General features: G+C 45.1%; 3 long non-coding RNA genes and 1 pseudogene across 3 annotated transcripts; 1 reads left to right on the plus strand and 3 right to left on the minus strand.

Annotated features, from left to right (window-relative positions):
• The first annotated feature begins 15,189 nt into the window (after window positions 1-15,189).
• Window positions 15,190-117,732, plus strand: LOC116990719. The gene is made up of 3 exons (XR_004416612.1): window positions 15,190-15,272; window positions 107,291-107,386; window positions 117,576-117,732. It is a non-coding gene; the product is annotated as an uncharacterized LOC116990719 (long non-coding RNA).
• On the minus strand, window positions 43,696-43,975 carry LOC116990722. Its single transcript, XR_004416615.1, has 2 exons — window positions 43,940-43,975; window positions 43,696-43,810 (listed from the first exon to the last, which is right to left on the minus strand). It is a non-coding gene; the product is annotated as an uncharacterized LOC116990722 (long non-coding RNA).
• On the minus strand, window positions 109,074-116,475 carry LOC116990716. The gene is made up of 2 exons (XR_004416609.1): window positions 116,375-116,475; window positions 109,074-109,226 (listed from the first exon to the last, which is right to left on the minus strand). It is a non-coding gene; the product is annotated as an uncharacterized LOC116990716 (long non-coding RNA).
• Window positions 117,733-137,924: 20,192 nt separating the features above from the next.
• LOC116991095 overlaps window positions 137,925-144,179 on the minus strand; it is a 184,924-nt pseudogene continuing 178,669 nt past the window's right edge.

Here is a 144,179-nt window from a genome sequence, read left to right on the forward strand (position 1 = left end):
TACATCTTTCCCATAAAACAAAATGTCCCAGTTCACTCCTTTTAAATCATCTCGCATCTCATCAAAGTTAGCCTTTCTCCAATCAAAAATCTCAACCCTTGGTCCAGTTCTGACCCTCTCCATAATTATATTGAAACTAATGGTATTGTGATCACTGGACCCGAAGTGCTCCCCAACGCATACCTCCGCCACCTGTCCCGTCTCATTTCCTAACAAGAGGTCCAGCACTGCCCCTCCTCTAGTAGGTACCTCTATGTATTGCTACAAAAAACTATCCTGCACACATTTTACAAACTCCAAACCATCCAGCCCATTTACAGAATGTGTTTCCCAGTCTATGTGTGGAAAGTCGAAATCTCCCACAATCACTACCTTGTGCTTACTACTAATATCTGCTATCTCCTTACATATTTGCTCTTTCAATTCTCGTTCCCCATTTGGCGGTCTATAATACACCCCTATAAGTGTTGCTACACTTTTCCCACTTCTCAGTTCCACCCAAATAGCCTCCCTAGATGAGCCCTCCAATCTATCCTGCCAAAGCACTGCTGTAATATCTTCCCTGACTAGCAATGCAACACCTCCACCTCTTGCCCCTCCAATTCTATCACACCTGAAGCAACGAAATCCTGGAATATTTAGTTTCCAATCACAGCCCTCCTGCAACCATGTTTCACTGATCGCCACAACATCATACTTCCAGGTGTCTATCCAGACTCTAAGCTTATCCACCTTTCTTACAATGCTCTTAGCATTAAAATATGCACATTTAAGAAACCCCCCGTCTCTTATTCTCTGTTTATTTCCTTTATTTCTTTCTCCTCTTGTGTCCGAGTGCTTCCCTTTTCTGCTTCTTGCCTCCCATTCTGTCTACTAGCTTTCTCTATTTGAGTCCCTCGCCCCAACCATTCTAGTTTAAAGTCTCCCCGGTAGCTTTTGCAAATTTCCCCGCCAGGATATTGGTCTCCCTCGGGTTCAAGTGCAACCCATCCTTTCTGTACAGGTCCCACCTTCCCCAAAAGAAGTCCCAATGATCCAGAAACTTGAATCCCTGCCCTCTGCACCAGTCTTTCAGCCACGCATTTATCCTCCACCTCGCTCCATTCCTACTCTCACTGTCGCGTGGCACCGGCAGTAATCCTGAGATTGTTACCTTTTTGGTCCTTTTCCTTAACTCTCCTCCCAACTCCCTAAATCCTCCCTTCAGGACCTCTTCCCTTTTTTTACCTATGTCATTGGTACCTATATGTACCACGACCTCAGGCTCCTCTCCCTCTGATTTCAGGATATCTTGGATGCATTGAGACACGTCCGAGACCTTGGCACCAGGGAGGCAGACCACCATCCTGGTCTCCCGACTGCGTCCACAGAATCGCCTATCCGACCCCCTAACAATAGATAAGGGGGAAATCTTTTAGGACCGAGATGAGGAAAACCTTTTTCACACAGAGTGGTGAATCTCTGGAATTCTCTGCCGCAGAAGGTAGTTGAGGCCAGTTCATTGGCTATATTTAAGATGGAGTTAGATGTGCCCCTTGTGGCTAAGGGGATCAGAGGGTATGGAGAGAAGGCAGGTACGGGATACTGAGTTGGATGATCAGCCATGATCATATTGAATGGCAGTGCAGGCTCGAAGGGCCGAATGGCCTACTCCTGCACCTATTTTCTATGTTTCTAAAGGGTGATGGGTGTATGGAACAAGCTGCCAGAGGAGGTAGTTGAGGCAGGGACCATCCCAACATTTAAGAAAAAGTTTGACTGATACATGGATAGGACAGGTTTGGAGGTATGGACCAAAAGCAGGTGGCGTAGCTGGGACATGTTGGCGGGTGTGGGCAAGTTGCACCAAAGGGCCTGTTTTCACACTGTATCACTCTATGACTACATTATACCTCCTTCATGCATGAATGCTTCAAAATCAAGTGATCGAGTTTTATTGACATATATTCAAGCATAGAAACATAGAAAATAGGTGCAGGAATAGGCCATCGGCCCTTCGAGCCAGCACTGCCATTCAATATGATCATGGCTATTCAAGTCAAGTCAAGTTTATTCGTCACATACACATACGAGATGTGCAGTGAAATGAAAAGTGGAAATGCCCGCGGCTATTCATCTAAAATCAGTACCTCTTTCCTGTTTTTTCCCCGTATCCCTTGATGTCGTTAGCCCCAAGAACTAAATGTAACTCTCTCTTGAAAACATCCAGTGAATTGGCCTGCACTGCCTTCTGTGGCAGAGAATTCCACAGATTCACAACTCTCTGCGTGAAGAAAGTTTGTTCTCATCTCAGTCCTAACTGGCCCCCCCTTTATTCTTAAACTGTGACCCATGGTTCTGAATGCCCCCAACATCGGGAACATTTTTTCTGCAGTTACAGTATGTGAAAATCTAGCAGGCAAGCAGGATGCTTTCACCAACCACCTCCATTTGAAGTCCACTATCTTCCACCGTATCTACCCAGTGCTTGGTACTTACTTCCAGCAGCCACTGGTTGACCTCCAGGATGCACCGAGCCGCAGCCTGATCCATGCCGGTCACCTGGGCGAATTCGGCACAGAGACTCTCACGGCAGCGGCGCAGCGCTTCGACGCCACCGACGGCCCGGGACTCTTGCACTGAGGCTGCTCCATGGTCGGAGCTGCAGTGAGCGACTGACCAGCCCGGCAAACACTCGCCAGCCCCGCTGCCCGTCCGCATCTGTCCCTGCTGCTGCTTCTGCTTCCAACACCCGCGGCCCATACAGTTGATATGAGTTTTGAAATTTTCGTTGATCACAGAATTTCTCACAACAGAGCGAGAGAAATTTGTGATCAGCGTGAGAATTTGGTGAAATGCGTGATTCTCACAATGCATGGGAGTTGGCAGCCCTGCCTCTCAATCCCCCTCTCCCTCTCCCCCCTTTCTCTCTCCACCTCTTTCTCTCCCCTCTCTCTCTCTCCCTCCCACCTCACTCTCATCCCTCTCTGCCCCTCTCTTTCGCTCTCTCTCCTCTCAACTCCCCTCTCTCTCCCCCCTCCCTCTCCTCCCTGTTTCACCCCTCTCACTCTCTCCCCTTCCTCTCTTCTCTCTCCCCCTCTCTCTCTCCCCCCCTCTCTCTCTCCCCTCTCTCTCTCCCTCTCTCTCTCTTCCCCCTCTCTCCCGCCTCACTCTCCCCCTCTCATCCCTCTCTCCTCTCTCTCCCCCCCTCCCCCCTCTCTCCCTTCTATTTCCCCTAACTCTCTCTCCCCTCTTTCCCTTAACTCTCTCTGCCCCCCCTTTCGCTCCCCTCTCTCTCTCTCCTCCTCTCTTTCCCTCTATCTCTTCCCCCTCTCTCCCTCCCACGTCACTCTCCCCCTCTCTCTCGTCCCCTCTCCTCTCTCTCCCCCCTCTCCCTTCTCTTTCCCCTAACTCTCTCTCCCCTCTCTTTCCCCTAACTCTCTCTCCCCTCTTTCCCCTAACTCTCTCCCCCCCCTCTCTCTCTCCCCCTCTTTCTTCTCTCTCCCCCTTCTCTCCCCCTCTTCTCGCTCCCTCCCTCTCTTCCCCCCTCTCTCTCTTTCTCCCTCCCTCTCTATCTCTCCCTTGCTACACTCCCCCCCTCTCTCTCTCCTCTCTCTTCCCCCCCCCCCTCTCTCTCATCTCTCTCTCTCTCCCCCATTTCTCCCTCCCACCTCACTCTCCCCCTGGCTCTCTTTCTCCTCTGTCTATCTCCTCTTTCTCTTTGCCCCCTCATCTCTCTAACTTTTCCGCTCTCCCCTCTCTCTCCCATTCTCTCCTACCCTCTCCACCCATTCTCTCTCTTCCCTCTTTCTTCCCTCTCTCTCTTCCCCTCCCACCTCTCTCTCCCCCCTCTCCCTCTCCCCTCTCTCCATTCACGCCCCCTGTCTCTCTCCTCTCACCCCCCTCTCTCTCTCTCTCCCCACTGTCCCCCTGTCTCCTTGTCCTGTCTCTCTCTCCACCTCCCTTTGAGAGTCTGTTCCTTCGGCACAGAGACTCTCGCGGCAGCGGAGCTTCCGATGCCTCCGCTTCCCGGGACACTCGCACTGTCCGGAGCGCTCCATGGCCAGAGCTGCAGCGAGCGACTCACTAGCCGCGCAAACACTCGACAGCGACGCAAACTCACCAGTCCCGGCTCCCCGCATCTGTTCCTGTTGCTGGTACTGCTTACATCCCTCCCGCAGCCCCGGCTCTCCAACACCCGTGGACCATGCAGTTTATCCGAGTTTTGAAATTTTCGTTGATCACAAAATTTCTCACCACTGAGCGTGTGTGATGAGCATGAGGGCGTGAGAGTTTGCTTGAGGGCGTGAGTCTCACGCTCAACGCGTGAGAGTTGGCAGCCCTGCACTGTGTGTGTGTGGTAGAGGGAGAGAGAGAGAGAAAAATAAGAATAATCCTTGGCGAAGGAAATACGGCACATCTTGGTGCACAATAAGTAACAGCATGCCATAACCTGAGAGACGGTGAATGACCAACATGCACATATGTACACACACACTAATTGAAATTAACTGACACTAAGAAATTTATATTGAATTGCTAAACTTGCTATTCTGTTGTACTGCTTACAGCTGCAAGAACGTGTAGCAATTAATAAAGGGCTATAGGCCCATTGCGAGTTTATGTACAGGGACATATGTACAGGGTCATTGTACACTTGTATTTATACTAATGCATTTTAAATATGTATGTCATGTTTTATACTTTGGCAATATAATAATGTATTTTTTATCATGCCAATAAAGATTTCAAATTGAAATTGAATTGAGAGATAGAAAGGGAGAGAGAGAGAGGGAGGGAGAGGGAGAGAGAGCGCGAGGGGTGATGGAGAGAGAGGGAGAGAGAAAGCGAGGGATGAGGGTGAGAGAGAGGGACGAGAGAGAGAGGGAGAGAGAAGTATTCACCTCTCCCTCTCTGGCGTCATGATGGCGCAGCGGTAGAGTTGCCGCCTCACAGCGCCAGTGAACGGGGTTCCATCCAGACCACGGGTGCTGTCTGTGCAGAGTTTGCACGTTCTCTCCCAGTGACCTGCGTGGGATTTCTCCGAGCGCTCCGGTTTCCTACCACACTCCAAAGATGTGGGTTTGCAAGGTTAATTGGCTTCTGGTAAAGATTGTAAATTGTCCCCTAGTGTGTGTGTGTGTAGGATAGTGTTAGTGGGCGGGGATCGCTGGTCGGCACAGACTCGTGGGCTGAAGGGCCTGTTTCCGCGCTGTATCTCCAAACTAAACTAGTGTGAACGGGGGACCGCTGTCGGCACGGACTCGGAGGGCTGAAGGACCTGTTTCTCCAAACTAAACTGGTTGAAGAACATATTTCAAACATCGAGTTGTCCACAAAGTGTAAAAGATGTTTTCATTTTATTTGGAAAGGGCACTAAAGAAAATGGAGAAAGAGTTGAGTCTAGGAGCAATGAGGTCCTTCTGCAGTTGTAGAGGGCCCTGGTGAGACCACACCTGGAGTATTGTGTGCAGTTTTGGCCTGTTGGCCTTCATAACAAGAGGAGTTCAGTAGAGGAGCAAAGAGGTACTTCTGCAGTTGTACAGGGCCCTAGTGAGACCACACCTGGAGTATTGTGTGCCCGCACACACGCACGCCCTCCATGCGCGCACGCACGAACGCCACCACTCTGAAGTTAACTAACGATTGAGGTTAATAGGTGGTAGACACAAAAGCTGGAGAAACTCAGTGGGTAAGGCAGCATCTATGGAGCGAAGGAAATAGGCAACGTTTCGGGCCGATTGCCTTCTTCAGATGCTGTTATCAAACTTGCAAATCTGCTCCGAAAGTGAAGACTGCAATTCCTTTAAATTTCATCCCTCTCTCTCCCCCTCTCCTCCCCTCTATCTTTCCCTCTCCTTCTCTCCTTTCTGTCTCTCTCCCTCTATCCTTTCTCTCTCTCCCTCCATCTCTCCTTCCTTCCCTCCCACCCACCTCACTCAAATCTTCATTTTCACTCAATTTCTCTTTCCCTCTCCCCCACCTTCCCTCCTCCCTCCCACAGCCCACACTCCTCCATCTCTCTCTTTCCCTCACCCTCCATCTCCCTCCCCTCTTTCTCTGTCTCTCTCCTCCCCTCCCCCTCTCCTCTCCTGCCCTGTATCTTTCCCTCTTCCTCTTTCCCCTCTATCTTTCCCTCTCTCCCCTCTATCTTTCCCTCTCTCCTTTCTCTTTATCTCTTCCTCCTCTCCTCTCTCTCTCCTTTCTGTCTCTCCCTCTCTCTGCCTCTATATTTTCCCTCTCCCTCTCTCCTTTGTCTCTCTATCTCTCCCCTCCTCTCCTCTCATCTCTCTCTCTCTCTCTCCCTCCATCTCTCCTTCCCTGCCTTCCACCTTCCTCCTATCTTTCACTCAAATCCTCAATTGTAATTCAATTCTTCATTTATTACTCAATTCTTCATTTATCCCTCAATGTCTCTGTCCCTCCTTCCCTCCCTCACCCAGCCCACACTCCTTCCTCTCTCACCCCTGTCTACAACCAGAAAGAGACAAGGCGGATTCCTTCTCCCTCCCTCTGACTGACGTCCCTCTCCTCAAATCATCCGGCCATCTGCAAGTCCCCTCCCCGCCCGTCCCGTAACACCCTCAATCATTTCCAACTCCCTCCTTCCCGCTCAATCCCCCAACTCCCCTCCCCCACCCCTACGCCTCCTCCCCCACACCCAGTAACAGCCTCCCATTGGCCAGTTCCTCACACCACCAGGACGCGGGTGACCAATCAGGGGTGAAGACGAGCTCCCATTGGTCGAGCTGCGGTATCCCACGTGTGGGTGGTTCCGAGATTAACGTCGTGTGATTGGACGCTTCCACGTGGGGGTTGAAGAACTGACCAATGGGAGGCCGCTGCAACGACACTGCCCCACGTGGGGCAGTGGGAGGGGACGCCGTTTTTGGCGGAAGCCCCCTCCCCATGTGACCAAACGCCGCTCGGACCCACGTGGGAGGCGGGTAACCGGCCAATGGGAGGCTGTTGCCGGGCAGAACTTGGGGCTCGGACCTGCAGGACCGGCCAATGGGAGGCTGTTGCCGGGCAGATCTCAGGGCTCTCACAATAAACCCTCAAAAGTGCTCAAAAACCCTCAAAAGTGCTCAAAAGCCCGTAATACTGATCAAAAACCCTGAACAGTGCCTCAAAACACCTAAAAATCCTGATCTTCACGGAAACTTGGCTCAACATCGACTTTCCTGATAGCGCCATCCAGCTAACGGGGCGTAATTTACTCCGACAGGACAACAGAGGTGGGGGTCTGTGCATTTATGTAAATAAAGCATGGTGCACGGACTCCACCATCATCGAGAGTCACTGCTCAGCTAACCTAGAGTTCCTCTTGGTTAGATGCAGACCGTTCTATCTGCCCAGAGAGTTTATCTCCACTGTTGTGACTGCAGCCTATATTCCTCCTGATGCTAATGCCAAGCTTACAATGAAAGAGCTGCATACTGCCATTAGCAAACAACAGACTCACAACCCCGAGGAAGCCTTCATTGTTGCGGGTGACTTCAATCACTCCAACCTGTACACTGTACTCCCCAAATTCCACCAACATGTCTCCTTCGCCACTAGAGTAGACAAGACACTGGACAAAGTCTACACTAACGTGGCTGAAGCTTACAAAGCCGTCCCCCTCCCCCACCTTGGTCAGTTTGATCACCTCTCCTTGTTCCTGCTCCCTTGATTGAGGCCTTTCTCACCATTCGCCTGGGGTGTGCAGTAGCAAGGTTCGTTTGATTTAACGGACGTGAGCACACAGTTAGCTGCAGACTCCGCCCAGGACAGGAAGGCTCTGCAGGAACGGAAGGGACGTCACGACCGCGGTGCCACAGGTGCTGTCGCCGAGGGAGGACGGACGGAGCCGCGGCTCGAGAGACTAACAGAGACTAACAGAGGCAAAGAGGTTTGCCTCGCACTGCAAGGGAGCAGTGGACCAGACAGGAAGAGCGGACGGAATTACCACTAGACAGCCAAACCAGTAGGTAATTTACGGCTGGGGTGAGTACTTTCCCATTTATAGGAGGTAGGATTATATAAATAAGGGGTGTATCAATACAGTAGGGGATTCTTAAACAGGACCAGTTAATTACCTATATAAGATGGGCGGTCAGGAGATGTGCCAATACTGCGAGATGTGGGAATTTGTCGACACCATTGATGTAGAAGATCCCTACAGCTGCAGTAAGTGTTTGAGGCTAGAGGAACTCCAGCTCCGCATTGATGAGCTGGAGACCCAACTTCATACGCTGCGGTACATCAGGGAGGGGGAGTATTACCTGGATGTTTTGTGCCAGGGGATGGTCACACCGACCAGTTTAACTAATTCAGTAGGCAGTGAGCAAGGAAAGGAAGGTGTGGCCATAAGCGAGGCAGGTAGGGGGAACCAGGAGGAGATGCGGCAGGAGCCACAGCCCTTGTCCCTGACGAGCATGACCGAGGCTCTTACTCAATGTAAGGACGGGATCAGGGGCTGTGGGAGGGATGAGCAACCTGGCTGCAGCACCGTGGATCAGGAGGCCATTCAAGAGGGGGGAGTTAGAAGAAATGCCGTAGTGATAGGGGATAGTATTATTCGGGGGGTAGATAAGGTTCTCTGCGGCCAGCAGAACATGTCCCGAAGGCTGTGTTGCCTACCCGGTGCTAGGGTTAAGGATATCTCTGCGATGCTGGAGAGAAATTTGCAGAGGGAGGGGGAGGATCCAGTGGTCGTGGTCCATGTGGGGACCAATGACATAGGAAGGACGAGGAAGGAGGATCTGCTGAAGGAGTTTGAGCAGTTAGGGAATAAATTAAAAAGCAGAACCTCGAGGGTACTGATCTCCGGATTGCTACCTGAGCCACGGGCCAAATCGGCGAGGGTACGTAAAATTAAAAAGCTAAATGCGTGGCTCAAAGACTGGTGTGGGAATAATGGGTTTGGTTTCTTGGGCCACTGGCACCAGTACTGGGACAGGGGGGATCTGTTCTGTAAGGACGGACTTCACCTGAACGGTGCTGGGACTGGGGTCCTGGCAAATCATATAACTAGGGCAGTAGAGAGGTCTTTAAACTAAGTAGCGGGGGGGAGGTATCAAGGGGGGTAATAACGGCAGGGGTAGAGGAAATAGAGCAGGGTATCAGTGGGGAAGCGGAAATTCAAAATGTGACAGGAGACAGAATTTGTGAAGATAAAGATCTAGATGTAAAAGGGGCAAAAACGGAAAGGAAGGGTAGTAAAAATCATCTGAAAGTGCTTTATCTAAATGCACGGAGTATTCGTAATAAGATAAATGAATTAACGGTGCAATTAAGTATATATAGTTATGATATCGTGGCCATTACGGAGACATGGCTGCAAGGAGATCAGGACTGGGAGTTAAATATAGAGGGGTACTCGACAATTAGGAAAGATAGACAGGAAAGAAAGGGAGGAGGGGTGGCCCTTTTAATAAGGGAGGGAATAACGGCAATAGAGAGGAAGGATATTGCGTTGAAGGATCAGGATAGTGAAACAGCTTGGGTACAGATAGAGAATAATAAGGGGAAAAAAAACACTAGTGGGTGTAATTTATAGACCTCCAAATAGCTGTGACGCTGTTAGTCAGAACATAAATCTGCAAATAGTTGACGCATGTAAAAAGGGAACTGCTGTAATCATGGGGGACTTCAATTTTCATATTAATTGGGCAAACCAAACTGGGCAGGGTAGACTAGAGGAAGAGTTTATAGAATGTATTAGAGACGGGTTCCTAGAACAGTATGTCACCGAACCGACAAGGGGGGAGGCAATCTTGGATCTGGTCCTGTGTAATGAAGCAGGATTAATTAAAAATGTCATAGTTAGGGACTCGTTGGGAACAAGTGACCACAATATGGTCGAATTCCATATTCAAATAGAAGGGGAGCAGGTTGAAACTCAGGCTAGGGTGCTTAGTCTAAATAAGGGGGATTATGAAGGTATGAGGACTGAGCTGATCAAAGTTGACTGGGATAGCAGACTCAAGAATAAGACGGTACATGAGCAGTGGTGTACGTTTAAGGGTATACTGTATAACCTTCAAGAAAAATTTATTCCTATGAAGAAAAAAAGGGGTAAGGGTAAGAACAGTCAGCCATGGCTCAGTAAAACTATAAAGGATAGTATTCGGCTGAAGGCAAGGGCATATAAGGTAGCCAGAGATAGTGGGAGGGTAGAGGATTGGGAAGCATTTAAAGGTCAGCAAAAAATAACTAAGAGATTAATTAAGACGGGGAAAATAGACTATGAAAGGAATTTAGCGAACAACATAAAAACTAATAGTAAGAGTTTTTATAGCTATATAAAAAGAAAAAGGGTGGCTAAGGTGAACGTTGGTCCATTGGAGGGTGAGACTGGAGAGTTGTTGGTGGGGAACATGGAAATGGCAAAGGCATTAAACGAGTATTTTGTATCAGTCTTCACCATAGAAGACACAAAAAATATTCCAACGCTGGATAAACAGGGGGCGGTAGGAATGGAGGAGCTAAATACTATTAAGATCACCAAGGAGGTGGTATTAGGGAAATTAATGAGACTGAAGGAGGATAAATCCCCTGGGCCTGATGGATTACATCCAAGGGTCTTGAGGGAGATAGCGGTGGGGATTGTGGATGCATTGGTGATAATTTTCCAAAACTCCCTGGAGGCAGGAACGGTCCCAGTGGATTGGAAAATGGCCAATGTAACACCTATATTTAAAAAAGGAAGTAAACAGAAGGCAGGTAACTATAGACCGGTTAGTCTAACATCGGTGGTGGGTAAAATGTTAGAGACAATTATTAAAGAAACACTAACGGGGCACTTGGATAAACATGACTTCATCGGACAGAACCAGCATGGTTTTGTGAAGGGGAAGTCCTGTTTAACGAATCTGCTCGAATTCTTTGAGGAAGTAACAACCCGGGTGGATAAAGGGGAACCGGTGGATGTGGTATACTTGGACTTCCAAAAGGCTTTTGACAAGGTGCCACATAAGAGACTATTGCTAAAAATAAAAAATTATGGGATTGGGGGTAATATATTAGCATGGGTAGAGGATTGGCTAACAAATAGGAAGCAGAGAGTGGGGATAAATGGTTCATACTCGGGATGGCAACCGGTAACTAGCGGGGTTCCGCAAGGGTCGGTGCTGGGACCCCAGTTGTTCACAATTTATATAAATGATTTGGAGGAGGGAACCAAGTGTAATATATCAAAATTTGCGGACGATACAAAAATGGGAGGAAAAGTAGGGGATGAGGAGGATAGGAAGAGTCTGCAAAAGGATATAGATAAGCTAGGTGAGTGGGCAACAACTTGGCAGATGAAATTTAATACTAATAAATGTGAAGTCATTCACTTTGGGAAAAAAAATGATAGGGCAAGTTATTTTCTAAATGAGGAGGAGCTGCGTTGTAATGCAACGCAAAGGGATCTAGGGGTATTAGTACATGAATCACTAAAAGTTAGTATGCAGGTGCAGCAAGCAATCAGGAAGGCCAATGGAGTTTTGGCCTTTATTGCTAGGGGGATTGAGTATAAAAACACGGAGGTCTTGCTGCAGCTGTACACAGTATTAGTGAGACCACATTTGGAATACTGTGTACAGTTCTGGGGTCCATACTTAAGAAAGGATGTACTAGCCCTGGAGGCAGTGCAGCGAAGGTTTACAAGATTAATTCCTGCAATGAGGGGATTGACATATGAGGAAAGGTTAAGTAGGCTGGAACTCTACTCTTTGGAGTTTAGAAGAATGAGAGGCGATCTCATTGAAACATATAAGATCGTGAGGGGCCTTGATCGGGTGGATGCACCGAGGATGTTCCCAATGATCGGGGAAACTAGAACTAGGGGACATAGTTGCAGAATAAGGGGGGGCTCTTTTAAAACTGAGATGAGGAAGAACTTCTTCACCCAGAGGGTGGTTAATTTATGGAATTCACTGCCCCAGGGAGCAGTGGAAGCAGAAACTTTAAATATATTTAAGACTAAAATAGATGGTTTTTTAGCTGCCAAGGGGATAAGGGGCTACGGGGAGAGGGCAGGGATATGGACCTAGGTATGGTTAGTATAGTAAGACCTGAGTGATCTCCTGGACAAGTGTCGATCGCCTGGATTGGGGTCGGAGAGGAATTTCCCGGATTTTTTTCCCGAATTGGACCTGGGTTTTTATCCGGTTTTTTGCCTCCCCCAGGAGATCGCGAGGTTCTTGGGGTGGAGAGGGGTGATAGCGGTATAAAGGGGAGGGTAGTGTCTTGTGTTCTGTGTCTTGTGTCTACTGTTTGTGGGTAAGTGTGTCTGTTTAGTGTTCAGCCATGAGCGAATGGCGGTGCGGGCTCGACGGACCTGGTGGTCTACTCTCGCACCTACTTTCTATGTTTCTATGTTTCTATGTTTCCCTAAGTACTCCCCACTCATCAGACGGGTTAAACCCACTGTGAGGACAGTTAAATAGACCCACCAACACCACCCCCACATCCAGCGATGCCCCCTTCCTTGAGAAGCTTAACCACTTCTATGGCCGCTTCGACAGGGACAATCTAGAGACAGCCATCAAGGCTGTGCTCCCTGCTGATCACCAACCCCTCACACGCACCCCCTACAACGTGTACGTGGCACTGAGTAGGACTAATGCACGTAAGGCTGCTGGCCCTGACGGCATCCCCGGGTGCGTCCTCATGGCCTGTGCTGCGCAGCTGACAGACGTCTGGACTGACATCTTCAACCTGTCACTTGCCCAAGCAGTTGTCCTCATGTGCCTTAAAACCACCTCCATCGTGCCGGTGCCAAAACACTCCACTGCGGCAAGCCTCAACGACTTCCGCTCAGTTGCACACCAAGTGCTTCAATGGGAGGCTGGTCCTGGCACACCTCAAAGGCTGCCTACCCCCCACATTGGATCCCTATCAGTTTGCCTACCGCAAGAACAGGAGTACGGAGGATTCCATCTCAACGGCACTTCACTCCGCCCTCTCCCACCTCGATAACAGAGACACTTACGTAAGAATGCTGTTCGTCGATTACAGCTCAGCATTCAACACCATTATACCCTCTAAACTGATCACCAAACTTGGTAACCTGGGCATCGACCCCTCCCTCTGCAACTGGATACTGGACTTTCTAACCAACAGACCCCAGTCTGTTAGGTTAGACAAGCACACCTCTTCAACCCTCACCCTGAACACCGGTGTTCCACAGGGCTGTGTGCTGAGCCCCCTCCTCTACTCCCTCTTCACCTATGACTGCACACCTGTACATGGTACTAACACCATCATCAAGTATGCAGATGATACAATGGTGATTGGCCTCATCAGCAACAACGATGCGTCGGCCTATAGGGAGGAGGTCCAGCTCCTAGCAGCATGGTGCGCTGACAACAACCTGGCCCTTAACTCCTAGAAGACCAAGGAGCTCATTGTAGACTTCAGGAAGTCTAGGGGCGGCACGCACACCCCCATCCATATCAACGGGACTGAGGTGGAACGTGTTTCCAGCTTCAGGTTCCTGAGGGTCAACATCTCCGATGACCTCTCTTGGACCCACAATTCCTCAAATCTGGTCAAGAAGGTTCACCAGTGTCTCTTCTTCCTGAGGAGACTGAAGAAGGTCCATCTGTCTCCTCAGATTCTGGTGAACTTCTACCGCTGCACCATCGAGAGCATCCTTACCAACTGTATCACAGTATGGTATGGCATCTGCTCTGTCTCCGACCGGAAAGCACTGCAGAGGGTGGTGAAAATTTCCCAACGCATCACCGGTTCCTCGCTCCCCTCCATTGAGTCTGTCCAAAGCAAGCGTTGTCTGCGAAGGACGCTCAGCATCGCCAAGGACTGCTCTCACCCCAACCATGGACTGTTTACCATCCTACCATCCGGGAGGCGCTACAGGTCTCTCCGTTGCCGGACCAGCAGGTCCAGGAACAGCTTCTTCCCTGCGGCTGTCACATTACTCAACAATGTACCTCGGTGACTGCCAATCAGCTCCCCCCCCCCCCCTTGGACACTCCTCCCACAGGAAATACACTATGACTGTATGCATGTAAATAGATTTATTTATTGAAATCATATTCTATGTCGCTCTTCCAGGGAGATGCTAACTGCATTTTGTTGCACTGTACACTGACCATGACAAATAAAGTTGAATCTGAATCTGAAAAACTGCTCAAAAACCCTCAAACCGGCTTAAAACCTCAAAAAACCCTCACCCCCCCAAAACAATCTGCTCAGGAAACCCTCAAAAATTCTCAAAAAACCCGCCAAACCTCAAAAACCCATCAAAACCTCAAAAAGAATAACCCACAAAAAACCCTCAAAACTGCTCGAAAACCCCTCAGCAACCTTCAAAACGGCTAAAAATTCCATCGAAACTGCTCAACAACCCATCAAAGACGAAAACCCTCAAAACTGCTAAAATAAAACATTAAAATGGCTCAAAAACCCTGAACAATGCCTCAAAAAACTCTTTCAGCTCAACCCTCAACCCCTCAACGCCTCAACCCTCAAAACTGCTGAAAGCAACGGTACCCCTTACAACCCTCTACCCCTTACAACCCTCAACAACCCGCAGAAACCCTCAAAACTGCTCAAAACCCCCCCCAAAATATCAAAAGCTCCCACGACCCCAGAAAACCCACAAAAGAACTACAAATTCCATCGAAACTGCTCAAAACCCATCAGATGAAAACTGCTCGGAAACCCTCAAAACTGCAAGAAACCGTAAAAACTGCTCAAAACCCCTAAAAACTGCTCAAATAACCATCAAAGCTACTCAAAGACCCTGAACAATGTCTCCATTCCTCTGGTCACTCTCTCTTTCTCTCCCCCATCCCTCTCTCGCTCCCTCTCTACCTCAAACCGCTCACTCCCTCCAAACTCCCTCCCTCATCCCGCCCCCCCTCAAAATCCATCCCCCTCCGTCCCAAACACCCTCAATAATTTCCAAATTCCTCCTTCCTCCTCAATCCCTCAATGCCCCTCCCCTACACCCCCTTCCCTACACCCCTCCCCTACACCCCCTCCCCTACACCCCGTTCCCCTCCCCTACACCCCTTCCGGTGGAGGGTGTGTGCGTGAGTGGAGCTGGTAGGGGCTGTCAGGCAGCAACTCTACCGCTGCGCATGCGCCACGCTCACCACCCGCCCCGTCCGCCGTCACACACCACTGTCGTTATCACCGTGCGTAGTAGGCAGGCAGTGCGCAATGACGTCATTTCCTGCGCGTTCAATTACGTCTAGTCTCCCCCCGCAGGGTCCGCGCTCCCCCCGTGCTCTGGGTGATCTGAGCGAGCGCCCGTGGTCCTCCGGGCCGGTCCTCCAGGCAGTTGGAGCGTGGGCGGGAACAAGATGAAGATCAACTGGTGCTGAGACCACGGACCCTGAGAGAGAGAGACAGAGACAGAGACGGAGAGAGTGCGACAGTGAGAATGTGCTGGAGTAACTCAGTGGGTCAGGCAGCATCTGTGGAGAGAAGGAATGGGTGACATTTTGGGTCGAGACCCTTCTTTGGTTTAGTTTAGTTTAGAGATGCAGCGCAGAAACAGGTCTTTCAGCCCGCGGAGTCCGCGCTGACCAGCGATCACCCCGTACACTGGCACTTTCCTATGCACATTAGGGACAATTTAACAATTTTGTGAGGCCGATTAATCTACAACTCTTCAGTCGTTGAAATGTTGGAGGAAACCGGAGCTCCTGGTGTAAAAACCCACGCAGGTCAAGGAGAGAATGAGCAAACTACGCACAGACAGCACCCATAGTCAGGATCGAACCCGAGTCTCTGGCGGTGATGCAGCAAATGTACCGCTGCGCCACTGTGCCGCGCAGAATTAATTAACGGTTTCCTTCGCCATAAACGCACCCAATATGTGCTAGTACTGTCCAGTTTGCTAGCTTGTTGACCCTCTGTGTTCCCCTCCTGCAGGGTTTAGGAGCCATTGCTGTCGATGGAGAGACAGGGACGTGAGCGGCCATTGAGGGCGACCTGTGTACCGGTGAGCCCCCCCCCTCAACTGCTTGGTGTGCGGGCTGAGCTTCGAGGGGCTGAACTTCGATGGAGGACCACATGACGGGGCACAACAAGGAGAAGCGTTATGAGTGTGACGTGTGTGTCAAGGCCTGCCAGAGCCCGAGCCAGCTGGAGATCCACCGGCGGATGCACACAGTCGAGAAGCCCTATGGCTGCTCCACCTGCGGCAAGAGCTTTGCCCGGATGTCGGGTCTGCGGGATCACCGGCGGGTGCACAGCAGTGAGCAGCCCTTCACCTGCTCCGACTGTGGCAAAGGCTTCAAGTTGGCCACGTGCCTGAAGGAGCACAGGCGCCTGCACACCGGGGAGCGGCCCTACACCTGCGCCCAGTGCGCCAAGAGCTTCACCCACTCCAGCAACCTGTTGATGCACCAGCACACCCACAACGGCGAGCGGCCCTACACCTGCAGCGACTGCAGCAAGGGCTTCACCCACTCCAGCTACCTGCTGAAGCACCAGCGCACCCACACCAGCGAGCGCCCCTACACCTGAACCCAGTGCGGCAAGGGCTTCACCAGCTCCTCCAGGCTGCTGTCCCACCAGTGGGTGCACGCCGGCGACTATCCCGTCCCCAGCCGGTTGCATGGAGAGTGTTTTGCCATGGCCTCCCACACCCTGTCTCACCAGCACGTGTACACCAGTGGCCAGCTGTACGACTGCCCATACTGCGGTGAGGAGTTTGACAGCTCGCGGGGGTTGCAGCAGCACTGGTGGACCCACGCCGGCGAGCAGCTGCTCCCACACGAGAGCACGGGGGCTGCGGGAGCACCAGTGGATACACACCGGAGAGAGACCCTTTGTGTGGCAAGGGTTTCACCTGCATGCCCAGCCTGGGCGTACACATCTCTGAAGATCTTTCCTGGTCCGAGAACGCTAATGCAATTATCAAGAAAGCTCATCAGCGCCTCTACTTCCTGATAAGATTACGGAGAGTTGGTTTGTCAAGGAGGGCTCTCTCTAACTTCTACAGGTGCACAGTAGAGAGCATGCTGACTGGTTGAATCGTGGCTTGGTTCGGCACCTTGAGCGCCCTGGAGAGGAAAAGGCTACAAAAAGTAGTAAACACTGCCCAGTCCATCATCGGCTCTGACCTTCCTTCCATCGAGGGGATTTATCGCAGTCGCTGCCTCAAAAAGGCTGGCAGAATCATCAAAGACCAACACCATCCTGGCCACACACTCATCTCCCTGCTACCTTCAGGTAGAAGGTACAGGAGCCTGAAGACGGCAACAACCAGGTTTAAGAATAGCTACTTCCCCACAGCCATCAGGCTATTAAACCTAGCTCGGACAAAACTCTGATTATTAATAACCCATTATCTGTTATTTGCACTCTATCAGTTTATTTATTCGTGTGTGTATATATATTATGGTTTATGGACACACTGATCTGTTTTGTAGTAAATGCCTACTATGTTCTGTGTGCTGAAGCAAAGCAAGAATTTCATTGTCCTATCAGGAACACATCCAATCCAATCCAATCCAACTTTATTTGTTATACACTTTAAAACAACCAATGTTGACCAAAGTGCTGTACAGAAGAACATAAACAGACAACATAACAGAACATAACATAACAGCTCACATAAGGCGCAAAAATTACATATGAAATACAACAATAAATTAAAAGACATAAAACATGAGTAAAAATAATAACCACGCAATAAAAGCAATCAAAATAAGAAATTAAATCAAGTAAATAAATAAAGTCGACATCTTACTGGGTATCAAAGGCCACGGAGAAGAGATGGGTTTTAAGAAGTGATTTAAAAACAGACAGAGAAGAGGCCTGTTTAATGTGGAGAGGCAGATCGTTCCATAATTTGGGTGCCGACACAGCAAAGGCATGGTCCCCTCTGAGCTTCAGCTTAGTTTTAGGCCCACTCAGGAGCAGCTGATTATCTGACCTGAGAGAGCTGGCGGGTGTATAAGGGTGTAGAAGCTCAGATAGGTAGGGCGGGGCAAGACCATTCAGGGATTTAAAAGCAAATAAAATAATTTTTAAATGGATCCTAAACTGAATAGGCAACCAGTGGAGTGAGGCTAAAATGTGCGAAATGTGCTCATGTTTACGTGTGCCAGTTAAAAGACGTACAGCTGCATTCTGTACCATCTGGAGATGGGCGATGGAGGACCCACTAACCCCCACATACAGTGCATTGCAGTAATCCAGCCGAGTGGTAACAAAGCGTGGATTACCGTCTTAAAGTGCTGCCTTGACAGAATTGGCTTTATTTTGGCCAGCTGCCTCAAATGGAAAAAGCTTGATTTAACAACAGCCTTGATCTGACTGTCAAATTTAAGCTCAGGGTCCACTTTAACCCCTAGGTTTGTGATGCTTGGTTTGATATACTGAGCCAGGGAGCCCAGATCTACAGGGGGGGCCCCAGTGGTGCCACCAAAAACCATTACTTCCGTCTTTTTATCATTAAATTTTAAAAAGTTCAGAGCCATCCAGGCCTTTATGTCGTTGAGACACTCAAGTCACAGTCCGACAGAGTGTGCATCCTTCTTTTTAAGAGGCACATAAATCTGACTGTCGTCTGCATAAAAGTGGAATGAAATTCCGTGCTTCCTGACAAGAATGTCAATAAACTCACTTGAACTTGAGCTTGAACTTGAACTTAAGCAGGTAAGCAGCGATGATCAGGGTAGAATAGGGGGGCAGGTGTAAGGCTGGACTCATGGTCAGGATTGAGAGAAGGTATGCAACTGGAATCAGGGTCAGGAGTAGTACGAGCTGTGCAGTGAGACCCAGGTTGGTCAACATGGGCCAAGTGTTTGATTATAATCTGATTTTCATACATGAATATACTGAGTTCATTCATGTTGATCAGAGCCTGGCTCTACTATGGAACGTAATTAGGAATGTAATTTAGCCTAACCTTATTCATAGCTAATCCAATTAAAGCATAAATATTGCATTCAAGTGCAAGTTAAAAGATGCACAATGCACCAGATTGCACAATTTCAAACTGAAAAATGCAAAAGCTCCATACCAATGGGATGGGGGACACCCCCCCCCCCCTCCCCCCCCCCCCCACACACACACACACACTTGATCGCTACACTCCCTTGGGCTTGGTTTCTTGCAATTTATCACTCCCAACTCTCACCCAATGTTAGCAGCCCTGTAAACCACATCCTCTACATAATGCACAAATGATCAACTATCCTCTGGTTGCTCAGATGACAAGAGAATCTGGACAGGTCCAGGTTATTTCTATTAATTACACACATTTTATTTTGTTCCAAATCATAGTAAATAAGTAATAATATTGGTCACAGCATTTTTTAAATGCAGTGGTGCTGCTTAGTTTGAAAGGTGGCGGGAGACCCTGAACTGGTTTGAAAGAGCAGGAACATTGCAATATGACTGACATTGCTTTATTGAGCAACTGTAGATTGATGATGCATGTCAACCAATCACACTCGCCAGCATCACTAACTCCACCCCACTGTAACACTTATACTAACACTTGCTTCCAGCACAGTTCAGTTCGAGCATCTAGGATGTACTGACAACTAACCATCCTTTATGCTGTTAAGTTCTCAGTGCTGATTAAAGATGAACTTGAATCACATACTGTGTCTGATGTGTATCTACATGGCGTCAGAAGTGGTTTGATCCTTCTGTATATCGGGTTCTTTTACCATTTTTGTGAGTTTTTATTTTGCTTTATGATGGCCTCTTCTTGTCGAAAGCCTGACCCACTTGTCTTTGATGCAGATATCGGTGAATGTTAGGCCACGTTTGAAATTGATTACCGACACTACATGAACATTGCACACCAAAATGAACCAGACGCTGCCAAGGCCTCCCTCCTACTTACCCTTGCGGGTCCAGATGTCATTCGATGATCCAGAACATTCCGCTATGCTCCGGCTGCCCTCGGTGCCAACGGCCAGGTAATAACCCCAGCTGAATCTCCCGACGACCCCAATGATCAGCTACATAAACTAAGCCAGATCTGTGACCTGCCCTCAAATCACATTTTGGACAGGGCAAGGTTTTTCTCTCATCGTCAGCTCCCTGGCGAACGAGTAGACTCGTTTATCTCAGATTTGATGTATATGGCCCAACGAAACTGATTCCAAGATATGCCCGTTGACCAGCTAACTGATCAGTTAACGAGGGACATTCTAGTGAATGGCATGAGCGACCAAAAGCTCAGATCAGAGCTTCTGAGAAAGGCAGATTTGACACTAGATGAGGCAGTACACGCATGCAGAACAGCAGAATTTATCGACCCTCTAGACAGTCCGCACAAAACCAAATCCATCAATCTGATGGGCCTCACTAGGCAGCGAGCTAAAACAGATAACAGGCGATTTATGACCCAAGCAAGCCAGGCAGCTCACAGCGATCCTCAGAAAAGATCTCCTAACTGCAATTACTTACACAGCAGACAATCAGTTTGTCCTGCATTTGAAAAATCAGGCAATTACTGTAAAAAGTTAAACCACTTTGCATCTGCATGTTGGGCAGCAAGTCGGACCTGCGGGAAGAATTCGCCCGGCACCAAGTCTAATCTCAATTTTTTGCAACGAGACAATAATAGTCTCACTCCTCAATACTAGCTAGAATCTGCCCCCGAACATAACTCGCAAGAGGATCCAACTGTTTACTCATTACAGCATGCTACTGCTAAGAATTCTGATCCTTCAGTGACGGTATCTGTAAGCAATGTCGTCATTGGCGCGAAATTGGATACTGGTGCTAAAGTAAAAACAATGTCAATCAACCTCTTCAACAAGATTAAAATTAACGAGCCACTGATCAAGGACAACTCCACTCTACATGCTTACGGAGGGGAGGTACTAGTTCCTCTGGGTAAAACCACCTTGGAATGTGTACTGGAAAAAACCACAAGGAATTTGACCTTCTATGTTTTGAACTTTAATTCTGTGACTCTGCTAGGCAATCGTGCCTGTCAGGAACTGGGGCTGATTTCCTTTGACAAAACGGTCCACAAGCTGCATATGTCGATGGACCCGCTGAAAGAATTCCCTGATCTGTTTGATAACAAACTAGGCAAGCTGCCTGTGACCTACAAGATTATTACTGACCCCGATGTGACACCCGTCATCCGACCCCCACACCAGTCATTTGCCATGACTGACAGGGTTCATTCCGAGCTGAAGAACTTGGTCTCCACAGGCGTAATTGAAGCAGTCAGCGACCCCACCAACTGGGTCTCAACTATGATTGCCACAGTCAAGAAGGGAAAAAATGAAATTTGCCTGTGCATCAACCCGAAAGACCTGAACACTGCCATTAAGCGCCCCCACCATCCCATGAAGACCGTCGAGGATGTTGCGGCAAAGGTCGGAACGGCCACCTTATTTTCTGTCCTTGATGCAAAGAACTCTTTCTGGCAGATACCGTTGGACAAGAAGTTGTCAAACCTCAGCACTATTGCCACCCCATTTGGCAAATACAAGTTTCTGAGAATGCCATTCGGAATCAACTCCGCCAGTGAAGTCTTCCAAAAAACCATGGAGCAACTGTTCGAGGACCTACCTTGTGCCATCATTGTCGACAATATCCTCAATCTCAGGCTCATCATGGAGCGTGCATGCAAGATCAACCTCAAGCTCAATCCTGACAAGTGCAAGTTCAGGGTCCCGGAGGTCTTCTATGTCGGCCACATTTTCACTCCCGATGGCCTCAAACCTGATCCGAAGAAAGCTGCTGCCATCACAGAAATGCCTGCCCCCAGAGACGTGAAAGGCCTGCAGCGTTTCCTGGGCATGGTAAACTATCTTGGTAAGTTTATACCGAATCTCAGCGAACTAAGCTCCACACTGCGTCAGCTGACCAAAATGGACACTGCCTGGTCATGGTTCCAGCAACATCAGATTGTCTTTGATGCCTTAAAATCCAAACTGACCAATGCACCGACCCTGACGTTTTTCGACCTGAAACGTCCGGTGACGATCACCTGTGATGCCTCGAGATTCAGGCTCGGCGCATCCTGCTTGCAACCATCTGCCGATGGCACCCTACTACCTGTCTCGTATGCCTCTCGCACCATGACTGACATGGAACAGCACTACGCGCAGATCGAGAAGGAACTGCTGGCTGTCGTCTTTGCCTGCTCCAAATTCCGCGACTTCATCTTTGGGAACACCTTCACGGTCGAGACGGTCCACCAACCACTGGTAACAATCCTGAACAAGCCCATCCATACCGCACCAGCTCGCCTGCAGCGCATGATGATGCAACTGCAGCGTTTCGATTTCTCTATTACCTACAAAAATGGTAAAGACATGCACGTCGCGGACACTCTCTCTCGTGCACCTCGGGCATCTTGCGATCAACATCCCTACGAACAAGAGAATTTCACTGTCCTTGGTGTCGATTTTGTCTCCACCAAGCAACTGCGCACCCTGGCCATGCACACTGCCACTGACAATACCCTCCAGATTCTCTCCTCCATCATCAAAACAGGCTGGCTAGACAAACAATCCAACACGCCAACAGAGGCGCAGTCGTTCTTCCTGGTCCGTGATGAACTGGTGGTTCAGGATGGTGTTGTTGTTAAGGGCCACAAGGTAGTGATGATTACATCAAAGAATCACACAGCGGACACCCAGGAGCCGATGCCACACCCAAGACGGGAATGGCCAAGTACATCGGGACCGCATAGCCTCCTGCCCCACTTGCAATGACCTTGCACCTCATCAACAGAGGCAGCCCCTTCTGCAACAACCTCCACCAGCACTGGCCTGGACGTTGCTGGCGGCAGACATTTTCAAATGGTGCGGAAAGCACTATCTCGTTTTAGTCTACTCCTTTTCTAACTGGTTTGAACTGGACCAGCTGACCTCCCTCACGTCTGAGATGGTCGTCTGGAAACTGAAGAGCCACTTCTCTACCTTTGGCACTCCCGTCAGCCTGCAGACCGACCATGGTCGACAGTTCACCAGCCACATGTTCAAGCTTTTCGCAGACCGATGGAACTTCCAACACGTCACGAGCAGTCCCGAGTATCCACAGAGTAATGGACTCGCCGAATGCGCTGTCAGAAGCGCAAAGCACCTGTTGCAGCGAGCGCGCATTTCAAATTCAGACGTGTATCTCGACCTCCTGAATCTCAGAAATTTTGCCAGAGGCGGAACCCTGGGGTCGCCAGCCCAGCGACTCATGTCCAGGTCGACAAGACCTCCAGTCCCGACCGCACAACAACAGCTGGTCCCTCGGGTGCTGATGCCTGCCACCATCCAGAAATGTCTCCAAGGGAAGCATGACATCCAGAAACTGTCATACGACAGATCCAGCAGACCACTTAAGCCTCTACTGCCGGGCCAGGTCATCCGTCTATAAACTCCAACTGGACATTCCCGTCTGGGCACTGTTGTTAACCTGGCTGACGAACCACGATCTTATCTTGTGGACTGTGAGGGAGCGGTATACCGGAGAAGTCGACAACACCTGCTTGCTGTGCGGGAACCTCGTCCACCACCCTATGCTCCGCCGCTCCTGTTCCAGCCGCCTTTAGCCATGTCTCCCACCCGTCCCCGCATGCCTCACACCCCTCCACGTCCCGTGGTCGTGACTAACCACGGGGCCTCACCTCCTGCATGCTTCCCCTTTTGGTCAACACAAGCCCCTCCCACGCCATTCTCACCTCCAGGCTCTCCTCCTCACCTTTCAGGAGAGGGAGTGGAGGGTTTGGTCCGCACGCACTCGTAGACCACCAGACAGATATGGCGAGTATATTTAACTCCATGGCATGGGTGCCCTTCTACACTTAGTCTTTAGGGGGAAGGATGTAGATTGATGATGCATGTCAACCAATCACACACAAGCCAGCATCACTAACTCCACCCCACTGTAACACATACTAACACTTGCTTCCAGCACAGTTCAGTTCGTGCAGCCAGGATGTACTGACAACTAACCATCCTTTATGCTGTTAAGTTCCCAGTGCTGATGAAAGATGAACTTGAATCACATACTGTGTCTGGTGTCTATCTACATGGGGAAACTGGTGAAGACTGTAAGATGTGATTGCTGTAATCTGAGTTCAGATGGAATATCAAGAGTGCTTAATTGTCACATGCACCAAATGCATAACAATTAACATCTTACTTGCTGGTCTTCGGCAAATTAATGCAACACAACAAATAAATACACAACATAGAACAAGGCAAAGGGTTCAAAACAGGAGCTCGAGGCAGTTCCGCCTCCGCTTTTGTTGGAAGCACAATTGGTGGAGGAACTGAATCTAAAGCACAGTCTGTTATTCTTCCAGTATTAACAGTGACAGGTGATTCAGACCACAATGATTCACCTGTTCTAAGTTCAGTCATAGAGTCTCTGTGGCCTCCGACACAAAGCTCTACAGCAGCAGAAATCCTGGATATGACACCCATCAGCAGATTTACTTGAAATTCTGCGATGCCCCAGCCCCACTGCTGGAGGGAGGATTGTTGAACATCAAGGCCCAATGAGAGAAGATGAGAAAGACCAAATCATGAACTGAAGTAACCAGATGTAGACAGAATGTAACCTTCCCACAGCAAACCCTGTAACACTGGGGACAGCCCTTGCTGCAATGGTGTGCAACAAATTGCCTTTGGAAGAGAAAATGAAAAGAATGGAAATTGTCGGATATCTAAAAAAAAAAACAATGCTGGAAACTATCAGCAAATCAGGGGAAAAGGAAAATCGAGTTAATGTTTCTGGCCAGGAGATCCATCACTGGAATCACAATGTTGTCCCACCTCCACAGTGTTTGTGGCATGTTCCATCTTCACATTTTCAGAGTTTGCACTGGAGATCTGGAGTTTAATGTATTAGGAAAGAGTAGTTAATGTTGGATTAATGACTACCTGTGCTTTTGTTTCAATTCCTCAAATGATTCTTAACAATTTCTACAGATGACTCACAACTTGGTTTAGGAACAGCTCTGTTCAAGACCGCAAGAAATTGTGGTGAGTTGTGGGCATAGCCTAGGCCATCACACAGACCAGACTCCCCACCACTCCCCATCTACACTCCATGTTTCTGTGAGAAAGCAGACAACATAATCAAATACCTTACCCACTTCTTCTTCATTCCTTTTTATCCCTGCTCCCGACAAGCAGCAGAATCAGAAGCTTGAAGCTGCACACCACCAGATTCAGGAACAGCTCCTGTGTTATCAGGCTTCTGATCAGTCCTTCCATAAGCTAGATTACAGTGGAGATTCTCCAACCTACATTATTGTGGTAATTGGTCCTTATCTCTGAATGTTGTGCAATATAATGCTGAGAACTACATTCTGCATTCTGTATCTTGTCCTTTGCACCATCTACTGTACTTAAGTTTAACTTGATTGTATTTATGTACAGTGTTATCTGATCAGATGGCATGTCCCTTAGTATACATGCGAACAGTAAACCTAAACCTATGGAGCACGTACCATTTGATTGGCCATGTCCCTGTGCTTGGTCTATCCTTGTGTTGGTTGTCCAGTGGATTCATACTATAAATGTTGGGGAATTGCTGCAACTTTCCACTTCATCACAGAGTAGATAGAATTATATATAATGTGGAATTATTGAAATTGTAGATAATGTGCACAGTGTAGATAGAGAATTCTTGGTAAACGTTGTTAAGGACGTTCCAGGCCTACACATCTTTTAACATTTTTGTGTGATCAAGCACTTCCTAACCTCTCAAACTTTACATTTCTCTCCCCTTGCACTTTCACTGCATCCAGTGACCCAACATAATCTTGAAAACCTCAATCAATTCACTCCCTTGGCTTTTATGTTCCTGGGAATTGATCACTCCTCCTAATTTAACTATGGTCCCAATAATATACTGATGAATCTGGTCTTCAATCCTTCTAAACAATACAGATCCTTTCTGGTTGTAGAACACAAAGTGCTGAAGTATCTCAGTGGGTCAGGCAGCATCACTGTAGGTTATGGATAGGCAATGTTTTATGCCATGACCTTGCATTTTGGAACTCAAAATGTTGCCTATCCATGTCCTCCAGAGAGGTTGCCGGACCCACTCAGTGCCAGCACTTTTTGTTCTACACAAGATTCCTGCATCTGTAGTTTATTGTGCCCCTTGTGGGGTTGAGTTGCCCAGAATGTCACATCATCTTACAACTGGGGTCTAACCAGGTCTTGTCCACATTTTCTGGTGTCTCATTTACCTGGGGTAATAACCATGTGCTACAGTTTTGGCATCTCCCTCTAATGACTCTTACAACTACATGTTGCTGTTGTAGCTATTCCTTACCCCTTCAGTCCATTCGGCCCTTCGAGCCTGCACCGCCATTCAATATGATCATGGCTGATCATCCAACTCAGTATTCCGTACCTGCCTTCTCTCCATACCCTCTGATCCCCTTAGCCGCAAGGGCCACATCTAACTCCCTCTTAAATATAGCCAATGAACTGGCCTCGACTACCCTCTGTGGCAGGGAGTTCCAGAGATTCACCACTCTCTGTGTGAAAAAAGTTCTTCTCATCTCGGTTTTAAAGGATTTCCCCCTTATCCTTAAGCTGTGACCCCTTGTCCTGGACTTCCCCAACATCGGGAGCAATCGTCCTGCATCTAGCCTGTCCAACCCCTTAAGAATTTTGTAAGTTCCTATAAGATCCCCTCTCAATCTCCTAAATTCTAGAGAGTATAAACCAAGTCTATCCAGTCTTTCTTCATAAGACAGTCCTGACATCCCAGGAATCAGTATGGTGAACCTTCTCTGCACTCCCTCTATGGCAATAATGTCCTTCCTCAGATTTGGAGACCAAAACTGTACGCAATACTCCAGGTGTGGTCTCACGAAGACCCTGTACAACTGCAGTAGAACCTCCCTGCTCCTATACTCAAATCCTTTTGCTATGAAAGCTAACATACCATTCGCTTTCTTCACTGCCTGCTGCACCTGCATGCCCACTTTCAATGACTGGTGTACCATGACACCCAGGTCTCGCTGCATCTCCCCTTTTCCTAGTCGGCCACCATTTAGATAATAGTCTGCTTTCCTGTTTTTGCCACCAAAATGGATAACCTCACATTTATCCACATTATACTGCATCTGCCAAACATTTGCCCACTCACCCAGCCTATCCAAGTCACCTTGCAGTCTCCTAGCATCCTCCTCACAGCTAACACTGCACCCCAGCTTAGTGTCATCCGCAAACTTGGAGATATTGCCTTCAATTCCCTCATCCAGATCATTAATATATATTGTAAATAGCTGGGGTCCCAGCACTGAGCCTTGCGGTACCCCACTAGTCACTGCCTGCCATTGTGAAAAGGACCCGTTTACTCCTACTCTTTGCTTCCTGTTTGCCAGCCAGTTCTCTATCCACATCAATACTGAACCCCCAATGCCGTGTGCTTTAAGTTTGTATACTAATCTCTTATGTGGGACCTTGTCGAAAGCCTTCTGGAAGTCCAGATACACCACATCCACTGGTTCTCCCCTATCCACGCTACTAGTTACATCCTCGAAAAATTCTATAAGATTCGTCAGACATGATTTACCTTTTGTAAATCCATGCTGACTTTGTCCAATGATTTCACCACTTTCCAAATGTGCTGCTATCCCATCTTTAATAACTGACTCTAGCAGTTTCCCCACTACCGATGTTAGACTAACTGGTCTGTAATTCCCCGTTTTCTCTCTCCCTCCCTTCTTAAAAAGTGGGGTTACGTTTGCTACCCGCCAACCCTCAGGAACTACTCCAGAATCTAAAGAGTTTTGAAAGATTATTACTAATGCATCCACTATTTCTGGAGCTACTTCCTTAAGTACTCTGGGATGCAGCCTATCTGGCCCTGGGGATTTATCGGCCTTTAATCCATTTAATTTACCCAACACCACTTCCCGGCTAACCTGGATTTCACTCAATTCCTCCAACTCCTTTGACCCGCGGTCCCCTGCTATTTCTGGCAGATTATTTATGTCTTCCTTAGTGAAGACGGAACCAAAGTAGTTATTCAATTGGTCCGCCATATCCTTGTTCCCCATGATCAACTCACCCGTTTCTGACTGCAAGGGACCTACATTTGTTTTAACTAATCTCTTTCTTTTCACATATCTATAAAAACATTTGCAGTCAGTTTTTATGTTCCCTGCCAGTTTTCTTTCATAATCTATTTTTCCTTTCCTAATTAAGCCCTTTGTCCTCCTCTGCTGGTCTCTGAATTTCTCCCAGTCCTCCGGTATGCTGCTTTTTCTGGCTAATTTGTACGCATCATCCTTCGCTTTGATACTATCCCTGATTTCCCTTGTTATCCACGGATGCACTACCTTCCCTGATTTATTCTTTTGCCAAACTGGGGTGAACAATTTTTGTAGTTCATCCATGCAGTCTTTAAATGTCTTCCATTGCATATCCACCGTCAACCCTTTTAGAATTAATTGCCAGTCAATCTTGGCCAATTCACGTCTCATACCCTCAAAGTTACCTTTCTTTAAGTTCAGAACCATTGTTTCTGAATTAACAATGTCACTCTCCATCCTAATGAAGAACTCAACCATATTATGGTCACTCTTGCCCAAGGGGGCACGTACAACAAGACTGCTAACTAACCCTTCCTCATTACTCAATACCCAGTCTAAAATAGCCTGCTCTCTCGTTGGTTCCTCTACATGTTGATTTAGATAACTATCCCGCATACATTCCAAAAAATCCTCTTCCTAAGCACCCCTGCCAATTTGATTCACCCAATCTATATGTAGATTGAAGTCACCCATTATAACGGTTTTGCCTTTGTCGCACGCATTTCTAATTTCCTGTTTGATACCATCTCCAACTTCACTACTACTGTTAGGTGGCCTGTACACAGCACCCACCAGCGTTTTCTGCCCCTTAGTGTTTCGCAGCTCTACCCATACCGATTCCACATCCTGCAAACTAATGTCCTTCCTTTCCATTGCGTTAATCTCCTCTCTAATCAGCAACGCTACCCCACCTCCTTTTCCTTTCTCTCTATCCCTCCTGAATATTGAATATCCCTGGATGTTCAGCTCCCAGCCTTGGTCACCCTGGAGCCATGTCTCCGTGATCCCCGGTCCAGGTCCAGACAGGATATTCCCTAGGACATTGAGGGAAGTTAGTGTAGAAATAGCAGGGGCTATGGCAGAAATATTTCAAATGTCATTAGAAACGGGAATAGTGCCGGAGGATTGGCGTACTGCGCATGTTGTTCCATTGTTTAAAAAGGGGTCTAAGAGTAAACCTAGCAATTATCGACCTGTTAGTTTGACGTCAGTGGTGGCCAAATTAATGGAAAGAATACTTAGAGATAATATATATAAGCATCTGGATAAACAGGGTCTGATTAGGAACAGTCAACATGGATTTGTGCCTGGAAGGTCATGTTTAACTAATCTTCTTGAATTTTTTGAAGATGTTACTCGGGAAATTGATGAGGGTAAAGCAGTGGATGTTGTGTATATGGACTTCAGTAAGGCCTTTGACAAGGTTCCTCATGGAAGGTTGGTTAAGAAGGTTCAATGGTTGGGTATTAATGGTGGAGTAGTAAGATGGATTCAACAGTGGCTGAATGGGAGATGCCAGAGAGTAATGGTGGATGGTTGTTTGTCAGGTTGGAGGCCAGTGACGAGTGGGGTGCCACAGGGATCTGTGTTGGGTCCACTGTTGTTTGTCATGTACATCAATGATCTGGACGATGGTGTGGTAAATTGGATTAGTAAGTATGCAGATGATACTAAGATAGGTGGGGTTGCGGGTAATGAAGTAGAGTTTCAAAGTCTACAGAGAGATTTATGCCAGTTGGAAGAGTGGGCTGAAAGATGGCAGATGGAGTTTAATGCTGATAAGTGTGAGGTGCTACATCTTGGCAGGACAAATCAAAATAGGACGTACATGGTAAATGGTAGGGAATTGAAGAATGTAGGTGAACAGAGGGATCTGGGAATAACTGTGCACAGTTCCATGAAAGTGGAATCTCATGTAGATAGGGTGGTAAAGAAAGCTTTTGGTGTGCTGGCCTTTATAAATCAGAGCATTGAGTATAGAAGTTGGGATGTAATGTTAAAATTGTACAAGGCATTGGTGAGGCCAATTCTGGAGTATGGTGTACAATTTTGGTCGCCTAATTATAGGAAGGATGTCAACAAAATAGAGAGAGTACAGAGGAGATTTACTAGAATGTTGCCTGGGTTTCAGCAACTAAGTTACAGAGAAAGGTTGAACAAGTTAGGGCTTTATTCTTTGGAGCGCAGAAGGTTAAGGGGGGACTTGATAGAGGTTTTTAAAATGATGAGAGGGATAGACAGAGTTGACGTGGAAAAGCTTTTCCCACTGAGAGTAGGGAAGATTCAAACAAGGGGACATGACTTGAGAATTAAGGGACTGAAGTTTAGGGGTAACATGAGGGGGAACTTCTTTACTCAGAGAGTGGTAGCTGTGTGGAATGAGCTTCCAGTGAAGGTGGTGGAGGCAGGTTCGTTTTTATCATTTAAAAATAAATTGGATAGTTATATGGATGGGAAAGGAATGGAGGGTTATGGTCTGAGCGCAGGTATATGGGACTAGGGGAGATTATGTGTTCGGCACGGACTAGAGGGGTCGAGATGGCCTGTTTCCGTGCTGTAATTGTTATATGGTTATTATATGGTTATCCCAACTATATCATAGTCATTAATAGCTATCTGCACATTCAACTCATCCACCTTATTACGAATGCTCCTTGCATTGAGACACAAAGCCTTCAGGCTTGATTTTACAACACTCTTACCCCTTATACAATTTTGTTGAAAAGTGGCCCTTTTTGATTTTTGCCCTAGATTTTCCGGCCAGCCACTTTTACTTTTCACCTTGCTACCTATTGCTTCTACCCTCATTTTACACCCCTCTGTCTCTACGCTCACACATTTAAGAAATCCTTTCCCTTTAACTCCATCCTCCACTAGCCCATTCGACACCGCACCCCCCTTATTCAGTTTAAAACCACCCGTGTAGCAGTGGCAAACCTGCCTGCCAGAATGCTGGTCCCACACCTGTTAAGATGCAATCCGTCCCTTTTGTACAGTTCCCCCTTACCCCAAAACAGATCCCAGTGATGTAAGAATCTAAATCCCTGCCCCGTGCACCAGTTCCTCAGCCACACGTTCAGGTCCCGTATCTCCCTGTTCCTGCTCTCGCAAGCACGAGGAACTGGAAGCAAACCGGAGATAACAACCCTGGAGGTCCTGCTTTTCAGCATTTTTCCGAGCTCTCTAAAGTCACGCTGCAGAATATTCATCCCCTTCTTTCCGACATCGTTTGTGCCGACATGCACTACCACTTCCGGATGTTCACCTTCGCCCTTGAGGATTTTCTGCACTCTGTCCGTGACATCCTGGATCCTGGCACCAGGAAGGCAGCACACCATCCTCGCATCCCGTCTGTTGCCGCAGAAACCCCTGTCCGTACCTCTCACAATGGAGTCTCCTACTACAATGGCGTTGCCTGCCTTAGGCCTTTTTGGTTTTGGCTCAACAGCCCTATTCGCATCACAAGCCAGTCCGCCGCCCAGTGTAAACACCTCTTCTGTCCCGTCAGCTTCTAAGTGGGTGAACCTGTTCACAAGAGGTACAACCCCCGGGGACGTTGGCATTCCATGCTTCCCTCCCGTTCTCACTGTCTCCCACCTTCTCTCTTCCAGTACCTTAGGTGTAACAATCGTACTGTAGGACTTGTCGAGGAACGACTCCGTTTCTCGGACGAACCGGAGGTCATCCACTTGCTTCTCCAGTTCCCCAACACGGCCCTTCAGGAGCTCTACCTGGATGCACTTTTCGCATTTGTAGCAGCCAGAGGCACCAGCGGTGTCCTTGAGCTCCCACATACTACAAGCATCACACTGAATCAGCTTGCCTGACATCTCCTTCTTTCGTCTCTCCCTCTGCAGTGTTTTGCGTAGTCTCCTCTCCTCAGCCTCGTCTCTCGAGCCAAAGACTCACACTTTTCTCACAGGGCACTTCACTCACTGCCGCTCCCTAAGAGCAGTCTTACTTAAATTGACGGATAAATTGCCTGATTTACCAATTTACAAACCAAATTCCTTAGTTTTCAACTGTTTTCCCAGCACTGACTCACTTCTCTCCTCCCACTTGGGCTAGAGCCAATCAGTCGTATCTCTTGCTAATCTCCTCCTGCTGCTGCTGTTGTTGCTCCCAATGCTACAGCAGTTCTGAGTCCAGTTATAAATCAGAGCATTGAGCATTGGGTCTGAAGAAGGGTTTCGGCCCGAAACGTCGCCTATTTCCTTTGCTCCATAGATGCTGCTGCACCCGCTGAGTTTCCCCAGCAATTTTGTGTACCATTGAGTATAGAAGTTGGGATGTAATGTTAAAATTGTACAAGGTATTGGTGAGGCAAATTCTGGAGTATGGTGTACAATTTTGGTCACTTAATTATAGGAAGGATGTCAACAAAATAGAGAGAGTACAGAGGAGATTTACTAGAATGTTGCATTGGTTTAAGCAACTAAGTTACAGAGAAAGGTTGAACAAGTTAGGGCTTTATTCTTTGGAGCGCATAAGGTTAAGGGGGGACTTGATAGAGGTCTTTAAAATGATGAGAGGGATAGACAGAGTTGACGTGGATAAGACTTTTCCCACTGAGAGTAGGGAAGATTCAAACAAGGGGCCATGACTTGAGAATTAAGGGACAGAAGTTTAGGGGTAACATGAGGGGGAACTTCTTTACTCAGAGAGTGGTGGCTGTGTGGAATGAGCTTCCAGTGAAGGTGGTGGAGGCAGGTTCGTTTTTATCATTTAAACATAAATTGGATAGTTATATGGACGGGAGAGGAATGGAGGGTTATGGTCTGAGCGCAGGTATATGGGACTAGGGGAGAATATGTGTTCGGCACGGACTAGAAGGGTCGAAATGGCCTGTTTCCGTGCTGTAATTGTTATATGGTTATATGTTTATATAAATTCTTATTATTCCCCAAATAGTGTGTTTGGTAATACATAATGGGCTCCATCTTCAAAATGCATTGCATTTACTCAATAGAGCCACTTTGGCAACATCTTCCAAAGTTACTGCATCAAACAACAGGGGTTTCAGCCACACTCAGTGATATCTTCACCCACTGCAGGATCCCCTCCAAGTCATACAGCATCCCAATGTGCAATGATGATGCCTGAGATTGCAGAGTTATGAACGCAGCCCAGTCCACCACACAAAACAGACTCTCACCGCATTGACTCTATCTATACTTCATACTGCCTTGGCAAAGCTGGCAACATAATCAAGGAATACCTACACCTCTGTTATTCTCTCTCCACCCCTCTGCTCTTATGCTGATGATACAAAAGCTTGGAAGTCCATACACCAGATTCAAGAACAGCGTCTCCCCCTTGTTATCAGACACTTGGATCAACCTCATACATGCCAGTGATAAATTCCCAACCTTCCAATACACTTCTTGCAATCCTTGTACATTATTTATCCGATCTTGCTCTGTCCAGTTTTACAGAACATCTGCAGAAGCTAAAATGAAAAGCTGAAATTGTAATCAAAGAAGTGATTCTTCTTTGTAAGTCACTATATATAAGTTATGATGAATTTGATGATTTTGATAACTCGGGAAGTACATTCGTGAAATTATGTAGAAATTATAAAGTAAAAGATTCAATTCCAAAAATTGCAACGTTGCACTTGTGAAAGTCCAAGTCTTTACTTTCCACTGTCTTCAGAGTATTCATGTTTTTGTTGTTGCTATTTGAGCATAGATGACAGATGACTCATCTTCCTTTGAAGAAACGAGTTTCTGAAAGAGAAAGAAATACCAATTGTATTTAAGACCGGAGGCAGCAGGAGATCGAGAGGCTAATCAGAGAGAGGAGACAGTTGAAAAAGCAATGGAAAAAAGCAACTGAGGCAGAGAGAGAAGGTCTCATGCTACTCCAAGAGGACATCAAGAGCCGATTGGCAACCTTGCGAAAAGCAGAGAACTTGAGGAAACTTCGCAGGAAGAAAGAACACACAAGAACACGGTTCTACAAAGACCCTTTCAAGTTCATCAAAGACCTCTTCGCAAAGGAAAAAAGTGGAACTTTGAAAACATCAAAACGGGAATTGGAGGAACACCTGGAAAAGGCCCACCAAGACACGAAAAGGCATGAGCAGTTAGTCATCCCACATGACATCCCGCCTATTCAACCACCTGAATTCAACCTGGACACCAGCCCTCCAAGATGGAAAGAGGTAGAGAACACTGTCCGGCGAGCAAGAGCAGCATCAGCTCCGGGGCCAAATGGAGTACCATACAAGCTCTACAAGAACGCGATGTGTTACGCTTTCTATGGAAGCTCATGAGGGTGGTGTGGAAGAAGCAAACAATACCTAAGGCGTGGCGAAGGGCCGGCGGCGTGCTAATACCTAAAGAAAAGGATGCGTCAGACATCAGCCAATTCCGGCCAATATGTCTCCTCAACGTCGAGGGAAAAATCTTTTTCAGCATTGTATCACAAAGGCTGTCCACCTATCTGGTAACAAACAAGTACATTGATACATCTGTACAGAAAGCAGGAATTCCAGGATTTTCGGGCTGCTAGGAGCATACAAGCATGATCTGGCACCAGATCCAAGCAGCTAAGAAGGAGAAGAGAGACCTACATGTGATCTTCCTCGATCTGGCCAATGCATTTGGTTCAGTTCCCCATGAACTCCTTTGGGAATCTTTTGCCTTTTTCCATGTACCAGAGCTCATCACCACACTGGTCAAGAGCTATTTCCAAGACCTGCAGCTGTGCTTCACAACAGCTGACTTCAGTACAACATGGCAGCGCTTGGAAGTAGGCATCATGGCAGGCTGCACAGTCTCACCCTTGGCCTTTACAATGGCCATGGAAGTCATCATCAGGGCCTCAAAATGGGTGGTGGGCGGTGAACGAACCAGGGCTGGGCTCCGTCTGCCACCCATCAGGGCATACATGGACGACATGACCACACTAACCACTACTGCAGCATGCACCAAGCGGCTACTTGGAAAGCTGCAGGAGAACATCAAGTGGGCCCGAATGAAGATCAAACCATGTAAATCTCGAAGCATCTCCATAGTCAAGGGGGTGATTAGAGACACAAGGTTCTGTATCGGTGACGACCCTATACCAACAGTGTCTGAACAGCCAGTTAAAAGCCTGGGCAGATGGTACAATGCAAGTCTCAAGGATAAAGAGCAGGTGGAACAACTAAGGCAAGAAATTGTCAATGGCCTGGAGAACATCAATCAGACCCTACTGCCTGGGAAACTGAAGCTCTGGTGCCTACAGTTTGGACTCCTTCCTCGGAGAATGTGGCCACTGACCATTTATGAAGCCCCAATAACAACTGTGGAGAAGATGGAGCGAACCATAACTTCATACGCGAAGAAATGGCTCGGGGTCCCACGATGTCTAACTAACATCGGCCTATATGGCAAAGGGGTCCTGGAACTACCTCTCACTAGTCTAACAGAGGAATACAAGTGTTCTAAAGTAAGACTTCAGATGACACTGAGGGACTCTAGAGACAAGACCATCAGTGCTGTTGCGCCGCCCCTAGTAACTGGCCGGAAGTGGACGCCATCTGATGCAGTACAGCAAGCTTCATCAGCCCTGAGATACAAAGACATCGTGGGGCAAGTCCAGCAGGGAAGAGGAGGCTTTGGCCTTACGACAAGTAAACCAACTTGGCGAAAGGCCACAACATCAGAGCGGAGGACATTGGTGGTCGAGGAGGTGCGGCGACAAGAGGAGGCCGCAAGAAGTGCAAAGGCGGTCTCTCTTGCCAAACAGGGGCAATGGATGCAGTGGGAAGGTGTGGAGCGGAGGAAGATCAGCTGGAAAGAACTATGGGAAATGGAAGCAAGCAAGATCAGCTTCATCATCAGAGCGACTTATGACGTGCTTCCATCACCAAAGAACCTCCATCAGTGGTACGGCGAGGATCCAACCTGTGCCCTCTGCCCAACTCCAGCGACCCTCAAACACATCATGGTAGGCTGCAAGACCAGCCTCACGCAAGGGAGATACATGTGGCGGCATAATCAGGTACTAAAAAGCCTGGCATCAGCCCTTGAGAACAGGCGGTGTGCGACCAACTCCTTGCCTCCGAGAGCAAGCAACCCCCTCCCCCTAAGGGCAACAACCTTTGTCCGAGAAGGACAGAAAACATCTAAACATCCTTCCACCAGATCAGAAGAAGGAAACCTATGCAGGGCCCGCGACTGGAGGATGCTGGCGGACATCGGCCGACAACTAGTTTTTCCACCTGAAATTGCTTCCACCAACCTCAGGCCAGACTTGGTGTTCTGGTCCCCTTCACAGAAGACTGCTTACATCATAGAGCTCACAGTTCCATGGGAGAACTCTGTTGAGGAGGCCTATGAGCGTAAGAAGCTGCGTTACGCAGAGCTTGCAGCAGAGGCAACGCAGCGTGGCTGGAACACCAAAGTCTATCCAGTTGAAGTGGGATGCAGAGGATTTGTTGCGTCATCTACCATCAGACTGCTGAAGGAGCTTGGAATCCACGGTCAGGCTCTGCGGAAGACCATAAGATCACTCTCAGAGGCGGCTGAAAGAAGCAGCCGGTGGATTTGGCTCAAGTGGAAAGACCCATGCTGGGCCCCTAGTATTTCAGGGTGAATCTTTGGGACGGTTTGACACGGGACACGCGCTGAGGGCTGATCATCCTGCAGCGGGCCGCCCTTGTGGAGGGTGTATAGTGATAAAAGGCCGAAACACCCAGTGATGCAAGGGTACACTACTGATGATGTGTCCTGTGCCCAACTGTCCTGAAGGTTACCCAGGCCAAGATATACGTATCCACTCCCCCACCCCCCCCCCCCACAGATGTTGAGCGTCTACCACTCTCAACAATCAACGAATGTCGTGAAATGCTCCCCACCTATTGGCACAAGGGACTTCTTAACATCTTGTCCTGTGTATTTGATTCATTCAGTGCCTGATGCTTGATTGGAGGACAGTGTATTATCCCTGTTGTCTGTAATAAATGTAAATGTCACAATTAAAAATGACACTGGTGGATTATGTTGACAAAGGAAACGACAAATTGAATATAAAACATAGAAACATAGAAAATAGGTGCAGGAGTAGGCCATTCGGCCCTTTGAGCCTGCACCGCCATTCAATATAATCATGGCTGATCATCCAACTCAGTATCCTGTACCTGCCTTCCTCCATACCCCCTGATCCCTTTAGCCACAAGGGCCACATCTAACTCCCTCTTAAATATAGCCAATGAACTGGCCTTAACTACCTTCTGTGGCAGAGAATTCCAGAGTTTAAAGCTTACTACATTTTGCTCTTCCTGACAGTAAATCAACAAGACATTGAATTCCAGAAACCCCATCTGTCCTGTATGCTCATACCTCTGCATTTACAGTGAGCGGCAGGAATGGTCAGCATGAACAAGACATCTTTGTAATTCAAGGAAGATTGTGCTGATCACTTCTAGCTCAGTCAGGAATTGTGCAGAAGAATGTTCTTCAGATGACATAAATGGTGTCTTGGTTTCACTTCCCATCACCAACGCCAATGCACAACAGTGTTGTAACAGCAGCCCGGATGTCACTGGTTGGATCTCGAGAGTGGCTACTGTTCCCATTCAGAGTAGGTTAGGGGACCAGAACACACTTAGAGTAGGCTAGGGGACCAGAACCCACTTAGAGTAGGTTAACCATATAATATAACCATATAACAATTACAGCACGGAAACAGGCCATCTCGGCCCTACAAGTCCGTGCCGAACAACTTTTTTCCCTTAGTCCCACCTGCCTGCACTCATACCATAACCCTCAATTCCCTTCTCATCCATATGCCTATCCAATTTATTTTTAAATTATACCAACGAACCTGCCGCCACCACTTCCACTGGAAGCTCATTCCACACCGCTACCACTCCACAGAGTAGGTTAGGGGACCAGAACACACTTAGAGTAGGTTAGGGGACCAGAACCCACTTAGAGTAGGTTAGGGGACCAGAACACACTTAGAGTAGGTTAGGGGACCAGAACCCACTTAGAGTAGGTTAGGGGACCAGAACCCACTTAGAGTAGGTTAGGGGACCAGAACACACTCCCTGTAGTTTAGGGAACCAGAACAGGCTCAGAGAAGGCCAGGGAGGCTGAATCCACCCAGAGAATGTTGAGCTCCTAACTGAGCCTCAGCTGACTGTCCCACTTCATGTCAATGGTCAGAGTGAGGGACTTTCTCAGGAATGCTGGTGCTGTTGTAAAGTGGCCAAATACAGCAGGGTTCCAGCCTACTCAGTGCCAATAATCCTCACTGTGATAAAAGATTAAAACATATTTAAATAAAGCCATTTTACCACCAGGTGCTTTTTGGCTGGAAGAAGATGGATCCATAATGAATACCTTCCTCTGTATCTGTGGAAATAAGTTGGAAACAAAGAATTAATTTGTATTTGGAAAAGGATGATTTAGGTCAATACAGGGTCATGATAAGAAACGCTGACCATCGCTTTCCCTCCATAGATGCTGCTCGACCCATAGAGTACCTCCAGCAGTTTGAAAAAAACCCTCCATGAAAAGTCACATCTCCTAACCTCCTTGTTTTGACTTCTTCCTGGGATGGTGTAAATTACAAAGAGAATTTGAGTTAATTTGGCTTGTGGAGTTTAGAAGAATGACAATGGTTCTCATGGAAACATAGAAAATTCCAACAGGTAGACCAATCTGGATGGAGGAAGATGTTCCCTGTTGGGGGAGACCATGACCAGGGGTAAAGGTTTAAGACAAGAGACAATATGTATTAAGATGAAGAGAACAAATAATCTGTTACATTCTCTACCACAGACTTGGCTGGAGCCAAATCATTCAGTACATTTTAGGAGTTGTTGAATTTATTGACATACACAACAATGGCGAGGTAGAGGTACAATGAAAATGTTGCCTGCAGCAGCATCAGAGGCATTTTGACAAAGGCAGCACAACATATAAATGAAGCATAAATTACAAAAACCACTGGTTAGTAGAAAAAAAGACTGCAAAACACAAATTAGAGACCAGTCATATGTGGACTACGATCAAGGAATATGGGGAGATATGATCAGCTGAGGTTCTGTTTAGTTTATTGTCATGTGTGGCGATGTGTGGTGTGCAACAAATTGCCTTTGGAAGAGAAAATGAAAAGAATGGCAATTGTCGGATATCTAAAAAAAAAACAATGCTGGAAACTATCAGCAAATCAGGGGAAAAGGAAAATCGAGTTAATGTTTCTGGCCAGGAGATCCATCACTGGAATCACAATGTTGTCCCACCTCCACAGTGTTTGCGGCATGTTCCATCTTCACATTTTCAGAGTTTGCACTGGAGATCTGGAGTTTAATGTATTAGGAAAGAGTAGTTAATGTTGGATTAATGACTACCTGTGCTTTTGTTTCAATTCCTCAAATGATTCTTAACAATTTCTACAGATGACTCACAACTTGGTTTAGGAACAGCTCTGTTCAAGACCGCAAGAAATTGTGGTGAGTTGTGGGCATAGCCTAGGCCATCACACAGACCAGACTCCCCACCACTCCCCATCTACACTCCATGTTTCTGTGAGAAAGCAGACAACATAATCAAATACCTTACCCACTGCTTCTTCATTCCTTATTATCCCTGCTCCCGACAAGCAGAAGAATCAGAAGCTTGAAACTGCACACCACCAGATTCAGGAACAGCTCCTGTGTTATCAGGCTTCTGATCAGTCCTTCCATAAACTAGATTACAGTGGAGTTTCTCCAACCTACATTATTGTGGTCATTGGTCCTTGTCTCTGAATGTTGTGCAATATAATGTTGAGAACTACATTCTGCATTCTGTATCTTGACCTTTGCACCATCTACTGTACTTAAGTTTAACTTGATTGTATTTATGTACAGTGTTATCTGATCAGATGGCATGTCCCTTAGTATACATGCGAACAGTAAACCTAAACCTATGGAGCACGTACCATTTGATTGGCCATGTCCCTGTGCTTGGTCTATCCTTGTGTTGGTTGTCCAGTGGATTCATACTATAAATGTTGGGGAATTGCTGCAACTTTCCACTTCATCACAGAGTAGATAGAATTATAGATAATGTGGAATTATTGAAATTGTAGATAATGTGCACAGTGTAGATAGAGAATTCTTGGCAAACGTTGTTAAGGACGTTCCAGGCCTACACATCTTTTAACATTTTTGTGTGATCAAGCACTTCCTAACCTCTCAAACTTTACATTTCTCTCCCCTTGCACTCTCACTGCATCCAGTGATCCAACATAATCTTGAAAACCTCAATCAATTCACTCCCTTGGCTTTTATGTTCCTGGGAATTGATCACTCCTCCTAATTTAACTATGGTCCCAATAATATACTGATGAATATGGTCTTCAATCCTTCTAAACAATACAGATCCTTTCTGGTTGTAGAACACAAAGTGCTGAAGTATCTCAGTGGGTCAGGCAGCATCACTGTAGGTTATGGATAGGCAATGTTTTATGTCATGACCTTGCATTTTGGAACTCAAAATGTTGCCTATCCATGTCCTCCAGAGAGGTTGCCGGGCCCACTCAGTGCCAGCACTTTTTGTTCTACACAAGATTCCTGCATCTGTAGTTTATTGTGCCCCTTGTGGGGTTGAGTTGCCCAGAATGTCACATCATCTTACAACTGGGGTCTAACCAGGTCTTGTCCACATTTTCTGGTGTATCATTTACCTGGGGTAATAACCATGTGCTACAGTTTTGGCATCTCCCTCTAATGACTCTTACAACTACATGTTGCTGATGTAGCTATTCCTTACCCCTTCAGTCTTTTTTTTTATTTTCAGCACTTCTTCACTTTCTGATTTTGAATTATTTTTTCCAATATTGCTCAAATAGAATTCCCTTCAATGTATTCTGATAGCAGAAGTTTTATTTTAAGTTATAAGAGCAAACATAAAACAGTAGAGGCTACTAATCAAACAAACATCTGTACTAAAGAGGAAGGATCAGTTGGGTGAGCCGATTTTCACTTCTGCTGCAAAATGCTGTTTGTGACAAGCATACAGAAATTCACCAGACACGAATGAGGAGACACAGGGCATGTTCCAAGTCATTGAGATATTAAGTAACAGCCCACTGCAGTTGTGAGGAGTATTATCTTGCACAAGAAAAAAGCTTTTTTACATCTGAATTTTACACCTAAGTGTGGGAACTGGTATATTCTCGTGTTGATTTTTAAGTGAATCATAATCACTTTCTCAGCTTTCAATTTGGTTTTGGATCATGTTCCTCATAAAGATCCATTCTGGTTCATGCTCCATCTTATAGAGCCCACTCCTTTGATCTTCTGCCTGTAAATTCGGTATTCACCAAGGAGAAGGATATTGAATTATGTGAGGTAAGGGAAACAAGTAGAGTAGCTATGGAAACTATGAGATTCAAAGAAGAGGAAGTACTGACACTTTTGAGAAATATAAAAGTGGATAAGTCTCCAGGTCCGGACAGGATATTCCCTAGGACATTGAGAGAAGTTAGTGTAGAAATAGCAGGGGCTATGACAGAAATATTTCAAATGTCATTAGAAACGGGAATAGTTTGGCGTACTGCGCATGTTGTTCCATTGTTTAAAAAGGGGTCTAAGAGTAAACCTAGCAATTATAGACCTGTTAGTTTGACGTCAGTGGTGGGCAAATGAATGGAAAGGATACTTAGAGATAATATATATAAGCATCTGGATAAACAGGGTCTAATTAGTAACAGTCAACATGGATTTGTGCCTGGAAGTTTGACTAATCTTCTTGAATTTTTTGAAGAGGTTACTCAGGAAATTGATGAGGGTAAAGCAGTGGATGTTGTATATATGGACTTCAGTAAGGCCTTTGACAAGGTTCCTCATGGAAGGTTGGTTAAGAAGGTTCAATGGTTGGGTATTAATGGTGGAGTAGCAAGATGGATTCAACAGTGGCTGAATGGGAGATGCCAGAGAGCAATGGTGGATGGTTGTTTGTCAGGTTGGAGGCCAGTGACGAGTGGGGTGCCACAGGGATCTGTGTTGGGTCCACTGTTGTTTGTCATGTACATCAATGATCTGGATGATGGTGTGGTAAATTGGATTAGTAAGTATGCAGATGATACTAAGATAGGTGGGGTTGTGGATAATGAAGTAGATTTTCAAAGTCTACAGAGAGATTTATGCCAGTTGGAAGAGTGGGCTGAAAGATGGCAGATGGAGTTTAATGCTGATAAGTGTGAGGTGCTACATCTTGGCAGGACAAATCAAAATAGGACGTACATGGTAAATGGTAGGGAATTGAAGAATGCAGGTGAACAGAGGGACCTGGGAATAACTGTGCACAGTTCCCTGAAAGTGGAATCTCATGTAGATAGGGTGGTAAAGAAAGCTTTTGGTGTGCTGGCCTTTATAAATCAGAGCATTGAGTATAGAAGTTGGGATGTAATGTTAAAATTGTACAAGGTATTGGTGAGGCCAATTCTGGAGTATGGTGTACAATTTTGGTCACTTAATTATAGGAAGGATGTCAACAAAATAGAGAGAATACAGAGGAGATTTACTAGAATGTTGCATGGGTTTAAGCAACTAAGTTACAGAGAAAGGTTGAACAAGTTAGGGCCTTATTCTTTGGAGCGCAGAAGGTTAAGGGGGGACTTGATAGAGGTCTTTAAAATGATGAGAGGGATAGACAGAGTTGACGTGGATAAGACTTTTCCAACTGAGAGTAGGGAAGATTCAAACAAGGGGCCATGACTTGAGAATTAAGGGACAGAAGTTTAGGGGTAACATGAGGGGGAACTTCTTTACTCAGAGAGTGGTGGCTGTGTGGAATGAGCTTCCAGTGAAGGTGGTGGAGGCAGGTTCGTTTTTATCATTTAAACATAAATTGGATAGTTATATGGACGGGAAAGGAATGGAGGGATATGGTCTGAGCGCAGGTATATGGGACTAGGGGAGAATACGTGTTCGGCACGGACTAGAAGGGTCGAGATGGCCTGTTTCCGTGCTGTAATTGTTATATGGTTATATAAATTCTTATTATTCCCCAAATAGTGTGTTTGGTAATACATAATGGGCTCCATCTTCAAAATGCATTGCATTTACTCAATAGAGCCACTTTGGCAACATCTTCCAAACTTACTGCATCAAACAACAGGGGTTTCAGCCACACTCAGTGATATCTTCACCCACTGCAGGATCCCCTCCAAGTCATACAGCATCCCAATGTGCAATGATGATGCCTGAGATTGCAGAGTTATGAACGCAGCCCAGTCCACCACACAAAACAGACTCTCACCCCATTGACTCTATCTATACTTCATACTGCCTTGGCAAAGCTGGCAACATAATCAAGGAATACCTACACCTCTGTTATTCTCTCTCCACCCCTCTGCTCTTATGCTGATGATACAAAAGCTTGGAAGTCCATACACCAGATTCAAGAACAGCGTCTCCCCCTTGTTATCAGACACTTGGATCAACCTCATACATGCCAGTGATAAATTCCCAACCTTCCAATATACTTCTTGCAATCCTTGTACATTATTTATCCGATCTTGCTCTGTCCAGTTTTACAGAACATCTGCAGAAGCTAAAATGAAAAGCTGAAATTGTAATCAAAGAAGTGATTCTTCTTTGTAAGTCACTATATAGAAGTTATGATGAATGTGATGATTTTGATAACTCGGGAAGTACATTCGTGAAAGTATGTAGAAATTATAAAGTAAAAGATTCAATTCCAAAAATTGCAACGTTGCACTTGTGAAAGTCCAAGTCTTTACTTTCCACTGTCTTCAGAGTATTCATGTTTTTGTTGTTGCTATTTGAGCATAGATGACAGATGACTCATCTTCCTTTGAAGAAACGAGTTTCTGAAAGAGAAAGAAATACCAATTGTATTTAAGACCGTTGTTGTTGTCGCTGTTAAATCAGTATACAGATTACAGCTTTAATTCATACGTACGATCTGGAATTTCATCAACAAGAATCAATATACTTACAGTGCCTGATGCTTGATTGGAGGACAGTGTATTATCCCTGTTGTCTGTAATAAATGTAAATATCGCAATTAAAAATGACACTGGTGGATTATGTTGACAGAGGAAACGACAAATGGAATATAAAACATAGAAACATAGAAAATAGGTGCAGGAGTAGGCCATTCGGCCCTTTGAGCCTGCACCGCCATTCAATATAATCATGGCTGATCATCCAACTCAGTATCCTGTACCTGCTTTCTCTCCATACCCCCTGATCCCTTTAGCCACAATGGCCACATCTAACTCCCTCTTAAATATAGCCAATGAACTGGCCTCAACTACCTTCTGTGGCAGAGAATTCCAGAGTTTAAAGCTTACTACATTTTGCTCTTCCTGACAGTAAATCAACAAGACATTGAATTCCAGAAACGCCATCTGTCCTGTATGCTCATACCTCTGCATTTACAGTGAGCGGCAGGAATGATCAGCATGAACAAGACATCTTTGTAATTCAAGGAAGATTGTGCTGATCACTTCTAGCTCAGTCAGGAGTTGTGCAGAAGAATGTTCTTCAGATGACATAAATAGTGTCTTGGTTTCACTTCCCATCACCAACGCCAATGCACAACAGTGTTGTAAAAAGCAGCCCGGATGTCACTGGTTGGATCTCGAGAGTGGCTACTGTTCCCATTCAGAGTAGGTTAGGGGACCAGAACACACTTAGAGTAGGTTAGGGGACCAGAACCCACTTAGAGTAGGTTAGGGGACCAGAACCCACTTAGAGTAGGCTAGGGGACCAGAACACACTCCCTGTAGTTAAGGGAACCAGAACAGGCTCAGAGAAGGCCGGGGAGGCTGAATCCACCCAGAGAATGTTGGGCTCCTAACTGAGCCTCAGCTTACTGTCCCACTTCATGTCAATGGACAGAGTGAGGGACTTTCTCAGGAATGCTGGTGCTGTTGTAAAGTGGCCAAATACAGCATGGTTCCAGCCTACTCAGTGCCAATAATCCTCACTGTGATAAAAGATTAAAACATATGTAAATAAAGCCATTTTACCACGAGGTGCTTTTTGGCTGGAAGAAGATGGATCCATAATGAATGCCTTCCTCTGTATCTGTGGAAATAAGTTGGAAACAAAGAATTAATTTGTATTTGGAAAAGGATGATTTAGGTCAATACAGGGTCATGATAAGAAACGCTGACCATCGCATTCCCTCCATAGATGCTGCTCGACCCATAGAGTACCTCCAGCAGTGGAAAAAAACCCTCCATGAAAAGTCACATCTCCTAACCTCCTTGTTTTGACTTCTTCCTGGGATGGTGTAAATTACAAAGAGAATTTGAGTTAATTTGGCTTGTGGAGTTTAGAAGAATGACAATGGTTCTCATGGAAACATAGAAAATTCCAACAGGTAGACCAATCTGGATGGAGGAAGATGTTCCCTGTTGGGGGAAACCAAGACCAGGGGTAAAGGTTTAAGACAAGAGACAATATGGATTAAGATGAGGAGAACAAATAATCTGTTACATTCTCTACCACAGACTTGGCTGGAGCCAAATCATTCAGTACATTTTAGGAGTTGTTGAATTTATTGACATACACAACAATGGCGAGGTAGAGGTACAATAAAAATGTTGCCTGCAGCAGCATCAGAGGCATTTTGACAAAGGCAGCACAACACATAAATGAAGCATAAATTACAAAAACCACTGGTTAGTGGAAAAAAAGACTGCAAAACACAAATTAGAGACCAGTCATATGTGGACTAAGATCAAGGAATATGGGGAGATATGATCAGCTGAGGTTCCGTTTAGTTTATTGTCATGTGTGGCGATGTTCGGGGAAAAGCTTTTGTTGCATCAGCAGAAAGACAATATATGAATACAATGGATGCCTTTACAGTGGAACACAGTGGATACAATTGGTCCATACTGTCGAATAAGGTAATGAATTTATATATTTCTCATTAAAACATGAGCAATGTCTGATTTATTGAAAGGTTCCTTCAGATTTTTCAAGAAAGATTACTCTGTTGTTCATCAGATTCATCAGAAATGTGGTCTAAATACTGGCAAAAACAATACTGTCCACCATTTGCCCACCAAAGGAAGAAGATACATCTATTGTTAAGCCAAGATGGTTCTGCTTGTTATCCAGCGAGAAGAAGACAGAGGAATGACAAAGAGATGGCCCATGAAGGGAGGGGGGGGGGGGGGGGGGGGGGGGGGAGGGGGCTGTCAATGACTGGTCAGCTCGACCTTGCATCCCATCCCAAGAATGGACACCACATTCTTGACAGGGCCAAGGAGAGCTTGTAATAGGAACACTTCTCCATCCGTTTCTCACCATGGACGGCTAACCTGCTGAGTTTTACCGGCACTTTGGAGGGGAATGGACAGGCGACGTGTCCGGTCTGGACCCTTCTTTGGAATGATGGAGTCGGAGGGAGAAAGCTGGAAAAAAGAGATGGGGTTGGGACAGACTCCAGGACTTGATTAGGAGGGGGGAGTCTCCTTAATTTGGAGAATTCAATGTTCATGTCATTGGGGTGTAAGCTATGAGGTGCTGTTCCTCCAGTTTGCGTGTCACCTCACTCTGGCAATGGAGGAGGCCCAGGACAGAAACATCAGTGTGGGAGTAGGAAGGGAGTTAAAATGGTTGGCAACCGGGAGATCCAGCAGGCCTTGGAGGACTGAGCGCATGTGTATGGTGAAATGCACGCCTAGTCCTGATACAATATACATTAGACAAGAGACAATAGGTGCAGGAGGAGGCCATTTGCCCCTTCGAACCAGCACCACCATTCAATGTGATCATGGTTGATCATCCACAATCAGTACCCCATTCCTGCCTTCTCCCCATACCCCGGGGAATCGAGGACCAGATGACATGGGTTCAAGGTGCAGGGGAAAAGATTTAATAGGAAACTGAGGGGTAACTTTTTCACACACAGGGTAGTGGGAGTATGGAACAAACTGTCACAGGAGGTAGTTGAGGCTGTGACTATCCCAACGTTTAAGAAACAGTTAGACAGTTACATGGATAGGACAAGTTTGAAGGGATATGGACCAAACACAGGCAGGTGGGACTAGTGTAGCTGGGACATGTTGGTCGGTGTGGGCAAGTTGGGCTGAAGGGCCTGTTTCCCACGCTGTATCATTCTATGACTAACGCAAAGTGCTGGAGTAACTCAGCAGGTCAGGCAGCATCTGTGGAGAACATGGATACGTGACATTTTAGCGTGCTGGAGTAACTCAGCAGGACAGGCAGCATCTCTGGAGAGAAGGAATGGGTGAAGTTTCGGGTCGACACTGAAGATGGGTCTCTCTCTCTCTGGCAAATGCAATTCTGTTCCCTAGACGTTATTAATGCATTGTAGGTATGTAGTTTTGTAGCAAACTTAACTACCTATGCATTTGCTTTTAATTTCTATTGCACATGAGATTTTTTTTGGTCATAATTTAGCCATTTAGCTCATACCTGTGACCTTAATTTAACAAATTTCTTCTGCAGTTGTATAGGGCTCTGGTGAGACCACATCTGGAGTATTGTGCACAGTTTTGTTCTAATTTGAGGAAGGACATCCTTGTGATTGAGGCAGTGCAGCGTAGGTTCACGAGATTGATCCCTGGTATGGTGGAACTGTCGTATGAGGAATGATTGAAAAGACTAGGCTTGTATTCACTGGAGTTTAGAAGGATGTATCTTATATAAAATTGTAAAAGGACTGGACAAGCTAGATGCAGGAAAAATGTTCCCAATGTTGGGCGAGTCCGGAACCAGGGGCCACAGTCTTAGAATAAAGGGGAGGCCATCTAAGATTGAGGTGAGAAAAAAACTTTTTCACCCAGAGAGTTGTGAATTTATGGAATTCCCTGCCACAGAGGGCAGTGGAGGCCAAATCACTGGATGAATTTAAGAGAGAGTTAGATAGAGCTCTAGGGGCTAGGGAATCAAGGGATATAGGGAGAAGGCAGGCACGGGTTATTGATCGGGGACGATCAGCCATGATCAGAATGAATGGCGGTGCTGGCTCGAAGGGCTGAATGGCCTCCTCCTGCACCTATTTTCTATGTTTCTATGTTTCTAAATTTTGGAGTAATGCTTTTATAATTTTTACTTAATTCAATCTAATTTTAACTTTGTCATGGTCCTTTCTGTAATTGTTTTTCTTTTAGCATAATGAATTATGGTTTTTATTTCAAGAATAAACATTAACAAAAAGCCACAATAGCACAGCTACAACCGTTAGACTCACAATTTTATGGACAAGGGTTTAAAAGGCAGCCTGATGATTCATGTGGTTCTAATGAAATATCAACTTGTGCAATGTCATCACAGCAGATTTAGAATTATTTTACGGTGTGGTTGGGGTCGGATGTTTTGGGAATGACTCCACATCCCAGTTTATTCCGCTCCCCTGTGGGTTTATAACATTATTTACCTCAGTTTTACCCTAGACCGTGTTTATTCCCCCAGATGTGTAGTTTATTTGGTGATCTATTGATTATTTACAGGGAGGGGGGAGCCAGAGAGAGGGAGATGTTTATAACGTGTTTTATCTCAGGACGCTGATCCAGACGGTGAGTTTATATTATTTACCCCAGTTTTCCGGCAGACGTGTGGTTTATGTGGAGATTTACCTCAGGTCTCCCCCTGACCGGGTTTATTTCGCTCCGCTGCTGATGTATAACGGTATTTACCTCAGTGAATAAGTGGGGGAGGCTTATAACGAGTTTGACCCCAGTTTTCCCCACAGATGTGTACTTAATGTGGTGATTGAAGTGTGCGCATGTGCGGGGCTCTTCTAGAGTGTGCGCATGTGCAGGACTTTTCCGGAGTGTGCGCATGTGCGAAGCATTTCGGGTGGGAAAGGCCTGCAGAATCAGCTATGTTTGCCAGACGTTTCTGAGTTTATGTATTAAATAAATAAGTTGCTTAATGCTTAAATAAAGTTGTTAATTACGAGTAGTGAAAGTTTCATTTGCCTCACAATTTTAGCAACTTATCTTAGAAGTCAAACAGTCCGACTTGGGATGGAGAAACTATTGAAACCACAACACTTGGATCTGGATCCCAACTCACCTGCTGCTGCAAAGAATTGGAAGCACTGGCTTCGTATACTAAATAACTTCTTTGATGAGTGTGGCAATGATGCACCAGACAGACTCAAGACATTAATAAGCTTTGTCTCTTCTGATGTATATGATTACATAGAGGAATGTACAACTTATGATTCTGCTATTGATGTACTGAGCAGACTCTTCGTTAAGACACCCAATGTGATATTCGCTCGACATCTCCTTGCCATTCGGAAACAAAAACCTGGTGAGTCACTTGATGAATTTTTACAAGAACTTCAAAGACTTAGTAAAGACTGTGCCTTCAAAGCAGTATCGGCTGAGCAATATCGACAGGAAGTTGTTCGAGACTCTTTTATCAATGATTTGGTATCGCCTCTAACAAGCCAGAGACTATTAGAACACAAAACCTTGGATTTACAGTCAGCTTACAATCAAGCTTACTCTTTAGACTTGGCTCAGAAAAATTCAGATGCTTATGGCTCATCTAATGTGTATTCTGCTGCAACTACTACAAAAGAATTTCACCTACGTACTAATATGGAGCAAACGGAAACAATTTCTACTGATAAAGGTGCCCTTGCTGCAGCATATAATTATTCAAAAAGGAAGTGTTACTTTTGCAGGGGTAATATTCATAAGAGAGAGACATGTCCTGCTCGAGAGGCAACTTGTAATAGTTGTGGCAAGAAGGAACATTATTCTAGAGTATGCAAGTCCAAAGCAACTACTAAAAGTGTGACTGCTGCCATGTATATGCCTTCTTTATGTGCAATTACAGTTGTGTTTCCTCAGAGCTTGTCTCATGCAGCTACAACGGTATCCATTAATGGCCATACACTTAATGTACTACTTGATTCTGGCAGTTCAGAAAGTTTTATGTGAACAAGTTATGGCTCAACTAAATCTAACTATAATTCCTTCAAATAAAGAAATCTCAATGGCTCTGACAACTCTCAATACTCAAATTATAGGATCTTGTATTGTAGACTTTATTCTGAACAAAACTAGCTATGAATCTGTATGGTATTTTGAAAAAATGGTGTAGCAATATAATTCTAGGTCAGGATTTCCAGAAACTGCACAGATCACTTCAAATAATGTATGATGGAACTGTGCCTGATCAATACAAGCTGCATGTATTGTCAAAGCCACCAGTATTGTGTGGTTTTTCTGCTGCATCTGTTGAATGTCCTTCATTATTCACTAATTTATCCTCTAAGTGCAAGCCAATTGCTGCAAAATCAAGACATTTTAGTAAAGATGATAGGAACTTTATCAACACAGAAGTAACTAATCTTTTACAAGAAGGGATTATAGAACCCAGCTCTTCCCCTTGGAGGGCACAAGTTGTCGTGGTTAAGGACCCCTTGGAGAGACATAGAAAGAGACTCTGGATTGATTACTCTCAAACTATAAACCAGTTCATGGAGCTTGATGCATATCCATTACCTCGAATAGAAGAGATTATCAGTACATTAGCTAAGTATAAGATATTCTGTACTTTTGACTTAAAAAGTGCTTACAACCAAATTCCTTTGAAGGAATCAGAGAAGAAATACACTGCGTTCAAAAAGGAACTGCAGATGCTGGAATATCGAAGGTACACAAAATTGCTGGGGAAACTCAGCGGGTGCAGCAGCATCTATGGAGCGAAGGAAATAGGCGACGTTTCGGGCCGAAACCCTTCTTCAGAGAAAACCTTAAAGATACTTTCCCTTATCTTGATAATATAACTATTGTAGGAAAAGACCAAGCTGAACATGATGAAAATGTACATCAGTTTTTAGATGTTGTACATTCTAAAAATATAACATTAAATGAGGCTAAGTCAATAACATCAGTCTGAAGAAGGGTTTCGGCCCTAAACGTCGCCTATTTCCTTCGCTCCATAGATGCTGCTGCACCCGCTGAGTTTCCCCAGCAATTTTGTGTACCTAAGAAATACACTGCGTTTGAAGCAAATGGGAAATTATATCACTACTGCAGAGTTCCTTTTGGTGTAACTAATGGCGTGGCTGTTTTTCAGAGAGGGAGATGGACAAACTTGTTGAACAAGAAAACCTTAAAGATACTTTCCCTTATCTTGATAATATAACTATTGCAGGAAAAGACCAAGCTGAACATGATGAAAATGTACATCAGTTTTTAGATGTTGTACATTCTAAAAATCTAACATTAAATGAGGCTAAGTCAATAACATCAGTATCATCAATTAATATTCTTGGTTATTGGGTTGGAAATGATATAATCAAGCCTGATTCAGAAAGACTCCGCCCACTCCAAGAGATACCTATTCCAGCTACATTAAACTCTCTACGAAGGGTTCTTGGGATGTTTGCATATTATGCTCAATGAATACCAAATTTTTCGGACAATTCAACCTTTGATTAGAGCAAAATCTTTCCCTCTTGACTACAGCAATTGGTGCCTTTACTTCTTTAAAGAAGCAATTAGAATCTGCGACATTACACGCCAGCGATGGGGATCTCCCCTTTGTTGTTGAATGTGATAGAAACATAGAAAATAGGTGCAGGAGTAGGCTATTCGGCCCTTCGAGCCTGCACCGCCATTCAATATGATCATGGCTGATCATCCAACTCAGTATCCTGTACCTGCCTTCTCTCCATACCCCCTGATCCCCTTAGCCACAAGGGCCACATCTAACTCCCTCTTAAATATAGCCAATGAACTTGCCTCAACTACCTTCTGTGGCAGAGAATTCCAGAGATTTACCACTCTCTGTGTGAAAAATGTTTTCCTCATCTCGGTCCTAAAAGATTTCCCCCTTATCCTTAAACTGTGACCCCTTGTTCTGGACTTCTCCAACATCGGGAACAATCTTGTGATGCCTCTGATTAATGCTCCGGATACATTAACTTGAGTATTTTGTGCCTCTGTTCATTCATCTGCACTCACTGGTCTTCACAATGGGCTGTGTCATCCAGGAGTCACTCGTTTGTTACACTATGTTCGTTCCAAAAACTTACCTTTCTCTACAGAAGATGTGAAGATGACGTGTGCTTCATGTAGAATCTGTGCTGAATTAAAACCAAGGTTCTTCCGTCCTGAAGAAGGAAGATTGATCAAAGCTACTCAACCTATGGAACGTTTGAGTATTGACTTCAAAGGGCCTTTACCATCCTCCTCTCGAAATGTTTATATACTTACCTTAGTTGATGAATATTCGAGGTTTCCATTTGCCTTTCCTTGTCCAAATATATCAGCTGCTACAGTTATCAAATGTTTAGATCAACTGTTTGCATTCTGTGGATTTCCAAGTTACATACATTCTGATAGGAGCAATTAAGAACAAGGGATTTCAGTGTTGCTTTACTTGTCACAAAAGCAAATGCACAGTGAAATTATTTTTGCATATTTACACATGCCATGTTTTGGTGCCATTATTCAAGGTCCGGTCAGCCCGCGCGCTCGATGTACTGGAGCAGTTCCCATGAACCAAAGACTCTCCTCTCCTTGCCCGGCCATCTTTGTGTCTCGGGAGCGCCTCGTGCTGCCGACCTTGAAGGCGCTGGAGGCATTACCCCATTTCACCCTCCTACCAGCCCTTGCTCCTTGCGTCCGACGTCTCCAGCTCCCCAGTTACGCCGACCGACGAGCCTTCGGGCAAGGTCCCTTTGACCAACGAGCCTTTGGCCAAGCTCCCTTTTTTGATAAACTGTTGTAAAAGACCAGTTCAGCCATTGCTGGAATGTTATTTACACTTCTGGGTGCCATAATTTAGAAAAATGTGAAGACAAAAAAAAAAGGTGTTGAAGAGATTTATTATCATTCCAAGGACCTCCAGGTTGAGGAACAGTTTCTTCCCAACATCATTCAGGCTCTTGAACAGCCCCTTAAACACTGAGGGCCTGTAAATCTGCAGCAAGTAAGATTTCCATTGTCAAGGAACTTAACACCATCCAACACAACCTCAGCCATTTTACTGCCTCCACTGCTAGACCGAAACACCAAGTGTTGGAAGAATGTGGTCTAAAGAAGTTTCCCGACCCGAAACGCAATCTGTCCATTCCCTCCACAGATGCTGCCCGATGAGTTCCTCCAGCAATTTGTGCTCCACCCTGGATTTCAGCATCTATGCACAAATGAAGCAGCATGTAGAGCTGCTGCCTCACAGTGCCAGAGATTCGATCCTGACCTCGGGCACTGTCTGTGTGGAGTTTGCACATTCTCCCTGTGACCATGTGGTTTCCTCCCAGTGCTCCGTTTTCCTCCCACATCCCAAAGATGTGTGGGTTTGTAGGTTAATTGGTCCTCTGTACATTGCCCCAAGCGTAGGGAATGGATGAGAAAGTGTGATGACACAGGACTAGTGTTAATGGGTGATCGATGGTGGGGCTAAGGGCCTGTTTCCATGCATTCAATCAATAACTCAATCAATCTGTAGTTCCCCTTGTCTCCACTGAACATAGTGCCTACAATGTTTACTGCAAAATACGCTAGCATTTCACCAGATCTCAGGACACTGCACTGGTTCAATGGCACTTTATTGTTTCATGTATCGAGGTACAGCAAAATCTCTTTTTTTCATAACGTCCAGTAAAATAGTAAGATTAAATGAGAACTTACCAGTTTGAAGTTTTTTTTTTTTTTTTTTTTAATATTTTATTTTATTAGAAGTAAGTACAGTCATATTGCACCAAAGTGCCTAATATATATTTTCATAATGCATTTTATGTACAACTTCTTTTTTTTTTTTGTTACACTGAAAAAAGATTAGAATAAGAAAAAGAAGTTAGATAGTAAAGGATAGAAAGATGTGAAATATATAGTGTGTGAAAAAAGAAAACGAGTAAATGAAGAAAGTTGAGAGAGAATAGAGAAAATAAAATAAAATAAAAAAGAAAAGGAGATCATTATTTATAATCTTGACCAACCCTCGTCCAGTCCTGAAAAAGTTATTTTTTACAATTGTGTTGCACCATATGATTCCAAAAAAACGACGAATGGAGACCAACTCGTTCTGAATTGGATTTATCCATTAGGAGGAATCGCATTTCCTCAAGATGAGCGGTGTCCAACATACTTGCAATCCACATTTTAAGCGTTGGTATTGCTGTACCCTTCCAAAATTTAAGAATTAATTTTTTTGCTATTATTAAACCATAGTTAAGGAATAGATTTTGAGATGTGTTCAATTTATTCCCATCTTCCATTACGCCAAATATAATCATTTCAGTATTAGGTTCCATTCTTGTCTTGAATAATTTTGTAAATATTTCAAAAATATCATTCCAAAATCTATAAAGTTTTATGCAGGAAACTAAGGAGTGTGTTATAGTTGCCTTTTGGGCTAGACATTTATCACAAGTGGCGGATATATTTGGATAAAATTTGTTCAATCTTGTTTTTGAATAATATAATCTATGTACAATTTTAAATTGAATTAGATTATGTCTTACATTAATTGAACATTTGTGAATATATATCAGGTATTTTTCCCATTTAACCTTCGTAATTTTTATCATTAGTTCCCGTTCCCACTCTTCTCTAAGTACCTCTGTCGATGGTAGGTCTATATTTAGAATACTATTATATAAATATGATATTAATTTTTGTTAGTCAGATTCAATATTCATTGCTTCTTCCAATAAGTCAGGAGTTACTTTTTGATATCCTTGTATATATTTTTTCACGAAATCGCAAATCTGAAGATATTTAAAATATTGGTTGTTTTTCAATTTAAATTTTAATTGTAGTTGTTGGAATGATAGTAAGTTTCCCATTTCGTACATATCCCCGATCCTTCTAATTCCGAGACTTTCCCATTGGTTATATGTCTTATCAATAAGAGATGGTTTAAATAAAGGGTTATTCGCTATTGGCATTAACAGTGATAGATTTCTTAATTTTAAAGATAATTGTATTTGTTTCCAAATTCTTATTGTACCATATATAATTGGGTTCTTCTTAATATTGTGTTATTCAGTTTTTTTGGGGAGAAGAGGATCGTTCCTATATTACAAGGATGGCAATCCTCCTTCTCCATTTTTATCCATTCTGTCTGTTGGGTAGAACTATCCAACCAATAAATCATATTCTTAATATGCACTGCCCAGTAATAATCCATAAAATTCGGAAGTGAAAGTCCCCCGACCTCTTTTGGTTTACATAAGTGTTTTTTTGTGATTCTATGTGATCTATAATCCCAAATATAATTAGTAATATTGGAGTCTAATTTAAAAAATATATATTTTGGTATATATACCGGTATAGATTGAAATAGGTATAGTAATTGTGGTAGGAAGATCATTTTTATTGCATTTATTCTACCTAATAATGATAAGGGAAGTGTTTTCCAAAATTTAATCAACGTATTAAGTTTATTTAATAAAGGCATGAAATTAGCATTGAATAATGCTTTATATTTTCTAGTAATCTGAATACCCAAATATTTAAAATTTTCTGTTGCGATTTTAAAGGGGAACTTCAGTAAGTGTGTAGGTTCTTGAGGTTTTAATGTCATGATTTCACTTTTATTCCAGTTTATTCTATATCCAGAAAAAGACCCAAATTCCTCTATTAAGTTTAATAAATTTGGTATGCTCGTTTGTGACTTTGTAATATATAAAAGTATATCGTCTGCATATAATGAGATTTTATTCTTTGAGTCCCTGGTATTATAGCCCTGAATATTCAGATGAATTCTTATACTTTCAGCCAGGGGTTCTATCATAAGGGCAAATAGCAGGGGTGATAGTGCACATCCCTGCCTATTACCCCTTGATAGTTGAAAATTTTGAGATAACATGTTATTAGTTAAAATTCTTGCCATCGGTTTATCATATAATAATTTTACCCATGTTATAAAATTCTCTCCCATATTAAATTTTTGTAGTACTTTATATAAGTATTGCCACTCTACCTGATCAAATGCTTTCTCTGCATCCAAAGAAATAATTGATATATCTTCTTCCTCTACTTTATGCGAGTACATTATATTAAACAGGCGTCTCAGATTATTAAATGAGTATCTTTTAGGTATAAACCCCGTTTGATCAGGGTTTATCAATTTACTAATATATTTGCTTAATCTTCTTGCTAAAATCTTTGCTAAAATTTTCTGATCTGTATTTAAAAGTGATATAGCTCTGTACGAGCCCGGTTCTTCTAAATCTTTATCTTTTTTTGGAATAAGCGTAATAGTTGATTCTGTTAGTGTTTCAGGTAGTTTGTTTTCTTTAAAAGCATGGGAGTATAAATTAAATAAATAAGGGGTTGTTATCTCCTGAAATTTTTTATAAAATTCATTATTAAAACCATCTGGTCCCGGTGTCTTACCATTTTTCAGCGATTTTATTGTTTCACCTATTTCTTTGATTGTAATTTGAGCTCCTAATTCCTCTTGTTCCAAAAGGTCCAGTATTGGAAGATTACAATTATCTAGAAAAAAAATTATTTTACTATCTTCTATTTTAATTTTAGATGTATGTAAGTTTTGGTAAAATTGGGCAAATCTATTATTAATATCTTTAGGTAGTATTAGTAATTCACCTTTCTCTGATTTAATTTTGGTTATAGTATTTTCCTTTTCTTGTTTTTTCAATTGGCGAGCTAAAAGCTTATGTGGTTTGTCACCAAACTCAAAATGTTCCTGTTTTGTAATTTGGAATAGTCTTATTACTCTTGCCGATAAAATTCGATTAAGTTTAAATTTCAGTAATATTATCTTATTGTGTTTATCTGTCGTGGAATCTTTGGCATTATCCAACTTTAACTGTCTGATTTCTTGTTCTAACAACAATTGTTCTGTCTTATTCTTTTTATTTTGAAAACTTTGATATGAAATTATAATTCCTCTCATAAATGCCTTAAAAGTTTCCCATAATAAAGAAGGCAAAGTACCTGGTATATCATTTGTATCGAAAAAAAGTTCAATTTGTTGTTTTAAATATTGATAGCCTTGCACGTCATTTAAAATATGTGTATTAAACCTCCAAAAATTTATTTTTACCCGGCATTCCCTCAAATTTTACTGAAAATGTCAACGGGGAGTGATCTGAGATACTACTAATGTGGTATGTTGGGTTGTTTGTATATGGCATTAATTTCATATCCACTAAAAAATAATCAATTCTTGAATAAGTTTTATGCACCGAAGAGTAAAACGAGTATTCCCTTCCAACTGGATTAGCAGATCTCCATACATCTATTATATTAGTATTTTTTATATATGTATTTAGAAGTTTGCTAGTTTTAGATTTTAAATTACTCTTCTTTTGTTTTGCTGATTTATCTAGATATGAATCTAAAACACAGTTAAATCTATTATCACATTTTGGTAATTAAACTCTGATATTATGTCAATAATTTTATCAAAAAATTGGGGGTTATCAAAATTGGAGCATAAATATTTATCAAAGTTAGTGGGGTTGCATAAATTTCACCCGAAACTATAATATATCTTCCCTCTTTATCTGATATGGTATTCTTTAATTTAAAAGGAATACCTTTCCTAATAAGAATAGCTGTACCCCTAGATTTAGAAGTAAATGAGGAGTAGTATGTTTGGCCTATCCAATTCGCCTTTAATCTTATTTGTGTTTGTTGTTTCATGTGTGTCTCCTGCAAAAACATTATGTCGCTTTTCAACGATTCTAGTTGGGCAAAAATTTTACCCCTCTTAATTGGTTCGTTGGCACCCCTTATATTCCAACTACAAAATGTAATTCCTCCATTCTTTATTTGTCTATCGTCTTGCATTGTAAATCAAGGTAATATTCCTGAATCATATGGTGCAATCAAATACCTCAGAATTTTAGGACTTGGGTGGTCATCCCGGTTTATTAGATTTATATTGCATCTCCTTCTTGTAAAGTGCCTTAGAAAAAGAAAAAAAGAATGTGATACACAATTACTTTCAAAAAAATTAAACAGATAAAAATCTTGATTGTGCTTTAAAAAAAAAGGTGCTATTAAGGTATCTAAGGGAAGATACCTTAAGGACGAATAGCCATCAACGATGGCAAAAAATGTATAGACCTCCGTGATGTTGTTATACATTGAGCTCCTCCCCCTTGGTGAATCCTCATAAAAAGTTACATACCGTTTCATATTTTGTTTTTTCTTATATGAGTTTATCAAACCAGCGCTAGTGACAGCCGAGAGAAAAAAGAGACATAAGGAATAAAAAAACAAAACAAATATAGAACACAACTTATACACGATTATATAAGTATATATGTCCCTCTAATTTATCCAATCTTAATCTAATCTAAACTTTCCCATATATATCCACCCAGGATTCTTACATAATATCCCATTCTATAACTACCATACATCATACAAGCTGGTACCAAAGGGTTAACTACCGTACAAGCAGGTGCCAAGGGGTTAAACTTTGAGCTTTTCATCCAAGGTTGAATATAACCAAGCTCTCTGAATAACACATTCCAACGAGATAAGCTTTATAATTGTCTGGGTAGCTCGGCCATTTTAATCAGTTCAAAACTCTGTAAAAAGTTCAATCTTCTTCCTTATCGGCAGCTTGCCCCGATGTTTTCTTAACGATATCCTCTGCATACTTTAAAGCTTTTCCGGGATCTGCAAATGAGCGTTCAACGCCGCTATAAGATATCTTCATTTTTCCGGGAAAGTAAATTCCATACCTTACTCCCGGGACTTCCCTCAAAGTGTGTCTTGCCGGTGTAAACAATCTCATTTTCTGGACTACCTCAGGAGAGTAATCGCGAAATATTCGCATATTATCCCCACGGTATGTCAGCTTCTTCCCATAAGTGATCTTTTTCAATATAAATTCCACTGAAGAGATGTCACGGAATTTCACAATTATCTGTCTTGAATAATTTGTTCCTCTTCCAACTCGTTTAGCGACGTCTATTCTTGGTTCTTCCGACAATTCAAAGACATCTTTGAGTAAGTCAGTAACGAAAGTACATGTTTGAGATTCATGTCCCTCTCGTCCTTCCTTTACTCCGAGAATCCTCAGGTTATATCTCCGAGTTGTTGATTCAAGGTCCAGACATTTATCAGTCATTCTTCCAAGTTTTTCCTCTTCAGTTTTCTGTGATTGTTTCAAATTCTTTATTTCCCTCTTTTATCTCATTCTCCATCTCTTCCATTATCTCATCCAGCTTTCCGATATCATCCTTTACACCTTTAAATTTCTTGTTGTAATCATTTTCAATTCTGACACACTCTGATTTTAATCTCTTATCAAATTCCTTATACTGCTCTTTGAGTTCTTTTAACTCACTGCAAGTATTATCAATATACCAGTTTACCAGTTTGAAGTTTGATCTGTATTTTATGAGGAGTTACGATGAGGGATTACGTGTAGAGCCCGCTCAGCACGCATGCGCGGCATACTTCAAAGCAGCGGTGTGGAATCACAGATAGACACAGTTATTGAAATAAACATAGTAAAGAAAAGAAGACATCAGTTATCAGTTTGACCCATATTATTGAGGGTGGGAGCGGAGGGCACGTAATCTCTCATCGTAACTCCTCATAAAATACAGATCAAACTTCAAACTGGTAAGTTCTCGTTTAATCTTACTATTTTACTTCGGAGTCACGTGAGTGACTACGTGAAGACTTCAAAGCTCTGTGATTTCAAACAGTGTAACAGTTATTACTTCACGCACTGCCGAAGTCCTTGAGGGAGGAAGAGTGTTATCGTATTCAACCAATGAATCTGTTTGTAGAAAAACACAATGGTATTTTTGAACAATAACAACAAAGAAATTAAATTGCTCCCCTGGGCTTAAATTAAATATTTTTTTTATTTATTTTTTTATTTATTAGAAGTAGACATATTATAAAATGTAGTTACATATTATAGTAAAAAAACTTTTCATATACATCAGTCATACATTATTAAAATTTTCCATTATCAATTACTTCTGCTTCTAGTGGTTTTATTTTTTATAGAAAGAGGGAAAAAGAGGGTAGAAAGTTACAAATAAAAAAGAAAGCAAAAAAAAAAAAAACACAACAGAAAAACAAGGGAGGTGGAATGGGTTACCTGTAATACTTCAATGGAGATAGGTTCGTAGGTTATAAAGTATAGCTTTTCATCTGTTCCTGAGTTCAAGTTTCAGTTGGGGTCCTCGTGCTGTGCCAATCTATCCCTTCAGATAGTTAATGAATGGAGCCCAAATTTTATGGAAAAGATCTTGTTTGTCCATTAAGACAAGTCTAATTCTTTCTAAGTATAGGGTCTCCGACATTTCTGTAACCCACATTTTAATTGTGGGGATTGTAGGGCCTTTCCAAAATTTTAATATTAATTTTTTTCCGGTTATTATACTGTAGTTAAGGAAATTTCTTTGGTTTGTTGTGAGTGTTAAGCTTTGTTCTGATATTCCAAGTATTATTAATTTTGTGTCTGGGTCCAGTTTTGTATTAATAACTTCTGAAGTTATTTCAAAAATATCGGTCCAGAAATGTTTAAGTTTTATACAGTTTGCAAACGTATGTGTTAAATTAGCCTCTAGATGTAGACATTTATCACAAATAGGAGATTTGTGGGAAGATTCTATTTAGTTTTATTTTAGAGTAGTGTAGTCTATGTAAGACCTTGAATTGTATTAAAGTATGTCTGGCATTTAATGAACATTGATGTATTTGTTGTAAACTTTCGTCCCACATATCTTTCGCGATAGGATGACCTATTTCATTTTCCCATTTGTATCTATATGGTTCAGTCGGTGGTACCTCGTTGTTTAGTAGGGTGTTATAAATATAAGCTATTAGTTTTTCAGTATTAGGAAGCTTGTTCAGACATTCATCAATAATTTCTGATTCCCTATTCCTGTAAACTTGTGTATTAGATTTAACATAATCTCTAATTTGTAGATATCTGAAGAAATTATTTGAGTGCAGTCCATAATTCTGTTGTAACTCTTGAAATGAAAGAAAAGTGCCTTTCCCATAAAGATGTCCTATATTTTTGATTCCATAATTTTTCCATTGTGTGAAACCTTTGTCCATAAAGGATGATTTGAATAAAGGATTATTTACAATGGGAAGGCAGAGTGGTATATTATTCAATTTTAAATCTTTTTTTATTTGCTTCCAAATTCGTATTCCACTATGTATTATGGGGTTTTCTTTATAGGTTTTTTTGTGCAGTTTTGTGGGGGCAAATATGATCGGTCCAATTTCAAAAGGTAGACAGTCTTCCTTTTCCATCATTAGCCAATCTGGTTGTTGATCCATTTCTTCCAGCCAGAAATTCATGTTTTTAATATGGACTGCCCAAAAATAAAATAAGAAATTTGGCAAAGCCAAACCTCCATTTATCTTTGATTCACATAAATGTTTTTTACTTATTCTATGATTCTTATAATCCCAGACAAAACTTGTAACAATGGAATCGACTTTTTTGAAAAAAGTTTTTGGTATATATATTGGAATTAATTGAAGTAGGTACAGCAGTTGCGGTAAAAAAATCATTTTTATAGCATTAATTCTCCCAAGCATAGAAATGGGGAGTGTTTTCCAGTATTGAATATTCTTATGTAGTTTATTCAGTAAGGGTGGGAAATTTAGTTTAAATAAAGAGGTATATGTCTTAGTTACATAGATTCCTAAGTATTTAAATTTATCTTTAACTATTTTAAAAGGGGATAGTTGTATTGTATGTAAATTGAATTTTGTTATTGGCATGATTTCGCTTTTATTCCAATTAATTCTATATCCCGAAAACTGACCAAATTGAGTTATTAGATTTAATAGGTTTGGAATACTAGTTTCTAATTTTGTAATATATATTAGTATATCATCTGCATATAAGGAGATTTTATTCCTTGTGTCTCTAGTATTGTATCCAAATATTCCTGGATGGTTTCTAACGCTTTCTGCTAGGGGTTCGATTGCAAGAGCAAATAATAGTGGGGATAGTGAGCATCCTTGTCTACAGCCTCTAGAGAGATTAAATTTAGTTGATAACATTTTGTTTGTTAATATTCTAGCTGTTGGATTAGAATATAACAATTTAACCCATGTACAGTACTTCTCTCCTAGTTGAAATTTTTCCATCACCGAAAATAAATATGGCCATTCTACCTGGTCAAATGCTTTTTCAGCATCTAACGAGATAATTGCTAGCTCTGCGTTAGGGATTCTATTGGAGTATATAATATTAAATAATCTTCTCAGATTATAAAATGAATACCGTTTGGGGATAAACCCTGTTTGGTCGGGATGTATTAATTTGCTAATCACTAAGCTCAATCTATTAGATAGAATCTTAGTTAATATTTTCTGATCAGTATTTAAGAGGGCTATAGCTCTGTATGAACCTGGGTCTTCAAGATCCTTGTCCGTTTTTGGTATAAGTATGATTGTAGATTCATTTAAAGTTTCTGGGAGTTTCTGTTGAGTATATGCGTATTTGTACATTGTCTGTAGACGTGGGGAAAGCAAATCATAATTTTTTTAATAAAATGACGAATTTAGACCATCGGGTCCTGCAGACTCCGTTTTTTAAGGATTTTATTGATTCTTCAATGTCTTTTATCGTAATTTAAGCCCCTAGCAATTCTCTCTCTTTCTGATCTAGACCCGCAAACTTACAATTCTGTAAAAATGTTTCCATTCCCGTTGATTGTTCTGTTATTTTAGATGAATACAATTTTTGGTAGTATTGTAGAAATCTATCATTAATATCTTTAGGCAGTGTTAATGTTTCTCCCTTGTCTGTTCTAATTTTGTATATTGTTTTTTCCCCATCCAATTTGCGAAGTTGACGCGCTAATAGTTTTTGTGGTTTGTCACCAAATTCAAAATTTAATTGTTTTGTATGTTGATAAAGTTTTATAACTTGGTCTGAATAAATCTTGTTTAATTTATATTTCAATACTGCGATTTTATTGTGTTTTATCGTGGATGGTGCTGCTGCATTTTCTGTGTCTAATTGCTTTATTTCCATTTCCAGTTTCTGTTGTTTGGCCCTATTCTCTTTATTAAAAAATGATTGGGAAGAAATTAATGCTCCTCGTACAAATGCTTTAAATGTTTCCCAAAGAAGGGAAGCAGAGATTTCAGGGCTATCGTTAGCCTCAAAAAACATTTTAATCTGTTTTACTAGGTATTCATTACATGACTTATCTTTTACGATTTGGGGATTAAATCTCCATTGTGACTGTGTCTCTGCCATTCCGTTTACTTTGATCATAAATGTTAATGGAGCGTGGTCTGAGATTATGATGTTATGATATTGTGAGTTATAGGTAAATGGGATAAGTTTTGAATCTACTAAAAAATAGTCTATCCTTGAGTAAGTTTTATGTACTGGTGAGTAAAATGAATATTCTCGGCCCGATGGATTTTCAATTCTCCAAACGTCCTTAATATTAGTAGTATTAATGTATGAATTTAAAAATTCACTTGATCGAGATTTTAGTTTTCTTTGAGTTGATGATCTATCCAAACAAGCATCCAAAGTGCAATTTAAATCTCCACCGATTATTAAGTTTTGTTGTGTACCTTCCGGGATATTGTTAAGAATTCTCTTAAAAAACAGAGGGCTATCAAAATTTGGTCCATACACATTGAGGAGAGTCACCTTTTTTAAGTATAACTCCCCTATTATTACAATATATCTGCCTTCAATGTCTTCTATCGTTGATATATGTTTAAAGGGTATACCTTTACGAATTAATATTGCAACACCTCTTGATTTATGTGAGAATGAAGAGTGGTACGCTTTAGCAATCCATTTTGCTTTCAATCTGTGTTGTGCTTCCTTTTTAAGATGTGTCTCCTGGAGAAATATTATATCTGTTTTCAATGATTTTAAATGAGCTAACACTTTGCCTCTCTTGATAGGTTCATTAATTCCCTTAACATTCCAACTACAGAATTTAATTCCCTCACCCCCAATTTTTATATTCATGTCTTGCATCTTGTGATTAAGTGGTAGAGCAGATGATTCAGCACACTCAACCCTACCTTATACTTGAACATCAGGTAGATGAATTTTAGGTCACGTCTGTTTTCCATCCGAACATATCTCCTTAAATAAAATATGCAATTCCATTCCAAATACAAAATATAATATGATATAAGATAAAAAAAAGGTGAAAGCAAATAGGGTTAGTAAAGTGTGGAAAGTAAAAAAGAAAAGCAACTACAACTACAATTAGTGCAGTTAGTGATAGCCACCCTAATGTGGCTAAGCATCTATGGACTTCCGTAGCTTTTGGTTTATAAAAATACTAGCTCCGTACTTTCCTTGAAAGGAAAGTTTCCAATTCGATGCATACAATTTGTGGGGGGAAAGAAATATTGATTATATTCCATTAATGGTATAATTAGTAGTCTCAAATTGAAATGTTAGTTTTGTATAATATAAACATTTATCAAAGAATAATCAAAAACGAAAACATCAGAGAGAGAGCCACCAAACATTTCTCATTATAAAATACCTGAATCACACTTTACTTATATTTCATACTTTTAGTTAATTCTTAAATAATCTAAATAATCTTATTATCATTAGTTAGTGTTAGTTAATATTCTTGATTATTAATAGTTGTTAGAGGTTAGTACTAGAATGTTAGTATTATATATCCGTTGCAGGAAATATACCCAATTCTTATTGTGAATTTTAGGCAACTCTTAAATATAATAGTTTAAAGTTTAGAGTTCCATATCTTCTCTGTGAGATAGCAGTATCCAGGTAGGTGTTAAGAGTTGAATATTTTTCAATCTTCGATCTTGTCCTCGATGTTCTTGGCAAATTCAAATGCTTCCGTGTGCTTGATGAAGAAGTATTCCTTCTTCTCGTAACTGACTCTTAGTGTTGCGGGGTATAACAGTCCATATCTCAGATTCTTTATGTTCTTCAGCATTCTTCTTGTTTCTGTGAACAACGCTCTTTTCTTAGCAACCTCCACAGGATAATCTCTGAATACGCTAGTCTTGTCTCCTTCATATACAAGATTTCTGCTTTTGCCAATTTTCCTCATCATGTCATCCAATACATGGTCATATTGGACCTTTACTATCATTATTCTTGGTCGGTCGCCCACCTTTGGGGGACGTCTCGGCACTCTGTGCGCTCGGGCAAGTAATGGCGCCTGGTCCAGGTTCAAAATTGTTTTCAGTACTTCTGCAGCAAATTCACGGGGGTCACGAGTCATCTCTCTGCCTTCCTGGATGCCCACGATTCTTAAGTTCTGACGCCTCTGTCGTCCCTCCAAGTCTGTACATTTTTCAGTTATTTGTTGCAATAACTTTGATAGGCGTTGGTTCTCAGTAAATATTTGCAGTCTGTAAAATATTTTCTGCAAATAAAGCAGGTTTTGCCAACGGTTTATTATAAAATTTCTGAACGGTCTTTCCCCCGATCATCCTGCTGTAGCCAGGATGTGGTCTATAGGCACGTCCATTCTTTTGGCCGTCGACGTGGATGCTGCCCTGGTGGAGTGAGATTTGTACATGTTAGTGTTTATCCCAGCAGCTTTTAGCACCTGTTTGAGCCATCTCAAAATGGTTTTCTTGTCACCCGACCATAAGGTTTTTTATTACTGACCCACAAGGCTTTTCATCTCCCTCGAATATTTTTGGTTGTGTCTATGTAGGACAGTAGGTGGGTCATGGCACCTAACCGTGGTTCTGGCAGGTAAGCCCGGAATTCCACGACTGGATTAGGTGTTCCTGGTCTGCTCTGTTTGATCAGTCCCTGGATAACGACAGAGATCTGGTCTGGAGCTGTGAGCATGCTGCCCAGTCGCAATAGGTGTAGTGACTGGACCCTCTGTGCAGATACAAGTGCTATCAACATGAGTGTTTTGAGCATAGATTGTTCCAGGTTCTAGCTGTGTTGATGGCTCTGTAGCTGAGTCCTTCATCGTGGTGAAGGTTCGCCAGGAATTCCAGTACGTTGGTAACTGTAGAGGTTGAGTAGGTGGTTCCTGTATCCATGCAGTACTTCTCCCATTTTTTGATGCTGGACAAGTGCTGTTTATTAGTGGATGTTCGGAGGGATGCTGACATGGTGTCGATGGTTTGTTCTGATAATCCCAGTCTCAGAAGTGGTTTGTGCAGAATCTGCAACCTAGGAGTTTGATTTTTTCATGGCACGGGTGGCTTGTGCCCGACACTGGGTGTTAATAACTCTGGGTCACTGGGGAATACCATTGGAGTTTCAACAACCATGTCATGGAGTATTGGGAACCTTGGCTGCATAGGCCAGTCGGGTACTATCAAAATACCTGAAGCAGAGTCCATTTGTATTGTGCGTAGTCCCCGACTGATGAGGCAGAATGGAGGAAATGCATAGAAGAAGAATTTCCCCAATCCAGCACGAACGCATCTACCGCTGCTGCCTCAGGGTCTGGTTCCCAAGCGACATACATAGGTACCTGGTGAATTAACCTTGATGCAAATAAATCGATATCTGGCGTGCCATATTGCTTGATAACATTTGCAAATCTTTTTCTTTTTTTTGGGTTTAATATCCATTCGATGTTGTCATTAAATTTACGTGACCTGGTGTCTGCCACTGTATTTAGCTTACCTGGCAGGTAAGTTGCTGATAGCCAAATATGTCTTTCGACACACCATTGCCAAATTGTGTTGACCAACTTGTCGCATGATACCGATTTTATGCCGCCCATATGGTTAATGTTGGCCACCACCGTTGTATTATCTATTTGTAACCGTACATGCAAGTGATGCATAATTGATGCATAATTGATGCATATGCTTTTAAACCATAAAAGTCACCCAACATCTCTAGATAATTAATGCCCAGTGTAAGTGGTAATGATGACTCCGGGTTAGTCCATCTACCACCTGTGCTGGATATGGAGTTAGTTGCTCCCCAGCCTTGAGCACTGGCATCTGTTTGGATAACTAACGTAGGGTTAGTGATGATAATAGGGCTGAAAACTATGCCAAGCGTTTTTTGCCCACCACTGTAGTTCTGATATTGCTTCAGTGGGTAACTTCATGACACGATCATAATGACCTGTATGTCGTTTTGGTGCCTGTACCTTTGCTCTTTGTAAGTTTTGACAGTGCAAAGGTCCGAATTGTGTAGCCGGAAATGCTGCTACCATTTTCCCAATTACTCTGTTACTTTCGTCGACCATTAAATTGTTGCATGATTGTGCCAATTCAACTGTTTTGTCTCTTGGCAATGTTACAGTCACGTAGACTGAATTAATTGTGAAGCCCAAGTAGTTCATGATTGTGGATGGCTTCAATTAGATTCATCTGGATGTAAGACAATCCCAGGGTTTCGAACAACTGTTTGGTAGCTGATACAGCTAACATAGTCAATTCCATGGTCTTGCCTACTATTAAGATATCATCAAGATATGCCATGACAATATGTTTTTTGTCTTCTTAATATTGCCAGAGCTGGTTTTAGTATCTTGGTGAATAATCTTGGGCTGATGTGAATTCATTGGGTAACGCATTAAACTGCCATAGCTGCCCCATCCAGGTACATTTCAGGTATCTGCGATGATCCTTGTGAATGGTACTGAATAGTAAACATCTTTAAGATCAATGCTTGCCATGAAGTATCCTTTGGAAATTAGTTGTTTGGCAGTAACAACCGTTTGCATTTTGAATGTACATACTTAACAAACATATTTAGTGAAGTTAAGTCAATGATGACGCGACATTCACCATCTTTTTTGGGTTTAGTGAATATATTTGATACGAATTCCAAGGGTTCATGTTTTCCCATGATACCCTTTGTAATTAGTCTCACCAGTTCAGCTTGTCCCTCTCGTTTCTTTAACGAAGAGGGAAAATACCCTCTGGGGTGAATGTTGAACTGGTGGCAATTTTCCTAGTATGAATTATATTTTGTATCCACTAATGCCATTGAGTATATACTGATCACTCGTGATAGACTCCCGTGCTTCTTTAAACAGGTGTAATCTCCCCCCTGTTAGTATTAAGCCCCAATTTCTATACGCTGGTAGGAATCAGACCCACCTACCTCCATGGTTATGGGTATTCTTCTGTTTCCTGCCGGTCCAACGAGTCTTGCACATTGTCTGACGTGGCGGTGATGTTGGGGGGTGGCGTATTTTCCATGGGGTCCTGGTCTGGGCCCTGGTCTAAAGAAGACTTCCGGTGATAGAATGCGGACCCCGAGCTTTCACCAGTCCCATACGGTAGACGTCGACTGATGGACGCCATGGGGTGCTGCTGCTTAGGAATTATTGTTTTCGGTTTGCTCGTCCCGAGGCCAGCCCTCATGAGACCGAAAGTTTTTTAAGGCCTCTTCCATATCCTTCATATGCTTTGTGAGGTTTTTGCCAAAGAGCAGTGGGTCTGGCTCAGTGGCTGGGGTTTTGCACAACCCCGCAAATTTAGGATTTTACTTCGGAGTCACGTGAGTGATTCCGTGAAGAACCCGTTCAGCATGCATGCGCGACATTACGTCCAGCAGAGCAACAGCGGCACAGCGGGAGTCGAACTCTCCCGCTATGGAGGTGAAAGAACGGACCGTCAGGTAAGCTGACGTCAGTTTTCTTTCACAGGGAGCCTTCTGCTGTCCGACAGAGAAGAAAGGCTCTGCAACAAACCTGTCCCCCGCTCGACTCCACGGAGGAGCCTTCCATCGGGGGGGGGGGGGGCAGCAACGGAACAGACATGTCCCCGCTCGACTCCACGGAGGAGCCTTCCATCGCGGGGGCAGCAACAAGGCGGTAGGACCGCTAACCCAGCGCTCCGCTATCCCGACACCGCGCCGAGCTCAGCCCGCTAGCGCCTCAGCAGCGGGCTGGCAGTAACGCCACGGAGGCGTCCGGCCGGTGGCTCCGACTTATCGGACGGGACGTCTTTCCACCCGCATGGGAGGAAAGACAGCCGCCTGCACAGACCTGCCCCACGCTCGACTCCATGGAGGAGCGTTTCATCTCGCGGGGGCAGCAACAAGGCGGTAGGACCGCTTACCGGGCGGTCCGCTACCCCGAAACCGCGACCGAGCCCAGCCCCGCTAACGCCTGAGCAGCGGGCTGAATGTACAAGCCAAGGAAGAGGCATCCAGCCGGTGGCTCCGACTTATCGGACGGGGACGTCTCTCCACCCAGGCGGGGGAGAGACAGCCGCTTGAGCCGCTTGGAGCGGCTCTTGGAGCAGGAGCTCCAGCGAGGTGCACCCCAGGAGGGGTGCTCTCGCAGAGGGAGGTCAGGCACTCCCTCCACAGTGCCTTGTGCACTGTCCATTGCTTCCTCCTTTCCAGAAGATAGCTTTGGTGACCAGGACTGGGCTGGTCAAGAACAGGGGCAATGGCTGAAGATCTCGGGAGTATGCAAGGGGTGCAGGAACAGGAAGAGCTGCTAGGTGTGCTGGACAGCTACGTGGAAACCCCACGTGCAGGAGGCCGTTAAAAGCCTGACGACAGCCATCACGTCGTTTTTTCTCCTCGTTCCATGGACAAATACGGAGATGACCACAGCCTTTGTAAACAAGTCATAAGACCTGCCATAAAATCCTACATCGCGGGATTGTGCATACCCCAGCCACTGAGCCAGACCCACTGCTCTTTGGGGGAAAAAACCTCACAAAGCATATGAAGGACATGCACGAGGTTTACAAAACTTTCGGCTCATGAGGGCAGGGCCGGGACGAGTAACCAAAAACAGTAATTCCAACGCAGCAGCACCCTATCGCATCCATCAGTCAACGTCTACCATATCGGACTGATGAAAGCTCGGGGTCCGCATCTATCACCAAAAGTCTTCTTTAGACCAGGGCCCAGAGCGGACCCCATGGAAATTGTGCCACCCCCCAACGTCACCGCTACGTCAGACGACGTGCAACACTTGTTGGACCGGCAGGAAACAGAAGAATACCCATAACCATGGAGGTAGGTGGGTCTGGTTCCTAGCAGTATATAGAGTAATACTAACACATGGGAGTCTATCACGAGTGATCAGTATATACTCAATGGCATTAGAGAATACAATTCATACTAGAAAAATTGCCACCAGGTTAACATTCACCCCAGAGGGTATTTTTCCCCTCTCCGTTAAAGAAACAAGAGGGACAAGCTTAACTGGTGAGAATATTACAAAGGGGTATCATGGGAAAACCTGAACCCTTGCAATTCGTATCAAATATATTCACTAAACCCAAAAAAGATGGTGGATGTCCCATCATCATTGACTTAACTTCACTAAATATGTTTGTCAAGTATATACATAACCCTCCATTCCCTTCTCATCCATATGCCTATCCAATTTATTCTTAAATGATACCAATGAACCTGCCGCCACCACTTCCACTCGAAGCTCATTCCACACCGCTACCACTCTCTGAGTAAAGAAGTTCCCCCTCATGTTACCCCTAAACTTCTGTCCCTTAATTCTGAAGTCATGTCCTCTTGTTTGAATCTTCCCTATTCTCAAAGGGAAAAGCTTGATCACATCAACTCTGTCTATCCCTCTCATCATTTTAAAGACCTCTATCAAGTCCCCCCTTAACCTTCTGCGCTCCAGAGAATAAAGACCTAACTTATTCAACCTATCTCTGTAACTTAGTTGTTGAAACCCAGGCAACATTCTAGTAAATCTCCTCTGTACTCTCTCTATTTTGTTGACATCCTTCCTATAATTGGGCGACCAAAATTGTACACCATACTCCAGATTTGGTCTCACCAATGCCTTGTACAATTTTAACATTACATCCCAGCTTCTATACTCAATGCTCTGATTTATAAAGGCTAGCATACCAAAAGCTTTCTTTACCACCCTATCTATATGAGATTCCACCTTCAAGGAACTATGCACGGTTATTCCCAGATCCCTCTGTTCAACTGTATTCTTCAATTCCCTACCATTTATCATGTACGTCCTATTTTGATTTGTCCTGCCAAGGTGTAACACCTCACATTTATCAGCATTAAACTCCATCTGCCATCTTTCAGCCCATTTTTCCAAATGGCCTAAATCACTCTGTAGACTTTGGAAATCCTCTTCATTATCCACAACACCCCCTATCTTGGTATCATCTGCATACTTACTAATCCAATTTACCACCCCTTCATCCAGATCATTGATGTACATGACAAACAACAAAGGATCCAACACAGATCCCTGAGGCACCCCACTAGTCACCTGCCTCCAACCCGACAAACAGCCATCCACCATTACCCTCTGGCTTCTCCCATTCAGCCACTGCTGAATCCATCTTGCTATTCCTGCATTTATACCCAACAGTTTAACCTTCTTAACCAACCTTCCATGAGGAACCTTTTCAAAGGCCTTACTAAAGTCCATATAGACAACATCCACTGCTTTACCCTCGTCAATTTCCCTAGTAACCTCTTCAAAAAATTCAAGAAGATTAGTCAAACATGACCTTCCAGGCACAAATGGATCATCGCAGATACCTGAAATTTACCTGGATGGGGCAGCTATAGCAGTTTAAAGTGTTACCCAATGGGCTCACATCAGCCCAAGAGTGTCACCCAGACACTAAAACCAGCTCTGGCAATATTCGGAAGACAAAAACATATTGTCATGGCATATCTTGATGATATCCTAAATGGTAGGCAAGACCATGAATTTGACTTTGTTAGCTGTTTAGCTACCAAACAGTTATTCAAAACCCTGGGGTTGTCTTACATCCAGATAAATCTAAGTTGAAGCCATCCTCTATCATGGACTACTTGGGCTTCATAATTAATTCAGTCTACGTGACTGTAACATTGCCAAGAGACAACATAGTTGAATTGGCACAATCGTACAACAATTTAATGGACAACAAACTACCAACTACTCGACAAGTAACAGAGTAATTGGGATAATGGTAGCAGCATTTCTGGCTACATAATTCGGACCTTTGTACCAAAAACGACATACAGGTCATTATTGATCGTTTCATGAAGTTACCCACTGAAGTAATATCAGAACGACAGTGGTGGGAAAAAAACGTTTGTCATAGTTTCAGCCTATTATCATCACTAACCCTACGTCAGTTATCCAAACAGATGCCAGTACTCAAGACTGGGGAGCAACTAGCTCAATATCCAGCACAAGTAGTAGATGGACTAACCCAGAATCATCGTTACCACTTACACTGGGCATTAATTATCTAGAGATGTTTGAGTGACTTTTTATGGTTTAAAAGCATATGCATAAATATGCATCACTTGCATGTACGGTTATAAATAGATAATACTACGGTGGTGGCCTACATTAACCATATGGGCGGCATAAAATCGGTATCATGCGACAAGTTGGTCAACACAATTTGGCAATGGTGTGTCCAAAGACATATTTGGCTATCAGTAACTTACCTGCCAGGTAAGCTAAATACAGTGGCAGACACCAGGTCACATAAATTTAATGACAACATCGAATAGATGTTAAAAACCCCCAAATATGTTTCACAAAAGTTATCAAGCAATATGGCACGTCAGATATCGATTTATTTGCATCAAGGCTAAATCACCAGGTACCTATGTATGTCGCTTGGGAACCAGACCCTGAGGCAGCAGCGGTAGATGCGTTCGCGCTGGATTGGGGAAATCTTCTTCTATGCGTTTCCTCCCTTCTGCCTCATCAGTCGGGGACTACGCACAGTACAAATGGACTCTGCTTCAGGTATTTTGATAGCACCCGACTGGCCTACACAGCCAGTCTGGCCTACACAGTGGTACTTCTCTGCCTACTGGTTCCCAATACTCCATGACATGGTTGTTGAAACTCCGATGGTATTCCCCAGTGACCCAGAGTTATTAACACCCAGTGTCGGGCACAAGCCACCCGTGCCATGAAAAAATCAAACTCCTGGGTTGCAGATTCTGCACAAACCACTTCTGGGACTGGGATTATCATAACAAACCGTCGACACCATGTCAGCATCCCTCCGACCATCCACTGAAAAACAGCACTTGTCCAGCATCAAAAAATGGGAGAAGTACTGCTTGGATACAGGGACCACCTATTCAACCGCTACAGTTACCAACGTACTGGAATTCCTGGTGAACCTTCACCACGATGAAGGACTTCAGCTACAGAGCCATCAACACAGCTAGAATTGCCCTGCCTGTCTATTTCAAAACCAGCTCCAGGACAACAGGCCATGGGCTCCCACCAGCTGGTGGTCAATCTAATGAAGGGTATTTACAACTCTAAACCCCTAGACCAAGGTACACCCATATATGGGATATCAGTGTGGTCCTGACATACCTCAGGGGATGCCCACCAGCCAGATCCCTCAACCTGAAACCATCTATGCTCAAAACACACATGTTGATGGCACTTGTAGCTGCACAGAGGGTCCAGTCACTACACCTATTGCGACTGGACACCATGCTCACAGCTCCAGACCAGATCTCTGTCATTGTCCAGGGAACGATCAAACAGAGCAGACCAGGAACACCTAATCCATTCGTGGAATTCCAGACTTACCCGCCAGAAACACGGTTATGTGCCATGACCCTATTATCCTACATAGACACAACCAAAATATTCGAGGGAGATGAAAAGCCTTGTGGGTCAGTCATAAAAAACCTTATGGTCGGGTGACGAGCCATTTCGGGATGGCTCAAGCAGGTGCTAAAAGGTGCTGGGATAAAAACTAACATGTACAAAGTGCATTCCACCAGGGCAGCATCCACGTCGACGGCTAAAAGAATGGACGTGCCTATAAACCACATCCTGGCTACAGCAGGATGGTGGGGGGAAAGACCGTTCAGAAATTTTATAATAAGCCGTTGGCAAAACCTGTTTTATTTGCAGGAAAGATTTTACAGACTGCAAATATTTAATTTAAGCCCAGGGGAACAATTTAATTTCTTTGTTGTTATTGTAAAAAAATACCATTGTGTTTTTCTACAAACAGATTCATTGGTTGATTACGATAACACACTTCCTCCCTCAAAGACTTCGGCAGTGATGTAGTAATAACTGTTACACAGTTTGAAACCACAGAGCTTTGAAATCTTCACCGAATCACTCACGTGACTCCGAAGTAAAATAGTAAGATTAAACGAGAACTTACCAGTTTGAAGTTTGATCTGTATTTTATGAGGAGTTACGATGAGGGATTACGTGCCCTCCGCTCCCACCCTCAATAATATGGGTCAAATTCATAAACTGATGTCTCCTTATCTTTACTATGTTTACTTCAATAACTGTGTCTATCTGTGATTCCACACCGCTGCTTTGAAGTATGCCGCGCATGCATGCTGAACGGGTTCTTCACGTAATCCCTCATCGTAACTCCTCATAAAATACAGATCAATCTTCAAACTGGTAAGTTCTCGTTTAATCTTACTATTTTATGGCAGGTCTTATGATTTGTTTACGAAGGTTGTGGTCATCTCCGTATTTGTCCACGGAACGAGCAAACGATGTGATGGCTGACGTCAAGAGCCTGAGGAACCGCTGCAGTTTTAGCTCCTGGTTCCGAATATTTGCCCCAACGTGCCCCCAGTTTTGGCTGTTTACAGCCGGTACTTTAAGGGACTCACAGTTCTCAGGAGCTGTATACGTTTCTAAGGCCTCATTGACCGCCTCTCCTGTAGGGGCCTGTTGGAGAGGTGGTTAATGCTGGCCGCTGGTTTGGCCTTTAACGGCCTCCTGCAGTAGGGCTGCCACGTAGCGGTCCACCACACCTAGCAGCTCTTCCTGTTCCTGCACCCCTTGCATACTCCCGACATCTTCAGCCAGCGTCCCCTCTTCTTGACCAGCCCAGTCCTGGTCACCAAAGCTACCCTCGGGTAAGGAAGAAGCAATGGACAGTGCACAAGACACTGTGGAGGGAGTGCCTGAACTCCCCCTGCGAGAGCGCCCCTCACGAAGCGCGTCTCGCTGGAGCTCCTGCTCCAGGAGCCGCTCCATGCGGCTCATGCGGCTGTCTCCCCTCCCAGTGCGGGTGGAGAGAAGACCCCGTCCAACAAGTCGGAAGCCACCGGCCGGACGCTTCTTCGGTAGCTTTACTTCCAGCCCACTGCTCAGGCGCTAGCGGGCTGGGCTCGGCACGGTGTCGGGGAATAGCGGAGCACCAGGTAAGCGGTCCTACCGCCTTGTTGCTGCTCCCCCCCCCCCAGATGGAACGCTCCTCCGTGGAGTCGAGCGGGGGACAGATTTGTCCAAGAGCCTTTCTTCTCTGCCTGAAATAAAGCAGAAGGCTCCCTGTGAAAGAAACCCCGACCTCAGAGCTTACCTGACGGTCCGTTCTTTCACCTGTAGCGGGAGCGCTTGACTCCCGGTGCAGCCGCTGTTGCACTGCTGAACGCAATGCCGCGCATGCGTGCTGAGCGGGCTCTTCACGTAGTCACTCACATGACTCCGAAGTAAAATCATACTATACATAACAATACATTACTATACTATACCACCTCCAGTTTAAATTCCATTTGGAATATTTTGGAGGACCAAGAAACCAAGAACCAAGAACTCATTCATGTCAAAATATTTAAAAGACCACCTTTCTAATAGAGGAATTGCAACAAGTAAAACAACACCATATCATCCTTTGGAAATGGTCAGGTTGAGAGGTATAACGGAATCATTTGGAAAGCAGTGAAACTGGCTTTAAAGTCAAATGATATACCAGATCAGCATTGGGAATGTGTTCTACCAGATGCATTACACTCCATCAGATCTCTACTGTCAACTGCTACCATTACTACTCCACATGAGCGGTTCTATAACTTTAAACGGCGTTCTTCTAGTGGTACTTCTCTGCCATCATGGTTGACTAGCCCTGGGTCTGTGTTGCTTCGTCGTTATGTCCGATCAGATAAGAATGAGCCTTTTGTTGATGAAGTTGAACTGACTGATGTCAACCCTTCTTATGCAACTATCAAGTATCAGGATGGACGTCAGTCAACTGTCTCACTTCGTGACCTTGCACCATGTCCGTCTTCTCCATCAGCTCCGTCATTTCTTGATAACACTAATCGAGAACTTCCTCCAACTCTCCTATGGAAACTTCTATAAGAAATTCTAAAATTGTAAATCAAAATAACAATGTGAGTGAAGTTGATGACCAAACAATGTATGTACCACCAGCTATTGAAACACCATTATCTCCTGAAGCTCCAGTGCTGTGATGGTCATCAAGACATACTAAACCTCCTCACCGTCTCAACCTATAAATAGGAGGGAGAATGAAGTGGGCGCATGTGCGGGGCTCTTCTAGAGTGTGCGCATGTGCAGGGGCTTTGCCAGAGTGTGCGCATGTGCGGAGGTTTCAGGCGGGAAAGGCCTGCGGAGTCAGCCATGTTTGCCAGACGTTTCTGAGTTTATGTATTAAAGAAATAACCATATAACCATATAACAATTACAGCACGGAAACAGGCCATCTCGGCCCTACAAGTCCGTGCCGAACAACTTTTTTCCCTTAGTCCCACCTGCCTGCACTCATACCATAACCCTCCATTCCCTTCTCATCCATATGCCTATCCAATTTATCCATATGCCTATCCAAATAAGTTGCTTAAAGCTTAAATAAAGTGAACTAAATTACGAGTAGTGAAAAGTTTAATTTGCCTCACAACAATAAATAACAGTCTTTTGATAAATAACAGTCTTTTGATTAATAGTTCATTTACTGTTGAAGAAAAACAGTAAGATATTCATCCAACCTTCTTCTTTGACTCGTACACTTTAATCTTCGTCAAACTTCAACATGTCACTTAGAAACGGTAGAAAACTCCTCATGTAGAAAAGTTCCTCATGTAGGAAAGCTCCTCATGTAGGAAAGCTCTTCATGGTCGAAAGTTATTCCTTCGCCATTCTCCTCCGAACTAAACTAACAAATTACTAGCTTCTGCGCAAGAATCCCCGCAGCAAATATGCCTCCGACGACGCAATAAATCCCATCCACATAATTACAGGCCGACAAAATTTAAAGGCAAATGCCATAATTATGACACACAAAATTAAGCCAAATGGCCACAACAGGGTTGACGGCGGCTATCTTGATGAGCGGTTGATGGTGGCCATCTTGGTGAGGGGTCACCGTCAGTGGTGCTGGCTGAAGGCGGCCATCTTGGTGAGGGGTTGACGGTGGCCACCTTGTTCGTGTCTCGCCCTTCAAAGTGCCATCTTGAGAAGGTGCCAATGGGCCACTCACTTTTTCCCCATTCTCCCCTCTAAACCTGTCTTGTCCACGCACCTGTCCAAGACCCTACCTGTCCAGCCCTTCGCCCACCAGTGGCCGATCAACGCGTGGAGGTAGGGTCTGCGGATGGTGTTTTAAACCAAACATAGACACAATGTGCTGGAGTAACTGGGCGGGACAGGCAGCATCTCTGGAGAGAAGGAATGGGGACGTTTCAGGATCAGCAGAGGGATCGAGAAGCGGCCAATGGGACCGTATCCCGCCTCCCCCTCTGACGGTCAGCTCCAGCAGCCAATGGGAGCAGGTCCCGCCTCCCCAGCCTGACGTCACAATCGACTAGGTCCCGCCCACTCCTTGCATCTGCCCCCTCCTGGACCGCACCAATTTACAATTTACATTAATGATTTCGATGAAGGGATTACAAGGAACATTAGCAAATTTGCAGATGACACAAAGCTGGGTGACAGTATAAACTGAGGAGGATGCTATGAGAATGCAGGGTGCCTTGGACAGGTTGGATGAGTGGGCAGATGCATGGCAGATGCAGTTTAATGTGGATAAATGTGAGGTTATCCACTTTGGTAGCAAAAACGGGAAGGCAGATTATCATCTGAATAGTGTCAAAGGAAATGGGGAAGTACAACGGGATCTGGAGGTCCTTATTCATCAGTCAATGAAAGTAAGCATGCAGCTACAGCAGGCAGTGAAGAAATTAAATGACATGTTGACCTTCATAACAAGAGGAGTTGAGTATAGGTGCAAAGAGGTGCAGTTGTACAGGGCCCTGGTGAGACCACACCTGGAGTATTGTGTGCAGTTTTGGTCTAAATTTGAGGAAGGCATTCTTGTTATTGAGGGAGTGCAACATGGGTTCACAAGGTTAATTCCCGGGATAGCAGGACTGTCATATGCTGAGAGAATGGAACGGCTGGGCTTGTATACTCTGGAGTTTTGAAGGATATGAAGGGATCTTATTGAAACTAATAATCAGAGATCCCTTTTTTCAGGCTCTTTCGAGGTACCTTAAGTCCTCTACTATTTGATATTGCTTTGGAACCTTTAGCCACCGCTATTAGGGAATCCCCTAATATTTTTGGTTTTGTTCGAGGGAATAAGACACATAAGCTATCTCTTTATGCAGATGATCTGTTATTATTTAATTCTAACCCTGAGAAATCAATCCGGCTATAGTAGCATTACTTAATCAATTTAGTAGTTTTTATAACCATATAACAATTACAGCAGGGAAACAGGCCATCTCGGCTCTTCTAGTCCGTGCCGAACACTTATTCTCCCCTAGTCCCATCTACCTGCACTCAGACCATAACCTTCCATTCCTTTCCCGTCCATATAACTATCCAATTTATTTTTAAATTATAAAATCGAACCTGCCTCCACCACCTCCACTGGAAGCTCATTCCACACAGCTATCACTCTCGGAGTAAAGAAGTTCCCCCTCATGTTACCCCTAAACTTCTGTCCCTTAATTCTCAAGTCATGTCCTCTTGTTTGAATCTTCCCTACTCTCAGTGGGAAAAGCTTATCCACGTCTACTCTGTCTATCCCTTTCATTATTTTAAAGACCTCTATCAAGTCCCCCCTTAACCTTCTGCACTCCAAAGAATAAAGACCTAACTTGTTCAAACTTTCTCTGTAACTTAGTTGCTGAAACCCAGGCAACATTCTAGTAAATCTCCTCTGTACGCTCTCTATTTTGTTGACATCCTTCCTATAATTAGGCGACCAAAATTGTACACCATACTCCAGAATTGGCCTCACCAATGCCTTGTACAATTTTAACATTACATCCCAACTTCTATACTCAATGCTCTGATTTATAAAGGCCAGCACACCAAAAGCTTTCTTTACCACCTACATGAGATTCCACCTTCAGGGATCTGTGCACAGTTATTCCTAGGTCCCTCTGTTCAACTGCATTCCTCAAATCACTACCATTTACCATGCACATCCTATTTTGATTTGTCCTGCCAAGATGCAGCACCTCACACTTATCAGCATTAAACTCCATCTGCCATCTTTCAGCCCACTCTTCCAAATGGCCTAAATCTCTCTGTAGACTTTGAAAATCTACTTCATTACCCACAACACCACCTATCTTAGTATCATCTGCATACTTACTAATTTTCTGGTTATAAACTAAATCTTAGTAAGAGTGAGCTTTTTCCATTCAATAATCTTGTTTCGAATTATGGACAGTTTCCATTTAGATTGACTACCGAACGTTTTACTTATTTAGGTATTAAGATCACCAAGAAACACAAGGATTTATTTAAAGCTAATTTTATGCCTTTAATTGACCATATTAAACATCGGTTTACTAAATGGTCACCAATGTCCTTATCCTTAATTGGCCGAATCAATGCGGTAAAAATGTTCATTTTACCTAAATTTCTGTATTTATTTCAGATGATAACAATTTTTATTGCCAAATCTTTCTTTGATATTATAGACTCCAAAATTTCTTCATATATACGGCAGAATAAAAATCCCAGAGTAGGTAAAAAAATACTTACAGAACAAAAAAAAAGACGGTGGTTTGGCGTTGCCGAAGCTTAGACGCTACTACTGGACTGTCAATGTTCGTTATTTAACATTTTGGACAAAAGATTTAGAAGATACCCAATGCCCAGGATGGATAAATCGTGAACGTGATTCCTTACAAGGGCTATCGTTGGCTTCTATTCTAGAGGCCTCGTTACCTTTTACAATTCCGAGATTGAATAAATATATGACTAACCCAATAATAAGACATAAGTTCTGAATATGGTTTCAACTTCGTAAGTTTTTTGGACTAAATGATTTTATCTTATCGAGTCCTCTCTTATCCAATTTTCTCTTCCAACCATCTAGTACTGATCAAGTCTTTTTGTAATGGAAGAGGAAGGGATTAGTAGCTTTTAGGGATTTATTTTTGGAGGGTTGTTTTATGTCTTTCGAACAACTCTCCAATAAATATAACTTACCTAATTCACACTTTTTTTAGATATTTACAAATTAGACATTTATTGAAGGCTACTCTACCCCTTTTTCCGCTACCACATCAATCCGAAATGTTGGGGAAAAAAATTACAGTTGAACCCTTATCAGAAAGGATTAATAACGACTATTTATGAGTTGATTTTGAAATTACAAATAGATACATTTGATAAAATTAAGAATGACTGGGAAAGAGAACTCCAAACGTCTTTATCTATAGAGAAATGGGAGAGGATTCTTCAATTAGGTGATACCTCTTCAATGTGTGCAAGACACGCTATGATACAATTCAAGGTGGTTCACAGAGCTCATATGTCAAAAGATAAGTTAGCTAGTTTCTATGGTCATATAAATCCTACCTGTGACAGATGTAACTCTGAAGTGGCCTCATTGACCCATATGTTTTGGTCCTGCCCTCTTTTGGAAAAATATTGGAAATACATTTTTGATACTATTTCTGTAGACTTAGGAATAGATTTACAACCTCATCTTATTTTACTGCAATTTTTGGGCAACCAATGTTAGATTCTATTCATTTGTCCCGCTCCACCCATCGGTTGATTGCGTTTACCACATTCATCGCCAGAAGATCTATTTTATTTAAATGGAAAGAGTCCAACCCTCTGACCACACTCCAGTGGTATTCTGAAAGGATATCATGTTTAAATTTAGAAAAAATCAGGAGTGACATTGTTGAACCCTTGGTTAAATTTGATAAGACTTGGGGAAAATTTATTGAACACTTTCATACAACATAAATTGCTCCCTCTTTAACAATTATTAAAATTATTTTACCTCTATAGGGTGGAACGGACTTGACGACAAACAGACTTAAATTGTTGAAATTCTCAGTTCAGATTCTGCTATGCTTTGCTTTGTTTATTATATATTGCTTTGTTTTTATTTACTTATTTTAATTTTATTCTTATTTTATTATCATTATTTATTTATTTATTTTTTCCTTTAGTTTAGGGGGTGTCTACCTAAACAATGCCTATCTATCCATGTGGCGGTGTGCCAGCAGGCTCGAGGAGTGGGCAAAGGCCTTGCCACAGAGTCGGCAGGTGAAGGGGCGCTGGCCGGTGTGGACTCGCCAGTGCTCCAGCAGGTGGTCAAGGATTTTTTTCCCGAATTGGACCTGGGTTTTTATCCGTTTTTTTGCCTCTCCCAGGAGATCACGAGGTTTTTGGGGTGGAGAGGGGTGATAGCGGTATAAAGGGGAGGGAAGTGTCTTGTGTTCTGTGTCTTGTGTCTACTGTTTGTGGGTAAGTGTGTCTGTTTAGTGTTCAGCCATGAGCGAATGGCGGTGCGGGCTCGACGGACCTGGTGGTCTACTCTCGCACCTACTTTCTATGTTTCTATGTTTCTATGTAAGCCCTTACCAAAGGACGGGCAGGGGAAGGGAAGCTCACCGCTGTGGGTATGCTGGCGCTGCCACAGGCTGGACATGCGGGAGAAACCCTTGCCACATCCAGCGCACACAGAGGGTCTCTATCCGGTGTTTATCCGCTGGTGCTCCAGCATTCCCAATGCCCTCTTGTCACAGTGGAAGCAGCTGCTCGCCGGGGTGGGTCCGCCGGTGCTGCCACAACCCCCGTGAGCTGTCAAACTCTTCACCGCAGTACGGGCAGCCGTAGGGCTGGCCACTTTGCCATGGCGTGGGAGGCCATGGCAAAGTGCTCTCCACACACCTGGTTGGGGATGGGAAAGTCGCCGGTGTGCACCCGCTGGTGGGACAGCAGCTTGGAGTAGCGGGTGAAGCCCTTGCCGCGCTGGGCACAGTAGCGGCGCTCGCCGTTGTGGTTGGCTGGTGCACCAGCAGGGTGCCGGAGCGGGTGAAGAACTTGCCGCATTGGTCGCAGGTGTAGGGGCGCTCGCCGGTGTGGGTGCGCTGGTGCAACAGCAGGTGACTGGACTGGGTGAAACCCTCACCGCACTGGGCACAGGTGTACGGACGCTCGCCGTTGTGGGTGCGCTGGTGCACCAGCAGGTGACTGGATCGGGCGAAACACTCGCCGCATAGGGCACAGGTGTACGGACGCTCGCTGGTGTGGGTGCGCTGGTGCACCAGCAGAGTGCCGGAGTGGGTGAAGCCCTTGCCACAGTCGCTGCAGGTTTAGGATCGTTCCCCAGTGTGCAGGCGCCTGTGCCACTTCAGTTCCAGCGACGACTTGAAGCCTTTGCCGAAGTCGATGAAGGGCCTCTCACTGCTGTGCACCAGCCGGTGCTCCTGCAGCTCCGACACTGGGCAAAGCTCTTGCCGCTGGTGGCGCAGCCATACATAATGTGCATAGGATAGTGCTAGTGTACGGGGTGATCGCTGGTCGGCGCGGACCCCGTGGGCCGAAAGACCTGTTTCCGCGCTGCATCTCTAAACTAAACTAAACCAAAGAAGGGTCACAACCCAAAATATCACCCATTCAATCTCTCCACAGATGCTGCCTGACCCGCTGAGTTACTCCAGCACTCTCTGTCTGTCTCTCTCTCTCTTTATGTCTCTCATACAAACATAGAAAATAGGTGCAGGAGTAGGCCATTCGGCCCTTCGAGCCTGCACCGCCATTCAATATGATCATGGCTGATCATCCAACTCAGTATCCTGTACCTGCCTTCTCTTCATACCCCCTGATCCCTTTAGCTGCAAGGGCCACATCTAACTCCCTCTTAAATATAGCCAATGAACTAGCCTCAACTACCTTCTGTGGCAGAGAATTCCAGAGATTCACCACTCTCTGTGTGAAAAATGTTTTCCTTATCTCGATCCTAAAAGATTTCCCCTTATCCTTAAATTGTGACCCCTTGTTCTGGACTTCCCCAACATCGGGAACAATTTTCCTGCATCTAGCCTGTCCAACCCCTTAAGAATTTTGTAAGTTTTGTATAAGATCCCCCCTCAATCTTCTAAATTCTAGCGAGTACAAGCCGAGTCTATCCAGTCTTTCTTCATATGAAAGTCCTGCCATCCCAGGAATCAGTCTGGTGAACCTTCTCTGTACTCCCTCTATGGCAAGAATGTATTTCCTCAGATTAGGAGAATAAAACTGTACACAATACTCCAGGTGTGGTCTCACCAAGACCTTGAACAACTGCCGGTGAACCTCCCTGCTCCTATACTCAAATCCTTTCGCTATGAATGCTAACATACCATTCGCTTTCCTCACTGCCTGCTGCACCTGCATGCCTACTTTCAATGACTGGTGTACCATGACACCCAGGCCTCGTTGCATCTCCCCCTTTCCTAATCGGCCACCATTCAGATAATAGTCTACTTTCCTGTTTGTGCCACCAAAGTGGATAACTTCACATTTATCCACATTAAACTGCATCTGCCATGCATTTGCCCACTCACCCAGCCTATCCATGTCACCTAGCATTCTCCTCACAGCTAACACTGCCCCCCAGCTTAGTGTCATCCGCAAACTTGGAGATGTTGGATTCAATTCCCTCATCCAAATCATTAATATATATTGTAAATAGCTGGGGTCCCACCACTGAGCCTTCCGGTACCCCACTAATCACTGCCTGCCATTGTGAAAAGGACGTGTTTACTCCTACTCTTTGCTTCCTGTCTGCCAGCCATTCTCTATCCACATCAATACTGAACCCCCAATACCGTGTGCTTTAAGTTTGTATACTAATCTCTTATGTGGGACCATGTCGAAAGCCTTCTGAAAGTCCAGATATAACACATCCACTGGTTCTCCCTTATCCACTGCACAAGTTACATCCTCGAAAAATTCTATAAGATTCGTCAGACATGATTTACCTTTCATAAATCCATGCTGACTTTGTCCAATGATTTCACCACTTTCCAAATGTGCTGCTATCCCATCTTTAATAACTGATTCTAGCAGTTTCCCCACTACCGATGTTAGACTAACTGGTCTGTAATTCTCCGTTTTCTCTCTCCCTCCTTTTTTTAAAAGTGAGGTTACATTAGCTACCCTCCAATCCTCAGGAACTACTCCATAATCTAAAGAGTTTTGAAAAATTATCACTAATGCATCCACCATTTCTGGGGCTACTTCCTTAAGTACTCTGGGATGCAGACTATCTGGCCCTGGGGATTTATCGGCCTTTAATCCATTCAATTTACCTAACACCACTTCCCGGCTAACCTGGATTGCACTCCATCTCATTTGACCCCCGGTCCCCTGCTATTTCCGGCAGATTATTTATGTCTCCCTTAGTGAAGACAGAACCAAAGTAATTATTCAATTGCTCTGCCATGTCCTTGTTCCCCATGATCAATTCACCTATTTCTGACTGCAAGTGACCTACATTTGTTTTAACTACTCTTTTTCTCTTTACATATCTATAAAAACTTTTGCAGTCAGTTTTTATGTTCCCTGCCAGTTTTCATAATCTTTCATAATCTATTTTCCCTTTCCTAATTAAGCCCTTTGTCCTCCTCTGCTGGACTCTGAATTTCTCCCGGTCCTCTGGTAGGCTGCTTTTTCTGGCTAATTTGTATGCTTCATCTTTTGTTTTGCTACTATCCCTGATTTCCTTTATTATCCACGGATGCACTACCTTCCCTGATTTATTCTTTTGCCAAACTGGGATGAACAATTGTTGTAGCTCATCCATGCAGTCTTGAAATGCCTTCCATTGCATATCCACCGTCAACCCTTTAATAATCGGACTTCCGGTGGCGGCATGGAGCACTAAGGTGCGGCATTGAGCTCCTCTCCTGCAAAAATCGCAAAAAAGCCGTTTTAAAGTCAGTACCGATTTTTTTGTAAACTCACTTGCTGCTTGTTGTCGTGTAAAGGTGACATCATCAGAAGGTGACGTGAAAATCGGGGAGATTAACGGTAAAAATCGGGAGTTTTAAATGAGCAAAGAAAAAAGCTCAAGGGCACCTAAGAAAATCACTAGTAGTCTTCAGCTCGAGAAAGTATTGGATACTCTGCAAACGACAGAAGAAGGCTCAGAAGAAGAAGAATCTTACAGCCAAGGGTCTCTGCTTGAAATGGCGACAAAAGGAGACAAGAAGGAGAAGGAGGTAAAGCAAATGCTTTTAGATATGACTGCTACAATCAATATTACACTGGAAAAGATGCAGAGTATGGAGTCTCATATGGAGAGTAATAAGCAGAGGATGGAGACTAATATGGAGAGAATTTCTCAAAAATTTGATAATACTTGCAGTGAGTTAAAAGAACTGAAGAAGCAATATAAGGAATTTGATAAAAGACTAAACTCAGAGTGTGTCAGAATCGAAAATGACTATAACAAGAAATTTAAAGATGTGAAGGATGATATCGGAAAACTGGATGAAATAATGGAAGAGATGGAGAATGAGATAAAAGAGATGGTCACGGAAATAAGGAGTTTGAAAAAATCACAGAAAACTGAAGAGGAAAAACTTGGAAGAATGACTGACAAATGTCTGGACTTAGAGCCGAGATCTCGAAGACAAAATCTGAGGATTCTTGGAGTGGAAGAAGGACGAGAGGGACATGAATCTCAAGCATGTACTTTCGTTACTGATTTACTCAACGATGTATTTGAACTGTCGGAAGAACCAAGAATAGACGTCGCTCACCGAGTTGGGCGTGTTGCAAGAGGAACACATTATTCAAGACAGATAATTGTGAAATTCCGTGATATCTCTTCAGTGGAATTTATATTGAGAAAGATTACCCATGGGAAGAAGCTGACATACAGTGGGGATAATATTCGAATTTTCCGTGGTTACCCACCTGAGGTCGTCCGGAGAATGAAATTGTTCACACCGACAAGACACACTCTGAAGGATGTCCCCGGAGTTAGATATGGGATCGTTTTTCCTGGAAGAATTAAGGTGTCTTATAACGGCACTGAACGCTCATTTACAGATCCCAGGAAAAGCTTTTAAGTATGCAGAGGATATCGTAAAGAAGGAAGCTGTCGACAAGGAAGAAGATTGAACTTTTTAATTCTTATGATAGTTTTGAACTGGTTAAAATGGCAGAGCTTTTCAGACAATTACAAAGTTTATCTCTCTGGAATGTGTTTTTCTGAGAGCGCTGGCCATATTTCACCTTGAACGAAAAGCTCAAAGTTTAACCCCTTGGTACCCGCTTGTATGGTAGTTAACCCCTTGGTACCTGCTTGTATGGTGTTGGTACCTGCTTGTATGGTAGTTAAAGAATGGGATATTATGTAAGAATCCTGGGTGGATATATATGGTAAAGTTTAGATTAGATTAAGATTAGATAAATTGGAAAGACATATATACTTATATAATCGTGTATATGTTGTGTTTTATATTTGGTTTTTTACTTCTTATGTCTTTTCCTGAATTATTTCGGCTTTCACTGGTGCTGGTTTGATAAATTCATATAAGAAAAGACAAAATATGAAACAGTCTGTAACTTTTTATGAGGCTCTACAAAGGGGGGGAGGAGCTCGATGTATAACAACATCAACGGAAGTCTATACATTTTTTGCCATCATCGATGGCTATTCGTCTTTAAGGTATCTCTTCTTAGATACCTTATTAGCACTTTTTTTAAAGCAGTCAAGATTTTTATTTGTTTATTTTTTTTGTAATTAATTGTATATCACATTTTTTCTTTCTTTTTTAAGGCACTTTATAAGAAGGAGATGCAATATAAATCTAATAACTTGGGATGACCACCCAACTCCCAGAATTCTGAGGTATTTGGTTGCACCATATGATTCAGGAATACTATCTTGATTTACAATGCAAGACGATAGACAAATAAAGAATGGAGGAATTACATTCTGTAGTTGGAATATAAGGAGTGCCAACGAACCAATTAAGAGGGGTAACATTTTTGCTCAACTAAAATCTTTGAAAACGACATAATGTTTTTTGCAGGAAACGCACATGAAACAACAAACACAAATGAGATTAAAGGCGAAGTGGATAGGTCAAACATACTACTCCTCATTTACTTCGAAAATCTAGAGGTACGGCTATTCTTATTCGAAAAGGTATACCTTATAAATTAAAGAATACTATATCAGATAAAGAGGGAAGGTATATTATAGTTTCGGGAGAAATTTATGCAACCCCACTAACTATGATAAATATTTACGCTCCGAATTTTGACAACCCCCAATTTTTTGATAAAATTATAGATATAATATCAGTTTAATTACCAAAATGTTATAATAGGGGGGGACTTCAACTGTGTTTTAGATTCATATCTAGATAAATCAGCAAAACAAAGGAGGGGTAATTTAAAATCTAAGACTAGTGAACTTCTAAATACATATATAAAAAATACTAATATAATAGATGTATGGAGATCTGCTAATCCAGTTGGAAGGGAATACTCGTTTTACTTTTCGGTACATAAAACTTATTCAAGAATTGATTATTTTTTAGTGGATATGAAATTAATGCCATATACAATCAATCCAACATACCACATTAGTAGTATCTCAGATCACTCTCCGTTGACATTTTCAGTAAAATTTGAGGGAATGCCAGGTAAAAAATCTTTTTGGAGGTTCAATACATATATTTTAAATGACTTACAAGGCTATCAATATTTAAAACAACAAATGAAACTTTTTTTTGATACAAATGATACACCAGGTATCTTGCCTTCTTTATTATGGGAAACCTTTAAGGCAGTTATTAGAGGAATTATAATTTCATATCAAAGTTTTCAAAATAAAAAGAATAAGACAGAACAAATGTTGTTAGAACAAGAAATCAGACAGAGTTAGATAATGCTAAAGATTCCACGACAGATAAACACAATAAGATAATATTACTGAAATTTAAACTTAATCGAATTTTATCGGCAAGAGTAATAAGACTATTCCAAATTACAAAACAGGAACATTTTGAGTTTGGTGACAAACCACATAAGCTTTTAGCTCGCCAATTGAAAAAACAAGAAAAGAAAAATACTATAACTAAAATTAAATCAGAGAAAGGTGAATTACTAATACTACCTAAAGATATTAATAATAGATAAACACGGAACAAACGGGATTTATACCCAAAAGACAATCATTTAATAATTTGAGATGGCTTTTCAATAAATGTACTCTCACAATGAGGACATTGAAGATATTTCAGTTGTTACGCTGGATGCAGAGAAGGCATTTGATCAGGTAGAATGGCAGTATTTATATAAGGTACTCCAAAAATTTAACAAGGGAGAGAATTTTATTAGATGGGTTAAACTACTTTACGATAAACCTACGGCAAGAATATTAAATAATAATATGTTATCTCCAAAATTTTATTTATCAAGGGGTGCCTTATCACCATTGCTATTTGCCCTTATGATAGAACCGCTGGCTGAAATGATTAGAAATCATCTGAATATTCACGGATATAACACTAAGGACTCAAAGAATAAAATTTCATTATATGCTGATGATATACTTTTATATATTACTAATACACAAACGAGTATACCCACCTTATTAACAAATTGAGGAATTCGGCTCTTTTTCAGGATATAGAATAAATTGGAATAAAAGCGAAATTATGTCTCTAAAACCACAGGATTCGAGACACTTACTAAAATTCCCTTTCAAAATTGTAACAGAAAAATTCAAGTACCTGGGTATTCAAATTACGAGAAGACACAAATCATTATTTAGCGCCAATTTTATGCCACTATTAAATAAACTGAATGATATGATTAAATTTTCGAAAACGCTCCCGCTCTCATTGATAGGTAGAATTAATGCTATATAAATGACTTTCTTACCACAATTAATATATTTGTTTCAAGCGATCCCAATATATATTCCAAAATATTTTTTTTTTAAACTAGATTCTAATATCACTAATTTTATATGGGATTACAGAGCACACAGAATTCAACGAAAGCATTTGTGTAAACCTAAAGAAGTTGGGGGTTTATCATGACCTAACTTTACGTATTACTACTGGGCAGTGCATATTAAGAACATAATGTACTGGTTGGATAGTTCCACTCACCAGTCGGAGTGGATAAGAATGGAGAAAGAGGAGTGTTTCCCGTATGATATAGGAACAATTTTGTTCTCACTGATAAAATTGAATAGTATAATATATAAGAAGAACCCTATTATTCACAATACAATAAGAATTCGGAAACAAATAAAATTATCCTTGAAATTAAATAATCTATCAGTACTAACCCCACTATTGAACAACCCTGCATTCAAACCATCTCTTATCGACAAAACATATAAACAATGGGATAGACTGGGGATTAGGAAAGTAGGAGATATGTATGAATTGGGCAAATTGTTATCATTACAACAATTAAAATTAAGATTTAAACTGAAGGATAATCAATATTTCAAATATATACAGATATGTGACTTTATGAAGAAATATACACATGGATTTCAAACTATATTTTTAGACCCTTTAGAAGAAGCAGTGAATATTAAGGCTGATTCACAAAAACTAATATCATACTTTTATAATAATACTAGACCAAGTGCAGACCCGTTGGGTCTGTTCCTCCAACGTGCGGTTGTGGGGGGGGGAGGCGGCATGCAGCGTCACACACTAAATACCCCCCCTCCCCCGCACTCACGCTAATGGAGGGGAGGAGGGGAGAGAGAGAGAGAGAGAGAGAGAAGGGGGGAGGGGGGGAGGAGAGAGGGGGAGAGAGAGGGAGTGCTGAGAGGGGGGTGAGATGAGGGGCGGATGAGAGGTGGGGAGCAGGGATGCGGAGGGAGGGTGGAGGGAAGGGGGTAGGGGTGTGTGGAGGGGAGGGGGGTTTAGGGGAGGGACGGTGGGGAGGGGATGGAGGGGGGGAAAAGAGGGGAGAGAGAGAGAGAGGGGGGGGAGTTGAGAGGGGGGGAGGAGAGGGGGGGAGAGGAGAGGGAGGAGAGGGGGGAGTGGAGAGGGGGGAGGAGGAGGGGGAGGAGAGGAGAGGGGGGGAAAGGAGAGGGGGGGAAAGGAGAGGGGGGGGAATGAGAGGGGGGAATGAGAGGGGGTGGAAAGGAGAGGGGGTGGAAAGGATGAGGGGGGAAAAGGAGAGGGGGAGAGGAGAGGGGTGGAGAGGAGAGGGGGGAGAGGAGAGGGGATGGAGAGGAGAGGGGGGAGAGGAGAGGGGGGGAAGAGGAGAGGGGGGGGAGAGGGGAGGGGGGAGAGGGGGAGGGGGAGAGAGGAGTGGAGAGGGGGGAGGGGAGAGGGGGGAGAGGAGAGGGGGGAAGAGGAGAGGGGGAAGAGGAGGGGGAGGAGAGGAGAGGGGGGGAAAGGAGAGGGGGGGAAAGGAGAGGGGGGGAAAGGAGAGGGGGGGAATGAGAGGGGGGAATGAGAGGGGGGAAAGGAGAGGGGGTGGAAAGGAGAGGGGGAAAAGGAGAGGGGGGAGAGGAGAGGGGTGGAGAGGAGAGGGGATGGAGAGGAGAGGGGGAGAGGAGAGGGGGGGAAGAGGAGAGGGGGGAAGAGGAGAGGGGGGAGAGGGGAGGGGGGGAGGGGGGAGAGGGGAGGGGGGAGAGGGGAGGGGGAGAGGAGAGGGGGGAGAGGGGAGGGGGAAGAGGGGAGGGGGAGAGGGGAGGGGGGGAGAGGGGAGGGGGGAGAGGGGAGGGGGAGAGGGGAGGGGAGAGGAGAGGGGGAGAGGAGAGGGGGGGAGGAGGAGGGGGGAGAGGAGAGGGGGGGAGAGGAGAGGGGGGGGAGAGGAGAGGGGGGGAGAGGAGAGGGGGGAGAGGAGAGGGGGGAGAGGAGAGGAGAGGGGGGGGGGGGGAGAGGAGGATAGGGGGGGAGAGGAGGAGAGGGGGGGGGGGATAGTGCCTTTTTACTTCAACCCAAACAACCATTTGCAGGCAGTGCTTTTTTCCTCTAACCATATTTTCATTTTCAAACCAAATTAAGGGTACTCACAGTGCTGTGGACATTTGTCAGTGTCATTCAGAGCACTGATTGAGGCACACCACTTGCAGAGACTGATTGAGGCACACCACTTGCAGAGACTGATTGAGGCACACCACTTCCCGGTTTTATAGTCCCTCCCCCCTCCCTCCAGCAGGGGCAGCAGAGAGAATGGGGAATTATGTAAAAACATCAATATCTCTGTCAATTTTCATCGACGGGAAAAATCCTCGGCGAGGTGGCCAAAAATGACGGCCGTAGGTGGCGGCGTACTCTCGGAAATCGCAGCACAGAAAGCCAAAACCGATCAAGAACAGACTTTTAGTAATATAGATATTAAATAGAGAATTACCCTCAACAGAGGCACTAAGAGAAGATTGGGAACATGAACTAATGAGAAAGATCCCGAAGGATAGATGGGAAAAGTATCTGATGAACACACATAATTGTTCCATTAATGAAAGACATAATTTAATTCAATTTAAATTATTACATAGACTATATTATTCAAAAACGAGGTTGAATAAATTTTACCCAAACGTCTCTCACAGATGCGATAATTGTTTGTTTCAAAATGCTAATATAAAACATTCATTTGTAGGATGTACAAAGTTGAATAAATTTTGGAGCGATATATTTGATATATTTACAAAGCTTTTCAAGTCAAGAATAGAACCTAATACGGAATGGATTATATTTGGAATAATAGTAGAAGATATCAATTTAAATAAGGACCAAAATGTTTTTTTTAATTATGGGTTAATAATTGGAAAGAAATTGGTACTTAAATTTTGGAAAAATACAGCTATTCCAACTGATAAAATGTGGATTAGGAATATGATGGACATAGCATGCCTTGAAGAAATGAGACTCCGACTAATAGATAAATATGACCTATTCTTAAAGAGTTGGTCCCCTTTTATCGACTTTTTGGAATCATGTGATGAAGCGGTACCGTAAAGATTCCTGATTTCAGGTCAGGTCGTGGATAGATTTACATCTCCGAATAAAGATTTGAAAATTTCTCTTTTAAGGGTCTTTTTCTCCTATTTCTACTTTCCACTTTTTCTTTTCTTATACACACACTTCACGTTTTTCTATTTTCTACTATCTATTTTTCCTCTTTTTCTCTTCTCCAATTCATTATTATTATTTTTTTTTTCTTCTTCTTGTCTTTCTTATTTCCTTTTCAAAAACATAAAACTAGAGGTTGTACATAGAATGTATAATTACGTTATGACATAGTTGGCACCTAAAATTAGGTCCCACTGTATTGTTTTGTGTTGTACTAACTTCTAATAAAATAAACAAAAACAAAAAAAACAAAAAAAGATATTAATAATAGATTTGCTCAATTTTACCAAAATTTATACACATCTAAAATTAAAATAGAAGATAGTAAAATTTAAAAAAATGTAGATACCTGTAATCTTCCAAAACTGGACCTTTTGGAACAAGAGGAACTTGGAGCTCAAATTACAATCAAAGAAATAGGTGAAACAATAAAATCGTTGAAAAATGGTAAGACACCGGGACCAGATGGTTTTAGTAATGAAGTTTATTAAAAAATTCCATGAGATAACGATCCCTTATTTATTTAATTTATACTCCCACGCTTTTAAAGAAAACAAACTACCTGAAACACTAACAGAATCAACTATTACGCTTATTCCAAAAATAGATAAAGATTTAGCTCATACAGAGCTATATCACTTTTAAATGCAGACCAGAAAATCTTAGCAAAGACTTTAGCAAGAAGATTAAGCAAATATATTAGTAAATTGATAAACCCTGATCAAACGGGGTTTATACCCAAAAGATACTAATTTAATAATTTGAGACGCCTGTTTAATATAATGTACTCGCATAAAGTAGAGGAAGAAGATATATCAATTATTTCTTTGGACGCAGAGATAGCATTTGATCAGGTAATACATGGCAATACATATAAAGTACTGCAAAAATTTAATATGGGAGAGAATTTTATAACATGGGTAAAATTATTGTTTGATAAACCGATGGCAAGAATTTTAACTAACAACATGTTATCTCAAAAATTTCAACTATCAAGGGGTAATAGGCAGGGATGTGCACTATCATCCTTGCTATTTTCCCTTATGATAGAACCTCTGGCTGAAAGTATAAGAATTCATCTGAATATTCAGGGCTATAATACTAGGGACTAAAAGAATAAAATTTCATTATATGCAGACGGTATACTTTTATATATTACAAAGTCACAAATGAGCATACCAAATTTATTAAATATAATAGAGGAATTCAGGTCTTTTTCTGGATATAGAATAAACTGGAATAAAAGTGAAATCATGACATTAAAACCTCAAGAACCTACACACATACTGAAGTTCCACTTTAAAATCGCAACAGCAAAATTTAAATACTTGGGTATTCAGATTACTAGAAAATATAAAGCATTATTCAACGCTAATTTTATACCTTTATTAAATAAACTTAATACGCTGATTAACTTTTGGAAAACACTTCCTTTATCATTATTAGGTAGAATAAATGCAATAAAAATGATCTTCCTACCACAATTACTATACCTATTTCAGTCTATACCGGTATATATGCCAAAATACTTTAAAAAAAAATTAGACTCTAATATTACTAATTTTATTTGGGACTATAGTTCACATAGAATTACAAAAAAAACACTTATGTAAACGAAAAGAGGTCGGGGGACTTTCACTTCCTAATTTTATGTATTATTACTGGGCAGTGCATATTAAGAATATAGTTTATTGGTTGGATAGTTCTACCCAACAGACAGAAAAATTGATAAAAATGGAGAAAGAGGATTGTCATCCTTGTAATATAGGAACGATCCTCTTCTCCCCGAAAAAACTGAATAACACAATATATAAGAAGAACCCAATTATATATGGTACAATAAGAATTTGGAAACAAATACAATTATCTTTAAAATTAAGAAATTTATCATTGTTAATGCCAATAGCGAATAACCCTTTATTTAAACCATCTCTTATTGATAAAACATATAACCAATGGGAAAGTCTCGGAATTAGAAGGATCGGGGATATGTACGAAATGGGAAACCTACTATCATTCCAACAATTACAATTAAAATTTAAACTGAAAAACAACCAATATTTTAAATATCTTCAGATTTGCGATTTCATGAAAAAATACATACAAGGATATCAAAAAATAACTCCTGAATTATTGGAAGAAGCAATGAATATTGAAGCTGACTCACAAAAATTAATATCATATTTATATAATAGTATTCTAAATATAGAACTACCATCGACAGAGGTACTTAGAGATGAATGGGAACGGGAACTAATGATAAAAATTACGAAGGTTACATGGGAAAAGTACTTGATATATATTCACAAATGTTCGATTAATGTAAGACATAATCTAATTCAATTTAAAATTTTACATAGATTATATTATTCAAAAACAAGATTGAACAAATTTTATCCAAATATATCGTTTTCAAGAAGGAACTGCAGATGCTGGAAGATAGAAGGTACACAAAATGCTGGACAAACTCAGCGGGTGCAGCAGCATCTATGGAGCGAAGGAAATAGGCGACGTTTCGGGCTGAACCCCTTCTTCAGACTGATAGGGGGGGGGGGGGGGGGGAAGGAAGGAAAAGGGGAGGAGGAGGAGCCCGAGGGCGGGGGGATGGGAGGAGACAGCTCGAGGGTTAAGGAAGGGGAGGGGACAGCAAGGGCTAGCAAAACTGGGAGAATTCAACGTTCATGTCATCGGGACGCAAACAACCCAGGCGGAATATGAGGTGCTGTTCCTCCAATTTCCGGTGTTGCTCACTCTGGCAATGGAGGAGACCCAGGACAGAGAGGTCGGATTGGGAATGGGAGGGGGAGTTGATGTGCTGAGCCACCGGGAGTTCAGGTAGGTTATTGCGGACTGAGCGGAGGTGTTCGGCGAAACGATCGCCCATCCTCTGCCTAGTCTCCCCGATGTAAATCAGCTGACATCTAGAGCAGCGGATGCAGTAGATGAGGTTGGAGGAGATGCAGGTGAACCTTTGTCGCACCTGGAACGACTGCTTGGGTCCTTGAATGGAGTCGAGGGGGGAGGTGAAGGGACAGGTGTTGCGTTTCTTGCGGTTGCAAAGGAAAGTGCCCGGGGAGGGGGTGGTACGGGAGGGAAGAGAAGAATTGACAAGGGAGTTGCGGAGGGAGCAGACATAGGGGGAGATGGGAAGATGTGGCGAGTGGTGGGGTCACGTTGGAGGTGGCGGAAGATTATGTGTTGTATTTGCCGGCTGGTGGGGTGAAAGGTGAGGACTAGGGGGACTCTGCCCTTGTTGCGAGTGCGGGGATGGGGAGAGAGAGCAGTGTTGCGGGGAGACCCTGGTGCGAGCCTCATCTATGGTGGCGGAGGGGAATCCCCGTTCCCTGAAGAACGAGGACATTTCCGATGCCCTGGTGTGGAACGTCTCATCCTGGGAGCAGATGCGGCGTAGGCGGAGGAATTGGGAGTAAGGGATGGAGTCTTTACAGGGGGCAGGGTGGGAAGACGTGTAGTCCAGATAGCCATGTGAGTCAGTTGGTTTGTAGTGTACGTTAATGGGGGATGGGGGATATCCAAATATATCCCCCATTTGTGATAAATGTCTATCCCAAAACGCAACACACTCCTTTGTTTCCTGCATAAAACTTTATAGATTTTGGAGTGATATTTTCGAAATATTTACAAAATTATTCAAGATAAGATTGGAGTCTAATACTGAAATGATTATATTTGGAGTAATGGAAGATGGGAATAAATTGAACACATCTCAAAATTTATTTTTTAACTATGGTTTAATAATAGCAAAAAAATTAATACTTAAATTTTGGAAAAATACATCAATACCAATACTTAAAATGTGGATTGCAAGTATGTTGGACACCGCATATCTTGAGGAAATGCGATTCCTCCTAATGGATAAATCAGACCAATTCATAACGAGTTGGTCTCCATTTGTCGTCTTTTTGGAATCATATGGTGCAACACAATTGTAAAAACTAACTGTTTCAGGACTGGACGAGGGTTGGTCAAGATTATAAACAATGATCTCCTTACCTTTTTTATTTTATTCTATTTTCTTTTTCTCATTCGTCTTTTTTCTTTTTCTTCTCACGCCTTTCTATCCTTTACTATCTAATTTATTTTTCTTATTCTCATCTTTCTTTATAATAACAAAAAAAATAAGAAACTGTACATAAAATGCATTATGAAAATATATATTAGCCACTTTGGTGCCATATGATTCTACTTCTAATAAAATAAAATATTTTAAATTAAAAAATAAAAAAAAACCCTTTAAGAATCAATTGCCAGTCTATCTTGGCCAATTCACGTCTCATACCCTCAAAGTTACCTTTCTTTAAGTTCAGGACCCTTGTTTCTGAAATAACAATGTCACTCTCCATCCTAATGAAGAACTCAACCATATTATGGTCACTCTTGCCCAAGGGGCCATGCACAACAAGACTGCTAACTAACCCTTCCTCATTACTCAATACCCAGTCTAGAATAGCCTGCTCTCTCGTTGGTTCCACTACATGTTGGTTTAGAAAACTATCCCGCATACATTCCAAGAAATCCTCTTCCTCAGCACCCCTGCCAATTTGATTCACCCAATCTATATGTAGATTGAAGTCACCCATTATAACCTATGTTGCACGCATTTCTAATTTCCTGTTTGATGCCATCCCCAACTCCACTACTACTGTTAGGTGGCCTGTACACAACTGCCACCAGCGTTTTCTGCCCCTTAGTGTTTCGCAGCTCTACCTATATCGATTCCACATCCTCCAAGCTAATGTCCTTCCTTTCGATTGCGTTAATCTCCTCTCTATACCAGCAACGCTACCCCACCTCCTTTTCCTTTCTGTCTATCCCTCCTGAATATTGAATATCCCTGGATGTTCAGCTCCCAGCCTTGGTCACCCTGGAGCCATGTCTCCGTGATCCCAACTATATCATAGTCATTAATAGCTATCTGCACATTCAACTCATCCACCTTATTACGAATGCTCCTTGCATTGAGACACAAAGCCTTCAGGCTTGTTTTTACAACACTCTTACCCTTATACAATTATGGTGAAAAGTGGCCCTTTTTGATTTTTGCCCTGGATTTGTCTGCCTACCACTTTTACTTTTCACCTTGCTGCCTATTGCTTCTACCCTCATTTTACACCTTTCTGTCTCTACGCTCACACATTTAAGAAACCCTTTCCCTTTAACTCCATCTTCGACTATCCCATTTGACACCCCACCCCCCTTATTCGGTTTAAAACCACCCGTGTAACAGTGGCAAACCTGCCCGCCAGAATGCTGGTCCCCCACCTGTTAAGATGCAATCCGTCCCTTTTGTAAAGTTCCCCCTTACTCCAAAACAGATTCCAGTGATCTAAGAATCTAAATCCCTGCCCCGTGCACCGTTTCCTCAGCCACACATTCAGGTCCCGTATCTCCCTGTTCCTGCTATCGCCAGCACGAGGAACTGGAAGCAAACCGGAGATAACAACCCTGGAGGTCCTGCTTTTCAGCATTTTTACGAGCTCTCTGAAGTCACGCTGCAGAATATTCATCCCCTTCTTTCCGACATCGTTTGTGCCGACATGCACTACCACTTCCGGCTGTTCACCTTCGCCCTTGAGGATTTTCTGCACTCTGTCCGTGACATCCTGGATCCTGGCAACAGGAAGGCAGCACACCATCCTCGAATCCCGTCTGTTGCCGCAGAAACCCCTGTCCGTACCTCTCACAATGGAGTCTCCAACTTCAATGGCGTTGCCTGACATTGGCAACGCCATTGTCACTCTCTCGCTCTCCGTCTGTCACTCTGCCTCTCTCTCTGTCTCCCCCTCTCTGTCTCTCCCTCACTCTCTCTCTCTCTCTCCCTTTGTGTCTCTCTCCCTCTCCCACTGTGTGTGTGTGTGTGTCTCTCTCTGTCTTCCTCTTTCTTCCTCTCTCCCTCTGTCTCTCTCACTCAATCTCTGTCTCTCTCTGTCTCTCTCTCTCCCTCTGTATCTCTGTATCTCTCTCTGTCTCTCCCTCTCTCGGTCTCGCTCTTTCTCAGTCTCTCTCTGTCTCTCACTTTCTCTCTCCCTCTCTCTCTCTTGCTGCCTCTCTCTCCCTCTCTCTTGCTGTCCCCCTCTCTCTGTCTCTCTCTCTCTCTCTCTGTATGTCCGTCTGTCTGTCTGCAGTATATTCATCCCCTTCTTTCCGACATCGTTTGTGCCAACATGCACTACCACTTCCGGCTGTTCACCTTCGCCCTTGAGGATTTTCTGCCATTGTCACTCTCTCTCTCTCTCTGTCTCGCTCTCCGTCACTGCCTCTCTCTCTGTCTCCCCCCTCTCTCTCTCTCTCCCTCCCTCTTTCACTGTTTTGCTCTCCGTCTCTGTAACTCTGCCTCTCTCTCTGTCTCCCCCTCTCTCTCTCTTTTTCTCTCCCTCTCGCTGTCTCTTTCGCCCTCTCTCCCTGTCTCTCTCTCTGTCTGTCTCCCTCTCTCTCTCCCTTTGTGTGTGTGTCTCTCTGTCACTCCTTTTGTCTCTCCCTGTCTCTCTCTCACTCTCTGCCTCTCTCCCTTTGTGTCTCTCCCTCTCCCACTGTGTGTGTGTGTGTGTCTCTCTCTGTCTGCCTCTCTTTATCCCTCCCTCTGTCTCTCTCTCTGTCTCCCTCTCTGTCTCTCTCTCTCTCTCCCTCTGTATGTCCCTCTGTCTCTCCCTCTCAGTCTTGCTCTTTCTCAGTCTTGCTCTTTCTCAGTCTCTCTGTCTCTCTCTTTCTCTCTCCCTCTCGCTGCCTCTCTCTCTCCCTCTCTCTTGCTGTCCCCCTCTCTCTCTATCTCTCTCTCACTCTGTGTGTCCGTCTGCCTCTCTCTCTGTGTCTCTCTCGCTGTCTTTCTCTCTGTCTCTCCCCGTCTCTCTCTCTCTCTCTGTGTCTGTCTTTCTCTCGCTCTCTCTATCTCTCTCTCTGTCCCTCTCTCTCTCTGTATGCCTCTCTGTCTCTCCCTCTCTCGGTCTCGCTCTTTCTCAGTCTCTCTGCCTCTCTCTTTCTCCCTCCCTCTCTCTTGCTGCCTCTCTCTCCCTCTCCCTCTCGCTGTCTCTCTCTGTCTGTTTGTCGCTTTCTCTGTCTCTCTCTCTTTCTCTCTCGCTGTCTGTCTCTTTCTCTGTCTCTCTCTCTCTCTCTGTGTCTCTCCCTGTTTCCCTCTGTCTCTTTGTCGTTCACTCTCTCTATCTGCATCTCTCTCAATCTGTCTCTCTGTCTCTCTCTGTCACTCCATGTCTCTCTCTCTCGCTCTCTCTGTGTCTCTCTCTCCCTCTCTCTCTGCCTCTCTCTGTCTGTCTGCCAGTCTCTTTCTCTCTCTCTCTCTGGTCTCTCTCTCTCTGTTTCTTTCTCTCTGTCTGTCTGCCTCTCTCTCTATCTCCTTCTTCCTTTGTGTCTCTGTCTGTCTCTCTCTCCCACTGTCTCTCTGTGTGTCTCGCACTCTCCGTGTCTGTCTCTCTCAGTCTCTCTCTCTCTCCCTCTGTCTCTTTCTCTGTATCTTTCTCTCTCTGTCTCCCTCCCCCTCTCTCTCTGTCTCTCACTCTCTCTGCACTTACTCTCTGTCTCTCTCACTCTGTCTAGTCTCTCTCTCTATATATATTTTTCTCCCTGTTTCTCTCTGTTTCTCTCTCTCTCTCTGTCTCTCTGTATGTCTCTCTGTATCTCTCTCTGTCTCTCAATCTCTGTCACCCACTATTCAATTCAATTTCAATTCAATTAAAAAACTTTATTGGCATGATAAAAAAAACATTGTTATATTGCGAAAGTATAAAACATGACATACATATTTGAAATGCCTAAGTATAAATACAAGTATACAGTGCATGGATAGATATGTCCCTGTACATAAACTTGCAATAGGCCGATAGCCCTTTATTAATTGCTACCCATTCTTGTAGCTGTAAGCAGTACAACACAATAGCAAGTTTAGCAATTCAATATTAATTTCTTAGTGATAGTTAATGTTGATTAGTGTGTGTGTACATATGTGCATGTTGGTCATTCGCCTTCTCTCAGGTTATGGCATGCTGTTACATATTGTGCACCAAGATGTGCCGTATTTCCTTCACCAAGGATTATTGTTAGTTTTGATGTATCATGTAGTTCTTTAAAGTCAGGGGTTGCCACACTGAGTTTGTCAAAGTATGCTTTCCTTGTTTTGTCAAATTTATTGCATTTTAGGAGGAAGTGCACCTCTGTTTCAACCTCATCTGTCAAACAGTGGCCGCATATTCTGTTTTCTCTTGGTTGCCAGAATCTCTTCTGTCTTCCTTTTTCAACTGCCAAATAGTGGTCACTTAACCTGTATTTGGTGAGGGTCTGTCTCTGCTTTATGTCTCTAACAGTTGAGAGATAGTCTGCCAATTTATAGTCTCTTTTTAGGGAACGGTAACATTCTAATCTGCTTTGACTTTTGGTTTCTTTATCCCAATGTTCCAAGTACGTTTCTTTACATTGTTTGAAAATTTGGTTCACTCTAATTGGTGATTGGGGGCCAGTATTGATCTAGGGCCGGTCAGGGTTTAACTGGATAGGGTTTAACTGAATAGGGGTGGTTAGTCTTAGTACCAACTGACACAGGAAACTCTTTTCTCGGTTCCCCTCTTGTGTTTGAAGGGCTTTAAATTGGAGGGTATCTGGGGGGCTAGATTAAGGTGATTCCAAAAATTTAGTGCTCTTTTCTGGATATTTATTGTCAGTAGGTATCTGCCTAGTTCCGCCCTACATGCGTTTGTTGGTGTTTTCCTTTGGATACGGAGGGTGTTCCGACAAAATTCCGCATGCAGGGCCTCCGTTGTATGTTTTTCCCATTTAATAATAATAATAATAATAATTTGTTTATAGGGACAGTGCATATTAATGAACATTTGCATGTAAATATGCGAGATTTACTATAACTATGGTGACTGAGCGGACCCCATACTTCACTACCATAAAGGCAAGGCAAGGGCAAGGCAAGGCAACTTTATTTATATAGCCCATTTCATACACGAGGCAGACTCAAAGTGCTTCACATAAAAACGTCATACAATAAAATGAAATAAAAAATGAAATAAAATAGAAGAATTAAAAGAAAAGAAAAGCAAAATTAAAAATGCATTATAAAAAGTGCAAAAGTTAAAAGTGCAATGTAGTTAAGATTTAACTGAAAGCTAAAGTAAACATAAAAGTTTTCAGTCTTATTTTAAAAGTGGTCAAAGTTGAGGCAAGTCTTAAATCTTCAGGAAGTTTATTCCAGCTATTTGTTGCATAGTAACTAAATCCTGCTTTCCCATGTTTTGTATTGACTCTGGGAATCATTAACAGATTGGTTTCAGAAGGCTTATATAGTGGAAGCATGTCAGTGATATACTTTGGTCCTAAACCATGTAGTGATTTATAGGTGAGCAGCAGGATTTTGAAATCAATTCTCTGACATACAGGGAGCCAATGTAAGGATTTAAGAATTGGTGTAATGTGTTCAAATTTTTTGGTCTTTGTCAGAACTCTAGCAACAGCGTTCTGAACAAGCTGTAGCTGCCTGACAGTTTTTTTCGGAAGACCTGCAAGGAGACCGTTACAATAATCTAGCCTACTAGTAATAAAGGCATGTACAAGTTTTTCTAAGTGTTGAGCTGACATGAGTCCTCTTAATCTTGCTACGTTTTTGAGGTGATAGTAGGCAGATTTTGTTACTGATTTGATGTGACTGTCGAAATGTAAATCTGAATCCATAATAACCCCGAGATTTCTGGCTTTGTTTGAAGTTTTCAGGGACAGAGAGTGAAGGTGTTGGGTTACTTTAAGCCTTCCTTTTTTAGCACCAAAAACAATTATCTCCGTTTTGTCCTTATTTAGTTGGAGGAAATGTTGGCACATCCAGTCTTTGACTTGCTCAATGCACTGGCACAGCAGATCTATGGGGCGATAGTCATTTGGTGATAGCGCTACATAGATTTGAGTGTCATCGGCATAGCAGTGGTGGTCAATATTATTATTTCGCATGATTTGCCCTAGTGGGAGCATGTAGATGATGAATAAAGAGGGCCCTAAGATCGAACCTTGCGGGACTCCACACAGTTGGTTGGTTCTGATACAAAGTCGCCAATGGAAACAAAATAGTTCCTATCTTGTAGATGTGACCTGAACCAACTTAAGGCTGTGCCTGAAAGCCCCACCCATTTTTCCAAATCTGTCCAAAAGTGATCAACAGTGTCGAATGCAGCACTGAGGTCTAATAGCATTAATATTGAAACTTTGCCAGATTCTGTGTTAAGACGGATGTCGTTTATGAAGACGTGCTATGAAGAGGTCGAAATCCTGACTGGAAGTTGTCGTAGCAGCCAGTTGAAGCCAGGAAGTGATTAAGTTGCTGGAGGACAACTTTCTCAATGATTTTACTTATGAAAGATAGGTTTGATATTGGTCTATAGTTGTTAATAATAGAGGCATCTAAGCTCCGCATTTTTAAAAGAGGTTTAATAACTGCTGTTTTCAAGGCTTTTGGGAAATTGCCTGATTGAAGAGAGCTGTTAACTATTTGCAGTATGTCTATTGCTAGGCAGTCAAAAACATTCTTAAAGAAGTTGGTAGGTAAAGCATCAAGGCAGCAGGTGGATGGCCTTAGTTGTGTCACCGTTTCCACAAGAGTTTTAGAGTCTATGACATTAAAGCATGTCATCATTGCCACGTTACCTTTGCCTAAACAGAGTGGTGATCCAACATTTTTGTTTGAAGCGGTGATATTGATGGCACGTCTGATGCCTTCAATTTTATCAGTATAAAAGAATGCTAACTCATTGCATTTCTGCGTGGAATGGAGTTCAGGTGGTATTTGTGTTAGGGGGTTGGTCAGTCTGTCAACAGTTGCAAATAGGGTTTTTGCCTTATTAGTGTTGTTGTTAATGATATTGGAGAAAAATGTTTCTCTAGCACTTTTTAAGTCTAAATTGTAGGCACGGAGGCTCTCTTTATAGATGTCATGGTGAATATGAAGTTTTGTTTTCCGCCAGATGCGCTCAGCTTTCCGGCATTCTCTTTTCTGGGCTGTTACAAAAGCAGCTTTTATCCAGGATGCCTTTTGCTTACCAGAAATCGTTTTAACCGTAACAGGTGCAATGACATCTATAACTTTCACAATTTTGGAGTTAAAGTTATCTACAAGATCATCAGCAGAACATGGGTTTAGAGGTGGTAACAAGGAGATGGCATTTTTAAAGAGTACATTAGAATATTCATTTATATACCGTTTTTTGACAGTATTTGATTTTGTCTGTATGTCGGGAATAAAAGATATATTAAAGAAAACACAAAAGTGGTCAGACAATGAAGGATCAGTCACGAAAATATCAGAAACATTGAGACCCTTTGTGATAATCAAGTCCAGGGTGTGCCCCTTACAATGAGTAGCCTCTTTCACATGTTGAGACAGTTCAAATGTGTCTAAAATAGTAAAAAATTATTTTGCACCCTTGTCATTCAAATCATCAGTATGAAAATTAAAATCACCAGTTATAACTAGACAGTCATAGTCAGTGGAGATGCTAGACAATAATTCTGTAAAGTCATCGAAAAAATTTGCATAATATTTAGATGGCCTGTAAATAATTAATAGGAGAACTCTGGGGGAACATTTCAATACAGCACAAAGGTATTCGAATGATGGAAAATCACCAAGTGACATCTGTTTCCCCTGAAATACATTTTAAAATATAGCAGCAACCCCTCCACCTCTTTTTCCAGATCTACATACATCAAAACAGTTATAGTTGGGAGGAGCTGTCTCGATCAGAATGGTTGCACTGTTATTTTGTTCTAGCCATGTTTCAGTTAAAAATATAAAATCCAGTTTAGAGGTGGTAATAAAATCGTTGACTAAAAATGATTTGTTATTAAGAGACCTAACATTAAGCAGACCCATCCTGATGGTATTATTGATAACCTTTATGGTTGGTTTTGGTTTGGAGGTAATAGGTATTAGGTTTGTTAGGTTAGCAGTGTGTCTAAGTTTCCCTTTGTTTACTCTCTTAGTAGTCACAACAGGAATGCAGAAGGTGCCATAGTTTGACATAGGCGACCTTGGGTCCAGCTGATTTAGCATAGGCGACCTTGGGTTCAGCAGCGGCCTCTGCAGTCCGAGGGGGTAACTTTTAAATCTTTCCCTGCACGGGAGACCCGACCTTTTCTTTGTCGGGTCTCCGTTTTCGTTGGGGCTGCAACGAGGAGCGGCCTCCAACAGGAAGACCGGGGGCTCTGGTGCCGACTACTCACCTCACCGTCGCGGAGCTGGCCGAGTCCAGAGCGGGTGGAGCGGTGGTGGAGCGCTGCTGCGGCCCGACCTCCGGAGCTTTGGAGGCTGCAACTGCGGGTCTGGCGGACAGCGGCACCGGGAGCCCGCGGGTCCCTGCTGGGTGACCGCTTTTCAGGGCTCCCGCAACGGCGACTTCTCCCGCCCGAGTTGCGGGGTTGAAGAGCTCCTGGAGCGGGGCCTTACATCATCGCCCCGCGCGGCTTGGAATGGCCGCGGGACTCTGCGAGCGCACGCCGGGGGCTCTAACATCAAGAACCCGGTGTGCGACCTTGCATCACCCGGCGTGGCTTTAATGGCCGCGGGACAATTCGCCATCGCCAGCCGGGGGCTTTGACTTTGACTCTGACATCTGGGGGGAGAGTGCAGTCGAGAGATAAGTTTTTTTGGCCTTCCATCACAGCAATGTGATGGATGTTTATGTAAATTATGTTGTGTCTTGGGTCTATTTGTTTGTAATGTATGGCTGCAGAAACGTCATTTCGTTTGGACCTCAAGGGGTCCAAATGACAAATAAATTGTATCGTATTGTATCGTAATGTGTCTACTGCTGAACCCTTTCTTGTCTCAGTAATATTCAGGACTGCTATCAATACAGGAGGGGGGCTGTGGCGCCCTCCGCTTGGTTGTTATCTCCCTGCGGCCGTGACGTGGCGATGGTATTGATATGGGGCGTGGGCTGGGCATCATAGACAGAGATGCAAGTTTAATGCCACCTTTTTCCTGTTTCTTCAATTCATATGGAAAATCATAATGGGAGGAAACAGTGGAGCTGGTGTTGTTATGGCTATGGGTGAGATGAGGATGGAGGTCATCGTCGATGGGCGAGTGCAGAGGATGGTGGTGGCCGTTCCTCTCCAAGCCAGCATCAGCAGTGAGGGGGATGGGACAGTGAGGGACAGCGCGTCGATGGGGATGGGTGGGTGGGGGGGGGGGGGGCTGTTGTCGCTCCTCAAAGTCTGTGGTCTGACTGCGGCCTGTGTCAGACCGTGGCAGGGTAGATTTGTGGGAGAGCGAGAAGAGAAGATTGTCCCTTAACAGTCTTGAGCCGAACCTGTTTGGGTGTACACTATCTGCTCTGAAAAGATATTTGCGCCCCCACAACAAGTTAAAGTTGTCAATAAAGCTCCTTCCTCTTTCATTGCAGACTCTGGAAAGCCATGTATTCAGTGCAAGTAGCCTAAAGCGCAATAGGCTGGATTACACTGTCAAATATTTTAAGCCAGATTTTAATTGGGATTTGGATGTTGTAGAATCTTCTTTTTATTGCATACAGAGCTCTTCGAGCTTTCTCTTTTAGTGCATTCACTGCCGTATTGAAGTTCCCTGATGCTGAAATAGTTAGACCAAGGTAAGTATAGCTCTTAGTGTGTTCGATAACAGTACCATTGAGAGTAAATTTGTATTTATCCTCCTGGCTTTCTGGGTCTTTTCTGAAAAATCATGATGTTGGTTTTCTTTAGATTTACTGCTAGGGCCCAATTTTGGCAGTACTCATCAGGTATGTACAACTGTTGCTGTAGTCCCTGTTCTGTGGGGGACAGCAGAACCAAGTCATCCGCATAAAACAGGGATTTTACCTCTCTGGGCGAAGAGATCAGTGCTTTTGTCCCCAATTTTAACGCCACATTTATTATTCAGATACATTGATTTGATAAGGTCATATACCTTTCCTCCTATACCACAGCCGAGGAGTTTGTAATAGAGCCCTTCATGCCAAATAGAGTCAAATGCTTTCTCAAACTCAATAAAGTATGATGTTGTGGGAATTACTGAGACATGGCTGCAAGAGGGCTGGGAACTGAATATTCAAGGGTATACCTCCTATCGAAAAGACAGACAGGTGGGCAGAGGGGGTGGGGTTGTCCTGTTGGTGAGGAATGAAATTCAGTCCGTTGCAAGGGGTGACATTGAAACAGGAGATGTGGAGTCCGTATGGATAGAACTAAGGAATTGTAAGGGTAAAAAGACCCTAATGGGACTAGTCTATAGGCCCCCAAACAGTAGCCTGGACATAGGGCACAAGTTGAATCAGGAGTTAAAATTGGCATGTAGCAAAAGTAATGCTGTGGTTGTTATGGGAGATTTCAACATGCAGGTAGACTGGGAAAATCAGGTTGGTACAGGACCCCAAGAACGGGACTTTGTAGAGTGCCTTCATGATGGATTCTTTGAACAGCTTATATTGGAGCCTACCAGGGAGAAGGCAATTCTGGATTTAATGTTATGTAATGAACCAGATTTGATAAAGGACCTCGAGGTTAATGAGCCATTAGGAGGCAGTGATCATAACATGGTCAGATTTAATCTACAATTGGAGAGGGAGAAGGGTAGATCGGAGGTGTCAGTGTTGCAGTTGAATAAAGGGGACTATGGGGCCATGAGGGAGGAGCTGGCCAAAGTTGACTGGAAAGATACTCCAGCAGGGATGGCAGTGGAACAACAATGTGTGGGTGTGAGTGGGTGTGTGTGAGTGGGCGTGTGTGGGTGAGTGGGTGTGGGCGCGTGTGTGAGTGGGTGTGTGTGAGTGTGTGTGTGTGAGTGGGCGTGTGTGTGAGTGGGTGTGTGTGTGTGAGTGGGCGTGTGTGTGAGTGGGCGTGTGTGGGTGGGCGTGTGTGGGTGGGTGTGAGTGAGTGGGTGTGAGTGGGTGTGTGCGAGTGGGTGTGTGCGAGTGGGTGGGTGGGTGTGAGTGAGTGAGTGGGTGGGTGTGAATGGGCGTGTGTGAGTGTGAGTGGGTGGGTGAGTGTGAGTGTGTGTGTGTGGGAGTGTGTATATGTGTGTGTGAATGGGTGTGTGTGGGTGGTTGAGTGTGTGTGGGAGTGCGTGTGTGAGTGGGTGAATGTAAGTGTAATGTATGAGTGTGTGGGTGTGTGTCAGTGTGAGTGGAACCGAGGTGGGTGGATCCATCATTATGGCTGGAAGGCAGCAACTCGACCGCTGCGCATGCGCTGCCCTCACCACCCGCCCCGCCCGCCGTCACTCACCGCTGTCGTCATCACGTTGGTCATCCTCGCTGGAGGCAGGCAGCGCGGCGCTGACGTCATTTCCGGGTCCGCGCTCCACCCGCGCTCCATCTCCAGGCGGGGGGGCGGAGTGTGCCGAGCGAGCGCCTGTGGTCCTCCGGGCCAGTCCTCCAGGCGGTTGGAGCGTGTGCGGGAACAAGATGAAGATGAACCGGCGCTGAGACCCCGGAACCCTGGTGAGAGTAAAATAGAGAGAGAGAGAGAGACAGAGACAGACAGAGACGGAGAGCAAAGATTCTAGAGGAGCAAGATAGACCACTCCTACGAAAACCAATGGACTGACGTGTAGTATGGATCGGAACGCAACGGAACGTCACAGCCGCCATTTTAGGAATAAGACCCCGATCTCCGTTATGCGTCTCGCAGTTTAATCCACGTCAGTCCATTGAATTTTGCAGCTTATCTTGGTCTCTTAGCCTCCCATGTTAGACCATTATTGTCTTTGTTGATAATAAATAAGGTGCTCCATTTAAAAAAAAAAAAATTAAAAAGGGAAACTGCGTATAAAATGAGCAACAATGCGCAATGAAAGGTCTCTGGACCATAAGAATTCTATGATCTTTGGTTTAATCAGTGTTGTGGGGGAACGGTATGTGTGTGTTACTACAGTGTGTGTGAGTGGCAGATAGAGATAATATATTTCAAAGTTCCTCATGGATCAGAAGCAACTTTGATTTAAAGCAACTCATGATGTACATGAGCCATTCTCATGATGTACATAAGCCATAAAGGCACATATTTGCCTTTATATTTTGCTATAAGATAAGGAACATAAGCCATAATCCAATATATTTGCCTATATTTATATATTATACATGATACACACACATATATAAATGTGATATTGATGTATATAATTATATAACACACATACATATTTCTCTAGTCTCTTATATATATAAACAAATATATTAATTATATATATATATATATGATGCGTATATATGTGTGATATATATGTATATAAATATATAACACACATATATGTATGTTTCTCTAGTTTCTTTCTTGTGATCTCCTAATTTTGTTGAACTTATTTTTCTTTCATTCAACCTCTCTGAAATCCTAATATTGTGAATAAATATAAATGAACACATGCCAAGATATTTTTTCATTCTATATTAGTGTAAAGAAATATAGTGTATACATACCTACATTGATGCAGAAGTGCGAGCATTAGACATGAAAACTGTGCATTCCTATCTTCAGTTCCCAGGTCACCTGCGAGCCCCAGGTCTAGCTGCGGTTCCGCTGTCCGGGCCCGGCAGCCGCTCGCAGCCACCCAAGCTCTGAATGAGTTTTTAAATGTGAATATCTCATAACTAAACTAAACATATTGCACAAAATCCACTCAATTTTAAATCATTCTACAACAAAATTCATAATGTCAGGACTGTCTTATGAAGAAAGACTGGATAGACTTGGTTTATACTCTCTAGAATTTAGGAGATTGAGAGGGGATCTTATAGAAACTTATAAAATTCTTAAGGGGTTGGACAGGCTAGATGCAGGAAGATTGCTCCCGATGTTGGGGAAATCCAGGACAAGGGGTCGCAGCTTAAGGATAAGGGGGAAATCCTTTAAAACCGAGATGAGAAGAACTTTTTTCACACAGAGTGGTGAATCTCTGGAACTCTCTGCCACAGAGGGTAGTCGAGGCCAGTTCATTGGCTATATTTAAGAGGGAGTTAGATGTGGCCCTTGTGGCTAAGGGGATCAGAGGGTATGGAGAGAAGGCAGGTACGGGATACTGAGTTGGATGATCAGCCATGATCATATTGAATGGCGGTGCAGGCTCGAAGGGCCGAATGGCCTACTCCTGCACCTAATTTCTATGTTTCTATGTTTCTATAACACTTTTTATTTCTGTCATTTATGGTAAGATTTACATAATTTATTGTTTTATGTGTGAGATATACAGGGTGTTCAGAACATAGACGGAAGTTCTTTGACAAGTACTCTGTAGTTCGCTATAGGAGATCTTATCAACGAGTATTCTGGCCCCACTGTCAACATCTGAAATTACAGTAAAACATCATATAAAATTAACATAAGAACAAATCTGATTACAACTACATAACTGCAGAATGGATGATATGCAATTAAATGTACTTAAATGCAATTGTTTTTAGGGGCAGAGAGAGACATGTATATTGAAGATGCATTTTTCCTCTAATAGGCCAATTTATGCCTACTGAATAAATTCTGTATTCATGTCTACTATATTCTGTTGTGCTGAAGCAAAGCAAGAATTTCATTGTCCTATCTGGGACACATGACAATAAACTCTCTTGACTTGATTTATCTTAAATGTAGAAGAGCTTACAATACCATGCATGCCTTACGACAAGAACAAAACCAAAAATGTACAGCAGTGTAAAAATTGATACCTTTATTATTGTTTAAGAAGAAACTGCAGTTGCTGGAAAATCGAAGGTAGACAAAAATACTGGAGAAATTCTCCAGTATTTTTGTCTTCCTTTATTATTGTGCTAAGTCTAGATCTATAAAAGAAGACTTTCTAATAACTTGCTCATGTACCAAAAAATGTCATATAATATAGTACATTGTCGGGATCATAAGAATAGAATTATATATGTTACAGTCATCATACATTGGGAAGGAAATTAAGGCTTTAATGTGTGCTCCTCGTGGCATGACGTTGTTCCCTATAACTCCATTAATCATGTATTTTAAACACCATTGATCTGTGTACATTGTGTATATTTAATACCATTTATCATGTATTTTAAACACCATTAATCCGTGTACATTGTGTATATTTAACACCATTTATCAATATTTCAAACCGGCTTAAACACAAGCCGATTCGGGACCTCCGCTGCTTGGAGGCCGCCTCCTACCAGAGACTGGGGCTTCATGATGTTATAGGCCGCGGGCCAGCGGTCGGAGCTTTTCTCCGGCGAGGAACCCCAGACTCCGCCAGGGAAAGTGCATGCTGCCCCCGCGACTAGAAGCTCTGCACACCGCGGCTTCAGAGTGTTATAATAATAATAATAATAATACATTTTATTTATGGGCGCCTTTCAAGAGTCTCAAGGACACCTTACAAAAATTTAGTAGGTAGAGGAAAAACATGTAAAGGGAATGAAATAAATAGTAGAGACATGACTAGTGTAAAAGGACTTGCTCGACACACAAAGTCTTTTACTAAGTATCTTTATTAAAGTCACTACACACATTATGCCCTAGCTGTCCGTGGTCATCACTGGAACTAGAGAGCGAGCTGGAGGTGGGGAAGCTACAATTATACAGGAGACAATGGGGAGTGGTTAGTAGTGGTGAGGTCACTATGTTAAAGGAGCATGCACTGATCTACATCCTTCCTCTTGGAAACAAAAGCGACCACGGCTCATACGCTAGAATCAGACCATAAGCAGGGAACAGTTAGACAATCATGATACAGACTACTCGCACACTCCGTACCGGACAGGCGGCTTGATCAACCGCCCAGAGCGAGTGCGCAACCCGCCTTCCCCTTCAACCGCAGGAGCTGCAGGGCCGGGGGCAGGGACAGAGATGGGAGACCCGGGTGAAGAGCGCACAGGAGAAGGGGGGGGCGAAACAGGTACACCTGCAGGTGAGGCAGGAGAAGGAGGCTGGTGCGTGCGGGGTACAGAGAGCGGAGCTGGGCAGTGTCCGGGGCATGCGAGGAGTGACAGGGGCAGGAGGAGTATCGGGCAGTGGGGAAGAGATCGGCGGCGAAAACGGGTCTGCGGGGGGTGGAGCAGGCTCGTTGACAAGCAGCAGGTGCTGGCGTGTCCGACGGTAAACGGTGCCCTCATAATCAACCAGGTATGACCGGGGAGAGTCAGCATTGCCAACGACAACGGCCAGCCGGTGATGACCGGAGGTGGACTTCATCCGGATAACCTGGCCTGGGAACAGACGGGGAAGGAGACGGGATGATTTGTCAAAGGAGCGCTTCTGGATGACCTGCTTCTCGATGATGCGCTCCGTGACAGCGGCAGGGCTGCGGACCGCGGGCTTTAGGGATTGTTGAGAGACCGGGAGAGGGGGTCGAGTGGTGCAGGACATGATGCGCTGGGCAGGCGAACCGAGTGCGGGGTCCCGGGAAATGTTGCGGAGGTTCAGGAGGGCAAGGTAGAAGTCCGATTGAGAAAGCCGACAATGTTCCAGCAGCTCCTTGGCGCTGCGGACAGCGCGCTCTGCAAGGCCATTGCTTTGCGGGTACTCGGGGCTGCTGGTGATGTGGCGAAAGTTCCATTGGGTGGTGAAGGCGCCGAACTCCGCGCTGGTAAACTGGCCGCCGTTGTCGGATTGGAGAGTCACCGGGGAACCAAAGGTCGAAAAGTGGCGGCGAAGCTTCCCGATGATGGCAGCAGACGTGAGGGACGGCAGCTGGTCCACCTCGAACCAGCTGGAGTAGGAGTCCACCAGGACCAGGAAGTGTTTGCCACGCCATTCGAATATGTCAGTGGCGACAGCCATCCACGGCAACTCGGGAGCCGGCTGCTGCATGAGAGGTTGGCGCTGTTGTTGGGGCCGGAGACTGTTGCAGGCAGCACAGGTGGAGACCCTGTCCCGGATGTCCTGAACCATGCCAGGCCAGAAAAACTGGGCTTGGGCCTGGGACAAAGTGGCTTCCACGCCGGGGTGGCCGTTGTGGGCGGTTTGAAAGTAATGATCCCGCAGCGCGGCCGACACCACGACCTTGTGACCCTTCACCACCACGCCGTTGTGCAGCACCAACTCGTCCCGAACCAGGAAGTAGGGCACGGCACCAGCCGGTAGGGAAGAGCGTCGGTCAGGCCAGCCACGGCGGATGACGCCCTCAAGCTGTTGCAGGGCAGGATCAGCGGCAGTGTATTTGACCAGGGACTGCATCTGCCAAGAGGGAACAATGTTAATGTTCAGTACCATCAGGTCAGACGATTCGTATGGATGGCGGGCAACGGAAGGGAGCGGCGCACGGGACAATGTGTCGGCCACGAACATTTCCTTGCCCTTGCGGTACACAATTTCGAACGTGAAACGTTGGAGCTGCAGCATCATTCGCTGCAAACGTGAAGAGGCCGCGTGGATTGGCTTGTTCAAGATAGAGACCAGCGGCTGGTGGTCAGTTTCAATGGTGAAGGAGTTGCCCAGAATGTAGTCCTTGAATTTGGAGCATGCGAACACCACGGCGAGGAGCTCCTTCTCGATCTGAGCGTAGCGCTGCTCAGCAGGGGTCATGGTGCGAGAGGCGTAGGAAACAGGCAGCTGCCGATTGTCGTAAAGCTGCAGGCAGGCGGCACCGAGGCCGAACCGAGATGCATCGCAGGTGAGGACGATTGGCCTGTTCCGGTCAAAGTACTTTAAAGTCGGGGTGCGTGCGAGCTTGGACTTCAGGGCCACGAAGGCCGACTGGTGGTGCGGGAGCCAGACCCAGGCATTGTCCTTCTTGGTCAGCTCCCTCAGGGGGGCACTCAGTTCGCTGAGGTCGGGTATGAATTTCCCCAGGTAGTTGACCATGCCCAGAAAGCGCTGCAGGCCGGGCACGTCGGTGGGAGCGGGCATTTCGGTGACCGCTGCCGTCTTCTGGGGGTCTGGCTTCAGTCCCCCGGCCGTGAAAACGTGACCTACATAAGTGACTTCCTGAACGCGGAACCGACACTTCTTCGGGTTAAGTTTGAGATTGATCTCACGAGCCCTGTCCAGGACTTTGCGGAGGTGCAGGTCGTGCTCAGCGACTTCCCTCCCGTACACCAGGATGTCATCCACAATGATAGCGCACGGCAACCCGGCAAACAGCTGTTCCATGGTGCGCTGGAAAACCTCGCTAGCTGAGTTGATCCCAAAAGGCATGCGGAGAAAACGGAACCTGCCGAAAGGTGTGCTAAAGGTAGTCAGGAAGGAGGAGCGTTCATCCAGAGGGATCTGCCAAAAGGAGCTCTTGGCATCTAGGACCGAGAAGACAGTGGCCGGACCGACCTGTGCAGCGACGTCCTCCACCGTCCGCATGGGGTAGTGCGGGCGTTGGATAGCAAGGTTCAGGTCTTTTGGGTTGATGCAGATCCTGATCTCGCTCGCATCCTTCTTGGCAGCGACGACCATGGTGGAGACCCACAGGGTGTGAGCGCTCATCTCCTTGAGGATGCCCGTGGCCACCATGTCACGCAGTGTGGACTCCACGCGGCCCTTCATGACAAAAGACACCCGGTGGGCCAGTCTAATTACCGGGTTGACCCCCGGGTCAACAACGATTTTGTAGGCACAGGGCAGTTTGCCCAGAACGTCATCAAAACGGTCGGGATACTCGTTCAGGGGGTCCATGGGAGCCTGCACCAGGTGGATGTCGCGGTGGAAAGAGACCAAACCAAAGTCCTGGCATGCACGGGCGCCCAGCAGGGTGACGTTTTCAGATTCCAGCAGGAGAAAAGTGAGGGACCGAGAGGCCTCAAGAACTGTACAGATAACCGTGGCCTTCCCCACGGCGACCAGAATACCTCCCCCATAGGCATGAAGGCGGGAGTCATCGGGAGTCACCCTCTCCCCCGAGTTTATCTGCTTGAAGAGGCTCACAGACATAACATTGGCAAACGCACCAGTATCGACCTTCGCAGGGAAGGAGTGTCCATTGACAGTAACACGTACAGAAGGATCTGTTATCAATGCAGGTGCACCCAAAAGCAAAAACACAGTTGAATCACCATGGGAAGAACTCGTATCAGATTCAGGGAGTTCAAGCTGGTACTGGGAACCAGGCGCGCTATCACAGTCCGCAAGGTTGTTTAGACTCCTTCTAGGAGCAGGGACAGGTTTCCCACGCGATCGAGAAGCTGCAGAAAAATGGTTCAGCTTCCCGCAGGAATTACAAGTTTTACCCTGCGCTGGGCAAACGTTGAACTGATGTGAAGAGAAATTACAATTGGGGCAGCGACGAGGGGTGACCTTAGCGGGTGCAGAGGGGGTGAACCGGCGTGGCGGGCTATTGATCCGCCGGCGGCCAGCGGTACCGGTGAAATTTATGTCCTGGGACACCGGTTGAGATACGGAGCCAACAGCAGAGGCCATGCGAGCGGAATGCATGGCATCCTTTAGCGATAGATCAGGCTTCATCAGGAGCTCTTCACGCAGCTTAGAGTTTAGGAGACCGTTGACCAGGACGTCCCTGATCATTTCGTCCGGTGTAATCGCTTCAAGGCGGCACCGCCGAGCCATATGTCGCAAAGAGGCAATGAAAGCATCAATGTGCTCACCTGGAACCTGACGCCTTGTGAAGAACTTGAAACGCTCAATGTTATTGGTGGGTATATCGCATAGGGCAGTGAATTTGGCTATGAGACATACCGGGTCGTAGCGGTCTTCCGGAGGGGCGAACTCGAACGATGCATAATGTTCCATTGCCTCCGGACCAGCCAGGTTGAGGAGTAGGTGAGCCTGTACCGCAGGAGTGGCACCAGGATGAGCGATCGCGATGTAATGTTCATAGTCGCGCTGGAAGACAGTCCAGCGGTGCACGATGTCCGCGTCAAAAACTAGCTTGTCGGGACGACGACACGAGTTAGCCATAGTAAAAAGTTAAGGTGGGGACACAACTGGGATAAACAAATAATAAAATAAAGCCGATTAACAGGAGACGCAAGTCTACCGCGCTGACACCATGTAAAAGGACTTGTTCGACACACAAAGTCTTTTACTAAGTATCTTTATTAAAGTCACTACACACATTATGCCCTAGCTGTCCGTGGTCATCACTGGAACTAGAGAGCGAGCTGGAGGTGGGGAAGCCACAATTATACAGGAGACAATGGGGAGTGGTTAGTAGTGGTGGCGGCGCGACTCGTTGCAGCGGCTCCTACAGCCTGTCTGTCTTTTTTTATTTTTTGTCTAGTTAAATGTAGTGTTTGGTGTTTTTTAATACTGGTTTTTAAATGTGTATATGTGGGGGGCTGGGGGGGGAGGGGGAAACCGTTTAAAATCTCTTCCCTGTCCGGGAGACCCGACCTTTTCCGTCGGGTCTCCGTTGTCGTTGGGGCCTAGCACCGTGGAGCGGCATCCAGCCTGAACGACCCGGCAGCTCGGGAGACTGCGCTGCGGACTACTCACCATCGTGGGGCTGGCCGGCCTCGGGGCGTGCGGAGCGGTGGTGACTCGCTGCTGCGACTCGACTCCTGGGGCTCGGAGGCTCCAGCAACGCAGCCGCAGGTCCGGTGGACTGGGACATCGGGAGCTCGCGGGTCCGGGGGGAGAGAGAGACCGCTTCCCGGAGCTCCCGCAACGCGACTTCTCCAGCCCGTGTCGCGGGGTTTGGAACGACCCGGAGCGGGGTCATACATCACCCGGCACGGCTTCATGGCCGTGGGACATTACAGCGCCCGCCGGGGGCTCCAACTTTGTGACTTTTAGACCGGGAGCGGGGCCGTAAATCGCCCGGCACGGCCTAAAATGGCCGTGGGACTTATCATCGCCCGCCTGGGGCTTGGACATCGGGAGAGCGGGGGAGAGAAAAGACTTTTGCCTTCCATCACAGTGGGTTCACTGTGATGGATGTTTGTGTGAACTTAATTGTGTGTATGTCTGTAGGACATTGTTTTTGTTTGTTTGGCTGTGGAAACAAAATTTCGTTTGAGTCTCACTGGGGCTCAAATGACAATAAATGTGTATTGTATTGTATTGGTGAGGTCACTATGTTAAAGGAGCATGCACTGATCTACAACTAGTACACAATGTAAAGACAGAATTCAATACAAAACACAGTATGAGGCAATTAATGCACAGATGAAAAGGGACGGGAACGTGGGGCTAAGGATAGGCAGAGGTGAAGAGATGGGTCTTGAGGTGGGACTGGAAGATGGTGAGGGACACGGAATTGCGGATCAGTTGGGGGAGGGAGTTCCAGAGCCTGGGAGCTGCCCTGGAGAAGGCTCTGTCCCCAAAACTGCAGGGGTTGGACTTGTGGATGGAGAGGAGATGTGGATCTGAGGGACCGTGAGGGTTGGTAGGGGGGGAGGAAGTCAGTGAGGTATGGGGGGGGGGGCAGATGGTGGAGGGCTTTGTAGGTGAGGATCAGGATTTTGTAGTTATAGTCCGTGGGCCAGATATCAGAGCAATTCTTCTGGCGACCCCCGGGCTCCGCAATCTGAGCTATCGGAAGAGATCGGGCAGGCCTCAAGACAGAGTCATAATTTTTTTCTTACCTTTCGTCTTTAGTGGGGAACCTGAAGAAAGACTGCTATAAACTGCTTGAATCGCTTACATTGGCGATTCAAACACTATAGCGGAACGGCTCGCTACACGTGTAGTTGTGGACGCCATGACAGAAGCCCATTCAAAAAACCCCCTCACATATATGATTCCCAAAATGGTGTGAAACAAATTTCTCATGAGCCCATGACCGTACTACAGCTTTTTCATCGAGTGATTTATCTTGCTCCTCTAGAATCTTTGATAGAGAGAGAGAGTGGAAGGAGGGAGGAGAGGGGTGAGAGGCTGGAGGTGGAAAGGGAGTGAAGTGAGTAGCGGAGGAAACAGGGAGAAAAGGGAGGGGGGAGGATTCAAGGGGGGTGGGTTTGGTGCCGAGGGGGATGAATGGGGGGGCAGGGAACTGGGGGAGAGAGAGAGGGGTCAAGTGAGCCCAGGAAGAGCATAGGGAGCCAGGTGGTGGTGGGTTCACATTGTTTGGGGTTGGGGAGGAGTGGGGAGGGAGCAAAGTGGGGTAAGGAGCAGGAGGCGGCGGCAGGGGTAAGGGGCAGGGAGCCACAGGGAGGAGGTCACATTGTTTGGGGGTGGGGAGGGTGTTGCAGTTTAGGAAGTCAAACCAGGGCAGGGTCTTCACTGTGAATGGCGGGGCACTGTGAATGTGTGGAGCCGAGGGATCTAGGAGTGCGTGTACGAGTTGGGCCGAAGGGCCTCTTTCCAACGCTGTATCACTATGAATCTGTGACAAAGTGTTGGAGTAACTCAGCAGGTCTGACAACATCTGTGGAGAAGATAGACACAAAGTGCTGGATTAACTCAGCGGGTCAGGCAGCATCTGAGGAGAGATTGAATGGGTGACATTTTGGGTCGAGATCCTTCTTTGCTTTAGTTCAGTTTAGAGATGCAGTGTGGAAACAGATCTTTCAGCACACGGTGTCCGCTCCGACCAGCGAACACCTCGTACACCAGCACTATCCTACGCACATTAGGGACAATTTAACAATTTTGTGAAGGGCGATTAATCTACAACCCAGAATGTCTTTGAAATGTTGGAGGAAACCAAGCACCCGGAGTAAAAACCCATGCAGGTCAAGGGGAGAATGTACAGACTCAAATACAGCCAGCACCCGTAGTCAGGATCGAGTAATGTCCTGTTTGCCAGCTTGTTGACCCTCTGTGTTCCCCTCCTGCAAGGTTTAGGAGCCGTTGCTGTGGACAGACAGACGGGGACGTGACCGGCGATTGAGGGCTGCCAGGGTGCCTGTGAGCCCCCCACCCCCCATCTATTCAGTGTGCGGGCTGAGCTTCGAGGGGCTGAGCTTCAATGGAGGACCACATTACGGGGCACAACAAGGAGAAGCGTTATGAGTGTGACGTGTGTGTTAAGGCCTGGCAGTGCCCGAGTGAGCTGGAGACCCACCGGCGGGTTCACACGGGAGAACGCCTCTTCGACTGCTTAGAATGTGGCAAGAGCTTCACCTGCTACGGCAACCTGATGCAGCACAACCGCGTGCACTACGGCGAGAGGCCCTTCACCTGCTCCGACTGCGGCAAGAGCTTCAAGATGGCGAGATACCTGAAGGTGCACCGGCGGGTGCATACGGGCGAGAAGCCCTATGGCTGTTCCACCTGCGGCAAGAACTTTGCCCGGTTGTTGGGGCTGCAGGAGCACCGGCAGGTGCACAACAGTGAGTGGCCCTTCACCTGCTCCGCCTGCGACAAAGATTTCAAGTCGCAGTCGAAGCGACTTGAAATCATCAAGTCTAGAAGAGACTGGGAACAACAACTAGCTATAAAAATTTCAAAAGAGAGGTGGGATAAACATTTACTATATGTGCATAAATACTCGATTAACGTAAGACACACTAATTCAATTTAAACTTACATAGATTATACTATTCAAAAACCAAAATAAGTAAACTTTTTCCTAACGTCTCACCTATTTGTGATAAATGCCAATCTCCAGTACTCGGATCTCGAGTACTATAGCGCACTCATTTGTTTTTTGTATAAAAATTCAAAATTTCTGGACTGAAATTTTTGAAATCTTCACAAAATTATTTAAAATAAAACTGATACCAAAAGCAGAATGGATTATCTTTGGAACAATGGAAAGTAGCCCTGAACTAACTGAATCTATTTAATTATGGGTTAATAACGGGGAAAAAAAGCTTATACTTAAATTCTGGAAAAACGCTCTTATACCAACAATAAATATGTGGATTTCAAATATGTTTGAAACATTACACCTGGAAGATATGAGACTCCTCCTTGCAGGCAAATCAGACCACTTCCAAAAGACGTGGTCTGCATTTATCGACTTACTACAAGTATAAGGTGCAACAGTACTTTAAAAAAGAAATGGTGACAGGATCTGGTAAGGGGGGGATGAAAAATACGGTTGGTATATCCCTTTTTGCGCGGTTTTCATGATAGAGCTTCTGTTTCTTTTTCTTTCTTTCTTTTCTATGGCCTATTTCAACTTTTTTCCATAATTCTTTGTTTAATGGGTTTTTCTTTTTGATCACTCTTTCACACTAACACGACTCTCTCTCACTTTCGTTACTTTCTTTATTTCATTCTTTCCTTAAAGCTTAAAAAATGAAGGGGTACAATAAATGTGATAAGATATATGTGGCTTGTATTACTGTAACTTACTGTACTTCTAATAAACAAAAAAAATAAAAAATAAATAAAAAAGATTTCAAGTCGTTGCCGGAGCTGAGGCAGCACAGGCGCATGCACACCGGGAGTGGCCCTTCAACGGCAGCAATTGTGGCAAGAGCTTCACCCACTCCAGCAGCCTGCTGGTGCACCAGTGCACCCACATTGGCATGCGCACCTATACCAGCGACCAGGGCTTCACCCGGTCCAGCACCCTGCTGGAGCACCCGCGCACCCACACCGGCGAGCGCCCCTACACGTGCGCCCAGTGCAGCAAGGGCTTCACCCGCTCCGGCACCCTACTGGAGCACCAGCACACCCACACCGGGGAGCGGCCCTACACTTGCGCCAAGTGCGGCAAGGGCTTCATCTGCTCCTGCAAGCTGCTGTCCCACCAACGCACCCACACCGGTGAGCGTCCCTACACCTGCAGCTACTGCGGCAAGGGCTTCACCCGCTACGGCACCCTGCTGAAGCACCAGCGCACCCACCGGCGAGCATCCCTACACCTGCGCCCAGTGCGGCAAGGGCTTCACCCGCACTTCCAAGCTGCTGTCCCACCAGCGGGTGCATGGCGACGACTATCCCGTCCCCTGCCCGGTGTGTGGAGAGCGCTTTGCCATGGCCTCCCATGTCCTGTCTCACCAGCGTGTGCACACCAGTGGCCAGCCCTACGACTGCCCGTACTGTGGTGAGGAGTTTGACAGCTCGCCTGGGTTGAGGCAACATCAGCGGACCCATGCCGGCGAGCAGCTGCTCCCACTGTGACAACAGAGCACGGGAGCTGCGGGAGCACCAGTGGATACACACCGGAGACCCTTTGTGTGCGCTGAGTGTGGCAAGGGTTTCACCCGCATGTCTAGCCTATGGCAGCACCGACGAGTCCACACCGGCGAAGCGCCCCTTCACCTGCATGCTCTGTGGCAAGGCCTTTGCCCGCTCCTCCAGCCTGCTGGCACACTGCCACATGGATAGGCGCTGTTTATGTAGACACAAAATTCTGGAAGGAATGGGTGTATTTTCGGGTCATTTTTTCAGTCACCCATTCCTTCTCTCCAGAGATGCTGCCTGTCCTGCTGAGTTACTCCAGCACTTTGTGGCCTTTCTGTAAACCAGCACCTGCAGTTCTTTGTTTTTAAACCATTCTGGTTAACCATCTCTGCACCTTCCCCAAAGCCTCCACATCAGTCCTGTAATGGAGTGACCAGAACTGTATGCAATACTCCAAATGCTACCTGACCAATGTCCCTTAAAGCTGCACATATACATTCCTCTCTCTCCCCTCTCCCCACACTCGTACACAAATTCTCCCCACTCCACCCTCTCGTGCCCCCCTCCTCTCTCACACACTCCCTCTCTCTCTCCCTCTCTATCTCCCACACCCCTCTCTCTGTCCCTCTCTCACACGCACATACACACTCCCTCTCTCTCTTGTTCTCACACAAACACCCCGTCTCTCACACACACCCCTCTTTTGCTGTCTCTCACACAACCTCTCTTGCTCTCGCGCACACACTCTCTTGCTGTCTCTCATACACTCCCTCACACACTCCCTCTCTCTCTCACACTCCCTCATTCTTGCTCTCACACACCCGCTCTCTCTCACTCACAAACACTCCCTCTCGACTCTCACACACACACAACCCCTTTCTCTCTCACACATTCCCTCTCTCTTGCTCACACACGCACTTTCATACACTCTCACGCACACATGCACACTCACACACGCTCTCACACACACTCTCTCACACATGCATCATCTCATACACGCACTCACACACTCTCACGCACACATGCACTCACACACGCTCTCTCACACACACCCTCTCACACATGCATCATCTCATACACGCACTCACACACTCTCACGCACACTCACACACGCACACTCACACACCCTCTCACACATGCATCATCTCATACACGCACTCACACACTCTCACGCACACTCACACACGCACACTCACACACCCTCTCACACATGCATCATCTCATACACGCACTCACACATTCTCACATACTCTTTCTCTCAAACACGCACTCTCTCACACACTCTCACGCGCACACGCCAAACACCTTCGCTCGGTTCACATTAACCAACCTAATCTCCCGGTGGCTCAGCACTTCAACTCCTCCTCCCATTCCCGAATCCTACCTTTCTGTCCTGGGCCCCCTCCATGACCAGAGTGAGGCCCACCGCAAATTGGAGGAGCAGCACCTCATATTTTGCTTGGGCAGTTTGCACCCCAGCGGTATGAACATTGACTTCTCTAATTTAAGGTAGTCCCTACTTTCTCCTCCCCTTCTCAGCTCTCCCTCAGTCCATTGGCTCCACCTCTTCCTTTCTTCTTCCCGCCTCCCACCCCCCCCTCTCCCCCCACGCTCACATCAGTCTGAAGAAAGGTTTCGACCTGAAACGTTGCTTATTTCCTTTGCTCCATACGTGCTGCCTCACCCGCTGAGTTTCTCCAGCATTTTTGTCTACCTTTGATTTTCCAGCATCTGCAGTTCCTTCTTAGGAATTTTAGTGTCTTTTAGAGAAAGTTTTGGCGCATTTGTGCCTCACGTAACAAATAAAGCAAGTATATCCTGACCTCACTGTGAAAGAGTTTAATTTTGTCAAGTTTGGTTAGTAAATTAAAAATGAGGATTTGCTGAAAAACAGAAAGCAGTCAAATTTAAAAGAGAATTTTCCCAGCAGAATAAAGTCTGGGAAAATCTTAGAAGCTTGGTTTATACTGATTATTGAAACAATGTATTAACAATGTATTAACATAGAGATGTATTGTCAGGGCACAGCACCATATTAGATATCTGTCTGAACTGCCTGTCCCAGCTAAGGACAAGGTAGTGGCTTTCATCTAAGTCTTACAATCTTGTTTTAGTTCACAGATGGATGCTCATTCTGGAACCAAGATGGAAGTCAATTGAAAACAAAATGGAGTTAGTTGTCCTTCCGGAATGGGCAGCTGTACTGAAGCTGTGCCAAGATTTGAGAATAAGGCTGACATTGCAAATATATGGGTCCAGTCTCCCTTGTTTCTCTTAGGCTACTGATCTTTCACTCAGATTTAGATGGCGTGTTTTATTGATAAGAAAATGTATAATTATTCTATCTTTTCTTTGTTGTTTGAGTGGAGCCCGAGAAGCACTGAGCAACGTGTGTGCTCTTTGTAGACCTCGCCACTCCCGTCTGACAAATTGATTAAAATATTGCTTTGGTTTACCTTTAACAATTTTGTTGCTGTCTGCTTTCTTTAAGAGACGAACTTTGACAACTGTGTTCTTTGTAATTCTTCAAAATTCAGGTTGTGCTATCAAATAATGAAAGAAAATGCCAACCATCCAGAAATGATCAGAAATTATTCTCGCCTCTCTGCATATCTGTAGCCGTCGGACAGTCGCACACCTCCCCACTACTTCAAAGATAGATCCTGCATTTGGAGACATTGTTTGGCCGCTGTTGTATTTTATTTTTTTCATTGATTTGATTAGATTAGGAGATCTTTCATTTCCTACAAGATTCTTTCCTCTGAGGAGTTTCTATAGCAACATGCCCACTCTTGCCTTTATGGAGAGACTGACAATTTGTACTGCAAGGTATGACGGACAAATAATGGATTAGATGTACAAAAGAAAGGCTTGACGCATTTGCGCCTTACGTAGCAAATAAAACAAGTTTATCCTGACCTCACTGTGTTCTTCGGAATTCTTCACAATTCATGTTGTACTATCAATAATGAAAGAAAATGCCAACCATCTCCAGAAATGATAAGAAATTATTCTATCCTCCATGCATATCTGTAGCCGCAGGGCAGTCGCACACCTCCCCACTACTTCAAAGATAGTTCCTGCACTTGGCAATATCGTTTGCTGCTGGCGGCTGAAACGCGGCGGCGGGACTACAGACATGGGTGAATCACCCTATGTGGGGATCCAGGGGGTGAATTACCCCGATGTGTGGGTCGGGTGTGAATGACCCTGGTGTGTGAGTCGGGGGGGGGTGAATCACCCTGGTAGGAGAGTCGTGGTGCTGGTGCAGCGCGGTCAGGGACTCTGGGTGGGTGGAGGGACCAGTGTCCCCAAACCTGCTGCAGCTGACGGGGACGTTGCCGGATTTTCGTCCCCATGTGTCCGCTGCCCAAAGCCGTGGCCCTGCTTCACCCGGCCCCGTGTGTCTGTGTGTGTGCTGCCAACCCACTACCCGTCACAGTGCAGTGGTAGCCAGCTTGGGGGAGTAAGGGGAATGGGAGGTAGCCAGCTTGGGAGAGTAAGGGGAATGGGAGGTAGCCAGCTTGGGGGAGTAAGGGACAGTCGGAACTGACAGCCCCACAACACCATAGCTGCCACGAGGAGCAGCACCAACTCTCCTTCCTGACCGATCTCGGGCCTAGACCACCGAGGATGCTGCTGTCGTCGACCTGCCTGCGCGGCCTCACCCGTGGCCATAACCACCGATCTTCACCGACCCAGAGCCGCTGACCCTCGCTGCCTTCCCGTTCATCTGCTGACTGGCACTTCCGACCTTCGCCCGCTTGCCTTTCCACTCCCTGCAGGCCTCGACCAGCAACTCTGCCAGCCATGGCGACTCCACCGCCCAACAGTGGGCTGCAGCCGTCACCTTACCAGAGTCCTAGGCTCAGCACCGGGCCTGAAGTCTCCACGCTGCTGACTCTCACACAACACTGACTGTGCTGGGTCCTATTGCTCTCCATCCTGCCACAGGGAAACTCAATAGACAATAGGTGCAGGAGTAGGCCATTCGGCCCTTCGAGCCAGCACCGCCATTCAATGTGATCATGGCTGATCATCCACAATCAATACCCCGTTCCTACCTTCTCTCCACATCCATATAACCATATAACAATTACAGAACGGAAAACGGCCATTTCGGCCATTCTAGTCCGTGCCAATCACTTACTCTCCCCTAGTCCCATCTGCCTGCACTCAGACCATAACCCTCCATTCATTTCCCGTCCATATACCTATCCAATTTATTTTTAAATGATAAAATTTAACCTGCCTCCACCACTTCCACTGGAAGCTCATTCCACACAGCTACCACTCTCTGAGTAAAGAAGTTCCCCTCATGTTATCCCTATGCTTTTGTCCCTTAATTCTCAAATCATGTCCTCTTGTTTGAAACTTCCCCACTCTCAATGGAAAAAGCTTATCCATGTCAACTCTGTCTATCCCTCATAATTTTAAAGACCTCTATCATGTCCCCCCTTAACCTTCTGTGCTCCAAAGAATAAAGACCTATCTTGTTTCACATTTCTCTGTAACTTAGGTGCTGAAACCCAGGCAACATTCTAGTAAATCTCTTCTGTACTCTCTCTATTTTGTTGACATCTTTCCTATAATTTGGTGACCAAAATTGTACATCATATTCCAGAATTGGCCTCACCAATGCCTTGTACAATTTTAACATTACATCCCAACTTCTACACTCAATGCTCTGATTTATAACGGCCAGCACACCAAAAGCTTTCTTTACCACCCTATCTACATGAGATTCCACCTTCAGGGAACTGTGCACAGTTATTCCTAGATCCCTCTGTTCAACTGCATTCCTCACTCCCTACTATTTACCATGTACGTCCTATTTTGATTTGTCCTGCCAAGATGTAGCACCTCACACTTATCAGCATTAAACTCCATCTGCCATCTTTCAGCCCACTCTTCCAAATGGCTTAAATCTCTCTGTAAACTTTGCCTGCTCTGAGCTAACTTAATTTCAAAATTGTTTCCTTAACTATGGCTTGATAACGGCAAAAAAAAAGTATACTTAAATTTTGGAAAAATGCACCCACCCCAACGCTTAAAATGTGGATCACAAGCATGTCTGAAATGTTACATCTCGAAGATATGAGATTCGATCTAGCAGGAAAATCAGAACAATTCTTAAAATATGGTCTCCTTTCATCGATTATAATCATCGAAGTATAATATGGTGCAACATAACTCTGGAAATTAACTTTCTCAGAACTGGGTGAGGGGTGTGGAAAGATATGAAGTAGGTATATTCCTTTTCTTTTTCTATTTTTTTTCTTTTTTTTGTGTTTTTCCTTTCTTGGTTTCTCTTTTTTTCTACATCTTTATGGGCTCTCACTCCCGATCTACCCACAAACTACCAATCAGGGGCTTACACATCACTACTTTCCCATATCTTTTATTTTCTCTTTTTTACTTGCTTGTTATTTTTCTATTGTTAAATTAAAAACAAGAAGCTGTACAAGAAATGTATTATGTTATATGCCACGGTTTATACGACTGTAAAACCAATTTTAAATTAAAAAAAATAAATAATAATAAATAAATAAAATATCAATTGATTTGACTGCCAAAAAAAAGACTTTGAAAATTTACTTCATTATCCACACCACCATCTATCTTAGTATCATCTGCATACGTACTAATCCAATTTACCACACCATCATCCAGTCATTGATATATATGACAAACACCAGTGGACCCAACACAGATCCCCGAGGCACCCCACTAGTCACCGGCCTCCAACCTAACAAACAGTAATCCACCATTACTCTCTGGTATCTCCCATTCAGCCACTGTTGAATCCATCTTGCTACTCCACTATTAATACCCAACAATTGAACCTTCTTAACCAACCTTCCATGTGGAACCTTGTCAAAGGCCTTACTGAAGTCCATATAGACAACATCCACCGCTTTACCCTCATCAATTTCCCTAGTAACCTCTTCAAAAAATTCAAGAAGTTTAGTCAAACATGACCTTCCAGGCACAAATCCATGTTGACTGTTCCTAATCACACCCTGTTTATCCAGATGATTATATATATTATCTCTAAGTATCACTATTTTTAAGAGCCCTATCTAGTTCTCTCTTGAAAGTATCCTGAGAACCGGCCTCCACCGCCCTCTGAAGCAGAGAATTTCACAGAATCACAACTCTCTGTGGGGAAAAAGTGTTTCCTCATCTCCATTTTAAATGGCTTACCCCTTATTCTTAAACTGTGGCCCCTGGTTCTGGACTCCCCTAACATCGGGACCATGTTTCCTGCCTCTAGCGTGTCCAAACTCTTAGGCCCGTATTTTACTAATTTTTTTAAACCCAACAGCAAGTTTCAGGCCCGTACGAAGCTTTTCAAAAAGGCGGATGGCATGACAGGATTACAAAAATGTTAATGTGAAATAATGTGCGCATTGCGCACATACCGAGCGCGTAGCATGACGTCCCTCTATGCCAGGGTCCATGGCCCGCTTAAGGGCCCTGGAAGCTCAGGGGTTTTAGATGCTCTCTGATGCATTCTGAGCCTTATTTTGGAGCATTTTTGCACCAAATTTATGGACAATATTTCAGAAATTAACAGGAATCTGAGAGGTAGCTTTTTCACACAAAGGATGCTGGGTGTATGGAACGAGCTGCCAGAGGAGGTAGCTAAGGCTGGGACTATCCTAATGTTTAGGAGACATTTGGACATGTACATGGATAGGACAGGTTTAGATGGATATGGCCCAAACATGTGTGAGTGTGTCTAGTGTAGATGGGACATGTTGGTCGGTGTGGGCAAGTTGGGCTGAAGGGCCTTTTTTCACAGAGGTCAGTGTGACAGGCCTGTAGTCATTAAGACAAGTAATCCTTGCCCTTTTAGGTATTGGGACAATAGTGGAGACTTTGAAGCAGACAGGTACATGTTTGCAGGGACTGGTTAAAATGAGTAATTGGGTGTGAAGTGGTGATTGGAGTGGGGTGGGTGTAGAAGGGCCCAGTCTTTGCAGACTGAGGTCAGGCTGTGAGTGGGTGTGAAGTGTTGGTTTGGGTGGGAAAGGGTCCACTCTTTTCATATAACCATATAACAATTACAGCACGGAAACAGACCATCTCGACCCTTCTAGTCCGTGCCGAACACGTATTCTCCCCTAGTCCCATATACCTGCGCTCAGACCATAACCCTCCATTCCTTTCCCGTCCATATAACTATCCAATTTATTTTTAAATTATAAAAACGAACCTGCCTCCACCACCTTCACTGGAAGCTCATTCCACACAGCCACCATTCTCTGAGTAAAGAAGTTCCCCCTCATGTTACCCCTAAACTTCTGTCCCTTAATTCTCAAGTCATGTCCCCTTGTTTGAATCTTCCCTACTCTCAGTGGGAAAAGCTTATCCACGTCAACTCTGTCTATCCCTCTCATCATTTTAAAGACCTCTATCAAGTCCCCCCTTAACCTTCTGTGCTCCAAAGAATAAAGCCCTAACTTGTTCAACCTCTCTCTGTAACTTAGTTGCTGAAACCCAGGCAACATTCTAGTAAATCTCCTCTGTACTCTCTCTATTTTGTTGACATCCTTCCTATAATTAGGCGACCAAAATTGTACCCCATACTCCAGAATTGGCCTCACCAATGCCTTATACAATTTTAACATTACATCCCAACTTCTATACTCAATGCTCTGATTTATAAAGGCCAGCACACCAAAAGCTTTCTTTACCACCCTATCTACATGAGATTCCACTTTCAGGGAACTGTGCAGTTATTCCCAGATCCCTCTGTTCACCTGCATTCTTCAATTCCCTACCATTTACCATGTACGTCCTATTTTGATTTGTCCTGCCAAGATGTAGCACCTCACACTTATCAGCATTAAACTCCATCTGCCATCTTTCAGCCCACTCTTCCAACTGGCATAAATCTCTCTGTAGACTTTGAAAATCTACTTCATTATCCACAACCCCACCTATCTTAGTATCATCTGCATACTTACTAATCCAATTTACCACACCATCATCCAGATCATTGATGTACATGACAAACAACAGTGGACCCAACACAGATCCTGTGGCACCCCACTAGTCACTGGCCTCCTACTGGAGTCTTGCCTTAAGTAGGTGTGAAGTAGTGAATGGGAAGGAGAGGGTGCAAGTTCCATTCTTTGCAGACTGGGGTATGGCTGTGTTTGTTGGATGGGGGGGGGGGGGGGGGGTTCCTCTTGTAGTTGGTAATTTCTTGCATGCCCTTCCAAACTGAAGATGAGTCACTAGCTGAGAACTTGCTCCTCAACTTCTCAGAGTACCTTTCCTTGGCAGCTCTGATTCCACTTCTCAGCTCTTTATGGATTAGGCTATCTTTTAACTCTTTAACGATTAGGCTATCGGCTTGACGCATATTTGCCCCCACCCCCTTGATCTCGAAATGGAAATGTTACATCTATGTATAAAGATCCCATTAAAATGTGTATTTGTCACAAACTATGGAATTCATATTTTTCAGTATTGTTATCAAGGAAATGAAAGGAGTTCCAATTGTTTGATATTATTTGATATTGTTTAATATTATTCATATGGAGGAGAAAACATAATAGCTCTAAAACCTACCTTAATTTTCACGAAAGATAATCCCCCTTTCCCTCTGCCCTCCACCTCTCTCTCCCTCTGCATCTCTCTCTCTCTCCCCTCCTTCCCCTCTCTCTCCCCCTCCCATCCCTCAATGGAGGGAGAGAGGGAGAGAGAGTTAGGGGAAAGAGAGAGGAGAGACAGTTAGGGGAAAGAGAGAGGAGAGGGTGAGGGTGGAGGGAGAGTGAGGTGGGAGGGAGAGAGGGGGAAGAGAGAGAGAGGGGAAGAGAGAGGGGGAAGAGAGAGAGGGGGAAGAGAGGGGGGAGGGGGGAGAGAGAGAGGGAAGAGAGGAGGGGGGGGAGGAGAGGAGAGAGAGGGGGGAAGAGAGAGGGGGGGGGAGAGAGAGAGGGGGGGAGAGAGAGAGAGGGGGGGAAGAGAGGGGGGGAGAGAGAGGGGGGGAGAGAGAGGGGGAGAGGGGGTGGGGAGAGAGAGGGAGGGGAGAGAGGGAGGGGAGAGAGGGGGGGAAGAGAGAGCGGGGGGAGGAAGAGAGAGGGGGGCGAGGGGAGGAAGAGAGGGGGGGAGAGAGGGGGAGAGGGAGGGGGGGAGAGGAGGGGGGGAGAGAGAGGGGGGATGAGGAGAGGGGGGGAGGAGGAGAGAGAGAGTGGGGGAGAGAGAGAGAGAGGGGGGAGAGAGGGGGGGGGGAGAGAGAAGAAGGGAGAGAGAGGAGAGAGAGAGGGGGGAGAAGAGAGAGGGAAGGGGAGAGAGAGAGGGGGTTGAGGATAGAGAGCGGAAGAGAGGGGAGAGAGGGATGAGTGAGGTGGGAGAGAGGGGAGAGAAAGAGAGGTGGAGAGAGGGGAGGGAGAGAGAGAGGAAAGAGGGAGAGAGAGAGGGGGGAGAGGGGGATAGAGAGGCAGAGCTGCCAACTCCCATGCATTGAGCGTGAGAATCACGCATTTCTCGAAATTCTCACGCTGATCACAAATTCCTCTCGCTCTGTTGTGAGAAATTCTGTGATCAACGAAAATTTCAAAACTCATATTAACTGCATGGGCCATGGGTGTTGGAAGCAGAAGCAGCAACGGGGACAGATGCGGACGGAGAGCGGGGTTGGTGAGTTGTTTGCCGGGCTGGCAAGTCGCTCACTGCAGCTCCGGCCATGGAGCAACCTCAGTGCAAGGCGTCGGAACCGTTGCGCCGCTGCCGTGAGAGTCTATGTGCCAAATTCGCCCAGGTGACCGGCATGGATCAGGTTGCGGCTCGGTGCATCCTGGAGGACAACCAGTGGCTGCTGGAAGTAAGTACCAAGCACTGGGTAGAAACGGTGGAAGATAGTGGACTTCAAATGGGGGTGGTTGGTGAAAGCATCCTGCTTGTCTGCTAGATTTTCACTTACTGTAACTGCAGGAAAAATGTTCCCGATGTTAGGGGAGTTCAGAACCAGGGGTCACAGTTTAAGAATAAATGGAGGGGGGGGGGCAGTTAGGTCTGAGATGAGGACAAACTTTCTTCACACTGAGAGTTGTGAATATGTGGAATTCTCTGCCACAGAAGGCAGTGCAGGCCAATTCACTGGATGTTTTTAAGAGAGAGTTACATTTAGTTCTTGGGGCTAACGACATCAAGGGATATGGGGGAAAAAAACAGGAAAGAGGTACTGATTATATATGAATAGCCATGATCATATTGAATTCTCTGCCACAGAAGGCAGTGCTGGCTCGAAGGGCCGATGACCTATCCCTGCACATATTTTCTATGTTTCTATGCTTGAGTATATGGCAATAAAACTCGATCACTTGATTTTGAAGCATTCATGCATGGTGGAGGTATAATGGAGTCATAGAGTGATACAGTGTGAAAACAGGCCCTTCAGCGCAACTTGCCCACAACCGCCAACATGTCCCAGCTACGCCACCTGCTTTTGGTCCATACCTCCAAACCTGTCCTATCCATGTATCAGTCTAAGTTTTTCTTAAATGTCGGGATCCCTGCCTCAACTACCTCCTCTGGCAGCATGTTCCATACACCCACCACCCTTTGTGTGGATAAAGTTACCCCTTAAAAAGTCACCTCTTAAATAAATTTCATACAAAAAACATTGAAATCATACTTCTACAATGCTCTAAAAATTGGTTTTAATACATCAAATTTCAAAAAATTCCTACCCTACCTTGCTCCACTTCCTCACCGGGAATCCCCAAGGCGAGTGATCAGTGATCGCTCAGCGTCCCCCTTTCAAAAATGCTCCAATCCAATTTAAAGCATATATATTGTATTCAAGTGTAAGTTAAAAGACTCGCTACAGTGTGCACAATTTCAAGCTGAAAAATCCAAAAGTTCCGTACCAATGGGAGGGGGACACCCTCCTTACACAACCACCCCCCCCCCCCCACCCCCCGGTTGCTATGCTCCCTCGGGCTTGGTCTCTCGCAATTTCTCACTCCCAACTCTCACCCAATGTTGACAGCCCTGTAGCAGTGTCACCCAGATGCTGTCCGACCTGGAGTGGGAAACGCTGGAAACAAGAAGGGCAAGGAACAGACGAGCCATGTTGTACAAGATTCAAAAGGGGAACGTGGGCATAACTGCAGATAGATCCATAACATACTCAACAGAAAGGAGAACAAGAAAGATAAATGATATGCAAATAGAAACCCTATTCGCCAGGACAGATATATATAAGAACTCATTCTTTGTAAGAACCTTAAGGGAATGGAATAAACTAGACAACGAAATAGTCAAATCATCTTCACTAGACAGTTTTAAGGAGGCACTAACGGCATATTAGTATGCACAACACATCCAAGTTGGCGATATGCAGATTACTGCCCTGCCGACTACAAATTCAGAAGGATTAATGCGTGGAGGAAGGGACTGCGGATGCTGGTTTAAACCGAAGATAGACACAATGTGCTGGAGTAACTGGGCGGGACGGGCAGCATCTCTGGAGAGAAGGAATGGGCGATGTTTCGGGATCAGCAGTGGGATCTAGAAGCGGCCAATGGGACCGTATCTCGCCTCCCCGGCCTGACATCGCAAAGGATCAGGTCCCGCCCCCTCCTTGCGTCCGCCCCTCCCCCCCATGCTGGAGTAACTCAGCGGGTGAGGCAGCATCTATGGAGAGAAGGAATAGGTGATGATTCGGGTCGATACCCTTCTTCAGACTGATGGTGTGGGTGGGGAGTAGCTACGGTCACTTGGTTCAAGGGGGAAGGGGAAGACCCAGTGATAAAGTCCCAAATAGATTAGTGGGCAAAATGAGGGCACATGGTATTGGGGGTAGAGTGCTGACATGGATAGAAAATTGGTTGGCAGACAGGAAACAAAGAGTAGGGATTAAAGGGTCCCTTTCACAATGGCAGGCAGTGACAAGTGGGGTACTGCAAGGCTCGGTGCTGGGACTGCAGCTATTTACAATTTACATTAATGATTTAGATGAAGAGATTTAAAAGTATCATTAGCAAATTTGCAGATGACACAAAGCTGGGTGACAGTGTGAACTGTGAGGGGGATGCTATGAGGATGCAGGGTGAATTGGACAGGTTGGGTGAGTGGGCAGATGCATGGCAGATGCTGTTTAATGTGGATAAATGTGAGGTTATCCACTTTGGAGGCAAAAACATGTAGGCAGATTATTATCTGAATGGAGTCAAAGGAAACATAGAAAAATAGAAACCAGGTTGAGTGAGTGGGCAGATGCGTGGCGGATGCAGTATAATATAGATAAATGTGAGGTTATCCACTTTGGCGGCAAAAGCAAAGGGTCAGATTATTATCTCAATGGAGTTAGGTTAGGTAAGGGGGAGGTGCAGCGAGACCTGGGTGTCCTTGTATACCTGAAAGTTGCCTTACAGGTACAGCAGGCAGTAAAGAAAGCTAATGGAATGTTGGCCTTCATAACAAGAGGATTTCAGTATAGGAGTAAAGAGGTTCTTCTGCAGTTGTATAGGGCTCTGGTGAGACCACATCTGGAGCATTGTGTACAGTTTTGGTCTCCTAATTTGAGGACGGACATCCTTGTGATTGAAGCAGTGCAGCGTAGGTTCACGAGATTGATCCCTGGGATGGCGGGACTGTCATATGAGGAAATATTGAAAAGACTAGGCTTATATTCACTGGAGTTTAGAAGGATGAGGGGATATCTTATAGAAACATATACAATTATAAAAGGACTGGACAAGCTAGATGCAGGAAAAATGTTCCCAATGTTGGGCGAGTCCAGAACCAGGGGCCACAGTCTTAGAATAAAGGGAAGGTCATTTAAGACAGAGGTGAGAAAAAAAATTTCACCCAGAGAGTTGTGAATTTATGGAATTCCCTGCCACAGAGGGCAGTGGAGGCCAAGTCACTGGATGGATTTAAGAGAGAGTTAGATAGAACTCTAGGGGCTAGTGGAGTCAAGGGATATGGGGAGAATGCAGGCAACGGTTATAGATAGGGGACGATCAGCCATGATCACAATGAATGGCGGCAGCCTTCTCCTGCACCTAATTTCTATGTTTTTATTAGGAGACCAAAACTGTACGCAATACTCCTGGTGTGGTCTCACCAAGGCCCTGTACAACTGCAGTAGAACCTCCCTGCTCCTATACTCAAATCCTTTTGCTATGAATGGAAAAGAGGAAGTACAACAGGATCTGGGGGTCGTCGTTCATCAGTCAATGAAAGTAAGCCTGCAGGTACAGCAGGCAGTAAAGAAAGCAAATGGCATGTTAGAAAAAATGGAAAATAGGTGCAGGAGTAGGCCATTCGGCCCTTCAAGCCTGCACTGCTATTCAATATGATCATGGCTCATCATCCAACTCAGTATCCTGTATCTGCCTTCTCTCCATACCCCCTGATCCCCTTAGCCACAAGGGCCACATCTAACGCCCTCTTAAATATAGCCAATGAACTGGCCTCAACTATTTTCTGTGGCAGAGAATTCCAGTTTCCCCACTCTTTGTGTGGACAATTTTTTTCTCATCTCGGTCCTAAAAGACTTCCCCCTTTATCCTTAAACTGTGACCCCTTATTCTGGACTTCCCCAACATTGGGAACAATCTTCCTGCATCTAGCCTGTCCAACCACTTAAGAATTTTGTAAGTTTCTATAAGATCCCACCTCAATCTTCTAAATTCTAGTGAGTACAATCCGAGTCTATCCAGTCCTTCTTCATTTGAAAGTCCTGCCATCCCAGGAATCAGTCTGGTGAATCTTCTCTGTACTCCCTCGATGGCAAGAATGCCTTTCCTCAGATTAGGAAACAATTAGAATGTCTTTCCTCAGAAGGAAACAAAACGGGCAATACGGGCTGAAAATGTGAAGTACGAAGGGAAGCTGGCCAGGAATAAAAAGAAGGACAGTAAAAGCTGCTTTAGATATGTTAAGGGAAAAAGAGTAGCAAAGTCAAATGTGGGTCCCTTGAAGGCAGACACGGGTGAAATTATTATCGGCAACAAGGAAATGGCAGAAGAGTTGAACAGGTACTTCTGATCTGTCTTCACTAACAGTGTCCTTCACTCAGAGTACAAAGGAAAGTTGGAGTAATTATACATTTTCTTATCAATAAGACATTTAGAACGGAGATGAGGATACACTTTTTCACACAGAGTTGTGAGTCTTTGGAATTCCTTGCCTCAGAGGGCGGTGGAGGCCCTGTCACCTGTCACTCCGTTGCTCAGTGCTTCTCGGGCTCCACTCAAAGAACAAAGGAAAGTTGGAGTAATTATACATTTTCTTATCAATAAAACACACCTTCTAAATCTGAGTGAAAGATCCGTAACCAAAGGGAAACAAAGGAGGCTGGACCCATATATTTGCAATGTCAGCCTTATTCTCAAATCTTGGCACAGCTTCAGTACAGTTGCCCCAGGCACGTGCCATGAGTAATTACTCAAGGTAGGCAGGCGGCTTTAAAAAAAAAAATCTTAAACCGCGCATGCGCAGATTGTTCTCTCCTTAAAAATAAAAAAATTAAAATAAGTACGAATTCAATTTGCCCAACACTTCTAAATCTCCTTCATTTTTAATTACTGAATGGGTGGGGGACGGAGGATGAAGGCAGGTCGAGAGATGGTGGGAAAAACGGGACGTTGAATTAATTGTCATCTTATTGAATAATACTAATTTAAGGGACCAATTGGAGGCAGAGCTCCTTTCACAGCGTGTGGATAGTCTGTGCCAGAGAGTAAAGATGTGGGGAGGGCAGGATGTTGAGAAGGAGGGGGTCGGAGATCATGTCAGACTCATTCACCGCTGCCGCAGTGCTCCGGGCACGGACAGCAGAACTGGCCGCCACTTACGGGGAAGGAAGCAGCTCGGGTGACTGCGAGTGGCCACCGTGATCCAACAGCAGAACCGGCCGGCACATCAGCACCTTCTCACCTTCTCCGTCTGAACACCTCTCACCAGCCGCTTGCCGGCTTCACTCCTGTCAGTTGCTTCCCGCAAATCCTTAAATTCCCACAGCCGAGTAACCTCAATTGGTCCCGAGCGCGCTGTCGGAATTTAAGGATTTGTGGGAAGCCGGCCGGCGAGCGGCAGATGAGAGATGTTCAGACGGAGAACACTGCCAGAGGTGAGCGGGGACCAGCAGAAGGGGCTGAAGTGGCAGCCGGTTCTGCTGTCTGGTCCCGCCGGCCGCTCGCAGTCACCCGAGCTGCTTCCTTCCTCGGAAGTGTCGGCCAGTTCTGCTGTCTGTGCCCGGAGCCCTGTGGCAGCCACCCGAGCTCATTCATTCCCCAGCCACAATGGGGTGGCTCCGTGCCAGAGCGTCACAAATGGATTACTGGCCCCGATCCCCTCCTTCACAATGCTCCTGCCCTCCCTGCAACTTTACCCTGGGCCAGACTCCCCAAACACTGTGAAAGGAGCTCTTCCCCCCCCATCCACCCAGCGAAATACAGTATTTAAAAACATAAAGTACCAAGAAATGTACTTACCACGGTATTGGTACACAAACTCCATTCTTCTCTCTTTGCTTCCTAACATACCCTTCAGATAATGGCAATCCATATTTGAAAAACCCGCCAAGAAACTTGCGCTGCACATGCGCAGTAGGCTGGTGCGCATGCACAGTACAGCAAAGGCAGAATTTCAGCTGCCTTCAGCCCTGCTTGAAATTGACGGCTTCAAGCAGCGCGGACGGCACGTGGGCTGCACAGACCTTCCCGTGTTACAAGTGCTGCGGATGAAAGGCACGGATAATTATGCCTACTTAAGAGATCGATCTCTTAGATAGGCATAATTCTCCCATGCCTTTACTATTTATATTTAATGATTACCATGTCATAATTTTAGTCAGAGTAGGCAGTGCCTACCTTGCCTACCCTGACCGCACGTGCCTGAGCTGCCCATTCCGAAAGGACAACTAACTCCATTTTGTTTACAAATGACTTCCATCTTGGTTCCAGAATGGTCATCCGTCTGTGAACTAAAACAGGCTTGTACGACTTGGATCAAAACCACTACCAAATCAAAGATGGCGGACTGCAGGAGTGGGGCGCCGTTGTGCACGGCTGCTCTGCCTGCAGTCTGCCCTTTCACCCTTTTTAATTTTAATTTTTTGTCCTGTTAAAGAACAAAATGTTAGTTGGAGGTCTTTTATGTGGTGGGTGGGGGAGGGGAAGGGGGAAACTTTATTTCTTAGTCCCCTATCTGGTCGGAGAGGCGACTTCCCTCCGAGCTGTTTCTTCGCCCCTTCCTCGAGGCTTACCATTGGACTGGAGCAGCATCTCCTGTGGGGACCGGCCAGAACCTCAGCTTCGGCGGCGGTGCAGCGCTGGGACACCAACACGGAGCGGGTGATGCCTTACCGGGTTGCCGCCTGGTAAGCTTGGAGTGCTGTGACCGCCGAATCCAGCATCCGAGGAGCTGTAGCTGCGGACGTCCAGCCGCGGTCGGCGCTGGATTTAGAACACCGCGGAGCCTGGGATCCGAGATCGCCTGAGTCTCCGGCGAGGGAGCGGCCGCTCCAGGCTTTCCAAGCCGCCGAGGAGTGTTCACCAGCTTTCTGGCAACAGGGCCTGAAAACGCCGGACTGGCTGCGGAGGCCACAAATAGGCCCCGACCTCGGGTGATTTACAGAGGAAGGGGACTTAACTTTTTCATGCCTTTCCCCACAGCGAGTTGATTTAAACGTACTATATAAATAAAACTTACTTTACTTTACTACCTTGTCTTTAGTTGGGACAGGCAGTTCAGACAGATATCTAATACGGTGCTGTGCCCAGACAATAAATCTCTATGTTAATACATTGTTTCAGTGATTAGTATACACCAAGCTTCTAAGATTTTCCCAGAATTTATTCTGCTGGGAAAATTCTCTTTACAATTTGACTGCTTTCTGTTTTTCAGCAAATCTCCATTTTTAATTTACGGACCAAATTAAATTATTTCACAGTGAGGTCAGGATAAACTTGCTTTATTTGTTATGCAAGGCACAAATGCGTCAAAACTTTCTTTAAAAAAACATTTTAAAATGCCTAAGAAGGAACTGCAGATGCTGGAAAATCAAAGAGAGACAAAAATGGAGAAACTCAGCGGGTGAGGCAGCATCTATGGAGTGAATGAAATAGGCAACGTTTTGGGTCGAAACCCTTCTTCAAACTGATGTGAGGATGGGGGAGGCAGGTAGAAGAAAGGAAGAGATGGAGCCAGTGGGCTGAGGGAGAGCTGAGAAGAGGCGGAGAAAGTAGGGACTACCTGAAATTAGAGAAGTCAATGTTCATACTGCTGTGGTGCAAACTGCCCAAGCGAAATATGAGGTGCTGCTCCTCCAATTTGCGGTGGTGCTCACTCTGGCCATGGAGGAGGCCCAGGACAGAAAGGTAGGATTCGGAATGGTAGGGGAGTTGAAGTTCTGAGCCAGCAGGAGATCAGGTTGGCTATTTCGAACCGAGCGAAGGTGTTCCGACGCGTGTGAGATGATACATGTGTGAGAGAATGTGTGGGTGTGCATGTGTGCGTGAGAGTGTGTGTGAGAATGTGTGTGAAAGTGCGTGTGTGAGAGAGCAAGAGAGAGAGGGAGTGTGAGAATAGAGAGGGAGTGTTTGTGCGTGTGAGAGAGAGGGACTGTGTGTGTGTGTGAGAGAGAGAGAGAGAGAGGGAGAGAGAGAGAGATAGAGATAGAGTGAGAGAAAGTGTGTGTGTGTGTGAGAGCAAGAGAGAGGGTGTGTGTGTGTGAGAGTGACAGGGAGCGAGAGATCAAGTGTGTGAGAGAGAGGAGGGGGGCACGAGAGGGTGGAGTGGAGAGAATTTGTGTACGAGGGGGGGGGGGGGGAGAGGGGAGGGGGTGGGGGGAGAGAGGAATTTATATGCGTAGCTTTAAGGGACATTGGTCAGGTAGCATTTGGAGTATTGCATACAGTTCTGGTCACTCCATTACACGACTGATGTGGAGGTTTTGGGGAAGGTGCAGAGATGATTTACCAGAATGGTTTAAAAACTAGGAACTACGTATACGTTAACAAAAAAGGACACAAAATACTGGAGTAACTCAACGGGACAGGCAGCATCTCTGGAGAGAAGCAATGGGTGACTGAAGAAAAGACCCAAAATGTTACCCATTCCTTCCAGCATTTTTATGTTTACCTAAACAGTGCCTATCCACGTGGTGGTGAGCCAGAAGGCTGGAGGAGCGGGCAAAGGCCTTGACACAGAGCGTGCAGGTGAAGGGGTGCTGGCCGGTGTGGATTCGCCGGTGATCCAGCAGGGGGTCACTCCGGGTGAAGCACTTACCACAGGACGGGCAGGGCAAGAGACGCTCACCGCTGTGGGTACGCCGGTGCTGCCACATGCTGGACATGCGGGTGAAACCCTTGCCATACTCAGCGCACACAAAGGGTCAGTCTCCGGTGTGCATCCGCTGGTGCTCCCGCAGCTCCCGTGCTCTCTTGTCACAGTGGGAGCAGCTGCTCGCCGGCGTGGGTCCGCAGGTGCTGCCGCAACCCCCGTGAGCTGTCAAACCCCTCACCGCAGTACGGGCAGTCATAAGGCTGACCACTGGTGTGCACGCGAGACAGGGCGTGGGAGGCCATGGCAAAGCGTTCTCCACACACTTGGCTGGGGACGGGACAGTCGCCAGTGTGCACCCGCTGGTGGGACAGCAGTTGGGTGGAGCGGGTGAAGCCCTTGTCGCACTGGGTGCAGGTGTAGGGGCGCTCCCCGGTGTGGATGCGCTGGTGCACCAGCAGGCTGTGGGACTGGGTGAAGCTCTTGCCGCATTGGGTGCAGGTGTAGGGGCGCTCGCCTGTGTGGGTGCGCTGGTGAACCAGCAGGTTGCTGGACTTGGTGAAGCCCTTGCCACACTGGGCACAGGTGTAGGGACGCTTGCTGTTGTGGGTGCGCTGGTGCTCCAGCAGGTTGGAGGAGCAGGTGAATCCCTTGCCGCACTGGGCGCAGGTGTAGGGGCGCTCCCCGGTGTGGGTGCGCTGGTGGGATAGCAGATTGCCGGAGCTGTTGAAGCCCTTGCCGCACTGGGCGCAGGTGTAGGGGCGCTTGCCGGTGTGGGTACGCTGGTGCACCAGCAGGTGACTGGACTGGGTGAAACCCTTGCCACACTGGGCGCAGGTGTAGGGACGCTCGCCGGTGTGTGTGCGCTGGTGCTCCAGCAGGTTGTCGGAGCGGGTGAAGCCCTTGCCGCACTGGGCGCAGGTGTGGGGGCGCTCGCCGGTGTGGGTGCGCTGGTGCTCCAATAGTTTGTCAGAGCGGGTGAAGCCCTTGCCACAGTCGCTGCAGTTGTAGGGGCGCTCGCCGGCGTGCACACGCCTGTGCACCGTCAGGTGCTTGGACGACTTAAAGCCTTTGCCGCAGTCAGAGTAGGTGAAGGGCCACTCACTGCTGTGCACCTGCCGGTGCCGCCGTAGTCCCGACAACTGGGCAAAGCTCTTGCCGCAGGTGGAGCAGCCATAGGGCTTCTCGCCTGTGTGCACCTGCCGGTGGATCTTCAGCTCATTTGCCGTCTTGAAGCTCTTGCCGCAGTCAGAGCAGGTGAAGGGCCTCTCGCCGGAGTGCACGCGGTTGTGCTGCAGCAGGCTGCTAGAGCTGGTGAAGCTCCTGCTGCACTCCAAGCAGTCGAAGGGGCGTTCTCCCGTGTGCGCCCGCCGGTGGATTTCTAGCTGGCTCGGGTACTGCCAGGCCTTGCCACACACGTCGCACTCATAACGCATCACCTTGTTGTGCCCCTTCATGTGGTCCTCCATCGACGCTCAGCCCCTCAAGCACAGCCCGCACACCGAGCAGATGGGGGCTCACCGGCACCCTGGCCGCCCTCAATGGCCGCTCGCGTCCCCGTCTCTCGTCCACAGCAATGGCTCCTAAACCCTGCAGGAGGGGAACACAGAGGGTCAACAAGCTGGCAAACAGGACATTACTAACACATATTGGGCGCGTTTATGGCGGAGGAAACCGTTATATAATTCTGTGCGGCACAGTTGCTGCCTCATCACCAGACCCGGGCTCGATGCTGACTACGGGTGCTGTCTGTGTGGAGTTTATACATTCTCCCCTTGACCTGCGTGGGTTATTAGTCCGGCTGCTCCGGTTTCCTCCAACATTTCAAAGATGTTCAGGGTTGTAGATTAATTGGCCTCCACAATATTGTTAAATTGTCCCTAATGTGCGTAGGATAGTGCTGGTGGACGGGGTGATCGGTGGTCGGCGCGGACTCCGCGAGCCGAAATACCTGTTTCTGCGCTGTATCTCTAAACTAAACTAAACCAAAGAAGGGTCTCGACCCAAAATGTCACCCATTCATTCTCTCTACAGATGCTGCCTGACCCACTGAGTTACTCCAGCACTTTGAGTCTATCATCTCCACAGATGCTGCCCGACATGCTGAGTTACTCCAGCAGTCTCTCTCTCTCTCTCTGTCTCTGTCTCTCTCTCTCTCTCTCTCTATCTGTCTCTCTCCCAGTATCTCACTCTCTCTCCATCTCTCTCTCTCTGTCTCCATCTCTCCCTCTGTCTATCTTTCTCTGCTGTCTCTGCATCTCTTTCTCTGTCTCTCTCCCTGTGTCTGTCTCTCTCCCTCTCCCTGTCTCTCTCTTCCCCCCCCTCCCTCTGTCTCTCTCTCTCTCTCTCTCTCTCTCTCTCTCTGTGTCTCTCTGTCTCCCTCTCTCTGTCTCACTCTCTCTTCTTTCTTTCTCTCTCTCTCTCTCTGTCTTTGTCGGTCTATCACTGGTTCTCTCTCTGTCTCTCTTTCTTCCTCTCTCTATCACTTTCTCTCTCTCTCACTCTCTCTATCCCTCGCTCTGTGTCTGTCTCTCTCTCATGTCTCATTCTCCGTCAATTTAATTTCAATTTTCAATTTAAAAACGTTATTGGCATGATAAAAAAACATTGTTATATTGCCAAAGTATAAAACATGACATACATGTTTAAAATGCAGAAGTATAAATACAAGTATACAGTGCATGGATAGATATCTCGGTCTCTCTCTCTCTCACACACTCTGTCTCTGTCACTCACCCTCTCTACCTCTGTCTCCTGCAGTCTCTCCCACCCTCTCTCTCTGTCACTCCCTCCCTCTCTGTCTCTCTCTCTGTCACCCTCTCTCTCCCTCTCTCTCTCTGTCACTCCCTCTCTCTTTGTCTCACTCTATTTGTCTCTCTCTCTGTTTCTCTTGGTCTCTCTCCCTCCCTCACCCTATCTCTCTCTCTCTCTGTCTCTCACTCTCAGTCTCTCTCTCCACCCCCTCTCTCTCTCTCGCTCTGTCTATATCCTTCTCCCTCTCTCTCTCTTTCCCTCTCTCTCCCCCACTGTCTCTCTCTCTGCCTCTATCTGTCTCTCGCCACCTCTCAGACTGTCTCTTTCTCTCTCGCTCTCTCTCTCTCTCTCTCTCTGTCTCTCTCTGTCTCACTCCGTCTCTCTCTCTCTCCATTTCTCTCTGTCTCTCCCTATCTCTCTCTCTCTCTGCCTCTCTCTCTCTCTCTCTCCCCTTTGTCTCACTCTCTCTGTCTCTCTGTATCCATATCTGTCTCTCCCTCTCTCTCCGTCTCTCTCTCTATTTCTCACCATCTCTCTCTCTCTCTCCATCTCTCTGTTTGTCTCACTCACTCTCCGTTTCTCTGTCTCTCTCTCTGTTTCTCTCTGTCTCTCTCTCTCTCGGTTTCTCTCTGTCTGTCTGTCTCTCTCTTTGTCTTTCTTTCTCTCTCTCTATATATATATATATATATATATATCTCTGCCCCTCTCTCTGTCTCTCTCTCTCTCTGAATCTCTCACCGTTTCTCTCTGTCTCTCTCTCCCTCTCTCTCTGTATCTCCCTCTCTCTCTTTCTCTCCCCCCCCACTGTATTTCTCTCTCTCTCTGTCCCTCTTTGTGTCCCTCTGTCTCCCTCTCTGTCTTTCTCTCTGTCTCTCTCACCGTCTCTCTGTCTCCTTCTCTCGATCTCTCTATCTGTCTCACTCTCTCTCCATTTCTCTCTCTCTCTCTCTCCGTTTCTCTCTGTCGCTCTCTCTGTTTCTCTCCGTCTGTCTCTCTCTGTCTTTCATTCTCCCTCTCTGTCTCCCTCTCTCTCCGTTTCTCTCTGTCATAGAAACATAGAAAATAGACGCAGGAGTAGGCCATTCAGCCCTTCGAGCCTGCACCACCATTCAATATGATCATAGCTGATCATCCAACTCAGTATCCTGCACCTGCCTTCTCTCCATACCCCCTGATCCCTTTAGCCACATCTAACTCCCTCTTAAATATGGTCAATGAACTGGCGTCAACTACATTCTGTGGCAGAGAATTCCAGAGATTCACCACTCTCTGTGTGAAAAATCTTTTTCTCATCTCAGTCCTAAAAGACTTCCCCCTTATCCTTAAACTGTGACCCATTGTTCTGGACTTCCCCAACTTCGGGAACAATCTTCCTGGAGCGAGAGAGAAAATGGGGAATTACAGACCAGTTAGCCTGACGTTGATGGTGGGAAAGATGCTGGAGTCAATTATTAAAGAGGTAATAATGGGGCATTTGGATAGCAGTAAAAGGATTAGTCCGTCAACATGGATTTATGAAAGGGAAATCATGCTTGACTAATCTTCTGGAATTTTATGAGGATGTGACAAGTAAAATGGATGAAGGGGTGCCAGTGGATTTAGTGTATCTAGACTTTCAGAAAGCCTTTGATAAGGTCCCGCACGGGAGACTGGTGACTAAAATTAGTGCACATGGTATTGGGGGTAGGGTGGTGACATGGATGGAAAATTGGTTGGCAGACAGAGTGAAGCAAATAGTAGGAGTGAACGGGTCCTTTTCAGAATGGCAGGCAGTGGCGAGTGGAGTGCCGCAAGGCTCGGTGTTGAGGCCGCAAATGTTTACCATATATATTAATGATTTGAAAGAGGGAATTAGGAGCAACACTAGCAAGTTTGAGGATGACACAAAGCTGGGTGGCAGTGTGAACTGTGAAGAGGTTCTTAGGAAGGTGCAGGGTGACCTGGACAGGTCGAGTGAGTGGACAGATTTGTGTCAGATACAGTATAATATAGATAAATGTGAGGTTATCCACTTTGGAAGCAAAAACAAGGGGGCAGATTATTATCTCAATGGGGTTAGGTTAGGTAAGCGGGAGGTGCAGCGAAACCTGGGCGTCCTTGTACACCGGTCACTGAAAGTTGGCGTGCAGGTACAGCAGGCAGTGAAGAAAGCTAACAGAATGTTGGCCTTCATAACAAGAGGATTTCAGTATAGGAGTAAAGAGGTTCTTCTGCAGTTGTATAGGGCTCTGGTGAGACCACATCTGGAGTATTGTGTACAGTTTTGGTCTCCTAATTTCACCGGGAGGAGGAGCCATCTTGGTGAATGGCTGCTAGCCAGCAGCCGTCCGTCATAAATTCGTTTTTTTTAGTTTTTAGTGAGTCCTGTTTTTTTGTTTGTAGGGGATATGGTCTTTTAATGTGGGGGGGTAGGTGTTACTTTATTTATAGGTCCCTACCTGGTCGGTGTGGCAGCCTTTTTTCCGGGCTGCCCGTCGACCCGTCCTCGTGGCCTACCAGCGGGCTTGGAGCGCCGTTTCTTGGCGGGAACCACCCAGCACCTCGGCCTGGGTGGCGGCACAGCATTGGAGCGCTGGAGCGCTGGAGCGGGCGATGCCTTGCCTGGGTCGCCGCGCTGGAGCTCTGGCGAGCTGGACCGCCGTGAGCAACATCTCCGGGCTGCGGGTTTGCGGAGCGGAGAGGCGGCGTGCGGAGAGACGGCGTGCGTAGAGGCGGCAAGGCGGCAGTGCGGAGAGCGGGCGCCGACTTTTTCATCTGGAGCCTGGGAGCGCCAAACCGGCGCGGCCTTGTCGGCTTCGGCAGCCGCGGGCTCCAACCAAGAAGCGGCCGTTCCAAGTGGCCCAGCCGCCGAAAGGACTCTCCCGACGCCGGGGCAAGACCACCCGGTGAGAACGGCCAGGGACATCGGGCCTCCGTACAGGCAATTGCGGTGGCCTCAATAGGCCTGACTTTGGGGTGAACATGGGGTGGGGACTGGACATTGTGCCTTCCTCCACAGTGCTATCCACTGTGGGGGGATGATTTTTTTGTCTAATTGTAGTCCTGTAGGTCTGTGTCCAAGATGGCTGCCGTGAAGAGAGAGTGGACGCTGGCGCGCTTTGGCTGCCGCTGCTCTCTTTTCACACTGTGTTTTTGATTTTCTGTTTTTGGATTGAATTCTGTTTTTAATTTGTGTCACTGTGATGTCTTTAATTACTTGTTTTATTCCGATTATATGTTTTTATTCCGATTACTATGTAAGGTGTCCTTGAGATGTATGAAAGGCGCCCATTAAATAAAATTTATTATTATTATTATTAATTTGAGGAAGGACAGCCTTGTGATTGAGGCAGTGCAGCGTAGGTTCACGAGATTGATCCC

This window comes from Amblyraja radiata, chromosome 32 (genome assembly GCF_010909765.2).
Source record: "Amblyraja radiata isolate CabotCenter1 chromosome 32, sAmbRad1.1.pri, whole genome shotgun sequence".
Classification (NCBI taxonomy): domain Eukaryota; kingdom Metazoa; phylum Chordata; class Chondrichthyes; order Rajiformes; family Rajidae; genus Amblyraja; species Amblyraja radiata.